This window comes from Esox lucius, chromosome 14 (assembly GCF_011004845.1).
Source record: "Esox lucius isolate fEsoLuc1 chromosome 14, fEsoLuc1.pri, whole genome shotgun sequence".
Lineage (NCBI taxonomy): Eukaryota > Metazoa > Chordata > Actinopteri > Esociformes > Esocidae > Esox > Esox lucius.
In genome coordinates, this window is record NC_047582.1 from 23,799,496 (window position 1) to 23,943,674 (window position 144,179).

Consider the following 144,179-nt stretch of genomic DNA (forward strand, 5'->3'; position numbering starts at 1 on the left):
GTCTTATGTGTGTGTGTGTGTGTGAATGGAGAGAAAAAGAGAGAGAGAGAGCGAGAGGTGGCTTACCCCTCTTCTGCATCTCACTCTCCATCTCCTGCTTTCCTCAAGCTCTTTCCTCTCCATATAATGATCCTCTCTTTCCTTCTTATTCCCTAGGGAACTCACTCTTCCGTCCCTCCTGCCATACCCAGTGACTAACGCGATGTACAAAAAGTATGTTCCACTAAAACGACTTATGCAGGTGAGAGAGAGGAGCATTCAGAGGACAACACACAACCAACTATCCTTGAACCGAAACACACACTCTCACAGAAAAATGGCCGCACTCACGAATGCACAACATGTACGAAGCACGCACGCACAGAAGAAAAATAGAACAGGAGACATTGACAGGGCAGTTTTCATCTTTCTATTCAACCATTTTATAAGAATTTCCACTTTCAGCAATTTCCACCACTTTCAGGACACATTGATTTGTCATCATCTCCCAGTCATTATCCTCTCTCCTCACTCATTTAATCTCATCACTCACAATAGTCCTTTACAGGATCCAAAGTTATGCTTTTTAACAAATAAGTAAAAAATAATGCATTATTATGGTTTCTAGAATGTTTCTTAAAATTAATGATATCTAGCAGATTATTTATTTTTGCATTGTGTTTTCCTGAATTTTCTCAATACAAATTCTTTTAAATAAGATTTCTTACATTCTCCATGACCTTTTACATACATTTAAATCAGTTATTTTGACGGTAAAATGTGATATTGCTTATGTTTAAACAAATAAACTGAATAAGTATAAAACAGACATTTAATGTTTATTGTCTCTTGCACAGTGATAGATGGAACCTGATGAACCTGGATTGTATTGCACATTCCTTAAAAACGTCACTATTTGGGAAATTAAATCAACAGGAGATTTGATAAAACTGCCTGGAAGAGGATGCCAGTATTTTGCCCCCCACGCATAGTGAAGAGGATGGTTTGAAATAAAATATTCTCCATGGGTCACAGTTGAAGTGTTGCAGAAGTTATTTGAATCTTGGAGTTACTTAGTCTCTAAAATTACAATTAAACACTGACTCTACAAGCTATTTGGACGTCTTGCCAGAAGAAAACCTATAATCTCATCAAAACATAAATATCAGCACCTGGAGATTGTTAAACACCATTGGAACTTCAACTGGAGCCCAGTTATATGGCCAAATGAAAAAGAGTAGAGCTTTCTGACACTAACACCAGAGGCGGATTTGACGTAAAGAAAAGGATGATCACGGAGAAAATAACCGAATCCCCACTTTGAAGTATTGTGGTGAATATTTGATGCTGTGGTGCTGTTTTATTTGCAAAGGCCTTGGGCAATTTCAAGTACAAAATGATTTTTAAGCAAAATCTGTCTTGGCCAGGAGGCAAAAACTGGATCACCTAAACCCCATTGAGAACCTGTGGAATGCAGTTAAGAGAAGAGTTGCAAGCAGGAACCAAGTACTTTGAAGCGTCTGTAGAGATTCTGCATGGATGGATGGTCTCAGATCACTTGACTCAGTGCTGCTATGTTGGCAAGGGGACGGTGCCCAAAGTATTGAATGCCAATAATTGAGCCGCATGTTATTGAAAGAATTATTCAATTCTTGATTGTTTTTTCTTTTAACAATTTTACCTCAGGACAGGTTGATACTTCCTTGTATTTTGAGTGTATGATCAAGCTGATAATCAACAACCAAATATTTTCATAAGCTTGGCCGAAATAAGTGGAAGGGGACGGTTTATTGTTGTTGTTTTTTTACAGTAATTAAAGGAAATACATAATTTTATCTGTAGTCGAATGGTCTTCTCCTGAAAATGTCTATGAATACTGATTATGAAGAAAAGTTGTTTTTATGTGTGCTCTTTTGGTTTGGGTTTTATGCCAGAACAAGGTCAAACTGTTATTACAAGTCCTATGATGTTCTTAGAAGAGGATGAGTGGTCACTGTAGTTCAACATGTTGTGTTGGACTAACACTGTCTGGTAATAACATTGGCTGTAATGTGTGTGTATGTGTGTGTGATAAGGGAGCAGCAGGTAGCTGTTGATTCAATCAGAAAACCATTTTCCCTTTTGGTGCAGGAAACAATCTGTCTTCAGGCTGATGTCACTGTACAAACATCAATGGTTTGAGTGTATTTCTGTGTTTGTGTGTGTGTGTGTGTATGCGCGAGGGCGTTTGTGTACAGTGTATGTATCTCAGCTTCCTTCTCACTTCGACCCAGATATTCTTACAGTTGACCGTTGGAAAACCATTGGGTTGGAGGGATTTCTGTTGTGTCATTTTGTTGCTGTGGAAGCACTCTTTATCTTCATCAGTCTGACGCTTAGTAACTATGTTTTTATTTATTTTATTTAACAATGTCTCATATTGTCCTCTAAGGCCGTTCTTTGAACTGCTGCGACCACGTCTAACTGTTCTCTTTGTCCTTGGTTCTGTGAGTGACAGGACAGGAAGAGCAGCCTAGTGTGCTTAATATGCAAAATACTCCCCCTGCATAGTTCACAGTTTAATCAGCTAATCAATCAGCACCACTGTCCTGAGCAACACACACACACACACAGTCTTGAGTCACACACACACATGCAGTCCTGAGCCACACACAGTCCTGAGCCAGCCACACACATGCACATGCAGAGACAAACATACCCATACACGCCCTCTGACAGTGTTCTCCGCATGCTAACCACCAGTGTTGCTGTGATGGACAGTGTATATTCTGTGTGAGTTTGGCGGTTGTGTGCGTGGGTGTTAGGTGCTAAGGCTTCACACAGTGAGATAATTACTTGCGTTATCAGTGTTGAAACAGACAAATCAATCCCACCCTGACGACCGGCCTGGCGACGGCCCAATGACCAACCAATTAGCTGCTTTATTGTCCTTTATGTAGACGAGCTTGTTAGAAGGAAACGGAGGGGGTCAAGTAGCGACAATTACAGGACTAACCAGAATAAAGGAGAGAAGAACGTAGAGTGGAAAGGAGAAGAGAGAGAGGGAAGAGGATGGTGATGAGAAGAAAGGGAGAGAAAGGGATAAATAGAGATAAAGAAAGAAAAGTAGGGAAAGAGAGAAAGTTGTTAAAATAGAATAAGAGACAGAGTGAAAGAGAGAGGGAAAGAGTAAACATAGAGGAAGTATAGTGACATGCTCCTCTGGAGGTTCTTTGGCTCGTGCCAATTGCCGCAAGTCTGCAGGCAAAGGATTCTGGGATTACTGAATGATCTGAGTGTCTGTGTGTGTGTCTATTGGTGGAGGCAGAAAGAACATCCACTCTGACACGCTCTGTAATGCTCTGTGAACACACACACTCACTGAAACCAGCGTTTCACTGTTATACCTCAGTAATCAATTCTAACAGCAGTTTAACTTTTATGATCTCCACAGTTACATGTACTAACATAACCATATAGTCCATAAAGTCCATACAGTCCATTCAGTCTATACAGTCCATATAGTCCATATAGTCCATACAATCCATACAGTCTATACAGTCCATATAGTCCATATAGTCCATACTGTCCATACAATCCATACTGTCCATACTGTCCATACTGTCCATACTGTCCATATAGTCCATACCGTTCATACAGTCCATACTGTCCATACTGTGCATATCATCCACACAGTCCATACCGTCCAAACCGCCCATACAGTCCATACCCCCCATACAGTCCATACAGTCCATACCCCCATACAGTCCTTATCGTTCATACAGTCCATACCCCCATACAGTCCATACCCCCCATACAGTCCATACAGTCCATACCCCCATACAGTCCTTATCGTTCATACAGTCCATACCCCCATACAGTCCATACCCCCCATACAGTCCATACAGTCCATACCCCCATACAGTCCTTATCGTTCATACAGTCCATACCCCCATACAGTCCATACCCCCCATACAGTCCATACAGTCCATACCCCCATACAGTCCTTATCGTTCATACAGTCCATACCCCCATACAGTCCATATCGTCCATACAGTCCATACAGTCCATACAGTCCTTATCGTCCATACAGTCCATATAGTCCTTATCGTCCATACAGTCCTTATCGTCCATACAGTCCATACTGTAAATTTTTGTCCCACTCTGTGTCTGGGTCAAGACAAATCGCTCCTTGAAATGAGACTGCCGTGATATATTAGTCTGTCTAAAACTCTGATTGTCTAAATTGTTGTTGAACATACTGTAACAGGTTCACGATAAACCTGGCCTTTCTTTAGGGCAGTAGCGGTGCACAAGTCTGTGCCCCAAGTGAGTAAAATCTCCTTTTCTTTATCTCAGAATGTTTTGACACGAAAGACTTCAGGCCTCAACATGGGGCCAATATTCAAAACATAGTCCATTCTTCTTACAAGTTACAAAGAAAAGATATATGGGAGTCTAACAGAAGTTCCCTCTTGTAATGAAATTCAGTTTATCACTAATGACACCTCCGATTTAGAACTCAGTATACAACTTCTGTGGCGAGGACCAAAACCACGGTACTTGCAAAATGTACTATAGTGCACCAGAAGCTGTCTAACTGCATATCTGCTGGTTGGAAGAAAACTGTCCCTGTAGACCTTTCCCAGGATTCTCTTACTAGCAGCCTTTCCTTTCTGATAGCTCCATAAATGGCTTGCCAATTTTCAGCTAAAGTGGTCCTCCTGAGTGCCCCAAACTGGCCTGGTTTTAAGGGTGCAGACACAAGAGTAATTAGCTACAACTGGTGACATCAATTGCTCTCCACCAGTACTCATAAGCCGGACTGGGGCTGCCTGCTGGGTCTCATTGTCTCCTGAATGATGGAAGGCTCACAGTACCTGTGGTTGAACAGCAATGGTCAAATGCTTGAATACAGAAACAAAATGTGTGTCTGAATTGTGTTTTTTTTGGGCGGGGAGGGGGGGTGCACTTTAGCAAAACTTGAAACACAATTCTCTTCGATGAACACAAAATTCCTCTTCACAAAAAACAAGTGTTTTGTTTACAGAATGTATTTTTTTTTCAGTGAAGAGGTTGCAAAGTGTTCACTTTTCCTGACAATTAGTGAATATGTCTGACTGTGTCACTGGTGCGTAAGTGGTTATGATGTATAGGTAGTTAATTAGGCATATTGTGGGGACAGATCTAGTCATCTGTCATGTGAACGTAGTGATGGTTACTATGGGTTACTCATCATCTTCAGTTACTTTGCAGAGATTTGTTTTAGTCAAGGTTGAGGACATTGTCTCACTGTGCCATTATGTAGGCCTACACAGGAGTGTTTCCAGGAGCCATCTGTCTACCTGAATGTGGAACTCATCCCAAAAAATCCAAATGTGGTTTGTTCATCCACATTTACACTTAACTCTAGTGAAAAATACTGCATTTTCCTACATGATTAGAGTAGCTGTGGAATGGAATATCGCTAGCAGACAATATGTGTTATAGTTACTGTTTTTCTCGATTGCTTACAAACATCGGTCAATACTGAAACCACAATAACAAAACTCTTCACACAGTGTGCATTACCAACATGCATTGTTGCAAAACAGTTAATCTCACCCCCAAAACTCACTAAAACCACCAAAACGCCTCAAAATGTCTAAAAACAAGCTTGTTCCACCAACAGTGGCAACAATTCTCATTCAGAAACACAAACTGTCACTCAAAACACACTGGCCTAAAAAACACTAACTAACATTACATAAATTATGAAGTTTTATCTTGTAGGTAAAAAAAAATAAAAAAAATAAACATAAATCTGTATTTGATCATAGAATAAGAAAAACACCTCACTTTAATGACTTTACTAAAGTAAAAGGAACAAGAATGAATAACAAACGCAGCAATTTGAAGGAATATCCTTTATTTATTCAACATCTTTGCATATAGTAAATATTACTTTTGAAAAATAGTTCAAACAAAATCAGAATTTACCCAAATTCCAGGGCTGCAACAAAAACTAACAAACATCAACAAGTATACTATAATCACTAGCCTCTGTGTATTGTAGGGGCCAATGAGTGGTTTGTGTAACAGCAAACCGTCATTGGACAGTGCTGCACACATTGTGATGTTAGCTCCTCTCTGGCCTGGGACATCCACGGTGGCTCTCTATCCAATCACATTTCTTCCCCTGTGGTGTGTTTTTGCCAGGTTGAATCCAGCTTCATCCACAAAGATTAATTTATGTGCAGTTTGACTGGCTTCCATCTCCATAACTCTCTAAAAAAAACTGTAAATCCATAGTTTTACAGTACTTTACATTATGTGTAAATGTGTAAATACTCTGTTATTGAACAGACATCTTACCTGGATAAATTCATACCGGAGTTCTTTCACACATTCACAGTTTCTCTCGAAGGGCACAGTGTCGGGTTTTTGTCCGTTTTTAGTTGAAACAGCAATCAACTGTGTTTGGATTGACTAAATATCCTAACATAACTAAATGTTTCTAACAAATATCAAAAATGTTCTTTATATTTCAATCTGCATACTGCAGAAATGCACACCAGTTGCCATCATTCTGTTTTGAATGTGTTTTTAACTGTTTTGGGAACAGTGTGTAAGCATTTGAGAAAACATATGCTGTGAATATAATGTTTTGTAGGTGATTGAGTTTGAATAAAATAGTTTGGGGAATGTGTTAATTGAATGCATTTTGTGTGAAATTATTCACAGTTTTGTTCGCATACACTACCGTTTTGCCACCTGTGTGAAGGGTTTTGTTACTGTAACTTCTGTACTGTTCGATGGTTGTAAGCAGTCGGGAAAAACTGTAATAGTTAGAGGCCGATTACTTCCAGCTAACTTGTCTGAATGCACAAAAACAGCTTGGGGATGAAGTTCTACTGTATCAGAGTAATTTCACTGTTTCCAGAAATGCACCTGTCTCTGGCTTGACATCTGGTAGTTGTGTGACTTGCTTCTTTAGTATCACTTACTCACTCAGTCGCTCACATATACTCGCTCACATATGCATACAATCACACATAGCCTTGTTTTTTCTATAATTGTGGGGACCAGGACACAAAAAATCCATCTTACCTACTGATAACCTTAACCCTAATCCTAACGCTAACATTTACCTTACTCTAATCCTTTAACTGTCGTTGTGAGGACGTCTGGTCCTAATTCTATCTGTGAACAGAGAACACAGGATCAGAGGAATGGAGATAAGGAATGGGATGCTCAAAATATCTGCACAAGGTTGCGCCTGTTCCCCTGGGAGATAACATGACCACATGGCTACACATTATATTACAACAACATCATAACATTACTGTCCTTCAGTACATTATCTCCCAGAGAAGACATCCTCATTCGTCACTCATTACCTCCTCCAGAACAACACGGAAATCAAAATCCAATTCTCATATCTGATTACAGTGTGCGTTATTAAAAGGAGGGAGCTCGCTATGCGATTTGCCATGACATTAAAGGAAAGACAAAGACATCTCTGATGAAACTGAACCACATTCAAACAACAAAGCAAGTCAATCAGCAGCGATGATTCAACCAGAGGAAAGATATTAAAACAACATCAGCCATCACAATGTGACTAACCAACACAGACAAACAAACACTAGCTCTGTCCTCTATCCACAGCAAGTTTAGTGTATCTGTACGCACGTGTGTGTGCGCACGCGCATGTGTGTGTTTCCGTATCAGCTCTCCATTCAGGGATTTGTTTTTAATCCAGTCAGCTAATAACTGTTAAGGGATGTGATGGTAGTTGGGGACGTTTGAGCTGTTTTAAACTGAGTTTGTCCTGGAGCTTCACCAATAATTATGTGTCAGTGCATTCGTTCACACACAAGTGTGCGTGAAAGTGTGTGTGAAAGTGTGTGTGAAATCGCATGCAAGTGTTTATGTGCGTGCACTTGCGTGCCTGTAGCCTTGTATGTTTCTGTGTGTGGCAGAGTGTGTGTGTGTGTGTATGTGTGTTAGAAATGTGTGTGCACGTGCGTGCATGTGCGCACATGCGCACTGGCTTGAGTGTGAGCACAGCAGTGTGTCCGTGTCATGACAATCCTTCATTTTGACTCACTGACTACAGACAGCTTTTCAGGGAGAAATAATTACTTCTTAAGCTTATATCCCCATTTTGTTTCTCTCTCTACCTCAATCTGTCTTCCTCTCTCAAGTCTCTTTATCTTTGTCCCTCTGCTACTCCCTGTTTCTACCTCTCTGTTTCTACCTTTCTCTGTCTTCTGCCCTGTGTTCTTTTTCTCTATACTCTATTGTTGTCCGGCCTGGGAATTGACAAGGACCTTACCATTCGATACAGAGATTGTGTTATGATTCAATGTTCCCAACATATTGCTCACCATATGTCTACTGCAGAGACACAAGAGAGAGCCATGAGTTTTGATCAGTCATGGAAATTAAAGTGCTGAAAATAAATTCCCTATTCAGGCTCCCTATTTAAAAGAAGACACGCTACAATGTTAAAAATACTGGAATGTTGGTGCAGGTATAGCCAGCTAGCGAAAATGTCATTGTAATATTTTCTAAGCTATGCAATTTGATTGTCGTCAGACATGATTTTGTGATATGTAACTGCACCCAGCTGTGTGTTATTGTACTTTCCTAAATGTCACTTAAACTGCATGTCCAATTGCCTTTCTGTACGTCTTGTTTATTGAGCCGTAAAATTCTGTTTTCATTCTAGTGACGTGAACTAACATTTGTTGGTTTTGTTTTGCTCGACATAACTTTGCTTGTTGGTGTTTCAGAACTGTGATAGCTTATTGCACCTTGCTGATAAGTGGACACGTTTACTGGAGTTCTAGAGCTGTACTTAACATATTTTTTTGGTGTTCCTGCACTGAATAGTTTGTTGATCCCAGGCTGTAACGGAACATGTTTATTCTTGAGCTGTAACTAATCAGGTTCATTCATGTTCTAGAGCTGTTAATGAACAAGTTGGTTGCTCTTCTGGAACTATAAATAAACATGTTTGTTGTCCATGGCATCATAGATTTTGCAGACTTGGAGTGTTTTCATTTCTGTTTCTTTAGTTTAGTAAATTATGCTGGAGGAAAATCTGAGGTATTTGAGGTAAACCAATATGCAAACTCTACATCCATTAACAGTTGTTGCTAGGTAACAGCTGTATTCAGTAAACGTGGAATAAAAAGCCTCTTCAAATATATCAAAAAATGTTCATACATTGAGTGTTGTGCTGTACCATCATCCATACGTACATTATAACAATTGTCAAGGGCTCTTAACAACCGTTCTGTCTGCAAATAGATCGAGCTGTCACACATATTTATTGTAGTTTGAGCATTGCTGTAGGGTGCAGTTTTATTTACTTGATTAGGAAGACAGGAAAGAAAAAGTTGTAAAAGTTTAGTGTTGGAGTACTACAGCTGGGCTGGGTAAGCTTTGGGCCATTCTCAATTGATACTGATGTTTAGAGGACGGACTCTGCAGCGAGACACGCTGTCACCATGGGAGTTTGATCCTCATCATCATGTCTAAATTATCCAAATTATTTCAAAGAGCTGTAATGTAACAACAACAACAAGCAACTAAAAAAGACCAACCGAGCAGTCAACTGGCAGAGCTGTGTCATTACAATGTGTCTCCATCCATGCCATCTGTGGATTCATAGCAACACCCACCGGCTGAATTAGATTCAGGAATCCCCACGAAAACATACCGCACAACTAGAAAAGAGACTCTTCCAGATCTTACACCATTCATTTCTTCCACAGGGAATTTTTAGATCCACTTCAAATAAGGTCTGTGTTTATTATAGGCTTACAGTCCCTCGCCATTTTCAAAAGCGTGTTAATATCTGTCTATATAAATACTGGCAAATGGAGTAAACCTAAACAAAACACAGGCCTTGATTGAAATAGTTCTAAAATCCTTTACAGAATAAATGGTGAACTGCGAAAATAATCTGTATTCCATTTTGCCTCATGGTATTTATGACGTGTTTACTATTTCAGTCTATTTAGATGAGGTCAGACTCATTATAAGCTGGCTACTCTTTGCCAAATGATGATGACAGATCCGATCCTGCAGAGTAAACTCACTTACAACGCTGAAACAATGACTCACTGAGTTAGACCTCTTCAGTCACTCCATCCCTCACTTTCTGTCTTTTCCCTGTATCAATCTATCTTTGTCCATTGCATAGTATCTCATTTTAATTCACTCTCTCTCTCCCCAGCCTCTCTCGCTGTCACAGTCCCTCCACCTTTCTCCCAGGCTTGGCTGGTTGTGATTAGTTCACTTGACAGGTTTAGTTGTTTATGATTGGCTTGGCTCAAGCACTGAGGGACCTGTTGCTCAAAACACAAGACAATACACCAGGTGTGCAAGTGTTTTTACATAGATATCAAAAATCCCTGCAAGTAAGATTTGACCTCACAGCCATTTCATCCTCATGAGCAAAAACTTTACAACCGGGATTAGGATTTGCTCCGCGTTGACCACCTCCTTCCTTGAGTCATCAGTGTTGGATATGTAATCTGGGATTAATAAAAGAGGTGTTTTAATCTTACCTCAGGTCCAAGTAGGTCAGATTGCCTGGCGGTTTGATCACTGTGCCAGTATCCAAAAGGTGTCTGGTTTGTATCCCTGACCTGAAAAGCTGATATTGTATGTGCTGATGTGGCCCTTCAATAAGGCTGTTATCCCTAACTGACTATTAAAATCGCTCAGGATAAGACTTATCTGCTAAATGACTAAAACCTGAATAGGTGAGTGGAAATCTTATTTTGAATGAGAATAATCATTGAGATCCCCACAAGGATATGAACATTTTGTTTGTGTGTAGTTAGTGCCTTAATCTCTCACTTGCAGAGACACTTTACATACACAGGGCAGTTAAAGGGCAGTGTGCAGAGGAATGTTTGTGCATCTTGTGTTCACTGCTCCATTAGTTTTTTATTCCCTTTACTGAAATACGCTTCACATCCCTCTCACCACACCCAAATACAATTACAGGGGTACAGCATTAAACAGTCATAAAAAAAATATAATACTTGCAAGGTCTTCTAAATTATTTTTGTAAAGTAAAGGGCAAGATAAACTATAATTATTTGTTATTATTAGAGAAGAGATGCTAGAAAGAAAACCGCTCAAACTGAGGGCTGTCTACCAGAAAAGTAAAAAAGAAAAAGGGTAGAAAGGTAATTGATAACTATTACAATGTCTGACAGTTGCACAAAACTGCACTGATGAACTGCACCATGTCAATGATTGTCAATTGCAGTACATGCTTGGCTAAGAATAGAACCCTGCCTGACATGTTAGTTTCAACTGGACAAACGAAAAATGGTTGATTAGCAACCATACGCCAATGTTCATAGAGAGGTCCAATATTTGCATAATCACTGTAAATGGAGGATGTATTTTTGGATGATGTAATGATGAGGAAATCCGTTTTTCTTCTCAAGCTCATTAATAAAATAAGGTTATAAGGTTAACACTTTTAAGATGGTAAGATGGGAGAAAGGCCAGTCTCTCTGGCACGTGACAGAGTCTGGTCCGCAAGCTAAAATAGAGTATTTGTGCATATTCCATAGCAATATACAGTAACAAAGTGCATTCACATTTTGACAGTGCAGTAAAATACAAACTCATAAAAATGTGTAATATTATTTTTTAGGCAGCAATTGTGGTATTGTTACAGTATTTTCCAGAACAGATATTAGTAATATTTTGGCCACCTTCTACAGTATGCATATAGAAGTTTGCTTCATGGTTGGCACGCACATTATTTATGTTGACATCGCAGTAGATGAGCAGTCTTAGCGGTGTGTTTCTCTCTGTTCAGTGATTTCACCCATAGTTTGGAGTTTACCTCATAATAGCTATATAAAGCATGAAAGAAGCATATATTATTACCAGAGATTTTTTTTGTGAGGAAGGATGTAAGAATTCAGGAGTGAAATTAATAGAAGAACATATAATGCTCCACTCTGGCTCCACCCAGCAGGCTCATGACCAATCATCATCCTTATATTCACACAATTGCAATGTTAACGATTTCTGCATCCTAACAGCTTTATGGTTGAATAATGGAAAAGCGATCATCTTTGTATCATCATCTTTTGTGCCATAGCTTTTAGGTACCTTTCATAAAGACAAAACGTCGGCATGTAATTCACAGCATGGTCAAATTGCCAGCACTCAGGCTTTGTATAAAAAAATTAAATGCATTGTCCAGGCCCAGACTATGCAGATTGGTCCTCCAACATCCAATTAGAACTTTTTGATACCTACAGTGAAAAAGATCAATGTGCCCCAGAGACTTTCTCATGCGCTTTAACCTAAACTGAGTATTTATATGCAGAGGCGAAAGCAAGAATTTTGATCATTAGAAAGCTTTCACAGAAGTCACAAAATACACCTGAATGTTTTCTCTATAAATATCATACATTTGGAAACATTTAAACCAGTCCTTTTTAAACATCCACAAACAGACAGACTCTCTTTCCTTAAAGGATCAGATCAGCATGTAGAATTTATTCTCCTTTTGGAAACTAAGTGAATTGGAGTAACAAGAGTTCACATTCAAATCACTTCTCCTATCCAGCGTGTTAATGTTAGTTATATAATGCACATTAGATTTTTCTCATCAATTTCCATATTCCTGGAATACTTGGCTATTGACAATTATTCACCATATGTCTCATAAAAGTAACTAATGTTCACTTTTGGTCAACTTAAAAAGCTTTAAAAACAATGCTTCTTGGAATTTAAATATACTTTTCAGAGATGGAACTATGACTCCCTATACTATTCTGTGCTTGGTTTCGCACAAAGATTAAGTGCACTGTGTCGAATTTTAGCTAGCAGGAAATCACTTAGGGATTTTGCTTGCCCCGGTCTGCAATTGTTTGTTGATGTGCCTAAGTAGATGATCACGTCTCTTATTGACACTGATGTAAAAGATGGAGGGAGCAGCTTTTCCATTTGACAACAAAAATTGGAGCCTCATTTTAGGATGCACTTTTGTATGCACTCAAAATAATTTCTGGGTGATTTTTCTTTTTTAACCCTATCACTTCACTATTACTGCAAATATCTAAGGGATACATTCTGATAATACAATGAAAAATGTCAACAACAATACAAGAACAAACACTAGCCAGAGTGAGACAATAGGGCACTACAGGATAGATACACATCCAATAGAACCAACAAGACTAAGGACCCCTTCCTATGGACTCAGCCACTAAAGATTCATTTGTGACCAACACAGGCCAATAAAGATGATTTCTTCATCAACCTAGGCCACTAAAGATGATTTCTTGACCAACCTAGGTCATTAAAGATTATTTTGTGATATATTAAAAAAAAGGTCAATTTGTGGCCACAACTGTATTTGATAGTAAACACCTTTTTCTTGGCTGCTGCAAGGTTAATACACATTGCTTTAAAACTGCACAAGCAATTTGTGCTTTACTTTGTTGAGCAAAGTCTTTGGATAGTGTACCAAGCTGTGTCTATCATGAACTTCAATAGATAATTAATTGTATTCATTCTTGCACTGTAACCCGAATCAACGGTTCTAAACATGTGGTATTATTGTCTAAGGCTGCCTGCATATTAATATATTTTTCTGTGTGCATGTGAAATGAAATAGTTGTTGGTCGAAGCATTGAGCAGGATGACCACATATATTTGAAGAAAAGGCCACCCTTTTGTGCAGTTTCATCACTCAGCACAATGCCACAGATGTCGCAGGTTTTGAGTGAGCGTGCAATCGGCATGCTGACTGCAGGAATGTCCACCAAAGCTGTTGCCCGTGAATTTAATGTTCATTTCTCTAACATAAGCCTTCTCCAAAGGCGTTTCAAATAATTTGGCAGTACATCCAACCGGCCTCAAAACCGCATACCATGTGTAACCACACCAGCCCAGGACCTCCACATCCAGCATCTTCACCTCCAACAATCGGTTTGTATAACCCAAGAATTTCTGCAAAAACTGTCAGAAACCGTCTCAGGGAAGCTCAACTGCATGCTCCTCGTCTTCATCGGGGTCTCGACCTGGCAGCAGTTCGTCATCCTAACTGACTTGAGTGGGCAAATGCTCACATTCAATGGTGTCTGGCACTTTGGAGAGGTGTTCACTTTACCGATGAATCCCGGTTTTCACTGTACAGGGCAGATGGCAGACAGCGTGTATGGCGTCGTGTGGGTGAGCGGTTTGCTGATGTCAACGTTGTGGATCGAGTGGCCCATGGTGGCGGTGGGGTTATGGTATGGGCAGGTGTGTGTTATGGCCAACGAACACAGGTGCATTTTATTGATGGCATTTTGAATGTACAGAGATACCGTGACGAGATCCTGAGGCCCATTCTTGTGCAATTCATCCACGACCATCACCTCATGTTGCTGCTTGATATGCACAGCCCCATGTTGCAAGGATCTGTACACAATTCCTGGAAGCTGAAAACATCCCAGTTCTTGCATGGCCAGCATACTTACCTTTTATTGTGGCCAGCTTAAGGCACACCTGTGCAATAATCATGCTGTCTAATCAGCATCTTGATATGCCACACCTGTGAGGTGGATGAAGTGCTCACTAACACAGATTTAGACAGATTTGTGAACAATATTTGAGAGAAATAGGCCTTTTGTGTACATAGAGAAAGTCTAAGATCTTTGAGTTCAGCTCATGATAAATGGGGGCAAAAACAAAAGTGTTGCATTTATAATTTTGTTCAGTGTACATATCACTTCTGGACAAACGTCTAAAATAGCCTTCGGTCTTGTGTGATTTAGTCGTCATTTGGCCTAGCTGCTTGTTTGAGGTGAATGCTAGTTATAATCCCTCTGTTGTTCCTCTGCCATCTGAGGCTCAACACGCCAGTTTGTGTTTTTGTGTGTGTAAGGAATCGGCATATAGCACCGCTGATGTGTGTCAGCGTTTGTGTGAGTGGGCGCCTCGCGGGCACCAGTTTCCTGATGGAGAATGGACTGAAAGTGAAACTGGCTATTGGAGAAGCTCCATGCTAGGGTGCAGGGTGGTTCTGGCAAAGAGGACACAGCAGCAGTCCAGAGCTACTGTAATCACAGCTGTAAGACACACTGGCTAACAACACACCTCCTTTCAGGCCGCCTTTCACAGTCAGGAGAAAACAGATGTATCCCTCTGCCTCCTCTTCATATCCCTTTACTTCTTTAATAAACGGTTGGTTGTAACGACCATGTGGAAACCGGCGTGAGATGAAGAAATGTTGTCTGTTTGGGTGAAACGCTGCTAGGGTGCTCAGCCCGTCAGAGACAAACCTATGAGACAGAGTAGTTTAATGTATTGGTTCAGTAAGTCAATGCAGAATTGTTTTACTTTTTGCAGTTCGAGAAGAGTTAAGGCATGTGTCTTCTCACTATTGACATCATTTACCTTTGACTCTTTGCTTCAGACATGTAGGGGATCAGACCAGTAGGCAGACAGACTAGTTTTGGGTTCAACAGGATGCACCCTACGGATTATGGCTGATAAGTGTTCAGTTATCAACAGAGCTGGCATGTCTCTGTCCTCAATATGTCAGAGATAAATGTCTGTCTTATACAAAAAATACATTTCCATCTGTGTTTTCCAGAGTTGTGTCAAACATGATGTGGCTGATTAAGGCAGGGTGCGCACAGGGTCAAAACAGACATAGACAGAGTCACTCTGAAACAATCTTCCTGACAGTTTATAGATGAAAAGTAATTCCTCTGGAAACTGAAATACTGACAAACAAAATCATCTACAGCTATTTACTTGTCACAGAGGGGTGGGTGTTTGACTGTGGACACGCATGTTTGTGTGTGTGTGTGCATGTGTGTGTGTACTTGCTTACAAAGAAGGGAGTGTGAGAATGAGAGAGGGTAGGGGAAAGAGGTTTAGGGAATTAAATAGAAAATTCTTTGCAGATAATTATATTTAATGATCAAGACAGAATTCTGATTGTATAACGCGAAAAAGAGGTGGGGGTGTCTTTGAGTGCTTTGAGTCTTTAAGTGTAGTAGACTGTAAAAGCACAGGCATGCAGGGTCAATGGCAGAAGCATATGGACACCAGGACTCTTGTCTCCCTGGAAACAGAGTAATAGAGCTGCACTGGTACTCTGTTTGTGTGTGTGTGTGTGTGTGTGTGTGTGCGTGCATTTATTGCGAGTAAGTTTCCCCAGAGTTGCCTGCCCCCTGAGTGGAAATTTTAAGTTTTAATACTTTCTTTGAGCTCCTGCTCGGCATGAACTGAATATATTAAACTTTCAAGAAGAAATGTATTTTTCTAAGAACAAAGCGAGAGAAAGTGAACACACTTTTAAACACAAAGAAAATCTGTCAAAGTTCCAGTATAGAACGAAATTATAGAAATTTTGGTCAATGAGAAATACTGTCTGGACTTCCTGGCTGAGCTAGCAGTGTTATAAGCAGAAATAAAGCATCAGAGGTGCTTCGGAAGACACATATCTCTTCATCGACTTACCTAATGTGAACAGGCCATGTCTTGGAAATCTGCAACTGACATTATTTATAATACAATATCAGTAATTGTTGCATTTGCAGACCCATTATCAACTAATTTCAGCTAATTTATGGCTATAGATACTTGGAAATATGTATCTAAAACTAACAGGTTAGCTAGCAAACAAACTAATATACAGTAAGGATACATTCTTACTCAATGTACATTGTACATAACTGGCAAACCATGGTTGACCATATTCCTGAGCAATATGGCAAACTTTTTATTCCATCCAAAGAAGTTGCATGTCCCATTTATTGTTCCAATTCCTGTTTACATGCACGTAAGTGTCTCCAGGAGCTACCTGCCTACCCAATAATGGAACTAATCTCCAAAATTCTAGATTTTGCTCATCCACTTGCTTTTGTGCCTAATTTCGGAAAACCGTTACATTCTCCCATGACTACGGTAGCTATGGAATGGAACATGACCAGCCATGGTTTGGTTATTATGGCAAACTTGTTATAGTTAAACAAGCTGCTAACTGTTGTCCTGTAGGTGTTTGGAATGGCCATACAGTAACTCTAGCATGTTTGACAGGTGGATTAAGATGCTTTTCACCAAAGTTATGAAGTTTTGTGACTGTTATCAGACATCGACCTCTCTCCAGTGTTGTGGCTAGCTACTCTGGCGTTTTGCTAATGGTGTCACAACGTCATGTGGGCAGCTGGAGGCAACTCCCATTCCTGAGAGTGCTTTTTTTTTTAAATGTATTGAACAAGAAAAAAAATTCAAGAACTCTAAAAAATAAAAACAGAATTTAAAGGAACAAACATTCATGACCACCTGCCAAATGCCCCACCACGCACCTAATTTCTCGACATATCACCCCATAATCCCAAGTCCTACTTTTTGCTGAAATGAGAATGTAAGAAATTAGTTGCTTTTCGGGGTTAGGCAATCTGTTTAGAGCCTCTTATACTCCCCGGATAACCAAAAGTTTGTCTGGGTCAAACAGAGTCTAAAGGACTGAGAGGATGCCAAAGATGGTGGACCAATTACCATACAGCTTAGAGCACTGGGCTGAACAGTGGAGTAGTGTTACCTCTGTTTTTTTCACATTTGTCACATAAAGGAAGCCCCTTTGTAATTTGTCTTTTGTATAATGTAACTAATCTGGGTAAGATCTGGAATTGTATTGTCAGGTCCTGGCTGGGGGCATCTAGGCATCTCTATATGCCTGGGGGCCACTGTCAGGGCCTGGCCGCAGAGGTTCCTCTAGGCATCTTTGCGCTGGAGTTTTGATTGTCCCCAATTAGTAGCAGTTGCCCCAAGTTGCCTCTAATTGGGGACCCTATTTAAGATGCCCTAGGTTTCCTTAGTTTGTGGATCGTTGTCATGTTTGCATGTGGCTGGCTGGCTGGCTGGCTGGCTGGGCTGGGCTGGGCGGGGCGGGGCGGGGCGGGGCGGGCCGGGCCTGTGGCTGTTGTTGTTTTCTGTTCAGTTTACAAAGAAGTTTCCCTTTGACTCTGTGCCTGTGTCCCGCTTCCATGACTGTGACATGTATAAGACAATGTCTGGAGTTAAATGAACAGGTATGAATGGTATAAAAATGTAATTGCCTAGTTTTGCCTTGGTTACAAGGGAGGGTGGGTAGACAGATAGAAATGCATGACAGACAAATAAAGTGTGTTTGCTTGAAGTGGGACCCACTTTTAAGCACCTGTCAAACAATGAAGGTCAACTGCTCTCAAATGCAGTGGTTTTCTATCGCTAATCTTTGGGTATTACAAAATGTTTTAGAATTTTCTTGGAAGTTAATTGATTTAATTTTCTTTAAGCAATTCAAAGGGGGAAAGTTATTTCTATGTATAGACCAGTGGTATGAATCTCCAGCTCTATCCATTGCTCAACAGTATTATCAAAGCTGGGGGTGTCAGAAATTGGTTGACGGTCAAAATGACCCTGCTTCCAGACACTAGCTGTGCTATGAATAATAGGGTTATGATTGTAAGTGGATGATAGGGGAAATCATTGGGGCCCAAGATGTTACATTTTTACATCTTCCACATATAGAGGAAATGTTTTAGTATTATTGCTACACGAGACCTTGTAGCTTGAGTGAGTGACTAAATGGCCAGAGTGAACAGCAGCAGCAAAAGTAAAACAGCAAAAAACTCCATCAGATAGCAGGAACATTAGGAGTGGCCAAATCAACAATTTGATACCTTCTGAGAAAAGAACACACGTGTGAGCTCTGCAACACAAAAAGGCCTGGATGTCCATGGAAACAGTGGTGGATGATCGTAGGATCCTTTCCATGGTAAAGGAAAACCCTTTCCCAAGATCCAGCTAAATGAAGAACACTCTCCAGGAGGTATGCAAATCATTATCCAAGTCTACCATAAAGAGAAGTCTTCACAAGAGCAAATAAACCATTAATAAGTCTCAAGAATAGAAAGGCCAGACGTTTAGACGTTTGCCAGAAAACATTAAAAAAGCCAAGCCAGTTCTGGAACAGCATTGTTTGGATAGACAAATCTAAGATCAACCTGTACCAGAATGATGGGAAGAAAAGTATGGAGAAGCTTGGAATGTCTCATGATCCGAAGCAAACCACATCATCTGTAAAACACGTGGAGGCAGTGTGATGGCATGGGCATGCGTGGCTTCCAATAGCACTGGGTCACTAGTTTATTGATGATGTGACAGAAGACAGAAGCAGCCGGATGAATTCTGAAGTGTATAGGGATATACACTCACCTAAAGGATTATTAGGAACACCATACTAATACTGTGTTTGACCCCCTTTCGCCTTCAGAACTGCCTTAATTCTACGTGGCATTGATTCAACAAGGTGCTGAAAGCATTCTTTAAAAATGTTGGCCCTTATTGATAGGATAGCATCTTGCAGTTGATGGAGATTTGTGGGATGCACATCCAGGGCACGAAGCTCCCGTTTCACCACATCCCAAAGATGCTCTATTGGGTTGAGATCTGGTGACTGTGGGGGCCATTTCAGTACAGTGAACTCATTGTCATGTTCAAGAAACCAATTTGAAATGAATCGAGCTTTGTGACATGGAACATTATCCTGCTGGAAGTAGCCATCAGTGGATGGGTACATGGTGGTCATAAAGGGATGGACATGGTCAGAAACAATGCTCAGGTAGGCCGTGGCATTTAAATGATGCCCAATTGGCACTAATGGGCCTAAAGTGTGCCAAGAAAACATCCCCCACACCATTACACCACCACCAGCAGCCTGCACAGTGGTAACAAGGCATGATGGATCCATGTTCTCATTCTGTTTACGCCAAATTCTGACTCTACCATCTGAATGTCTCAACAGAAATCGAGACTCATCAGACCAGGCAACATTCTTCCAGTCTTCAACTGTCCAATTTTGGTGAGCTTGTGCAAATTGTAGCCTCTTTTTCCTATTTTTAGGAGATTAGTGGTACTCGGTGGGGTCTTCTGCTGTTGTAGCCCATCCGCCTCAAGGTTGTGCATGTTGTGGCTTCACAAATGCTTTGCTGCATACCTCGGTTGTAACGAGTGGTTATTTCAGTCAAAGTTGCTCTTCTATCAGCTTGAATCAGTTGGCCCATTCTCCTCTGACCTCTAGCATCAACAAGGTATTTTCGCCCACAGGACTGCCGCATACTGGATGTTTTTCCCTTTTCACACCATTCTTTGTAAACCCTAGAAATGGTTGTGCATGAAAATCCCAGTAACTGAGCAGATTGTGAAATACTCAGACCGGCCCGTCTGGCACCAACAAACATGCCACGCTCAAAATTGCTTAAATCACCTTTCTTTCCCATTCTGACATTCAGTTTAGAGTTCAGGAGATTTTCTTGACCAGGACCACACCCTTAAATGCATTGAAGCAACTGCCATGTGATTGGTTGATTAGATAATTGCATTAATGAGAAATTTAACAGGTGTTCCTAATAATCCTTTAGGTGAGTGTATTGTCTGCTCAGATTCAGCCAAATTCAGCAAAGTTGATTGGATGCGCTTAACTTTACAGATGGACAATGACCCAAAACATACTGCGAAAACAACCCAGTTTTTTAAGGCAAAAAAGTGGAATATTGCAATGGTTGTGTCAATCACCGGATCTTAACCTGATCAGGTATGCATTTCACTTGTTGAAGACAACCTAAGGCAGAAAGACCCACAAACAAACAACAACTGAAGACTGCTGCAAGGCCTGGCAAAGAATTACAAAGGAGGAAACCCAATGTCCATGCTTTCCAGACTTCAAGCGTTCATGGCCTGCAATGTATTACATTTTTTATTTATGATTGTGTTAATTTGTCCAATTACATTTGAGCCCCTGACATATGTGTATGAAAATGATTGCAATTCCTAAAATTTCATACAATAGTTTTGTTCAACCCCTTGAATTAAAGCTGAAAGTCTGCACTTCAATTGCATCTCAGTTGTTTCATTTCAAATCCACTGTGGTGGCGTACAGAGCCAAAATAATGAACATTGTGTCAGAGTCCAAATATTTCCGGACCTAGCTGTATGAGTATGGCAAGTTGAGGATCAAGTACAAGTCTATCACACAACTCAAGTTTCCTTGACTGATTAATTGGAGAGATCTGGCGCCAGGGCTTTCCTGAAAAGGTGGGGATTATCAATGTTTGTTTATGAAAGTAATGTGTTGAGTGGACCTCTCCTATTGCAATTAGTGGTTCGGTGTTGGAAGGACATTCCGTCTGACTTTTGGTCCTGGTGGGGAAGGCAGAGTGATTCATTTGTCCCACCATCTATATTTAAGCCTGATATGGGAGTCATTCTTCAGTGGTGATAGAGTGGCTCTCTAAAGTATTTACTTTTTTTTCCCAGGAGGATTTCATCAAGAGATTTTGCCACCAATCAGCTCAAAAGATTCCATAAACTAGGTGAAAAATAAAACCTGCAGATGTATCTAAATGAATTTCAAATATAAAACAGAAAATAAATGACTACAAAATGATTTACCACTTTTAGTCAAAATTTGGTAGAGGCATCTTGACAGCAATGACAGCTATGAGTGTATTTGGTTTTCTTCCACAACTTCTATGTATTTTGTTGCATCCATTTTGCCCTCTATTTTTTCAGACTTTCCAGCACCTGAAGCAGAGAAGCAATTTTGGTCTCATTAGCCCATAGCCTTCTTCCACTTGCTATTAGCCTCTCACTTGATAGTTTTTTGCCGAACCGCGTAAGCTGAGCCGGCTAAGAAGAGCAAATGTCTCTTACTGAGTGACTGACTGCGGTTATATTGCGACTGTTTCTGGTGGATTCTTGAAGTACGCATCCGTGCATGCTTTTTGGGTCAGGATAGACAAACACATTTCCTGGCTTAACAACGTAGTTACGATATCTTAAGCCTTAAACTGTTTCTGGCATGGAATAGTTCATCTTCAGGCTCACTAGCAATTGCTCAATTCTTATGATTATTCCTAGGAAGTTAGTAGATACTACTAAGTCTATTTAACACAATCCTCAATGGAGTCTAGTGACTGCTGAAACTTGTAATGCCGTGGCGTAGTGGTTAACGACAGTGTCTCCCATATGGAAGACCTACATTTGAATTTATTGAGAGCAACGACATTTATTAATTGTTTCTGGTAGATTCCACAATTCTCTTGTCTCACTTTCACTTGATAAAAAGTTAGTAATCTTCGTCTTTATTGATAGTTATTGTATAAATGTCATTCACGAATGAAAGAAAAAAGTATGTTGTTTTGCCATGAAAAAAAAAAAAATATGTCTATGCCATGAAAATAAATAGCTTTGGCCGACTAGCTAGCAATTGCTCTATTCTTAAGACTATTCCAGTAAGTTAGTAGATACTGGTAAAGTTTATTATTGGCTAATATGCTGTTAAAACAGCCAGTGGCAAACGCAATACATAGCCGCTATTTGTGGTAGATGTAAACTTAGTAAGAAACGTTAAGTCAGTTTAACTGTATCAATTTCATTCAAGAATGGCCAATTAACTATTAAAAAGGCCAGTGGCAAAAGAGGATTTGTTCAGGATAAAGACAGAGGCTATACTGACACCCAGCAGAAGTCCAGCTCTGTGGTGTAGTGGTTAACGACACAGCCTTTCATGTGGGCAATCCGGGTTTGAATCTCGAGATGGCAACACTTTCTATTGCAGGTTGGCTGAACTAGGATTGCCTGGTTTCTTGTTTTTCAATAATGGCATTCTTTTTGTGACTGTCCCATAACGGTCACTTACATGAATCACCCGGGCTATTGCTGCTGTATGCACAGTGTCTCTCAGCTCAGCCATGGGTGACTCCTTTAGAGTTGTCATAGGCCTCTTGGTGGCCTTATTGACTGGTGCCCTTCTCACTTGGATAGTGAGTTTTTGTGGACAACCTGTTCTTCCTTAACAAAAATTTACTTTACTGTGCTCAAGGGAACATTATATGCTTTGGAAATGTTCTTATATCCTCCCCCTGATGGGTGCTTTTGAAGAAGCTCAAGGGGTGAACTCTATTGAGAGCCACTGTAATTTATTTTGTCTTAATTGTTTTCTAAAGCTGTAATTTGCAAGGACTGTCTACTTTAATGTTGTTGCGTATAAAAAATATTTTTGGAAACCATTTGTGAGAGCCAACATATTTAAAATGTTAATCCTATTAAGGTGTTGAAGTTTCTTCCTTATATTGCTGCTACTCATGCATGTCAGTTGCACATACTACCTCACACCTCCAACTTGCTCGATTGCAGTCAGAATTGTCATTTGTACTTGCATTTGCCTCATTGCACAACAATTTTTTTCCCACTAAATACATATACTTAAATATTCTGACCTCCCATATTTGCCTTCATTGCTCATTTAGAATTGCAATTTGCACAGTATTTGCCTTCATTGCACATCTATACATTCCACCTAAAAATGTCCTGCTTTCTTCTATTTGCACTTCTGGTTGCATGCCAACTCCATTTCATTATGCTGTACTCGTATTGTTCAATGACAATAAAGTTGAATCGAAACTATTATTTGATACGTATCAAAAAGCACTGATCAAGCATTCTTTCAGGACATGCATACCATCAAAGGCATTTCAGAAACATCACAAAGAATAAAAATATCTGCGATACCAAGAATCCACTGAGTGTAACAGGTAGAAATTAGCTTGTTGGCCAAACTGTTCAATTGTGACAGTCAATTTTGTAAGAAGATACAATCCTGTCAAATGAAAATCTCACATATTGAAAGTCAAAGGAAACAACAAACAATGGCATCTTGTAACTTGTTTTCATATGCTGTTTAACCCTGGTTTCTTGCTCACACGGTTGGATTCTACAAAATATTTAGCAACAGTTGTCTTCCGGAAAGTCTCATTTGATTAAACACCACAATTCATATTGAAGGGGGAATGGTTTCACCTCAGCTATGCCCTTATCAGTTAGTGTTAGTACTAAGCCTCCCCAGATATTTAATCAGAGTTGTAAGCACTATCTTCTGAAGTGTTGGTATTGTCGACCACAACGAAGACGGTTCTGCTGACTTGTTATGAAAAGTTATTTGAGGATCGCTGGTAAAGGGTTAACCAAGAGGACTCAAAGCTGGAATCCCTAGCAATACAGAATACAGGGTTTCTGTCTACATGGTGTCATAATCCGTAATTAGCCATTGTTTGTCTCTACCCCAGCCAGAGTTAGCTAAATTAGCATCAAAATTAATTAATTGAAACCGTGGGATTGATATTGCACACGGGAAGTTCCTCTCTTGTAATTTGTTTGCTTTAACATACTTTTTCTTAATTGCATACGACAGAAATAAAAACTGGAATTGTCATTTCATCAAACTGGCACTTTTCTCCTAATTTTAGGTCAACAGCACAGTCAACAGCACGCAGCATCTGTTGTGTAGAGAAAACATTCAGGAGCTTAGTTTTGTAACGTCAGTCAAGGAACTTTGCAAACAAACATTGCATATGTCATAAACATTTCACACCAGACAATCAGAAGGCTATTGCAGTTCCTTTCATTTACTAATATGAATTAGCTAGCTTGCTATGTTATAATGAAGAACATACCTATTACTGGATTAGTTTGCTATAATTAGCTAGATGACTGCAATTTATGCGTGTAATTTGCAGCCTTTGTATTGTAAGAATTGCACCGTTATCTTATTAAACGCTGATTTTTTTTCTAGACATAGTATGATTCTATTTTTCTGTTTAAAATACACATCAGACCGGCACATCTGGGAACTTTGGATCGCAACACATTTCCGCCCCTTTTTGGGGGACAAGGACACTCGCCATAGACATTCGTGTAAAATAGCAGTACAAAACACTAATAGAGAACCACAAAATTAAATTAGTTTATAAATTACCCAAAATATATTATGTTGAGTCAATATGTCCACTGTGCCTGCCATAGAATGCCCAAGATATATTTAGTTTATTTTGGTCCATCTTAAATCATGAACATTCAGTCTCCCAGCATCAAACTGGAGCAATGACCCCACTCTATGGCCAGATGTGCCCTATACCCGGACATTTATTCCTACCTTACTGAGTCTGCACGTAAGCAAATTACCAGTGAAATAGTTTACTTTTCATTCCTGCTCTACAAATACTATGCAAGATAGCAATAGCACCGTGCTCTGTGAACTGCTCTAGCTAGCAACGTTTGACCAGTCGGTGTTAAACAACAGTCAGTCTGCAGCTTATACGTTGAATAGGTGACACTGACAGCAGGACAGCATGAAATGTAAAAAAGTAATAGGTACAAAACGGAATGGCAAGAGGGACAACCAACCAACTAAACAGCAACTATTCGGCATAACAAGCGTTATTAATTTAAGCCGGCCGGTTTGTCTCGTTTACGCAGTTGTAGTCTACGTGGGATACGGGTTTATTTTCCCCGTTAACGGGGCGTGGAGATGACAGCCTACTCTAGATGACGTATTACCGGTCTAACGTATACGCCATCATTGCAGAACTACTAAAAGACAAATGGCGATTTTCCACTGCACTTTTCCACTGTTAGTAATTTGGCACATGCCGGCTTTTCGCCGGTATCAGGTGTAATATCCTCCATTGTTGTTCCCGTGTGTGTCGCGTTGGAGGTGGCGTCACAGAGGTTTTCCCTGCGGGTACAGGGTAGTCTGAAATGGAAAACGAACCTAGGCGACGCGGGTAGAGTTGAGTCGAGCTGGTACCAAGCGGTGGAAAAGATCCCAAAGCCAGTAGATTCGAGTCGAGGCTAGTACAGTTGAGTCGGTACCATGCAGTGGAAAAGCGCCAAAATGTTACCAACTGAACGTCGTCAGTCCCATCTGTTAGTAGATCCCCGATTTCCTGACCAACAGGACACAAATTATGTAAATGGATAAGCTGACACTTTATTCTCAGCAGTGGAGTGGTTCAAGGGTGATCCCTTCTCTACTCTCTACACCAATGTCTGTACCTCCACAAATGTATGTGTCAAGCTATTTAGGTTTGCAGATATCACTGTGGTTGTTCTCATCACTGAAGGCAATGAGTCTATGTACTGTGGTGAGGCCAGATGGTGGCCACGGTGCAGTCAAAATAACCTGAAATTCTATCGTGCAGATGGTGGTTGAATTCAGGAAACAACCCCCACGTCTCCCCTTTAGAGATTTAGGGCTCAGTTCAGGTGATTCTGAGCGAGAGAGAGAGTCACAATATAAGCAGGTCGTCCACAAGACAGACAGTCAGAACTTTCCTTAATGCTTATCATCAATTAATTAGCTAGAATAATCTACAAGTCACAGACTGAAGACTGAACACACTTCATTAAAAAAATTGGTTGGCCAGTGTGAGGTAGACGAAAGGTTTGTTTGAATGCTGTAGGCAATTTCTTGGCATTCTGTTTCTCACAATGCCTTGCAACACGTAGCCTAATGTTACCATCTTCCTCTCTGGTTTTATTTAAATTACACAACTTTTCCCTAGCCTTTATAGCCTATCATCTAGTTAAGCTATACCACGGCAAATAATATGCTTATCTGTGAAGAGAGTGCACGGAATCTTCCCAGGGGATCTGTCAAGGCTGTGCACATCAGAGAGAATAGCACGGAAATATTCTACTTCCTACACATCACTTGTGTTCAACAAAATGGGCCTTTTATAAGCTGATAAGCAAATGGGAAGCATCATGCTCATACAGTCCTTCCTAGAATGCAAATGTAGTCTTCCTAGTAGGATTCTATAATAATGAGGTATGAGTGTGTGTGCAGTGGAGTTGTCAATTTCCGCACGAACCCAATGGGTAACCGATGGCCTGCCGGGCTTGGCCTGTGTTCTGAAGAATGTAATCAGGCCGGGCTTGGTTCGGGCTTGCTGAATTGTAAAAAAATTTAAAAGAATAGAAAAGCTGTGTACTTGCGTGAAAGGCACCCTGTCTCTCACTCTCCTCCTCCCTGTCCACTACAATAACAGGCTCAGGTGTGGTGCTGAAGTTTCCATTAAGGACAGTTATGAACTAATTTCTTGCTTGGTTCTGACAGAATTGTATGTTACTGAAATCGATCATTTTGAAATTAAGAAAGCAAAAACCTTCAATTTTAGCTTAATATCTCCCTCCACATGAACCAGGCACTAAATCCAAAATCTGATTTTAATTGCATTAATTGCAACATTACCCACTACCTTCTATATAATAGCAATTTTTAGTTTTTTGTTTCAGCACTGTTTATTATTCGAATAATGTATTACCAGTTAATGCATTCCATTAATGATTTTACTCTGAATAAAAAAATATGAAACAAAACAGAATGTGTTTAAATGTAGAATTTAATGAGATTGTCACTAAGTTATACAATTTAACATTGTGTACAATGGGCAGCTGGATAGCTAGGTTGGAATAGTGAAGAATAACAGTCATAGAACAATGTAATAGCACTCAAAAACAAACCTTTATATTTTACTTATAACCTACTGCAGCCTATTTTACATTATTAAAGCAACTGAATTGTAAAAAACATATCACTTTTATTCATAATATGGTGATTATTGAAAAAATTCTGCACAACTGTTCCATCAATTTATCTAAATATAATGTTGACTAAGTAATTATTTGCAAATAAAACAATCATCATTATTGATTTAAAGTAGTTTTCTCCCAAATCATTACATTTCAGTTTTATAAATACATGGACATTAGAATTGAACGAGCCTTATGTGAACCATATGTGTTGGTGTAGCACTATTAATACAAATACTTTTTCAGAAATCACAATGTTTTTGCTGGACTGCGTAAGCGGAGCCGGCCAAGAAGAGCAAATGTTTCTTACTGAGTGACTTCCGCTTGTTAAAAAGTGTAGTGGTTAGAAAAGCAGACTTGTGAACTATAGGTCCTGAGTTTGTATCTCCCCACAGGCGAAGCGAAGTACGCATTATGAATTATTCCGTACAGACGAAAACTTTGCTGGCTAAAACCGTTAGTATCTACATTATAGTCAGCCTGAAATAAAATTGTTTACGGTCAGTACGCATCCGTGCATCCATTTTGGGTCAGGATAGACAAACACATTTGCTGGCTTAACATACAGTACTTATGTTATAGTAAGCCTTAACTGAAACTTTATACGGTTATATTGAGACTGTTTCTGGCATGGAAAAGTTAATCTTCAGTCTCGCTAGCAATTGCAATTGCAATTGGAATCTCGAGATGGCAGCACTTTCTATTGCGGCCCGGCTGAACTAGGCTTGCCTGGTTTCTTGTTATACTAAAACTTGTATTTTTACAACATGCCAAAGTATAAAAAAAGGTTGTTTATATATGTCAGTTAATGGTTGAAGTTGCAAAATAGCAACATGGTCCATGGAAAAGTCTTGAATTATTCACTTTATTTTAATCAGGCTTTTTAAGGTCTGGGCTCAATATATTCATGTGATATTGGGCCGGGCCTGTGCGCGGGCTTCTGGTAATAGGGCTTTGGATCAGGCTTGAATTTCCAGGCCTGATGGCAACAATAGTGCACATCCATTTAAGACTTTTGACTCAAAACAGATAACTACAATAATCCTGGAGTCATTCATTTTTTACAATGTTATCTTTTCCTTTGATTTTGTCACTGACCTGAAAGACTTTCTCTCTACTATCCCTGTCAACTCTCTCTGCAATCCCTCTTCTTTCACTCCATTATCCCTCTGTCATCTTTATGTCCACGATCCCTGTCCTTTCTCTCCAATGTCCCTGTCCTTTCTCTCCACAATTGTCCCCACACACAATCTACACACAATACACTATAATGACAAAGTTAAAACATGTTTTTAGATATTTGTGCACATTTATAAAAAAAGAAAAGCTGAAGTACATAAGAATGCTCAGAAGCTTTATTCAGTACTGTAAAAGCGCCTTTACAGTGTGTCTTATTATCTATGCCTCTATCAGCTTTGTACATATACATGGCTTTGGGCAGTTTCTCCCAAATTGTCAGATTGGATGGGGAGCGTCTGGGAACTGTGATCTTCAGGTTTCCCCTTAGATGTTTAATCAGGTTCAGGTCTGGGGTTTGGCTTGACCTCTCAAGGACCTTAACAGACTTTTTCCGAAGCTACAACGGCTTTCTCCAGGCAGTGTGCTTCAGGTCACTGTTGTGCTGAGATGAATCTTTGCTTTAGTCTGAAGTCCTGTGCGCTCTGGATCAGGTTTGTTTCTAAGACCTCTCTGTAATTTGTTTAGTTCATCCTTCCGTTAGTCCTTAACTAATCCCTCAGTCACTGCTATTGAAAACATCTCCATAGCACGGTCCTCCCACACCCATGCTTTCCATTACACCATAGGAATGGCATTAGCCAGGTAATGAGTACCTTGTTTTCTTCTAATAACTTGCCTCTTGCTACACCGCTAGCTAGCTACAGAGCAGTAACTACAAAAAAGAATGAAAACAAATGTATTAAAATGTTTTTTTCTGGGACACCTCGCAAACCTATACAAGCTTTATCTGCCTGACATTTACAGTATAAGAGTATCAGACCCTGTCAAACATTCCAACAGACATTGCGATATTTTGTTTTTCTGCGATATATATTGTGACATACAGGATGTCTTCAGAAAGAGCTTTGGCTATCAACCTGACAGTATGTATCCTTCCTTCTTCCCCAGCCCCATCCTCTACAATTAAAATGTATGAAACTCTTGAAAATTGTTATATTTGAAAACAGGTTGCCAGGTAAAAATATGTAACAGTAATAGTATAGCAATAGCAACAGTAGTAAAATAGAATGCGCAATTGGGCATAACTTATCAACTGCAAGATGCAGTCTGTGGCCAAAGCACTGCAATCTGGTCCACTTGTTCAGGTGCAGGTCTCTGTTGTAATACAGACTAGACGGCTCTCATCTAGGCCCCAATCAGCTAAAGCTCATCCCTGTTGCGATGTTCTCACTTGTATGATCCTCTGGGAAAATGCAGTTAGCAAACAACGACTTTTCAGGTGGAAGTCCTCATTAATAAAGTACTGCCAGACTTATGTAGGGCTCCGTTGTCCGGCTAGATCACAAGTCCGTTGTTGGTGTGTAAGCTCTTTTTCAATTGTGTCTTGCATTTCTCGTACAGCTCTGGGATGGCAACTTGAGAAAAATTGTTGCGTGATGGCATTATATACCGCTTGTCAAGCAAACGGATCATGTTTTTAAAACCGTCTTTGGTAACCGTGTTAATTTGTACCATCTTTAATTGGCGACGTGAAATGTTATTGAAACTGTGATTTCTCTCTGCCGTTTGGAACCTTTTTCGTATGGTGTAATACTGGCAAATGCATCCGAAATAGATTTTTGCTTTGGACGACATTGAGATGCTTTGCACTTGTCGTACGAAGATTTGTGGTACCGCCTTAAATGATCGAATCAATTGGTCGTGTTGTGGCAACAATTGCAAGGCACTCTCGACAAAGTACCTGTTTTTGGTCAACATCATCCTGTCTGTAGCAAGCGTGCCGCACAAGCCCTGAAAAGTGAAGCCAAAACGTCTCGATTGCCCCCTGGTGAGTGGTCCCAGTATAGGTCATAAACCCCGCCCTCCCCATGTTATTCAATGGGACGCGAGACCAACTAAACAATTAAATTACCCTTCAAATATCTTTTTTCCGAAGCTGGTTTCTGTCATTTACTGTAGTTTGTATCACGCTAATGTAAATTCAAGAGTTTGTTTTTAAAATAAGTTTGTTTTTAGTTAGTTATTTAATGCTCTAAAAACGGTGGTGTGACGTTGTGATTCACAGCTGTGATTGACAGCTATCTGAGCCGAGGAGCCACTGAATCTTCGGAGGACTGAGGAGATTGGAACTTTACATTTAATCTCTAAATTTCTATAATTGATATAATTTCACACGGACATAATGGGTTGTTCTGCAGTACATTGTGCTAACCGATCTGGCATTTCCAATCGATCTTTGAATTTTTTTCGGTAAGTTAAATTAATAAGCTATTTAATTAGTAAATAAATGTAATGGGCTAGCTAACGTTAGCTAAAAGACAACAAGCCTCGTTAATAGCCATGTTAATAGCTAGCAGGTGATCGTTAGCTAGAAGTTACCAATTATTTTTGTATTAGGCCTATTCTAAATTAAGGTTAAACATGATGTAAGTTAGGCTATAACATGTCGTCTAGGTTTAACAAGCAAAGGTTGTACTGTTCTTGGATTGATTACGGTATGCGCATTCTGCGAGGGAGAGTGAGGGCGGGGCACAGGGTTGGGGCCGTTGATTTCGCGGCTTTACGGCTTTACTTCCTTCTCGCTACTGCGCATAACTACTGCGCAGAACTGGTCCCAAGATCGCTATCTGCGCAGACGCAAGTCCAAGATGTCAACGCCGTATCAGGACACTGGTGGCTTCATTTTTCACCAATGGAAAAGAGCGATAGGGCGTCGTCCATTATTTTTACAGTCTATGGTCTGTAGCCAAAATATGTCCATGTAATTGACGATGCATTTGTTTTTGCAACCAAATTCTCAATTTCGTTTTTTTGCCTGTTCCTAGCTCATAATTTCGTCACGCGCAAGCAGAGCCTGCATGTGAACTAAGTGAAGCAACGTTTAAAATAATAATAATGATAACAAACTGTGTGTCCAATAACCCATAAATCAGAGTAAATGACCTTATATCAGACAGATATAATGCAGGTTTTCCATCTGAAGAATATATATATTGTAGAATGATATGTTGACCTTACTAAATCACACGTCCTGCCATGTGACTTGCGGATGCGTAGATCGCAATATCGATGCTGAAATGATATATCGTGCAGCCCTAATTCCAGCCAAGCTTTCTAGCTAACAAATTACATTGGTTGTCTTACTTTAGGTTGCTGTGAATGCATGGTAGGGGAAGACAGGTTCAACTAATCTGAGATGCCTAGTTTTTTTTTAATAAGCCAGGGTTAAAATATTAGCAATGTTCACTTCATTCAGATAAAACAGTGTTTCTGTTTTCTATTCCTCCTGCTAGTTGGCTCGCTCCTGGCTGTCAGTTGAACTTCAGACACATACGCACATGCACGTTCAAAACGGGAGCTGAGACTGCAATGGCGTGTTCTGAGAAGGGGAGAGAAAAGTGTTCTGATGTCTGGCCTGACTGCAGCATTATCACATAATAACACACGTCTGTAAAGAACAGCCTGAGAACGCTTGGCTTTCACCGGAAGGGCCAGAGTGAACGACAAAGAGTTGATGACAATAATGAAAGTGGAAGTGTGAGAGAAAGAGAGAGGAAGGCAGAGAATGAAAAAGTACAAAAACTTCCAGTGGGGGAAATTACCTACACTTATCTGCCCAATACTGTGGTGTAGACAGAAGTGTGTATATGTACGTGTGTTTGTGTGTCTGTGTGTGCAAGGGCGCATGCATAAATGTGTGGGTGTGTGAAAGAGAGATTGAGAGAAAAAGAGAGACAGAAAAAGGTACATTAGGAATCTGTCATTACCATTTCTCCTTCGTGCTCAACACAAATGGTTTCCATAACAACAGCTCCATCCATCTTTTAATTCACGGTCATTGTCACACACAATTAATTATCACCCTGCTACACTTAGAATAATCTGCACAGGTATACAATTTAGACACTTGTCTTAAACTTAGCCTGGGGAGTTGAGAGGCAGACTAGAGAAGGTTGACATATAAGAAAGGGTTACTTGTTTCAGATGTCACTCACTGCCCTTGAGCATGGCACTCCTAGCTATGGTACCTGTGTGTGTGTGTATGTGTGTGTGTAGGATAGTGTTGACCACATGTCATTCCATAAAGAAGGATAATTGTGATTTTGAAAACAATAACCTTTGTCACAATCTACATTATTTTAATGATCGGATGTGATCCACTGCTATAATACCAAATACTTTCGAGAGACCAGCTTCTCAGGCTCTGCATGAGCATGTGTGTTTGTGTGTGCATACGTGGACATAAAGAACAGCCTACTCTCCAGGAAATTAATACAATTTACATTAGAACACTCAGCTACCAGTCATGTGTGTTTTTAGTTTTGTATGTCTGTGTATGAAAGAGTAAGAATATTCCACTCTCAAGGAATGCTATTAATACAGTTTACACTAGTACACCCACCTGCCAGTGTTGTGTGTTTGCGTTTATATGTGTCTGTCCTTTTGTGTGTATGTGTCTGTGTGCGTTTTTGTGTCCAGGGATGGATTTATCATGTTTTTGATCTTTTCCTGTGATTCTGTCACTGCCATGGGAGACTTCCTCTCCAGTATCTCTCTATAGTCCTCATTCTCTCCATGGTCCCTGTCCTTTCTCTCTGAAATCCCTCTGCTTCTTCCTCTCCACTATCCCTCTGAAGTCATATTTCTATCCACTATCCCTCTAAATTCTCTCCACTATCCCTCTACTTTTCTCTCCACTATCCCTCTACTTTTCTCTCCACTATCCCTCTACTTTCTCTCCACTATCCCTCTACTTTCTCTCCACTATCCCTCTAAATTCTCTCCACTATCCCTCTACTTTTCTCTCCACTATCCCTCTACTTTTCTCTCCACTATCCCTCTACTTTCTCTCCACTATCCCTCTACTTTCTCTCCACGATCCCTCTACTTTTTTCTCCAATTTCCCTCTACTTTCTCTCCACTTTCCCTCTACTTTCTCTCCACTATCCCTCTACTTTCTCTCCACTATCCCTCTACTTTTCTCTCCACTATCCCTCTACTTTCTCTCCACTTTCCCTCTACTTTCTCTCTACTATCCCTCTACTCTCTCTCCACTATCCCTCTACTTTCTCTCCACTATCCCTCTACTTTCTCTTCACTATCCTTCTACTTTCCCTCCACTATCCCTCTACTTTCTCTCCACTGTCCCTCTACTTTCTCTACACCACTGTCCCTATCCTTCTTTCTCTACAGTATCTCTTTCTCTCTCTCTCTCTCGGGTCAGTACTAATGTACTAATGCAATAGTTGTTGTTGTTTGTGGGAAGAGGGAGAGGAGGTTGATGTAAATAAGATTAGGCTTGGCTTTACAAACACTGAGGCACACACACAGGCGCTCACACACCCACATGCACTCACTCATGTGCACACACAAAACCATTGCACACACAAATTACAATTCGTCTCCCAGAGGCTAAGTTTTCTTTTCCTCCAGTCCTGAGAATAATTATGTAGGTTTATGAATTTATCCTGAAGTTGAAGTAAAAGATTTTGAACCTTGTGACCAGATACGATTGGTGCTAATTGTGTTCGTGTGCGTCTTTTGACAGCCTTTGTCTGTGTTTTTCCATGCTCCGATTTCTTTACTAAATGCTAGATTTGCAGCCTATATTGTATGTCATGCCTTTTAATTCCCAACAGTGTTGATCTAGCCAGCTCCAACCTGACCACATTGATTAACTGCTCCTCACTCGTGCTGAATGACTGAAAGGTTTTTTCTTTTTTCAAATATTTTTCTTACCTTTTCCCCAAATGCTTCTCTGATACTGGCTACATCGACAATTTAACTGTCCACTTTGGGCTACATTTTCACTGGGTGTTGTCACTGTTAGCTGTCACTGCGAGGTTGCGTTTCCTTTGATCCCAGAGACCAAAGTGGTCTGCCCTTTGCTGGGTATGTGTGAAACGGAATGACGAAGGCCTCCATGCCGGGTCTGTGTTTCAGTTAATGGGCTTGCACATGGAGCTTTCACTTCGCTCCAAATGACCCCCACAACTTGTGCCTGCTTAGAGCTGGCTTGGCTTGTTCTGTTGCATTTCAACCTGGTCGCATAATGTTGCGACCAGGTGAGGGTTGCTTTACAAGCATATTTCTCCAAACGTTTGATTGGATGGTGCGTTACGATCCCGCATACTCGCTTGAGTAGAGAGTGGTGAGACACCCCAATCATGGGTCCGAGTGGGTAGGAGTGGTCCTTTCTCTTTGGGGGTCGGTATGCTCTCATCCTTCGATGCCCCGGCCTGGTCACTCTTAGTGGTCATGGAGTAGACTCACCCAGTGTAAGGAGGGGAAGTCAGGCATATCCCTTCTCCGGTCCCCTTGGTGGGTAGTAGGAGCTCGGTCTGCCTTGTGGGAGGTACACCCCTCCCCCTCCACCTGTGCTAATGTTGCGGCTGGAGAGGATTCCAAGTTGACTGTGACCCCCAAAGCATATTTTGAGCATCAGGCTGTTCATGGCCTGGTGGGACCTCCACCTTCCAGCTCTTCCCCAACTGGACCAGCTGAGGTTGTATGCATGTGTGCCCAGCACACACTGAACCAGCTTGGGAAATAGGTCTGCCTGAACAGACCTGGATGGAACAGCGAATGGATCCATTGAGTTATGGAGGTTCATCCAGCAAGGATTATATAAGGGGAAGCTGTGTTGATTATTTTGTGCTAGAGTTCTTTTTAGGCTTAATCGTCCTCTTGTTACTCCTCACGGCCAAGCATTACAAGATGCTATTTGTTTAGCAGGAGTGGATTTGTGGTCACTCTGGTGGTTTCTTGTGGTCCTAGGAGTTTGCTGGCGTGCCCAGGCACTCTGTCGAGTAGGCTGTCTTAGGCCACAAAGTCTCTGGTTTAGCTGGGTAATTTGTTTTCCCCCCTAGATGTTGTACTGAGCAGGTAATCAAAGAAACTGCATTATAAATATAGCCTTGGTTACCCGAAGGAGAGACAATACAGGTATTATAAATGAAGGGATCCAAGCTGTTCTCGAAGCGGTGCAGAGTGGACCTCGATCAACCTGGTTAGGTTTCAGATGGGTTTATAACACCTGTTTGGCCTTAAAAGGCCTAGTTGTTTTTGTGTTCAGATTGTGCAGGTCCCCCTAGCTGTTATACCTTGTGCCCTCCTTCAGGGAACCAAGGTCATTTTCATATACCACGGTTTCCTGTAAGCATGTGTGAGTTTGTGTGCGTGTGTGTGTGTCTGGTGCACAGGTCAGCTTCAGATGCTCCCCAGCAGCACAGCAAGTTGTGTTGCTTATTAACCTTTATTTAACCAAGAAGAAAAGGGGAAAATGGTTTATTCTTCCAGGGGCAACATGACAACGGCAGCAGAGATCGATACATTTCAACATACATTACAAACAACACAAGAGCTTGATGCAGCCGCGTTTTCTACTCTTGGCGGGGCTCTAACACATCTAGGTGAAGCGTAGATTGTGGGCTATTGAATGATTCTGCTGCACAATGGACCTAGGGAATTTAAGTAACAACTGCCTGCTAGACTGTGTCTGATAACTGCTAGGAGAGCAGTCTAAAGCGGAAGAGAGGGAGTTTACCACACAGTTTACATAGCAATTATACTGTCTGCATGTATGAAGCAAGGTCAAATCCACAATTTAGTACATGGTATGAAGGCTGGTGACTGGCTTTCCATTAGTAAAAAAGCATAAGGGAGCTTGATCAATAGATTGCAGACTCAGTCACACAGAAGAGGGTGCATGCATATACAATAAGTAACCAGGCAATTATAGAGAAAAAGTTGCTTTAACAAGCTTGTTTTTAGCACTGGATTAGAAGGATTATTATGAAAATATAAACCTAACTGCAGTTTAATTGTCCTCACATGATCGTACATATGAGCTTACATGGACAGCTTGTCATCTAACCATACACCAATGCATATGTAGGATGTTTCAATAGATGTGCATCCAGATGAGAAAAAGTTGTTTTCTGCTGTCCTTTCACGCTCAATCAACTATTCCTCAAGTCTTGATGAGTCTTGACAGGTGCTTCCAGGTGTGTTGATGACAATTTGAGTGAAATGTCTGAACAACATGGATCCAGTTATGTCTGGTCAAAACCACTGCAATCCACAGTTTTGACTCCATATCATGATGATAGTAATGTTACGTTTTGGGATACTTTGCTGCATAAGAACCTGGAGCATCATCATCAAAGGATCCATAATTTCTCTATACAGCATCAGACATGTCTAATAGAGAATGTTAGGTGACCCAGCAGTGAGCTAAATCTGAAATGGGGCCATGTGGCAAGGCCGTAATCTTAAACATACATCGCAATGATAAAAAAGCTAAACATTTAAAATGTTATGATGACCTATGGCTAAGGCTAACAGCTCCTCCCACTAGTAGCCCCAATGATGGAACCTCAGCTCTATATCCCTGGTTGTGATCTGATAAGGTGAGTGTTTCATTTTTCGGCTTGTTGTAGTCGGTGGCATCTTGAGGGTCCAGGTTTTAGAATTCATGGTTGTCAATATGGAATTCCATGATGAAGAGTTGGCCAAGCCCTTAGGCAGCAAAGCAGCCCCAAATCATAACGCCACCGCCTCCATGCTTTACGGTTGATGTGAGGATCTTCTGTTCAGTTTTCACCAAACATGATGTCTGGCATTGTAGCCAAACAACTCAACCCTTGATGCATCTGTCTAAAGCACATTGGTCCACTAGTTTTGTTGTTGTCTAGGACATCAGTTCTATCTTGATGTTGTTTTTTGAGAGCAGAGGCTTCTTCCTTCCTGACCTCCCATGTGGGCCAGGTTTGTGTACTGTCTTTCTGACAGGTGATTTATGCACTTCAACAATGATTGTGGTAATAGAGGGATACAAAGCATGGACCCCTGGGCAATGGAAAAAAGTAATGCGATCTGATGGGTCATCGTTCACCTTATTTAATTTATCCGGACGGATGTATGTTTGGAGAACGTCCCACAATGTCTGCTGCCAATGCCACTGTCAAAAATGGTGGAGGATCCGTAATAGTATGGCCAGCCATTTCCTAGAGTCTGGTGATTGTTCTGCATGTTCGTATAACGGCCAAGGAATATGACGCCATTTTAGTGTAGAGCCACCCTTAACCTCAGAACAGCTCTAGTCCTTTTTGAAATACTGTCATATAAGTCCTGGACTGTATATATAGAGGGATATTGCATTATTCTTCAAGAGTCTCTTGTTCAGAAGGAGCTGGAAAATATTCCATAAATGTTCAATGAGGTTCAGATCTGGTAATTCGGGAGCCCATGAAAGGCATGGCATTTCATCCTAGTGTACATAAAACCATGCTTCAATTCATTTAGCAGTATGTATGGCTGAATTATCCTCCTGGAATATTGGAACGTCATGAGAAACAGTGCTTGCACATTGCATCGTTATATAATGGACTATAATAAATAGGTGCTTCTGTAAATTTGTCCATCCTCTTTACTTACAGTATGTAAAAGTAATATTACTGGCTTTCACTGTTCAAGAACTTCACTCAGCCGTTACTAAATTTCATGAACAAGAAGAGTTTTAATGTTACTAAGGACAGCTGATAAGGGCCTCTGGCTAGTTTGCTAGTTCATCTAAAGCACTATTTAACTATATTGTGAATGGGTTGAGATTGGAAAGGTTATCTACAGGGGAGCCAGACTTTTTCTACATGCAATTTCTCTTCTTAAAACCATTATTACAACCCACAAAGACAATTATAATCTTAGAAAATGATTATCAGAGGAAATGAGCTGTTCATTTTAAGTGGTTTTTGAGTAATTCAGACAATCAAAAATAATTCAGTGCATCTACTTGTTATTTATTATGGTCGGCCAAATGTGTACTAACAACACAGTTCTACTTCTCTCACACTGTGCATAGATGCATCTTTTGTCTTTAATTAGAAGTTTGAAGCATGCTTGGCATATCTTAGTTGACCAGCATAGCATTGTTAAGTTTAATATTTCTTTAATTTCTTTCTTTTCATTTAATCGTTTGGCCTTTATTTTTTAAATTTCATGCATGACATTTCTCAGCCAGCTACAGGAAAACATGAACATGGGCTGATTTTGGCTGTTAACATTGGATTTTTGCTTAGATTCTTGTTTATTTTTAGTTGATAGGTGTCCAGCTGTATAGTAGAATTTAGTAGTAGTCGCGGCTATAGTCTGACCAGACTGCTCGCCTGTATTTGCCCTCAGTGAGATTTTGAGAAGCAGCCCTGAATAGATTAGACTCTGGGTTGTCAGCAGCTGTCATAGTAGTTTTGTCACACCATCATTATGTCAGGGCTTTTTATATGTACGCACAGAAAAAGACACAAACAAACACACACCTTATGGGTGAAACAGACACATAAACAAACACACACCTTATTGGTGAATCTGAGTCTTTTGGGTGGAACCACCTTTACAGCAGACTCTTTGATCTCCAAATGGTGTTTGTATGCAGCTCCTGATTAGCCCTCTAGAACAGGAGGGCTTAGTGTCGCGTGTGTGTGTGTGTGTGTGTGTGTCTGCCCACGACCCTTAGTGCACTGGTATTGAGCTGCTCCAATCAGAGTGCGTGACGACGGTTCGCTGGCAACAGTAATCTAACGCTGAAATGAAGTATTTGTATAGCTGTTTGGCATGTGTGTGTTTATGTGTTTGGCGTAGGATCAATAGGAGGACAGTGATTGCCTGTGATTGTGAAACCGTCCCAGCCTCACAATACACGCATGCAGCCACTAAGAAAACATTCCAGAAGTCTGTCATTTTCTTCTTCTGTCACCACTTTCCCCTATTCAGTGGCTGTGTCCACAACAAGGTAATAAACATATACCTCAGAACCCTGGGGGTTTTTTGTGTGGCTGATGTGGTGAAACCCGTGAAAACAGAAACCTGTGTCCTTTTACTGGTTGACTAAAGGTTTCTAGTTCAGGTAAGGGTTAGGCACGCTGTCCAGCATCACCGTCAAGCCCTCGAGGAGGCAGAGTTGCCCCCAATCAGGCCTCATCGGCCCCAGAAAAGCAACTCTCCGCAGGAAAGATGATCCTCTGTGCTGCTCGATCTCTGCAAGTCGGTTGCTCCAGATGACGCTGGAACCGAAAGGGGTATAAGACAGCCAGTAGAAGAAACGTGCAGAGTGTATAATGACCAGATTATGAATTATAGGTATTGGCATCACACCTAAAAAAAAAAACATATTTGTTGTTCTCTAGTGCAGAGGCCCTTTATGCTTTGACCCCCCAGGCCTGTAATGTTTTTTTTTTTTAAACTTAATGAAATGCCCTCCAGGTCCTTGACACTTGCACTGTATCCATTCCTGGTGTCTCTCCCCATTACACAAACAGTTACTAAGTGACAGCACATACTCATTTCTCTGGCCACTTATTTTACCTTTTGCTGTATAGGATCACAGCTATGAACAGGCCATGAAGTGTGTGATTGACATGTTCATTATAATGTCTAGTTACTGTTGATGCTGTAATAAGCTTATGCGATTGTCACAATGATATCCGCAGTTTAAATTGCAATAATAGCCTTTGCAACTGTATGTCCTCAATGTGTTTTATTTCATTTGTTCTCATCCATATTGGAATAGAAGACTGCATTAGTCCTAGCGTTGAATGAGGATTGAGTGGACTAACACAAGCATTCACTAGCTCTCGTCTGAATGAAACCATAACTTGAATTAACTGAAAGCTATTTTTTTTGTCTTACTTAGTCTCAAGTAATCTGAAGGTGGATAGAGTTTAGACAGGGAACCATGTTTTTTGTCATCAATTAAAAATAATGACAGCATGTACATTTTGAATTAACCAAGGAGCTAACACTTTTGATGGGAAAAACCCAGATCTAAAAATTAATTTCTGGTAAACAATGTAATGAAGCCTCAACGGGACAATGTGTTGGAAGAACGTCTGGGCAGTTAATCAATCAAATGTATTTTTAAAAGCTTTATCTACATCAGTATCTGTCAAAAAGACCTAATACAGAAACCCAGCTTAAAACCAAAAAAGTTAACAAAAAGAAATGAATGGTCAGTGGGTAGGAAAAACTCCTTAGTAGGGTCAGAACCCAGGAAAAACTCCTTAGTAGGGTCAGAACCTTGGAAAAACTACTTAGTGGGGTCAGAACCTAGAAAAAACCTAGAAAGAAGCCAGACTCTGAGGGATGGCCAGACCTCCTCTGGCTTTGTGAAGATTATAAGATAACATTACCTTTCAAGGACACATCACTATGTTTGCACATTCAGATGACGTGAAAGAAGTCGAGTGAAAACAAAAATAACAGGTTGGTTAACTCGTAATTTGATTTGAACGTTTTATTTTAATTTTATTAACTATAAAAAGTAGCCAACAAAAAGAAGTACAAAGCCATTTGCACCATAACATGGAAGTAAACAGGAAGTGATGCATCCAGTGATGCTTTAACTGAGGTTTAACTGGACAACTGTGTCATCAAAACATTTTGGAACAGTAACTGGGGTGATTTCCTCACCTGGACAAACGTTTCATTTAGTGCCCAAGGTTTTGCCTAATACTGAAACGGTATACTACCTATCAACTGTGTTGCATAATGTTCACAACATACTACACGGTCAAATCAAAAACAGTAAGCAACAAATATCAGCGAAATATTCCTCATCCAAATTGAGAATGGACTGCCATGACATGATGATTTACTTCAGGTTCAGTGTGCCACCACATCCCATTTCCAACGCATGTAGGGATGAGAAGACATTTCTCGTCCTCAACCGTGTGCTGACAATTCTACTAGATGAAAGGCCAAAATGAGTGTGGCATTTAAAGCATACTAAATCTTCATAATTTCACATGATATTAAATGTTCCATAATTGCATATCCTGAATGAGATAGAGCTAGAATGAGAGAGGGAGAAGAAATGTATTTCTCCATCAAGAAGTAGTTAGATGGGGGTTGGGTAGGGTGGCTTTCTGATTTAGATATTCTCGCAAACCCCCCAAAAAACTGAAACACATGTTTAAATCCTACTTTCCAAAGCACTTGGGTACATGTGTCCTTGCAGAAACAGATGTTTGGAGACAACATTTCTTGAGTTTTGGACATCTTTGTCCTACATTTCTCCTCGATTTGTAATTATACATGAGATGATATTACAATTCTCTCGTATAAAAACACGCACACAAAAAACACTCAAATCCCACGCAAAGCCAGCTTCAACAATTATAGTTCTCTGGAATGTAGGGCTTTATAAAATGTTTCTGTAGTCACCCACAAGTGTATGTGTGTGTGTGTGTGTTTGTGTGTATGCATGTGTGCGAGTGTACTTTTGTGAGAGAACACATTCAGTGATGCAATACAAAGGGAGTCAGACATGAATGTACCTAATCAGGAAGTGACTAATTAGCTATACTTAACTGGTGATTCAGGGAAAGAAAGGAGGACAAACTGTCATGCTGCCAGCAACACAGGAAAGAGAAAAATCCAGGTAAAAAAGGAACTGTGGAGGAAAGGGTTGGTGGGAGGTCTGCTATTTTCAAAATGCTGTGTTAAAATAGTTCTCATTGAAATAAGTCCCCAACACACTAACAGAGAGATGGAGACAGTGAGAGAGATGTTCCTCCCCTGATGTTCATGCTCTATGGTTAAAGATCAGATAATACAGTCAGTTTGTGATACATTATTGTATAAGATACTGTTTACATACATATACAGGAGGCAGAAACTGTCAGTCAGCAGCTCTGGTTTCACAGGAACACTGAGGGAGACAGAAAGAAGGGAGGTGGAGGAGGAGAGAGACAGACGTGAGGTGGAGGAGAGAGACAGTGAGAATGGAGGAGGAGGAGGAGGAGGAGGAGAGAGTGAGATACAGGGGGTGGGGGAGGAGAGACAAAATGATGGCAGCTGGGGGAGAAGGAGAATAAGGGAAGGGAAAGGAAACCGACGGAGAGATTCACAAAACGAGATGGAGGGAAAAAAGGGGAAGAGGAAGACGCTGTTTAGAAGTGCTTCAGGAGCAGAACAATGTTTTAAAATGTGGAAAGAGAATATAGCTCATACAAATTATCATAGTTCCCCCGGAAGAATTTTCTAATTAAATTCAGTCTCTTTTTTACAAGTCACAATGGTCCCAAACTACAACTAGGCTATTTAGCACTTTTACCTAACTGTTTTCGAATCTGTGTAATCAAACACAAGTGCACACTGAAACAAATACGCACGCACAAACAAACCCACATTTGTAATATCTACTTGTAATTTACTGAAAGGTTGCTGGATTGAATCCCTGAGCCTGTAAGTTCACACATCTATTGCTCTGTCTCTGTGCTCACATGTAAACACTAATGCTCCCAGGACATTGCTGAAAATCATTATGTGCTGTCAATCATATTTTCCTGGCAAAATAATGACAAAAAACAATATAATTACAATTGTATTTTGATGAAGAGTTGGCCCCAGGAAGACTAGCTGTCGCTATGGCGTCAGCTAATAAACAAATACACTTTCATACACACAATCTGGTACACATGCGTGCGCACATTTTGTTCACCCAGAGACACCCACAAATGTACCTAGACTCTATATCTCCCTATAACTACTTAGAGACCTCCCGCCCACAATATCCATTTGTGCTTCTATCTGGTGTGTGTGTGTGTGTGTGTGTGTGTTTGTGCATGTGTGATTATACAGGTGGTTTTAGAGAGTGTCAGTCTGACAAGTGCAGCAGGAGAAATAAGGCCTAAGAGCAGCCAGGGAGAGTGTGTTCTGTACCCAAAAATGACTGTCATTACGTGTGTGTGTGTGTGTGTGCGCGCGTGTGTGTATGTCCGTGTGTGCGTGTTTGCGTGCGCGTGTCTCTATGTGTGCCATTAGGTAATCATTAGATAAGCAGTAGTCCGCCTCTGGTGGGAGCCTGTTAGACTATTCAATTCGCATTCCGCTTGACTGAGTTCCACAGTAACACAACTCCGGAGGGTGGGGTTGGACACAATCAGAGCATGTGACCCTACACCAACCTCACTGAGCTCAACTGCTGAGGTCAGATGTCATCACCTCAGGCTTTTTTTTTGATTGGATATGCTGACGATTGAGAAGCCAATCATCATATACTGTATCATTGATTCACAAATGCGTCTAGACATACAGAGAGAAATGCTATTGACAGCAGGTGTGTTCTATGGCCTGGTCTAACTATTTGGCTTGCATTTGATCTTGTAGACCTTGAAAAAGTGGACACGTCTTTGCTGTTTCATGTCTACAAAGGGATTGCTTCATAATTTACTGTTGCTGAGATTTTCCCAGAGAAGTAAAGTCATCAGTGATGACGAGATAGGATTAAATAGGATATGATTCCATATTCCCCCAGCAGATGTCTGTCTCCATTATTTAATAACATTATTACATTAATGTGAACAGATTCCCTAATGCCATATAAGGCCAGAGTGAGAGAGATAGGGGTTTGGGTTCGGGGAGGGAGAGGAAGACAGGGACAGAGAAAGAGACATATAGAGCAGAAATCGGATGAGGCTTAATTTGATGCCCGTCCAGAACAACGACCCAGTATTGCATGCTTTCATATCCGAACACTAGGTCCGATAGTGGGAGATATTACAGTTGAATTGGCTTGCAGCCTGCTTGGGTCTTGTTGTAAATTCCATGGTAAGACAATCCAATTTTGTTTATTTATAAACATGTCACTATAAAACATTCAGAAAAAGAAATTTATTGTTGTAGGTGTGCCATTATTTAACAGAATTACACTAAAAATGAAAATAATTGTGAAATGTTTGATATGTACTCTGATAGAGACTGGGCTATGATGTGAAACTTGAAGTTTGGCATGGACCAGACCAAACATGAACCAATAAAACAAGTCTGTTTGTTCTGCATGACACAGCACATCAGCACAGCAGTCGCGTCAAGGTTAATTCCATTCAAGGTCATAATATTTAATGCAGTGCATTATAGTACTTCATACTGTACAAATTCAACCTTTTCATTAATGTAATGAACTGATCTCTGCTTAAATCCTTAACATCTTAAAACATTTATTTTATACGCAGAATCGTGAATAATGATGATAGGGTCATTTTTATAATTGTTTAATGTCTTTTTTATGGATGTTGACTGGTTGATGTTTTTTAACAAGGCCCTTGTGATATATGATGTTTATCACTCATATTGTCATTTTAAGGACTAATCATGTTCCTAGAACCATTTAGGGGAAAAAAACTAAAAAGATCAATAGATTTCAAAAGAACCCTTCATAGTTTGATGGTTGTTGGTAGAACCGCTCAGAACACGTTCTAGGTAAAATTGTGTACAGTGTTTCTTTGACAAAGACTACATTTCAACCTCTGTTCTTACCAGAACCAAAAGTGAACACATACATTTTATGTACAACCCTTTTTTGGAACCAAAGAGAGTTCTACCTTATCCTGCTTCCAAACTTCTGATTCTGAAGTGAGGTTCAGCATCAGAGTCTAAAGTGAATTTGTGATATCTAGTTGAGAAAGAAAGTGAGTGATAGAAAGAAAGAGAAAGTGAGTGATTGAGAGAGAGCGAGAGAGAGAGATGACAGCTGACATCTGTGGTTATATTACTGTCATATCTGTCATAAATGATGAACAGGTCATGAGCAGTATGACTGTTGGGTTTTATTGCTGTACACTGGGGATAAGTTCTGTGTGTGTGCCTATCTCCCTGTCTGTGTTTGCGTGTGTGTGTGTGTGTGTGTGTTTGTGCCCTTCGGGTGTGTTGGCAATATTTGGACATGTCACACTCCCATGGCATGTGACGATTATTGGACATCAATACAGCTAACTCATTACACCCTCTCCACATACACACGCTCACACACACACACACACACACACACAACCACATGCACATACATGCACACACGCACAACCTCATATCTGGCAGTCACAAAAAGCAAGCGTTTGCGTATGTGACGGTGTGCCGGAGCGTGTGTATGTTTGTGTGAGTGTGTACATGTTTGTGTGAGTGTGTACATGTTTTTGTCAGTGTGTATATGTTTGTGCGAGTGTGTGTGTGTACGTTTGTGTGAGTGTGTGTGTGTGTGTTTATGGGAGCTGTTTGTTTGGAGGCAAACTGAGACAATCCCTACTTCCAGCTGTGCAGAGTAAAGACTGTCCTGGGGGTTGAACCACAACTCACATCACTCCGCTGTCATGTTGCTGTGCTTTGAAGATCCGTGAGGCCCAGTGACACCAGGGCTTCCTACCCCAGAATGCCGTATGACATGATAATACACCATGCATATAGTAATATAGTCAAATTCACTAACTAACCACACACATTACATAACTAATGACATTCACTCATTAAACAGTAAAATACATTGCTAATGATATTCACTCACTGACCATATGCATGACATTACTAATGATATTCACTCACTAACCATATGCATTACATTACTAATGATATTCACTCATTAAACAGTGCATTACTAATGATATTCACTCACTGACCGTATACATTACATTACTAATGATATTCACTCACTGACCATATATATATATATATATATATATATATATATATATATATATATATATATATATATATATATATATACTATCAAAACCTAAATGATATACAGTACATGTAAAAACAAAACCTTTGTTATTGTAGGTCCTTCACATAGCCGTTATGTAGTCAGGTTTGGATTTCGCATGTTGCCATTTTGAAAGTGTGTTTGTGTCGTCAGCTATCAGGTCTGAATAAAATATAAGTTGTTACTTTCAACAAACATTTGTTTGACAAAGACAGCACAGCAGAGTGAGGGTGTGTGTAAGGGGGAAAGAAAATGGTAATGGTGATGTTGTCGGCTGCCTTTCTGAGAATAACCTTGTCAGTCAGCCCGTCGGCAACACTTTATGGAAATACTGAGACACTGACAGACACAAACCAAACCATAGCTAACAACAGCTAGTAGCAGTAGTTGGCAGTTTCTCCGATTTCATAATGACACGCATGTACACTCAAATGTCCATTCACATACAAACTATCACGTGTGCATATCTACACACAACAGCCTTTACATGCACACCAGAGACACTAAGGTTGACTGACAACCTGCAATCCACATGGTCATATTTGCGGTGTGGTCAAGTTAAAGGTAATCCAAAACGAATTGCCTATTTCTCTCATCACTATTCTAATTTTTAGAGCTCTAAAAACGGTCGGCTCAGTTCAGCGCTCTGTAAAATAATGGGCGGGTTATCGGTTGATTCTGCTGCCACGATTGGATTAGAGTTGCTCTCTCTCCACTCAATTTCCCAGAACAAACACACATGCTTGACTCCAGTCCGTATCACTCAGTCAGTCGCTCACTCATCTCAGGGCACGACTCTGTCTGCAGCCTAAACATCATTTGTGAATCGTTGCTAGATGTTGTTGTTCTAGCTATCAATCTCATTATATTTCATGTCGACTTTTCTGAGACTATATTTGTCTTCTTGGCATGTTTAGTAGGTTAGTTCTGTCTAGTATATCCGCCTCAGTATAATATAGCCCTATATTGGATATTGACCAGAGGCAGTACCTCCAGGCTCCCAAAAATTAATCTCTTCCTGGGCTAAAAAACTATAGAATTTTTTGTCAATTACGACAAAAAATATGCACACTTGTTTGTCCCTACATTTCCTAAGATTTTCTTATTATTATTATTATTAAACTTTTTTTAAATTCATTATACAGTTATAATTACATACACTTGCTTTAATCGTAGAAAAGCATAGACGGGCAAAATACGCTACACAGGCAGCAATGGCCCGACCATGCTCAGCTGTCCTCATGTGAATGCAAACAAGCTAGCAAGCATGCCTGGCAATTTTATGTATGAACAGACATTGTCAACCATTTCAGCTGAGGTTGGAAGCTGCTATGCTAAGCATCAATTTGTTACTCGCGTTGTGACTAGCTGAACTTCTCAGAGATGGAAAACTTTGTTTCCTCACATTTTCACATTATCAACTATAGTCAGGTGGGTGAGTTTTAAGTTATTAGCAGTAATGGGCCAGTGCAAGGGAACAATTCAGTATAGGACATGATGTATTCCTTCATATACAACCTCTGCTGAATGGACACAAAAGACCAGTAAGACTGGAAATTCCTCTCTTCTCATCTTTTATTTTCCACTCTTGTCTTCTCTAAAAGGTTGATGGTTCATATCCTGGACTTGGAGATTCAGTAAACAGGATTAATCGACAGCAAAAGCACTCCAGCCAAGTTTCAGATGTCAGGTACTATCTCCTGACCTGGTAACCTTGAATTTTAACAGCCCCTGGGCTTTCCCTCTACATCCCAGTCACCAAAGAACATCACTCCATCATTATCACTGACATATCCTCTAACTTCAACTCATCAATCAGCTTCAATTATTCATTAGTCTTAATTGTCTTTCTGCCCGCTTGGTTAATTAAATAAAAGGTCTTGCTCATCGGGACTGGCTCAACTGTCTTCCACTGGGAAAGAGAGATGGAAATGGGGTGAGGGGAGATGTCTGAGAGGGAGCGAGAAAATGGGTGTGGAGATGGAAGGAGAAAGGAGAGGGCGGAAGGATGGAGGGAGAGGATGGGAGATAGTGAAGAGTGAAATAGTTGGCAAGGGGAGTGATAGAAAGTTGGTGAGGAAAGACAGGATGGTAATGTAGAATAATTCAGGGCAGGGAAACTCTGGCCTGCTTCTTGCCCCTTGTTCCGCTCACCCCACCTGCACAGCCCTGAAACAATGTGCCAGAGTGTCTTACTCTGGGCTACACCTTCAGGTGGTGGGGGAGATTAGCAGACCTGAGTCGCCCAGTGTGGCTCAAAAAATAATGGTGTGTCTGTAAGTTGGATGTCTTGATCCTGTAATGTCTCTGGTATTAGAGAGATCGGAGGAGGGAGAGGTATTGGTAAAGATTTAAAGTGCTTTGTGTTGAAAGACTGTGGGGTGATACAGGTCAGTTTGAACGCGCGCACACGCGCGCGCGCGTGTGTGTGTGTGTTTGTGTGTCAGCGAGGATCAGCTTATTGTTGTGTGAGATTTGCCCTGCAGTGCAAAAAGCAGTAACACTTTTGGATGTATATTAGCATTAATGTCTGTGTGTGTGGCTGTGTGTTTGCGTGTGTGCTTGTGTGGGTGTGTTAGTCTCACTCTCTTTGATGAGTGCCCTACACCCCAGGTCATGTGCCTTCTCAGTTGACTATAGAATCTGTGTGTAGCCAATGTCTATTTGTGTGTGTGTGTGTGTTTGTGTGAGAGAGAGAGAGAGAGAGAAAGAGAGAGCAAGAGAGAGAGAGTGCGTGCGTGAGTGTGCTGTGTGTAGCACTGTTACTTCCAATGCAGTCGCGGAGAAGTGCACAACCCGTAGGGCTGACATGCAACTTCGGAGAGAAAGAGAGAGAGAGACACATCTCCGAGTTGCTCTCTTAGAAAATATGCCCATTTTCTTACGCGGTTACGGAAAGGTGGGCGTACAGGCGGACTCGAAGCTATGAATTAGTCTAACTGTGTACCTGGGGAGGAGCAAATAGGCCAACGATCATATAGACACACTCCGGGTCTCGGAAGTGTAACTGATTTCATTATATCTGGACTAAACAGCTATCAGCTGTTTCAAATAGAAAAGACTCTACTGCTTTCTGACGCCCCCTTCTCTTTCTTTCTAGTTCCATCCAGCCTGGTTTGAACTGCGAGCTGATACACGCGCGCTCCATACTCCAATCTACACCCACAGTGGAAAGTTTGACTGCGTTCGTCTCGTGGTCAAGGAGGGTCCGTTTTTGAACGATTTAAGGAATCCGCGAATCGACCTTAATGTGATCAGTCCGCTCCTGGACAGGAACCCAAGTCCAGCGGTTTTTGGCTCTGCTCCGTGTCTCGCATGGACGGAGGGTATTATCGGGGGAACTTTTGAGGATTTTCAACTCTCGCTCCACCCATAGAGGATGTAAGCGTTTATGTCCGTCGTAACGTAAACGTTGAAACCCTCTGTCTGCGTGTCAGAGTGTTATTTTGATAATAGGCTAGATGTGCGTGTCTGCACACTACTACATGTGTGATTTTAAATGACGACCTGAGTGCGCGTTTCTGGGTTCGTCTGGCGCGGCTCTGGTTGTTGGATTATTAACAGGCGAAGAACAGTGTTGGAGATGTTTCTCTGTTTTACCGATTTACCGATTTATTTAGCCGTTAACGGCTGACCCGGACAGCTCGCATTCCGCCTCGTGACTTCGAGATCACTGCTCTGGAACCTGCCATGATTCTGCTAAACATTCTTAGCGTGCTGTTTCTGCTGGGTGAGTACTACTCACACACACACACACACACACACACTCAGACAGACAGACAGACAGACACACACACACACACACACACACACACACACACAAAGGTAAGAGGGCCACCACTCTAACAAACAACCAGTCAACGAACCATCCATGCTTCTACCTGGTGCTTGCTGCAGTTGGTAAATGTTTTTAAGTGAGGGTGTATAGCACGAAGCTCAACATTTGAGATATTACATATTTTTGACATATTAAGACATTACGTATGGCCAAGCATATAAAAGTGATGAATGGTAATACATCGCCCAGTAGTTCTTTACATAGTAAAACACTAATGTGGAGGGACGTGCAATCGTTCTCTTCTAGTAGGACGTGACTGTCAAAGGGACAGCGCATGGGGCATGTTCCCTCCGCTTCAGCTGCTTGCTCAAGTCTATGTGTACGCGTGTACGTGCACGTGCATGCACGTGTGTGTGCTTGTGCGCGAGTGTGTATGAATCTGGTTGCGGTTGTGCCTGAGGACCACGCTCGCGCGTTGGAGCTGTCTTTGGTTCTGAAATTTGTGCGCGGTAAGCGCTGTGCTGTGGTCTGTCACTTTCAGCCTTCCGCGCGCTGCTTGTATGTTTGTACATTCAGAACATGGTGGTCGCTATGAGTGTTTTATAAACTTTTAGTAGTTAGTCGAATTTATAAACTTTTAGTAGTTAGTCTTTTTTTTCTCAGTATTTACATTCTTGCCGTTTTCACCCTTTATGGTCATAGCTTTGATTTGAACTTAATCGGGGAGGGGAGAGGTAAGCAAGTAAGAAATAGAGGGATTAGGTTAAAGAACGGGAGAGGATTGCAGGCGAGGAGAAAGTAGATGAGATAATGAGTAGATCAGATGAGGGAAGAAAAGAATGGAGGAGAGGTTGAATAAGAGAAGTGGATTATAGAGGAGAGAATGAAGGAGAGAACAGGAGGATAAAGGAGAGGATGAATGAGAGAAGAGGATATGGGAGATGATGGAGAGAACAGGATGAAGTATAGAAGAGGAGGATAGAGGAGAGTGTGATAGAGAGAAGAAGAGGATATAGGAGAGGTTACTGCTCCAGACAATATTTGACATGGTAGTGTTTTTTTTTTTTACTAATGATTGCATAAACAGAACTCCCCAGAACACCCTCAACCTGATCTACCCTGTTATCACAAGCACACAGGGACTCACACATCAACACACACAACTTTTGGCAGTTGTCTCCTTGTTTTGACCTTGAGGGTAAACGTTATATAGTGAACACCAAAAGCATTTGGATAATAACCTTAAAAAAAGTGTCTCTGTATTCCATCACTTTGGATTTGAAATTATACTATGAATGTGTGTTAAGAATCAGACTGTCAGCTTTAATGTGCAGGTATTTCCATCCATATCAGATTAACTATTTAATTATTATAACACAATTTGAAGATTGCCCCATTTTAAGGTTCCAGATTTACACAGATTAACATTTTGTACAGTATAGTTGTCATATTTAGTTCTTGGACAAATATTCTTTTCAATGATTGCCTGAAGTCTGAAACACATAGACATCACCAGATGCTAGGTATCTTCCCTGGTGATGCTCCGCCAGGCCTGTACTGCAGCCATCTTCAGTTTCTGTTTGTTCTGGGGCTTTTTGCCTTTACACTTGTTTTCATTAAAGCATGCTCAATTGAATTCATATCAAGTGATTGACTTGGCCAGTAAAGAACTTACTTTTTTTTTTTACTTTAAAAAAGATATGACTGCATTTTAAGTGCTTTGCAGATATAACACAAACAGATTATCATAACATGTGTAAAATATATCAAAACGAAGGTTTATGCTGCAAATCTATCATTGTATAACGTTTAAATAGTCATTCTATTTGACTTAAAATTCCACAATGTAAATTAAGGCATTGTGGGCTGAATAAATCAAAGAGGTTCAATGAAGAATTCATATAATTTATCATTGTAATGCTTGGTAGTCAGATAAATAGGTATCAGGTTGTTAATCAAAGACTGTTACATCCATTTGGTATTGTGCATTGTTTCAGTTTAAATTATCCAGTGTTTTCTTATTTTTTTATTTTTTTATGAAAGATGACTTAATATGGCTTGGAATGTCAACACAGTTTAACTACAGAGGGCATTGATGGTTTTAAATCAGAGATCATCATCATCATCTTCTTCCGCTTCATCCGGGGCCGGGTCGCGGGGGCAGCAGTCTAAGCAGGGATGCCCAGACTTCCCTCTCCCCAGACACTTCCTCCAGCTCTTCCGGGGGGACACCGAGGCGTTCCCAGGCCAGCCGGGAGACATAGTCCCTCCAGCGTGTCCTAGGTCTTCCCCGGGGTCTCCTCCCGGTGGGACGGGACCGGAACACCTTCCCTGGAAGGCGTTCCGGAGGCATCCGAAACAGATGCCCAAGCCACCTCAGCTGACCCCTCTCGATGTGGAGGAGCAGCGGCTCTACTCCGAGCTCCTCCCGGGTGACCGAGCTTCTCACCCTATCTCTAAGGGAACGCCCAGCCACCCTGCGGAGAAAGCTCATTTCGGCCGCCTGTATCCGGGATCTTGTCCTTTCGGTCATGACCCAAAGCTCATGACCATAGGTGAGAGTAGGAACGTAGATTGACCGGTAAATCGAGAGCTTCGCCTTGCGGCTCAGCTCTTTCTTCACCACGACAGACCGATACATCGACCGCATTACTGCAGAAGCTGCACCGATCCGTCTGTCAATCTCCCGTTCCATCCTTCCCTCACTCGTGAACAAGACCCCTAGATACTTAAACTCCTCCACTTGAGGCAGGCACTCTCCACCAACCTGAAGTGAGCAAGCCACCCTTTTCCGACTGAGGACCATGGCCTCAGATTTGGAGGTACTGATTCTCATCCCCACCGCTTCACACTCGGCTGCAAACCGTCCCAGCGCATGCTGAAGGTCCTGGTTTGAAGAGGCCAACACGACAACATCATCCGCAAAGAGCAGAGACGAAATCGTGTGGTCCCCAAACCTGACACCCTCCGGCCCCTGGCTGCGTCTAGAAATTCTGTCCATAAAAATTATGAACAGAACCGGTGACAAAGGGCAGCCCTGCCGGAGTCCAACATGCACTGGGAACAAGTCTGACTTACTGCCGGCAATGCGGACCAAGCTCCTGCTTCGGTCGTACAGGGACCTGACAGCCCTTAGCAAAGGACCCAGGACCCCATATTCCCGAAGCACTCTCCACAGGATGCCGCGAGGGACACAGTCGAATGCCTTCTCCAAATCCACAAAACACATGTGGATTGGTTGGGCAAACTCCCATGAACCCTCCAACACCCCGTAGAGGGTATAGAGCTGGTCCAGTGTTCCACGGCCCGGACGAAAACCACACTGTTCCTCCTGAATCCGAGGTTCTACTATCGGCCGTATTCTCCTCTCCAGAACCCTGGCATAGACTTTCCCGGGGAGGCTGAGAAGTGTGATCCCCCTGTAGTTGGAACACACCCTCCGGTCCCCCTTCTTAAAAAGAGGGACCACCACCCCGGTCTGCCATCCCAAAGGCACTGTCCCCGACCGCCACGCGATGTTGCACAGGCGTGTCAACCAAGACAGCCCCACAACATCCAGAGACTTGAGGTACTCAGGGCGGATCTCATCCACCCCCGGTGCCTTGCCACCGAGGAGTTTCTTGACCACCTCAGTGACTTCAGCCTGGGTGATGGACGAGTCCACCTCTGAGCCCTCATCCTCTGCTTCCTCAATGGAAGATGTGACGGCGGGATTGAGGAGATCCTCGAAGTACTCCTTCCACCGCCCGACGACATCCCCAGTTGAGGTCAACAGCTGGCCACCTCTACTGTAAACAGCGTTGGTAGGGCACTGTTTCCCTCTCCTGAGGCGCCGGACGGTTTGCCAGAATCTCTTCGAGGCCAGCCGATAGTCCTTCTCCATGGCCTCACCGAACTCCTCCCAGGCCCGAGTTTTTGCCTCCACAACCACCCGGGCTGCAGTCCGCTTGGCCTGTCGGTACCCGTCAGCTGCCTCAGGAGTCCCACAAGCCAACCAGGCCTGATAGGACTCCTTCTTCAGCTTGACGGCATCCCTTACTTCCGGTGTCCACCACCGGGTTCGGGGATTGCCGCCTCGACAGGCACCGGAGACCTTACGTCCACAGCTCCGAATGGCCGCTTCGACAATGGCGGTGGAGAACATGGTCCACTCGGACTCAATATCTCCAGCCTCCCTCGGGATCCAGTCGAAGCTCTGTCGGAGGTGGGAGTTAAAGATCTCTCTGACAGGAGACTCGGCCAGACGTTCCCAGCAGACCCTTACAGTACGCTTGGGCCTGCCGAGTCTGTCCAGCTTCCTCCCCCGCCATCGGATCCAGCTCACCACCAGGTGGTGATCAGTTGACAGCTCCGCCCCTCTCTTCACCCGAGTGTCCAAGACATACGGCCGCAGGTCAGATGAAACGACAACAAAGTCGATCATCGACCTGCGGCCTAGGGTGTCCTGGTGCCATGTGCACTGATGGACACCCTTATGCTTGAACATGGTGTTCGTTATGGACAAACTGTGACTAGCACAAAAGTCCAATAACTGAACACCACTCGGGTTCAGATCAGGGGGGCCGTTCCTCCCAATCACACCCCTCCAGGTGTCACTGTCGTTGCCCACGTGGGCGTTGAAGTCCCCCAGTAGAACGATAGAGTCCCCAGTTGGAGCACTTTCCAGCACCCCTCCCAGAGACTCCAAGAAGGTCGGGTACTCTGCACTGCCGTTCGGCCCATAGGCACAAACAACAGTGAGAGACCTATCCCCGACCCGAAGGCGCAGGGAAACGACCCTCTCGTTCACCGGGGTAAACTCCAACACATCAGAGATAATGCAGATTAATAATCTATTTTTGTTATAGTTATTTATCCAGCTTAAAAACACAAGGGCCTTCAGTAGATAGCGACAGAGTGGGCTACTTTCTTTCACTACTCATATTGCTTTTAAGTGGCTACAGCTATCCGGTAGCCTCCAAATCTACCCTGCCCAGAGCCTAATGCTTGTATCCAGGTGCCATTTGGTTCACTTGCTTGAGAGAAATATGAATCACTTTACTAAGTAGCTACTGAACTTAATGAACTACGTCCATGTTCAATATATAGTATTATAATTCAAATTAATTGGCATTGATGTAATGTCTATTATAATGTGGATTAAGAGCAGGTTGGTGTTAGCATTCATGTTCATGTGGTGAAAAGGTTTTCGAGTATACCTACGGTCCCCTTATTGGAGTGTTTATTGGATCTGAACTGGTGTGTTTCCAAATGTAAAAGCACCCTCGTAGCATTGACATATTTGCAATACAACTTTCAGGGACATTTTGTGGCTTTTGTGAATACCTTTGTAAATATCTTAAGTTGTGCTTTTGCTACACCCTGTTAACTAAAAACAGTTTAGTGAATAGGATTACTAATTTGCATATTGGCCTACTGTGGCTCTGAATGGATATGGTGCATGTTTGTGTAGGGTTCAGGACTGACACATTTTTCTTTTTTATTCACTTCAGTGTCTATTATTTGTCCAAAAGTTTATTTCACAATACTTAGGTACATTTCAAAATCAATTCTATGGCTGTTAGTTACATCATCAATATTAAGTGGGCCAGTTCCAGTGGCAGTCATACTGGCCCAAAACATAACACCCCATGACCTCACAGATGAGGTGGTATGCTACTACTTTTTGTATTCCACACTTTCCTTTTACCAGTTACCATGTTCATCTTTGTCTCATCTGTTCACAATGCCTTTTTCCAGAACTCTGCTGGTCCTTTTGGGTATTTTAAACCTTCTGTTTTTGAGGCTAACTAGTGTTTTACACCTTACTGTCCATCATCTGTAGCTCTGCTGGTGACATCTTTTGTGGTGGTTAGTGGCTGTCACACCCGTGCTCATTGTTCCAGATTTTCCAAAGAGTTATTTACATTTGTTCTTTATTATACTGACCATTCTTTTGAGATATTTTTTGGTCTACCAGCCATTACTCATTGCTGAGCTTACCAGAGCTTTCATTATTCTTCTAAATATAACAAACAGTTGATTATGAATTGATCAAATTATTATGAGTTATTTGCCTCATAATGGCCAGCTTGACTTGCATTGACACTACTTTGGTCGTCATGTTGTGAGATACCAGCAACAGACTCCAAATGCAAATGCAAAGCTTAGCGTCATGATTAGATATTAACAGCTCTCTTGTGCATGTACTAATCCAACAAAAAAACTGCCTGTTGAATGAAAAACAGCTCTGAACAATTGTCCAAATACTTTTGGATCTCTGATATAGGGACTATGTACAACATATGCTGTAATTGTTTTTAATATGGATGGAAATACCCCAGAGTTCTGGAAGACAGTCAATAAATGAATAAAAAATTATCCAAATACTTCACTCTAGGTTTGTACTCTAAGGCTGCATGAACCAACACAGTAAATGGAAGAAAAATGCAATTATAATTGCAATGATTGTAATGTTGTTTTAATGTACCTATAATTCCTTTAAAGTAGATTTGATTCAATGTAGTACCTACATCATTTTCCAAAGTGTTGTCTACATTTGTGTGTGTGTGTGTGTGTGTGTGTGAGAGAGAGGTGTGCGTGCGTGCATGCGTGTGTTTGTGCGTGTGTTTTTCTAGGACTCTATGGTTAATGGTTAACTCTTAGTAACCTGCCGACTAATCATTATTCCTGTTGTCTTGGGCCGCAGGCTGCGTGTGTGTGGTGTGTGTGTGTGGGCATGGATGGAGGGAGCCCCTGGAGTGTGTTCGGGCTTTGGAGCTGTGTAACGGGGACAGCCAGTGCAGCTCCAGCTACAGGGTGATGCGTCAGTGCCTGTCAGGCGGAGCGCGGGATCGCCAGACCATGTTGGCCAGCAGAGAGTGCCAGGGGGCCATAGAGGTCCTGCAGGACTCGTCGCTCTATGACTGCCGCTGCAAGAGAGGCATGAAGAAGGAGCTCCAGTGTCTGCAGAACTACTGGAGCATACACCAGGGCCTGACGGAGACCGGTGAGTCCCCAGATCTAAAGTATACATGGGGTTTGTCGGGGGGGGGGGGGGGGGGGGGGGGGGGGGATGGGGTCACATTAGCACACGCTTAAGCAGGCTTTTTTTTTTTGTGCACCTGCTAGCCACTTAAACATTGTTAATAGTGGAACGGGTGACAATGATCCAGAACGTACATAATGTTTGGGTGAGGGTATGTTTACTTCTGAAAGCAAACTTTAAATCGCATGGGAGGTTGCCTAGGGTGTTTGTGTGTGTGGTGTGTGTGTGTGTGTGTGGTGTGTGTGTGTGCGCGGAATGACTATTTAAGGGTCAGTCCAAAGAGGGGACAGTGTGGGTAGTCGCGGTAGCCATTGAGAAATTGTTTGCAATCATATTTAACAATGTTATGGCTTGGGGAGAGAAGGTTTCTGAGTCCTGTCAGTCCTACATTAGACTTGAGGCATTAGTTCTTCTTGCCACCTGCCAGGAAGGAGTATAGAGAAGTGTTCATCATTTTGGTGGCTAGAGTCTTTGAAAAAAAAAGGTAATGTAAAGGCCCTGGACACAAAGAAGCTCCTGGTGAGGAACCTTGCCATTCACATCACCCTCTGGAGCGTCTTGTGGTCACAAAATGGTCAAGACCACTCTAAGTGGTTCAGGTAGTGTAATGGTTAGATCCATGGCCATGTAATGTCATGGTTTTCACTTCAACTCCCACGGCTTGATTAGGCAGAAAGTCTTTAATACACACAAGAGTTTTCAGTATGGTATGAGTTTTTTCAATGCGAGAAAGGAGATTCTTCTACAGCAGAGCCTGTCTGCAGTGAGGGCACATTTTAGGGTGCTCTCGCATGTACAGTTGTAGTAGCTCTGGATAAGAGCATCTGCCAAATTACTAAAAATATATATTTAATGTACAACCCTGTTTGCAAAAAGTTGGGATGCTGCATGTAATGCAAGTAAATACAGAATACAATGAAGTGCAAATCATGTAATCCCTATAATGAATTGGAAATGGTACAAAGACAACATATTAAATGTAGAATCAGAGAAAGGTTATTGTTTTTGGAAAAAAGATATGCCCATTTTGAATTTGATGCTAGCAACATGTTTCAAACAAGTTGGGACAGGGGCATGTTTATTACTGTGTTGCCTCTTCTCCTCTTTTAACAGTACTCTGTGAGTGTTTGGGAACTGAGGAGACTGTAGTCTTGAAAGTGAAATGTTTCCCCATTCCTGAGGATTTCGGCTGCTCAACAGTTCGGGCAGTCATTTGTCATTTTTCGTTTCATAATGCACCAAATGTTTTCAATGGGTGACAGGTCTGTACTGCAGGCAGGCCAGTTTAGCACACGGACCCAGGCTTTTATAATACGTGCAGAATGTGGTTTAGCATTGTCTTGCTGAAAAAAGCAAGGCCTTCCCCTGAAAAAGACGTTGTCTGGATGGCAGCATATGTTGCTCCAAAACCTGTATATATTGTTCAGCATTAATGGTGCCTTCACAGATATGCAGGTCACCCATGCCATGTGCACTAATGCACCCCCATACCATCACAGATGTTGGCTTTTGAAATATCCACTGATAAAAAGCTGGATGGTCCCTTTCCTTTTTAGCCCAGAGAACATGGCATCCATGATTCCCCAAAATTATTTCATCAGACCACAGGACAGTTTTCCATTTCGCCTCAGTCCATCTTAATTGATTTTGGGCCCAGAGAAGGCTGTGGTGTTTCTAGATCTTGTTTATATCTGGTTTCCTCTTTGTATGGTACAGTTTTAACTTGCATTTGTGGATGCAGCGACAAACTGTGTTCACAGATAATGGTTTTTGGAAGTGTTCCATGAGTTCATTACATGATTTCCACCACATAGTTGTGACGGTTTTTAGTGCAGTGCCACCTGAATGCCTGAAGATCATTGGATGGCCGTGATCCATTCTGTTTTCGGACTTGTCCTTTCCGTACAGAGACTTCTCCGGATTATCTGAATCTTTTAATGATATTATGCACAGTCGGTGATGAGATCCCCAAAGTCAAGTTATTAAAATGTTTTTCTTAAATGGTTGCACTTTTTGCCTGCGCAGTATTTCACAGGTTGATGAATTTTTCCCCATCTTTACTTCTGAAAGACACATCCCCTCTGGCATGCTCTTTTTATACCCAATCATGTTACTGACCTGCTGCCAATTAACCTAATTATTTGTGAGTTGTTCCACCAGGTTCTTTTTTTATTACACAATGTGTTGCTGTAATCAAATTCAAAGTGCCCATGTATTTTTCTAGGAACAATAAAAAATGTCAGTTTCAACATTTGATATGTTGTCGTTCTACTATTTTATATTGAATAAAGAGTTTAAATGATACGCACATCTTTGCATTCTGTTTTTATTTCCATTTTACACAGCGTACCAACTTGAATGGAAAAGTATGAATCAAGGATAGCTTCTTATGGTTTACCATGCTTTTGTATTGGGACTGTTATTTACAATATAATTTATTGTGAATTGTGTGGCCCAGATAACAGAGATTAACCATTAGAGTAGCTTGAGTAAAGCTAAACATGCTAACACATATTTTGGGAAAATAAACCACATGGAATAAACGCTTAGGACAAGCAGTGAGTAAAAACTTAAATGATTCAGCCACTGTCCAAATTATTCAGTGTAAATTTTTGTGGGGATATTTATTTGTAGCTATTTTGTTTACCATGTTTTGGTGTCTTTTTTTAATGTTTTGTAAAATATACCCTCCCTATTTTTATTTCTGTTTTGGGGAGAGTGGGTTCTTGGCTAGAATTCATTGTTGGTTCTATATTCTTCATAAAGGAATTATAATGTTGTTATTCTGAATATATCCTGTTAGTTGGTTTGATTGTATATATCCTGGAGGGTCTCCACTGGCTTAGAACTCAGTTCTGCCTTTCTGTTCATTTCTGTGTGTGTGTATATGTCGTCAATGCGGCTCTGTGGCATTTGACACAGACACACACAAAATACTTCACTCTCTCTCTGTCTCTGTGTCTCTCTCCCTCTCTCCCTTTTTCTCTGGGCTGGGCAAGCTGGCCTAGTTTAGTGGTTGCGGCAGTAGGCCTCATTAAGGAGCCTCTCTCTTTGTTCTCTTTTCCTCTCTGGATGTCTGTTGCCAACAATGCCGGCAACATATACACAAACACACACCAACACACACACAAACAATCACAGATGCACACACATACGCAGATGCAAAAACAAACACAAGGGCATACGTCGTTTCACCCTCGGCTTGACTGGTGGCACACTGAGCTCAAGGGCACAGACAGAGAGCGAGAGAGAGAGAAACAGACAGAGACACATAGACTGATGGAGAGACAGACACACAGAGAGACAGATAGACAGGGACTGCCAGATAAAGAGACAGAGACAGTCAGAGAGACAGACAGAGAGACAGGGATTGACAAATAGAGAGACAGAGACAGTCAGATAGTCAGACAGAGAGACAGACAGAGAGACAGGGATTGACAAATAGAGAGACAAAGACAGTCAGAGAGTCAGACAGAGAGACAGACAGAGAGACAGGGATTGACAGATAGAGAGACAGACAGACAGCGAGACAGAGACTGTCAGAGAGACATAGACTGACAGATAGAGAGACAGACAAGGACTAACAGATAGAGATAAAAAAGACACTGAGAGACAGAGACTAACATATATAGAGAGATACAAAGACAGGTAAAGAGACAGAGAGACAGAGACTAACATGTAGAGAGAGATACAGAGACAGGTATAGAGACAGAGACAGAAACTAACATGTAGAGAGATACAGAGACAGGCAAAGGGTCAGAGAGACAAGAGACTAACATGTAGAGAGAGATACAGAGACAGGTAAAGAGACAGAGACAGAAACTAACATGTAGAGAGATACAGAGACAGGTAAAGTGACAGAGAAACAAGAGACTAACATGTAGAGAGAGATACAGAGACAGGTAAAGTGACAGAGAGACAAGAGACTAACATGTAGAGAGAGATACAGAGACAGGTAAAGTGACAGAGAGACAAGAGACTAACATGTAGAGAGAGATACAGAGACAGGTATAGAGACAGAGAGACAGAGTGTGATGGATAGAGAGATACAGAGACAAAGAAATAGAGATAATCAATTACAAAGACATTTAGAATTGGAATTTCACTTAAACTATTTAAATGTCCAATCCTTTTGTATGACAGAGATACAAAAGGATACTGAAAAATTACACCTAGATACTATGTAAAACTATTCTTGGTGTTCACAGAAATGCCTCTAACTTCTCCTGTAGGGTAGAACTTGGAAGACTCAACATTTCAAACTCACTTGACACGTTGTGATGCAGAATATTATGATCACTAGCACTGGCGTAGCGTGGTGACGCCGGCCAACGTTTCAAGATGTCCTTACAGCCCCCCTCCCCCAGAAACAAAAATTATGAAGCAGTAATTCCACGTTTGAAGCCGATCCTGCCGTAGATTTACCTACCACCTGACATCTGACTGTGATAACAGCATATAAGCACAACATTTATAAAATACAAATACAAAATAATTTCATGGTAGGGGCCAAGCACGGGCCAAAGAAATAGACAGTGACCCTTTAGAATTGTGGGCTCAGAAACCTCAGCTAAATTCAACCACTACACTCAAAATGGCAAAATAAAACTAATTGCTACCAAATTCTGAATAGACATATCAAGTTAGCACAACACATTGTAAAGGTTAAAGAACTGTTAAAAGGAAGATACCAACAATGTACCGACTCATTGACCATAATCTGGCCATAGAGACAGGACAGCATGAAAGACACATGGTCAGAGAGGGAAGACTAGAGTCAGGAAAAAAAAATATCAGCACTTCCAACTCGACTGTTCTGAATATGATACAGTAAGAGATATTTATTTCCTTAAATTTAAAGGAAGAATTGCCTGATCACTATTTGCTGAGTAGAAAATGCCAATATTTAGGTAACAATATGGAGACTGTCTACCTCACAGCTGAATATGCCCTAGCATGTCATTACTAGAGAGAGATCGTAGCGCCCACAATATCCATTTCTGATTAGTTGAGTATTTGTTTACTTTTTCTGTCTAAAATTACCCATGTTAGTTCAATCAATCAATCAAATGTATTTATAAAGCCCTTTTTACAACAGCAGTTGTCACAAAGTGCTTTACAGAGACACCCGGCCTTAAACCCCAAGGAGCAAACAACAGTAGTGTTGAATTTTAGTTGTTTTACTGTTTTGTTTTACTGTATCAGTATTGCCTATTAGTGTATCACTATTGCCTATTACTGTATGACTATATGACTATTACCTAAAACTGTTTTTTTTGGCAAATGTAGCAAACATCCATTCATGCTAATAAAGCACTATGTCTATGAGAGAGACAGAAAAACAAAGACAGGAACAGAGACAGACAGAGAAATAGAGAAAGACAGAGAAAGAAAGATAGAGCGACATAGAGACAGAGTGGCAAGAGAGACAGAGAGAATAGGTTTTCCGTCATTCTGTTTAAAACAAGAAATGTTTCTATGTGACAATCCTTAACCACTACACCACAAAGCGATATGTGTGCTGGGTGTCGGTATAGCGAGGGTCGGTTTATGTTACCCGAAAAAGCATGTACGGATGCATACTTCGAAAATCCGCCAGGCTTACTGATGTTGTTGCTACTGAAGGTTTTTGTTTATTCTGAACTAATCCTAATGCATAATTTGTTTTGACTGTGGTGAGGCTCAAACACTGGTCACATGCATGGCAGTGCACATCTCTAACCACTACACTTTTTAACAAGGGGTACACACCCTCCCACCCAGCCAGCCGCTAAGAGACATTCGCTCCGCTTGGCTGGTTCTGCTTACACGGTCCAGCAAAAAAGCAACAGGCCCCCCATGTTACTTGCCCCTCCATTTAACTCACAAAAATCCCACAAAGTGTGCCAAAAAATTTTTTGGCCCAACACTTTCAGTGATCTTGCTTAACTAAAAATGTTCTCCATGTCATCACAACTTTTGGACATATTTCCACAAAACCATTCTTATGTAAGTTCAGTCATTTTTTTGAAATGTTTAAACATTAATTTAATTAAAGTTAGATCTATATATATTTTTGGTACAAGTAGTAAAGGCTTCAAATAGATATAAATATAAATATTTTTCAGATAAAGTAGTAATATGTTGGTTGAGTGTGTTGGGGTAACTGGCCACGTTCTACAAGGTGTAACTGGCCCCCAGGGGCTAATTACTCCCTTTATGTTTATGCATGGCATTTGTACAATTACAGGCTCAGTTTGTGCTTGCTAACTGTAAGTAGTATTAATTACCAAAAATGTATGCATATTAAATGGATTTTAAAACAGATTAAATGGATTTTAATATGTGTAAAACCCTATTGGGCTAGTCCATCTTACTATATACACGTGTGTGTGTGAGTGTGTATATATATATATATATATATATATATATATATATATATATATATATATATATATAGGGTAAGATGTATATACATATATATATATACAGTGGATATAAAAAGTCTACTCACCCCTGTTAAAATGCCAGGTTTTTGTGATGTAAAAGAATGAGACAAAGATAAAACATGTCAGAACTTTTTCCACTTTTAATGTGACCTATAATGTGAACAATTCCATTGAAAAACAAACTGAAATATTTGAGGGGGAAAAATGAAAAATAAAAACCTTACAATAACCTGGTTGCATAAGTCTGCGCACCCTCTTATAACTGGGGATGTGGCTGTGTTCAGAATTAACCAATCACATTCAAACTCATGTTAAATAGAAGTAATTACACACCTGCCATCATTTAAAGGGACTCTGATTAATCACAAATAAAGAAAATATGACACAATAGAGACATTACCAAGAACTGGACGTCCCTCCAGAATTGATGAAAAGATGAGAAGAAAACTAGTCAGGGAGGCATCCAAGAGGCCTACAGCAACATAAAAGGAACTGCAATAATTTCTGGCAAGTGATGGCTGTGTGCTACATGTGACAACAATCTCCCATATTCTTCATATGAATGGGCTTTGTTGCAAAAACAACACTGCACATCACCCAATGAACACCATACCCACAGTGAAGCATGGTGGTGGCAGCATCATGCTTTGGGGTGGTTTTTCTTCAGCTGGAACCAGGGCCTTAGTCAATCCAAAATCCAGAAACACAGGGCAAGCCAAAAGTTGGTACACAAGAAGGTCAGATCAGGCAGAGGCAACAGTACAAAACACTAATCAGAAGGCAATGTTCTGATACACTGGTAAACACTAGAATTTACAAGAAAAAAGGCTCAGTAGAGTGGCACATAAACACAATACCTCACAAAGAAGCTACAACCAGAACTGAACTGTTTAGGAACTGATATAGATCAGGTGAACAAAAACACAGATGAAACTCATTAGGACTAACACACGGAAGGAGGCTACGTTCAAAACAACACTGAAACAACGATACATAAACTACATTTAAAAGTCAAGACATAGGCAATCCCAGCCCTCACACCAACGAGAGACAAAGTATATATTAGTAACTGGAGTAGTTTTGGTTTTTAATTTAAAAGGAAAAGTAGCTGTTATTTTTTAAAGCAATTTTAACAGATGGTGTTGCTATGAAAATACTGTATTTGTTAATGAAATAAAAATTATATGGAAAAGCTTGGAAAGAGAATCACCGGAGACCTTAGTGGGTCTCCGGTGATTCTAAACTTCTAAACAAAAATTATTTTATTATTTATAACAGCAGTTATTTTGTACTGAGATTCCCACATCCTGGCACACTGCTGTTTTCAGATTTTTGATTTACCTGGCAGTTACTCTGGTATCCCAGTCTGAATCAATCCTTTATTCGAAAGAGAGAATGAAAACCAAAAGTGTTTTGACCCTTCAGGACCAGATTTGAATACCCTATAGCCTGATGAAGGCTGGTCTACCCTATAGCCCGACACACACTGTCCCACCCACTACTGATGTACTCTGACCCATACAGTACTGACACACTTACCTACCCAGTACTGACACATACTGACCCACCCAGTACTGAGACGCAGTCCCACCCACTACTGATGTACTCTTACCCATACAGAACTGACACACTGACCCACTCAGTACTGACACACATTGACCCACTCAGTAGTGATACACAGACCCACACAGTTCTGACATACTCTGTCCCAACCAGTACTGAAATGCCATTATTGATCGTAGCCTTGCAATTGAAACCAGAGGAAAACATGGTTGGCAGCAGAGGACAGACTGTAATCTCTTCATGTCAGGAGAGATAGAAAGTGAAGAACACAATATAATCATATGCCCCAAATTAATTAGAGATCACTCAAATTTGAATGAAAAGTTTAACAGTCACAGAACAAATATGAACTTTGTATAGTACTGGGAGAAAGGTCTAATCTAATGGAGTTGCTATAAGCTAAGACAGGACACATGAAATGTGGTATTTTCTCCTTGTATTTTACTATAGTACTGTAGTAAGTTCTAAACACTGATTAATACTCTCCTGTATTGGATGTGTATTTATGAGTTAAAAACAGCATCTATAAATCTGTCTGACTCGTCATTTAATGGATCAGACAGGTGTCACTGTGAAATGGTATTAACCAATGAAGAAATCTTTGGAAACTAATGCTATGTATACTGTACTTTATAAGCCACCCAGTATGTGTGTGTGTGTGTGTGTATGTGTGTGTGTGCGCTTGTGCGTACATTTCAGCCAACCAGGAACAGAGGAAAGGACAGCAGTGCAGAACAGGGTGTGTGTGATACTCTGTAGTCTAGTCAGAAATAGATTGGCTCACTGAAAAACACTCACTATGGGGAATAGGGTCTTTGGAGAGGACAGGACAGAGGAGAAGAGGTGAAAAGAGGAGAGGAGCGGATAAAAGCGAAGATGAGTGATGTGGACAAAAGAGGAAAGGAGAAGAAAAGAGGACAAATAGAAGAAATGGAGTCAGGAAGAGTGGAAGGATAGAAGGTCTGCAGAGAGGAGAGGGGCAAAAGAGAGAAAAGGGAGGAAATGATTCATCCGTCTGATAGAGACGTTGATATTTCCCTTTGTTATCTGTCACCAACTGGGGGAAACACATGAAAACATTAAAGTGTTCCGTACATCAAATAACAACAGAACAGATGTGTTTATATAGCAGCCATGTGTTCACACAAATCTTACTAGTGTTTGAAGTAACTGCTGCTAATCACTGAGTCATTCTGTCTTCATATAAATAAGTTGTATTTGCTTAGGTCTACCCTGGTTGCGGGTGAGTCACAACACAGATGAACAGCCATTATTTGTTACTTCTGATCTTTTTCGAATTAAGTTTGACACATAATGCAAGCGTGCACAGTACAATTTCCTCAGATATTGTAAGCAACCAGTCCCACACAGATTGCTTAATTTGAGTTGACAGTGATTGGCTGTTACTCACAGGTCTTGTCTGTCATTGGGTGGTTATTCATGTTAAGTGCTAATTAGACTGACGGGCTGAGCCTGATCCATCCACACACACAAACACATGCACACACAGTCACACGCAGGCATTTAGACATACAGTACACACAAGCTTCTAGCAACAGAACAGGATTCATTAGGTATTGTTCTCTGCGACATATTGGGGAACAAAGAGCAGCCTAGTGCTGCCAACACTTAGCATCCAAGCTAATAAATCAGCCTTTCCCCATTCACTCTAATGACTCCACCATGTAGCGTTCAGGGACTCAGGTATTTAACGATCAAGCTAATCTCTCAGAATTCTTAGCATACAAGCTAACATATCAACAAGAATAATTCAAGTGTTTAGCATCCAGACTAATAGATTACTCATTTAGCATCAACTCAGGTATTTAGCCTACAAGCTCATCACTGGGGTACATAGCATTTGGGCTAATAAATAACTAATTTGCTATTCAGTCTAATGAAGGAGCTATTTAGCATGCAACGCTAATGAGTCAGTCTGAGGCAGATTAGTGCTGTGCCACTGAGGAATGGCACTGTTCTCTGTTTACTCTCACTCATTCTTACACACATACTCCAAAACACACGCACACAAACATGCAACAAACAAACACACACACAAACCCAGAGTTGTAGATCAATAAGAAGCATGGTGAATATGACATCAGCTGAAAAAAGAGAGAACATCCCCGCCAACAAAAATCCTTATTTGTCATTAGGACATCCCTGGAACGTCTGGAGGGTTGTGTTGTGGTCCTACAGATGCTCCTTGTTTTGTTGAGATGTGTGCGTTTGTGTGGTGTGTGTGTGTGTGTTTGTTTCTGTGTTTGTGTGTCAGTTTGATACAGTATATGCCGATGCTGGTCAGGCAGTCAGTATTAGGTTAGACCAGAGGTGTAGGCTGACTGGTGGTTCCCCAGGAGAGAGCAGAGATGCAGTGATTTAGTGCTCAGTATGCAGCTGAACTGGAGCAGAAAGACCCGGGTGAAAAATGAATGAATCTAGAAACACTAACTATGCAAGAGAAGAACTCACACACACACGGCTCGCTCATTAGTGTGTGTTCCACACGCGCGTACACGCACGCGCGCACACAAAAACAGAGTAGGTAATTAAAAGTGTTCTGTAATTTTGATGTGTGGCTCTGTTCGGTTTAGGCTGTCATTAGAGGATAAACAAAACAAATCTGCATCCTTCTCCCTCTATTCTCTCCATTCTCGTGTACTCTGTCTCCCTGTCTTCACTGTTTCTCTTCACTATAACATAATAATACAAACTGTTTCATTACAAAGTAAGTAGGGTTGTAGCAGTGTCTTGATTTAATGGATGCTCTTCCACAGCAGACAGGTCTGGGTGTTGACGATGTTCAGACAGGCAGTAACAGGTCTGGGTGTTGACGATGTTCAGACCGTAACAGGTCTGGGTGTTGACGATGTTCAGACAGTAACAGCTCTATGTGTTGACGATGTTCAGACAGTAACAGATCTGGGTGTTGACGATGTTCAGACAGTAACAGGTCTGGGTGTTGACGATGTTCAGACAGGCAGTAACAGGTCTGGGTGTTGACGATGTTCAGACAGTAACAGGTCTGGGTGTTGATGATGTTCAGACAGGCAGTAACAGGTCTGGGTGTTGACGATGTTCAGACAGTAACAGGTCTGGGTGTTGACGATGTTCAGACAGGCAGTAACAGGTCTGGGTGTTGACGATGTTCAGACAGTAACAGGTCTGGGTGTTGATGATGTTCAGACAGGCAGTAACAGGTCTGGGTGTTGACGATGTTCAGACCGTAACAGGTCTGGGTGTTGACGATGTTCAGACAGTAACAGCTCTATGTGTTGACGATGTTCAGACAGTAACAGATCTGGGTGTTGACGATGTTCAGACAGTAACAGGTCTGGGTGTTGACGATGTTCAGACAGGCAGTAACAGGTCTGGGTGTTGACGATGTTCAGACAGTAACAGGTCTGGGTGTTGATGATGTTCAGACAGGCAGTAACAGGTCTGGGTGTTGACGATGTTCAGACAGTAACAGGTCTGGGTGTTGACGATGTTCAGACAGGCAGTAACAGGTCTGGGTGTTATCGATGTTCAGACAGTAACAGGTCTGGGTGTTGATGATGTTCAGACAGGCAGTAACAGGTCTGGGTGTTGACGATGTTCAGACAGTAACAGGTCTGGGAGTTGACGATGTTCAGACAGGCAGTAACAGGTCTGGGTGTTGACGATTTTCAGACAGTAACAGGTTTGGGTGTTGATGATGTTCAGACAGGCAGTAACAGGTCTGGGTGTTGACGATGTTCAGACATGCAGTAACAGGTCTGGGTGTTGACGATGTTCAGACATGCAGTAACAGGTCTGGGTGTTGACGATGTTCAGACATGCAGTAACAGGTCTGGGTGTTGACGATGTTCAGACATGCAGTAACAGGTCTGGGTGTTGACGATGTTCAGACACGCAGTAACAGGTCTGGGTGTTGACAATGTTCAGACAGGCAGTAACAGGTTTGGGTGTTGATGATGTTCAGACAGGCAGTAACAGGTCTGGGTGTTGATGATGTTCAGACAGTAACAGGTCTGGGTGTTGACGATGTTCAGACAGTAACAGGTCTGGGTGTTGATGATGTTCAGACAGTAACAGGTCTGGGTGTTGATGATGTTCAGACAGGCAGTAACAGGTCTGGGTGTTGACGATGTTCAGACAGTAACAGGTCTGGGTGTTGACGATGTTCAGACAGGCAGTAACAGGTCTGGGTGTTGACGATGTTCAGACAGACAGTAACAGGTCTGGGTGTTTACGATGTTCAGACAGGAAGTAACAGATCTGGGTGTTGACGATGTTCAGACAGGCAGTAACAGGTCTGGGTGTTGACGATGTTCAGACAGTAACAGGTCTGGGTGTTGACAGTGTTCAGACAGGCAGTAACAGAGTTGGGGTGGCCATGGTACAGGAAGGAATCAGTCAATATTAACAATAAACTGCTCTCTTGGCCATGTCCTCAGCTGCTGAAGGTTTAGCACCCATTTGGGAATGCTTCACCAACTGTAGGCTATGCTCAGCAGCTGATAGATCACCACATATCAGTAATAGTCTGGAAGAGTGGGCCTTATGAGGTGGGCAACATCCCCTGTCCATATTCCAGAAGTATAGAACCCTTCTGGTGCTTTGTGGACAATTGATTCATTCACTCACTCCATGCATACTCTGCTCCCTCCTTTCCTCTCTCCTTGACAATAATGGCTGTATTAACCGCCCTGACCCCTGTTTGTTTAACTACATGCTGCTCTTTATTTTAGCTCACAAAGCAGCAGCCTCAGATAAGCTCAGAATGCACATCACTACGGTGAGAGGGAGAGAGAGAGAGAGAGAGAGAGATGGAGACAATATTTGCAGAATGTATTTCATGCCAATGAAGCACCTTGAATTTAATGAAGAGAGAGAGAGAGAAAGAGAGCTTGGCTAAGTATGAGAGGGTGACTGATAAGAATGCGAGTGAAGAGAGAGAGATAGTGGGGGAATGTGTTCCGTATTGTCAGTAATAATTAAAACAGGGATGAGAGGGAGGACTGAAAGATGAGAGGTGGGTTAGAGAGAAGAGTGCAGCTGCAGCAGTTCCACACGCCTCAGATTCAGCTTACTCCACAACACACATGCGCTCACGCCCACACACACAAACACACACGGAGGCACACATAAGACAGACACCCACTGTGTGTTTCTGACCTTGAACTAACTCTTAGTTAGTGTAGGCCTTAACTGTTGAGGTCAAATAACATTGATTTGGGGGAAGTGTAAATGTAAAACAGAACTGTAAAAAGCCAGGGCCAGTCAGAACCAACTCTGATGACCTGGGGGCTAGCACATGACAGGCGGTTTGTCCATGTGTCTATTGATACCACTACCAATTTAGCATATTTATGGATCGCCCCACTTCACTCGTTTGCATCGTTGCCATGGTCACCGACGCCGCAGCAATATTGATGACCGAATGTTGCACGTGGGTTAATGTCTTTCAACAGCGGCTAATTACTGTTTCATGTACAAATAAATACGAAGATATTGCTAAAGTACTGTAGGCTACAACAATGTAGCCTACAGTAGTTTTTTGTGTACTTTTACAGATGGCAATACGGTGGCATAGTCAGGGAACAACAGAATCAGGGAACAAATGCTAACATTAGCTAGCAGAAATGTAATATTAATTATTAATTACATAGCCAACATTATATTATCAACAATGGGTTATCTAAAATCAAAATGATGACTAAAAGTTTAGCTACTAATTATCAGAATCAGAGAGCCTTATTGCAAAGTAAGTTTCACAACAAACAAGGAATTTGTTCTGGCCTGTTCTGGCCCAATTTATACAAATAAATAAAAACAAACAAAAACAGTAGACTGAGCATAAAAACAGTACACAGAGTATTTATAAATTACAAAAAATATGTCAAGTGCAAGATTTGTCCAGTTGAGGGTTGGATGTATGTGGGGTGGGGTTTGTAGTCTGTTTGGTTCTGGGGGCATGTTCATGAGGCCTACTGCTGTAGGAAAGGAAGTGTTCTTGTGGCGAGAGGTTTTGGTCCTGATAGACCTCAGCCTTCTGCCAGAGGGGAGAGTTCTGAATCCAAGTTGTTCCGACTGCACCAGGACACCAGATGGTCAATCTCCCACCTGTAGGTGGAGTTGTCTGCATCCGAAATAAGTCAGATGAGGGTGGTGTCATCCACAATGCTCAGGAGCTTGACAGAGTGGTGACTTGAAGTGCAGCTGTTCAGGGCTGTACAGGGAGAAGAGTAGGGGGGACAGGACGCAGCCTTGAGGGGAGCCGGTGATGATTATTTACCCTTCTTTAGATTTTGTATCATATTTTCATGCCTTAGTAAAACACTTTGATAAAATCTTCATTATATCCCATTGAGGATGCATTGGGTAAAGCGTTCAGCTGGGCATCAACCACATATGAACAAAACAGTGTTGTGACAAAACGTGCAATCCATGAATAAGGTGAAATTAGCGAATTGACCATTGCTGTTTATTTTTGTCACTGTGACTGGTCTTCTAACTGAAAGGTCTGGTGGTTACTAGACAGGTAGTCAGCTAGGAAGAGCATAGAGAGAGAAAGGGAGAAGAAATATGCGAGTGATTGAGAGAGAGAGAGAGAGAGATAGAGAGAGGGAGGGAGAGGGAGAGAGAGGCACACACACACAATCAGAGGTGATGTGTTGGAAGTGAAACAGCGACTTTACATAAATTACCCACCTGTAATCTGAACGCCCCCGCAAAGAAGACTCCTCAGAAGTATGTGTGTGCGGGTATATGTGCCCTGGCATGCATTCGGGAATGGATGTAGCAATGAGGAGGAAATGGATTGGTGGATTAGCTCTCTGATTAGCAATACGATTGATGGGCTGAGCTGTACAGGGAATAGGCAAAATAAGGTTGGCGGCTTGAAATAAAACTGACCGCACACAAAACGTTCAGCTGACCAGCAAGGGTTGGAGGTAAGGGAGAGGATTAAGTGGACGAAGAGGATTATGACAAGGAGGAGGAGAGATGTCAAATCAAATCCCATTTTGTTTGTCACGTTTTGTTAACAACAGATGTAAGCTAACAGGCAAATGCTTCCATACCGATCCTTTTCCAAATGTGCCAATCGAAGGTGAGGGAAAGGGGACGATACAAACTATCCAAAAGGAGAGGTCAGGATATGGGTTTGATAGAGAAGAGAGTAGAAGAGGAGGTTGAGTCCTTAATGTATGTATGGCTGCAGGTGGAATCAGTCTTACAGACAGAAACCTTGTTTCAGAGCCTCATACATAAACATGGAGTCTTGTCACCCGCTTCACTAAACCCCTAAGGTACCTCACCCCTCTATACAGAGACACACACTTTACAAACAGACACACACACGTAAACACGCACGCGCTCAAAGTTGAGTCACCTGCTGTATAGAATGTGTTTTGTCAGGTCTAGTGTAAATGCCCGATAGTGTGTAGTCAGCTGTTAAATGTTAGGCTAGTGTTCCTGGAACTGAAAATGAAATGGTCTTTGCTTTTCATTTTCACGATATATTTTTACAGTTTGATGACTGCTGTTTTGGGTATAATCCTGAAGGCCTCAATACAGGAACTTTCTTTCTCTGTGTTTCAGGAGAGGACTTCTATGAGCTGTCGCCCTATGAGCTCCACGAGTTTTCCGAAGAGTTCAGACACGCCTCCATCATCTCAGGTGAACTTCAACTGGAAGCTGGATGTGTGTGTAGCCTACAGCAAGCCTGATAAAGTAACAGGTTTAGTGTGCTGACATGGGTTTGAACACACATTTAAATGCTTACTTTATGCGTATGAGTTCCCGGAAAACCTGTGTTAATGGTTCAGAAGTTATGAGACCAAAAAGATTAGGACAGATTAATATAACAAGGTATACGGTAGTGTTTGGTTCCATTTCCATTACATTCAAAAACTGCTTGAAATCTGCGATCTGTTGACGCCAGAGGAGTATGTTTTTTGGTAATGCTATACTAGGCCTGTGTTGCACTCATCATCATTTCTTGTTGACATCTTTTTACCTTAAGTCTTAACTTCTGCAAATAAAATCAATGTTCAATCTGATTTAATTTCCACCTTTAGCCCATATGCATTTTTAATGGTAGTATGTTTGGGATCATTGTCATGCTATGTGATGAGGGACTCCACAATTACATTGAATGCATTTGCTTGTACAATAGCAGATAAGATGTTTCTGTACGCTTCATCATTTTCCTGCTGCAGTCAGCAGATACAAAATCAATGAAGACAACTGAGAGTAAGCTCAAGCCTAAACGATCCCTCCTCCATATTGCACAGATAAGATGTTATTCTGTTGAGCTTATCTTGGGAAGTTCCTTTTATTTTCCATTCTTTGACATCATTATGCTACATGTTACTCTTTGTCTCATCTGTCCACAATACCTTTTTCCAGAACTTTTTAGTCTCTTTTATTTACACTTTTTAGGTAAACGGCCATCCTGTTTTTGAGGCTAAGTAGTAGATCACTTCCAGTCGTGTCGCTTCATGCATGTGCACTGCCCAAACAGAAACTTAAATCAGTTGTTTTAAAGCCTGATGGTGGATTTGGCCCGGAAGCCCCACCTTCCTGGTGATAAAGCTCCAGGTACACCCTGACCAAATTGATTCTCACATGCACTGAACGGATAATCTCACGCCTTTTCTTCTCAAAGAATAAAAACAATTTCCTCGTGTCTCGGAAGGCTCGTCTCCTACCTGCTCCGTGCAGACTCACCTTAACTGTTGGCTTGGGTCGTATCCCTCCGGGCGTCATTGCCGTCACAGGGTTTGTGTTCTTTTGTTGCTGATATGAGTGAAAGCTCAAATGAAAGCTCAGCACCATTTCTGAGGTTGTCGACGGGGCTCTTGTCCAACCGAGTTGCAAGGCGCTAAGAGTGCTAGTTAGCTGAAGGATTTCAGTAGCAGATTCATGCCTGCTATTTATAATGCCATTGGTGAAGGCGGTTATCAGTTGGGGGCTACTGCGGACGTGCTGGGTGTTGGAACTCGTCTCGCCCCTTCATTGGATGTTCTGTTGAGGATGTTGTCCCTGAGTGGGCTAATTTCTCAGAAAGAGGCCTCCGTTTGTTTCTCAGTCGTTCAGAGTTCCCTTTCACCCCAACAGACCCGTCAGTAAGACTTTAAACAGCTGTCCCAACGCTTTACGGAAGCTATACCCACACTATATAGTAGGTTTACTGTAGAAAAGAACTGCGCTACATAAAGCTGGTTTCCACCTTACAAATCACTCTGGTCACACACACACACCTGGGCACACAAGGGGCTATTTGATTGAGCCTGACCTGGAGAGTAGGCAGTCTGCATATTCTACATTGCCCTGGGACACCACTGGAAAGCCCAGAAACCCCCTGGGGTAGACTGGCCTAGACGTCCAGGCTCAGCGGTTCACCTCTATGGCTTAGCGGGTCGGTTATATTATTCCCGTAGCATGTCATACGGAGCAATCGACTGAAAGGGAACAGCGGGTTGTGAATATACTCTTCGATCCCTGAAAGAGGGAACAAGGCGCGACACTCCGAGGGCACCGCGCTGTTCGAGCCGCCGGCGAAGAGTGGACCTGAATTAATGTGGACAGGGTCGAGACAGGCTCTCATCACCCAGAAGGCGGGGCTCGTGGGCCAGCTCGACCGGCAGTTTTGCTTCAGAACGTGTGAAGTTATTCAGAGGGTGTGCATGTATGAGGGATTGTCCCTGTGACAGGTCCTTGCCTGGTTCCCCTCCTTCACGAGACCACGGATACATTCATATCTCAAGTTTTGCATTTTGCAATTTAACCTCTTTAGGTCCGCTGGTGAACTATTTGGTGGGCGGAGGTCTCTGATATCCCCCCATGGGGGGCGGGGGGTTCCTGATCTGGGATTTTGTTCTTCATTATGGGAAGTATTCTTTGGTCATCCATGGCAGAGGTCTTCACTGATTTATCAGGCCGCTTGCTCTTGCGATTGCTGAGGGTAAATAATTGTATTCATAAGGAACAATTCTTTCCACAGCCAGTATATTTTATCTTTCCTTCTCTCCTGCGCTGTCCACGTGCTCACCTGGGACAGGTACATGTGCTATCCAATTCTAAGTCACAATCGTTTTGGCATAAAAACCCTTCTCTCAGTTGTGCCTCATTGCGCATTGTGTCCCTTGTAGGTTATCCACTCTCCTCTGTCTTCTTCTGTCATAAAGGCTGAAGGTCACAGGTCATTTAGACCCAGCATTTGTTTGAAACAGCATTTTATCTGTTGAAATACATGTAGATATCTGGCTGTAAAGGAGACAGGCAGGCAATTGAGACTTGTGTTCATTGATCTTTTGCTGGTCCACATTTCGCTGGTATACATAACAGGTTAGTTGGTGTGTTTTAGTGGGATCTTAAACAGAGGGGTTACTTACAATACAAACCCAGCAAGCTGCTACCCTGTTGATTGAGACGAACAAACAGAAAATATCTTCTGAATGTGTCTTACTGTCTGTAACTGAAGTGCGCACCGCCGTGTGTGTGTGTGTGTGCCTGTAACTGAAGCTATCCTCCATCCTGTCACGAAAAGCTATTTTCTTTCCAATTTCCGTATGCGCCAGTTCACATTTCTCATTATTTAAAGCACTGAGAGGTAATCTGCAGCTTCTCTAGGAGACGTACGAGCTTCACTATAGAAGAAATAACATCCACACACATCCACACACACACACACACACACACACACACGCATCTCTATCTCAAACACACATACTCACGCACAAACACACACTCTATCGCTCTCGCAAAGACACACACACTCTAAAGCCACCACCGTACCGTCTGTACAAGAGTGTGTTTGCTATTTTTATCACTTGTGTGTTCCCTCTCAGTTCATCAAAGATAAACATGCTATCTGATGACTGATCCCACTTCACTTAAACTCACTCTCGCTTGACTCCAGCAACAAAGTGTACAGTATGTGTGTCTGTGTTTGTGTGTGTTTGTATGGACTTGCAAACAAGTGTGTATGTGTCTGTGGTTGTGTGTGCTTGCATGCATGTGTGCTTGTAGTTAGAGTGAGGAGATAGATGTTAAAAGGTAAAAGGATCTTATCAGTGTGATTCAATTTTAAAACAATCCATAGTAAAGATGCTTACTCAAGCCTAAGTATCTTCAATCTACTATCCAATATCCACGTTACCTAGTGCAACATCCACTATCCATCATAACCTTCATCCAATATCTACTATCCTCTATCTAGAATCCACTATCCAATATAACCTTCATCCACTATCCGTTATCCACTAACCACTATCCTATATCTTATATCCACTATGCTCTATCCAATATCCACTGTCCAATATAACCTTCATCCAATAACTATTATCCTCTATCCAGAATCCACTATACAATGTGACCTTCATCCACTATCCACTAACCACTATCCTCTATTCAATATCCACTGTCCTCTATTCAATATCCACTATCCTCTATCCAATATCCACTATCCAATATTACCTTCCTCCTTTATCCTCTATCCCATATCCATTATCCACTATCCTCTATCTAATGTCCAATATCTGCTATTCAGTATCAGCTATCCACTATCCAGTATCTACCAACCACCAACAATATCTGCTATTCACTATCTAATATCCCATATTTACTCACCATGGAAACAGATAGACAGTTAGATTATTGACGCCTAAACATGTTTGTTTTTTTGCTACAGTGGCAACTGTGCATTCATGCCAAAAAAGGACCTACAGAATTGAATAGATAGACAGACCGAAATATTAGTGAGGTAGAGAAAGACAAAAAGAGAGGGAGATAAACAAAGGGGGATGGGGACAATGTTATAGAGACAGAAAAAGAGAGGGGACAATAGGGGAGAGATAAAGAGGACAATGGAGAGAGAGCTAGAAAGGACAATGGGAGGGAGGGAGGCAGGGAGGGAGGGAGGGATAAGAGGATGATATAGAGGAGTGTTAAATAGCATGTGCAGAAGAAAGAGAAAGAAAAAGGAGTGGAACATTAAAGGATGTCTTAGACAAGACTGTTACCAATCGATTGTAAGGAAAGGCTGAGCGTGACCAAAAGAGAGAGTGTGTGGTGTGTGATTCTGTATAACGAAGGACATTTTAGAAAAGAGTGGAGAGACAATCACCAATAAACTTACTTCTTTATCCAACACTGTAAACGCGTCAATGTAGAAAGCTCTGGCGCAAATGTATTTTTGTGAAAGACAGGGATTGATTGCATTTTTGCAGGTGTGTGTGTGCGCACAGCCACGTGTCTGTGTGGGTACACATTCCAGAAGAGATGTTGTGATATATTTTTCAAAGTGAGTTCAAATAGGATGCTTTGACTGTTTTTTTTTTGCTGTTGGACAGAAAGTTGGGATGAGCTGCAAACCACACGTTATGAAACTGCATTTAATGTCATAACTGTGACAGAACCAACATCATAAACACTTACTTCTATCATTCCCATGGAAGAGAATAAAGACGGGACATGGGAGGGAAAAGAGAAGTCAAGCAGAACCAAGGAGTGGAAATGACAGGAGGAAGGAAAGCAGAGGACAGCCACTGGGAGAACAAGGAGGGAGGAAAACTTTAAGGTGGAATAGAGGCTGAGAGGACGAGGTGGAGGAAAAGAGGAAGGTATGGGTGGGACAGAAAAGTGGAGAGGGAGGAGAAGAGGATAGGGGAGGAGAGGAGGAGAGGAAGGGGGAGGAGAGGAGGTGGATAGGGAAGGAAACGAGGAGAGGAAGAGGGTAAGAGGAGGAGAGAACGAGAATGGAGAAGGAATGGGGTAAGAGCGTAGGAGAGAGAGTGAGTGGGGAGAGATATAGGATATGGAGAGGAAGAGGATAGGGGAAGAAAGGAGGTGAGGACAGGGATAGGTGGAGGAAAGAAAACGAATGAGGGAGGAGTGAAAGAGGATCCGGGGAGTGGAGGAGGGTAGGGAAAGAGAGGAGGACAGGAGGAGGATAGGCTGAAGAGAGGAAGAGGATGGGGAGGAGATGAAGAGGATAGGTGAGGAGAGGAAGAGGATTAAGGAGAGGGGGAGAGGAAGTGGATAGGGTGAGGGTATGAGGAAAGGAAGAGGAGAAGGAGGATAGTGTGAGGAGTAGAGTAGGGGATGAGGATAAGGAGGAGAGGAAGAGGATAGGGTGAGGAGTAGAGAAGGGGATGAGGATAAGGAGGAGAGGAAGAGGATAGGGTGAGGAGTAGAGTAGGGGATGAGGATAAGGAGGAGAGGAAGAGGAGTAGAGTAGAGGAAGAGGATAAGGAGGAGAGGAAGATTATAGTGAAGAGGAGGAGGATTGGGAAGAGAAGAATAAGGGAGGCGAGAGGAGAGGAGAAGGAGAGCAGAGGGAAAAGAAGAGGAAGAAGGAAGAGGGGATATGGTTACTTTTAGCTGTTCTGGCGGATAAGCTCCAATTACCTTCTTAGTCATACATCATAGTTTACACTCCTGTATGTGTGTGTATGTGTGTTGGTGTGTGTCTGTGTACGTGTGTGTGCGTGCAGCCATGTGTTTCTGAACGTTTGTGCCTCTGTTTATGCCTGTGTAATTACGTGTGTGTTTTTGCACGCCTGCTGTGCTATGTGAGAATTAGCTGTTTAGTGTTGGTGTGTGTTCCTCTCGGAGACCCTAGACATTGATCATTATCTAAGTGAGGGGGTGTGAATCCATTCCATGTTCCGCTGTGTCGTATTGGTCCCTGCTTCTAACAAGTTTCCTCTTTCATCTGAAACATCATAAGTCTGTTTCTCTGTGCAGCATGGCTCTGCTCTGTTCTGTCGAGCTCTGTGTACAAATGGGTGTGTGTGTGTGTGTGTGTGTGGCTTTGGTCAGGGTAGCTAGCTGTGTCTATCCTGCTCTCAAGCGACTGTTTTGATCTCTCTTCCTCTCTCCCTCCCTGTCAAATCCCTACTCTGCTTTTCCTCTCCTCACTTCTCCAGTTCCCCCACTTCTTCCGTCCCCCTTTCTCTGACCTTGTTAGATCATGTGTCGATGTGGTGTGTGTATGTGTGTTGTTTTTTTTTAGGGGGGGGGGGGTTGAGACGCTGCCTGACTGCAGCACTTTAATAAAACATATGTGTAAGAAGCTATGTATGTGTATAAGTGTGTATATACATAGAGGATGACTGCATTTGTGTGTGTGTGTGTGTGTGTGTGTGCGTGTGTGTGCCTGGGAGCAAGGCTTTGTGTGTAGATACTGTAAAGGCTGTGTGAGAGAGGGAGATAACAGTCGACCCCGGGCAACACTCTAATTGGCCCATGCACACACTCCGGATACTGCTCCCTCTCTCTCTCTCCCTCTCTCTCCTCTTGGGATCCCACACTTTTCCACCTGAATAGTTTATTACAAGAAGGAGAGGAGATGGAAGGAAAGGCACTGAGCCAAGAGGAAAGGAGAGGAGAGGGGAGGTGGGAGACAAGAGAGAGGGGGGATGAGAGGACAGGGAAGAGGAACGGATGAGGGGAGAGGAAGAGAGGACAGGGAAGAGGAATGGATGAGGGCAGGGGAAGAGGAACGGATGAGGGGAGGGGAAGTGAGGACAGGTAAGAGGAAAGGATGAGGGGAGGGGAAGTAAGGACAGGGAAGAGGAACGGATGAGGGGAGGGGAGGACAGGGAAGAGGAACGGATGAGGGGAGGGGAAGGGAAGGGAGGACAGGAGGATTGACGTGAGATTCAGAGGTAGACAGGGCCTTGGGCTACAGGGTTAAGACTCCTTAACAGCACGGCCTTCACACCTTCACACACACACAAACAAATGCACACATGCACACATAACACACACAGACAGGCAGACACACGCACACACACACACACACAGACACTCGCAAGGGCAATGAATACCGAATCAGTAAATCTGTGTAGTTGGGAAGTGACGATGTAATGAAGTCTTTATTCTCCAGTCGTTAAGATTTGCCTACCACGATCACCCTGAGCTCAGCTCATTTCACACCATCAATACCCAACGAGTAGCCGGGGGAAGGGTGTGTGGTCTGTGTGTGTCAGGGATGCCTATGGGGCCAGTTGTCTTGTGGAAGGCTTGATGGGCAGAACACACATTGTTAGTGAACTTGGCCCACTTTATAAGCTAATGCTGTGTTTGCTGACTTGACATTCTGTTGGAAACACATATCCCCTGCCTGTCTGACTCCGTTACGAGTCTAATACATGGCGTGGAGTATGAAGTAAACATTCTAATGTAGAGTGAGTTCCCACTACAACAAACTGTGTCACTGATGATGTGAATTAGGCCTTGACTTTACCACAATTACATTTCTCCTCCCACGCTCAGTATGGCTTCATTAACTCTGTCTGTGTGTGTGCCTGTCTGTGTGTGTCTCTCTGTCTGTGTGTGTGTGTCTTGTAGCTTCATTAAACAGATAATTTGGTGGGTTTATATTTAGCCACAGTAACATAAGGTGCTAGTGATGTGTAACAAGACAAGCTCTGGGGGTGGAGCTACACACAATCTCTCTGTTAACTTTTTGTTCTCTGTTTCCCTATCCCGCCCATCTCCCAGACTCCTCTCTGTCCAAAGCCAGCCCCTGCACCGAGCCAGGGAAACCCTGTAACCCGTGTCTGGATGCCGCCAAAGCCTGCAACCTCAACGAAACCTGCAAGAGACAACGCTCCAATTACATCGCCATCTGCAACAAGCCGTCTCAGCCTCCGCTGGCCAACCAGGAGCCGTGCAGTCGCAAACGATGTCACAAGGTGGGTGGGCACCGGTTCCCTTGGTAACGCCCCTGTCCAGAGTGCCATCAGAGGTGTGTGATGATGAGGACGATGATGATAGTGATGACAAAGAGCACACGAAGGACGTTATTATTTTTCTGTCCGTAGGCGCTGCGTCAGTTCTTTGAACGCGTGCAGTGGGAGCTGAGCTACCCTCTGTTGTTCTGCTCGTGTCCAGACCAGGCCTGTGCTGAGAGGCGGAGACAAACCATCGTTCCTGCGTGTTCCCATCAGGAGAAACACAGACCTTCTTGTCTGGACCTCCGACGAACCTGCCGCTCTGATGCGCTCTGCAGGTAACGTGCTCACACTCATACAAACACACGTACCTGTTTGTGTCTGTGTGTTTAGACCTATTTGCGTAGCGTTATGGTTTGTAAATCTGTTAACGTGATGTGACGTGCTTGAACCTGTTTGGGGAGTGTGTGTGTGTGTGTTAATCTGTTTGGTTGCTGTGTTTGTAGATCTGTTTGGTGGTGTGGTGTGCAGAGAATTTAACTTTTTTGGTTCCTTGTTTTCTTGACGGTGGTTTTTTGGCCAAGAGAAATGTTAATATGCGGTTCAGTTTTCATTGAACAGCCCTTACAAGCTTCTGCTGACATCAGCCACCTCTGGAAGAAAATGAGGATGGAATTAATAAGGATATGTATGTTTATTTTAAATAGCAAAATGAGGTATCAGTTATATCTAACCAAAAAGGACTTACAATTAGTATATTCAATATATTTGAATATAGGTAGGTGAGTGGGTAGTACAAACTACACCCTGCTGAATGAAGTAGACCACATGTGGCATACAGCATGTTTGTTTCCATGGCCAAGGAGTAACTTTAGTTCATTTGCAAGCTATTGGATTAAAATGTACTGTGCCAAAGTTAGTAAGGTGTTAAAATTAACATTTAGCATGTTGGTGGGATCAGTTAGCAACCGTTTGGGTTGGAGATTGCACGGCTTAACCATTAAGAAAACCAGTTAGCTAACTGGTTTTGTGCATATTTCTACTTCATAAATTCTGTTATTCTCTTACTGTTAGAATTGAATAGCTTGTACTTATACACTGAGTAAACTCTTGAATTTTCAAACAAAGAAAAAAAGTTTTTGGTTAGAATAAATCTGATTCCTCTGAGCACGAAGTGGGGTTCATTATGCAATGTCACCGTGGTAACTTTTCTGAATGTTACGTGACAGCTTTTTGGAGCCCGGTTACTTTTTTGAGCCATCCCAGGGGTTTGCAAGTTATCAGACAGATCAGTGGCCGTAGTGCTATCTGACAGAAGACGACGCAGGCTGCCACATGCTCATTACCTATGCAAATATGATTAATATGAAAATGAGTAGTTCCAGTGAGGGACAATCAATTAAAGAGAAAGTTTACGCAAAACAAACCACCTAATTATATCCAAATGCACAGACACAGACACACACACACACACTACCGTTCCCAAACTATCATCTTGTCTCATCTCTCCCCCCCTGCCCCCCCCCCCCCCCCCCCCCCCACTCTTCTACTCATAAAGGTGTCTTTTGTTTAAATGGGAGTTTGTGCTATATCTGACTACATTCTGTTTTCAAGGTCAGCTGTGTCAGTTATACATTTCCATATTATTATAATTCCACTGTGTACGTGTGTTTTTCCCCCTGCTAATGTAGATATTATAATGGGGTCTCTCCCCTGGGATAACTGTTAGTCTGCTTCACTGTGACTGACAAGTCAGGGTCAGAAAGAAAGAGATAGAGAGGATAGAGATGGAGAGAGAGTGTGGAGTGCAGAGTGTCAGATGGAGGGAGGGGGGAGGAGGAGTGTCAGATGGAGGGAGGGTGGAGGAGGAGTGTCAGATGGAGGGAGGGTGGAGTGCAGAGTGTCAGATGGAGGGAGGGGGGAGGAGGAGTGTCAGATGGAGGGAGGGTGGAGGAGGAGTGTCAGATGGAGGGAGGGTGGAGTGCAGAGTGTCAGATGGAGGGAGGGGGAGGAGGAGTGTCAGATGGAGGGAGGGGGGAGGAGGAGGTCTGTGTCCTCCTCGGATATGCGTGCACACTCTTTTGGCCAGTCAAGGCTGTTATGTTGGACACCAGAGTACTACATATGGAAGTTGGCTGTCAGACAGTAATTCAGGTATGTATTTCAAAAGTTCTTCTTTTGTATATGAACTCACGCACACACACACACACACACACACACAAGTAAATGGACACACGCGTAGACCTTTCATCATAGCCTATGAGTCAGACACACGTAACATCACTGCTCCTCCAAACCAAGAGCATGCCGGTCTGTCTGCTACTCCAAACCAAGGGCATGCCGGTCTGTCTGCTCCTCCAAACCAAGGGCATGCCGGTCTGTCTGCTCCTCCAAACCAAGGGCATGCCGGTCTGTCTGCTCCTCCAAACCAAGGGCATGCCGGTCTGTCTGCTCCTCCAAACCAAGGGCATGCCGGTCTGTCTGCTCCTCCAAACCAAGGGCATGCCGGTCTGTCTGCTCCTCCAAACCAAGGCCATGCCGGTCTGTCTGCTCCTCCAAACCAAGGGCATGCCGGTCTGTCCATGAATGTGTCCTCTTAAGAGGCTCCTGCAACATTGCTCATCCATCTTCGTACTCATGTACTTCGTACTCATACCCACTTCCACACCCAAACTCCCATGGAGTGACTGACCTCAGAGTGAAAGTCAACCACTCAGCACCCTGACCTGTCAGACATCATAAGTGTGTGTGGCGGTCCGAAAGACACACACACACCTACACATAGACACCCACACAACCACAGGTGGGCCCAGAAATAATATTCTTGTCACATTTTTTGTGCTCACACACTGTTCTTTCCTGCTGATAACCACATGACACACCACACTCACACACACACACACACACACACAAATGCAATTACTCCCTACAGGCTACATGAACACACATTTGATGCAATTACTCAACAGGACAAAGAGAACAAAAGGGTGAAATCCATACGGAGTGAGAGAAAGAGGGGCAAAAACCAGGTGAACCGGGTGAGACAGAGAAACAGTGACAGACTTGATGAGAGGGTGAGAACGAGACCTAGTGAGAGAGACAGTGAGAGAGACAGTAAGAGAGACAGTGAGAGAAAGACAGAGAGAGAGACAGTGAGAGAAAGACAGAGAGAGAGAGAGACAGTGAGAGAGACAGTGAGAGAAAGACAGAGAGAGAGACAGTGAGAGAAAGACACAGAGAGAGAGAAAGACAGAGAGAGAGACAGTGAGAGAAAGACAGAGAGAGAGACAGTGAAAGAGACAGTGAGAGAAAGACAGAGAGAGAGACAGTGAGAGAAAGACAGAGAGAGAGAGAGACAGTGAGAGAGACAGTCAGAGAAAGACAGAGAGAGAGAGAGACAGTGAGAGGGACAGAGAGAGAGACAGTGAGAGAAAGACAGAGAGAGAGACAGTCAGAGAAAGACAGAGAGAGAGAGACAGTGAGAGAGACAGTGAGAGAGACAGAGAGAGAGACAGAGAGAGAGAGTGAGAGAAAGACAGTGAGAGAGAGACAGTGAGAGAGACAGTGAGAGAGACAGTCAGAGAAAGACAGAGAGAGAGAGAGACACAGTGAGAGAGACAGTGAGAGAGAGTGTTGTCCTGTCCACCAAACAGCCAGTAGCCAAAAGGCCTGTTTATACAATGAGTGGGGGAGTAAAGAAAAGAGAAAAGTGGATTATTTTACAATCATTTCCATACCTCATCGATCTACACTGGAGTAGCCAATAAGGAGCGCGGGATATGGGCTTGAATTGCAGGATCTATATGTTCAGCAGCCTGACCAGCCCCATATCAGAGGCCTCCTACAGTATTTCAATTTGGATTTCGCATAATGGACATAATTGTCTGCTCATTACAGCTCGTTCAAATCAGTAGGATGTCAATTCGGAGGGGACTAGTATAATCAGAGGATTGTAGAGTTAAAAAACTTGCCTGCTTCTGCATTGGCTAATGAACAATTTTGATCTGTGGTATATTGCAGGCTGACAACTACAAAAGCAACCATGCCTGAGGCATTGCATTAGATAACGTTACCATGAACAGCATCAAAATCAGCCACCAAACTTAATCTGATTAATCTGCAAGTAGGCTAAGTAACGTATTCCACCTTATCAGAGGCGGAGCTTTATTTTGTGTGATGGGTGCAAGGCACCCATGGCAACCAATCAGAGGGGCCCATAAGAGTGAAAGCTAATCTCCGCCCCTGCACCTTGTGTAACAGAAACCCTGCCTACAATATTTGATTGACACGTTTACATAAGAAATCGAATTAGCAAGGCAGTACTGTGATTTCAATTTATTTATGGTAGTCTAAAACCATGAAGTATGACAAAGCATTGTCAATTAAACATATATTTTGGTTTTGACATGGTTTGGTTTTAACAAGTTTTTTCAAAATCAGGAAATGAACTTGCAGGAGTGATTTTCCATGTTAGTCTTTGAAATGAATTTTAAATTTGTCTGTGTTGTACTGGACAGAGTATGTAAATAAGATATTAAAAGCACTTTGCTATTTCTTTTTCAAATTGGCAGGAATTATGCATACTCCATCACGCAATGATAATGCATTATGTTCCTGGGAAATTGAGCTTTCTCTCCAAAAACATATATCCATTTAGAAAGAGCAATTGCAAAGACCATTTGTATTTTCAATTGAGTTATGTCCCTCTCAAGTTTCGATATGACTGACTCAGTATTAGGAAAAACCTTTGCAATGTATAGACAGAGGTTGCCATAGGCAGACCGAGTTCTCCAGAGAAGTGCAGCTGTGTTCAAACTGCCTTCAAAATGCCTTCAAGCTGTACTTCCTAATCTCCTGATAAATGTATGACCACATTACATTCATACTGTATGGAAGTGATTTAGCAGATACCTTCATCTAGAGATGCTTTATTTGTACCGCCCCCCCGTGGAAATCAAACCCAGATCCTTGGCACTGTACGTGAAATTCTCCACCAACAGAGCTACCCAGAGCCCAAATTAGAGGCACGTGTCATTCAGATCCAAACAGAACAGAAATAGAACACGGATAAACCCCGATACATTTTAGGCCATGACAAATGATGACATGAAAAAAGCACAAAATCTGGAGCATTATCAATATGGTAATCATAACCAAAGTGTATTTAAAAAAAAAAAATGCATATATTTATTATTGTCACGTCTTCCCATCCTCCTGCGCCCGCGTCTGGTCTGTGGCGGCTCCGGCGGTCTAGGTCACCGGGCTTCCAGCTGCCCTCGCCCCCCGTTAATCCCACCGGCCTGTTAACTGCCTTGTCAACATCATCACACCTGGTTCCCATCATCCAATCAGTGTGTGTGTATGTCTCCTCTGCCCCTCATTCTGTGTTCGTCAGTGTTACGTGTCACGTTTTACGTGTTTTTGATTCAGTGGAAGACTCCACTTGTACTCTACACATTATTTCTACATGTTTGGAATGAACCGAACTGCTGAGCTCAAGACCCTGTGCCTTGTTTCTCCCACACAATTACAACAGTTTTTTACACTTTAAGTATTTGCACAGTGTTTACAACATTATGCGTGGCTGTTAGATAGATGAACTTCATTAATCCTCAAGGGGAAATTCAATGTGCGCAGCACAAGGGATATTCTCAGTTATAGAATAAGAGATAGTCAGGATTAATAATATTATACAGCAATAAATATCACTCAAATATAAAGATACGCATTTATTATGTTAGAACAGGAAATCTAAATGGATTTATTCAAGAATATTTGTCAACACAAAAATGATATAAATCCATACTGAATCTGTTTGGATGTATCTCTACCAGCTTTGCACATCTTGGACCTGCAATTTTTTCGCCATTTTTCTTTAAAGATTGCTCAAGCGTCAAGTTGAATGGAAACTTTTGGTGAACGGTAACCTCCAACTCTTTCGAGATTATTCTTAATTTGATTTTGTTTTTAATCCAAGCACTGAGACCAAAGAGTTGTATTAAGGTCTCATCAGACCATAGAATCTTCTTCCACGTGGTCTTAGAGTCTCCCACGTCTTCTGGCCAACTGTAAGTGAGATTCGATGTGTGTTGTTTTCTTTTTGCCACTCCCATAAAGGCCACTTTTCTGAAGCATTGTTCCAGTTAGGATAGTGTCTCCTATCTCAGCCCTGGGAGAATGTAACTACTTTAGAGTTGCCAAAGGCCTTGGTGGCCTCTCTGGCTAGTGCTCTTCTTTATCGTATATTCAGTGTAGGACAGCATGACAGCCTGATCTAGACAGATTCGTTTTCCTCTCCATTTTGTTAATAGTGGACTTTACTGTTCTCTGAGGGATAGGCAAAGGAAATGGAAATGTTCTTATATCCTACCCCTGATTGGAGCTTTTGAAGAGCCTTATTCCTTTGTCTTCATAGTGTAGCTTTTTGTGGGAATTGTATTAAGTGGGACCTCCCAGAGACAGGTGTCTTTAAAAAATCATGGGAATCACATTGATTGCACACATGTGGACTCAATTAAAGTAATTAAATGACTTAAACGCAACTGGTTGCACCCCAGCTCATTCAAGTGTTTCATAGCGAAGTGGATGAATACATATGCAATCAAATATGTTCTATTCATAATTATAATCCTACTTATTTTATTTTTTCACTTTGACATTATGGACTTGTTTGTGTTGATCGGTGGCAGTAACTCTTAAGTCTTTATCCATTTCGATTTCTAGTTGTAACAAAATAAAATTTGGGCTGGGTTGGGGGGCTGGGTTTCCCGCAGGCTCCAACAGAGATCACTGTTACTGGTCGACTTAAACAGTCTGATCGCTCCAGGCACAAACACCTGAATTGCTTGGTATTGTACCGGGGAGGATGGGCTGATGGATGAAAGGACTCCTCAAAAGCCCCAGCTCACTGTAGAGAGGATAGGACGGGTTGTCTAATATAGAATTGTCCTTTCCTTCATTCTTTCAGCCACTGTTTCTAGACTGTCCAGTTTAATACCAGTAAAGCTTGTTCAGCCTCTTGGTCTCCTCTGCCTTGATACCTCCCCAACACACCACACTTAAGAACATTGCACTAGCCACCACAGGCTGACCTTTTCTGAAGAGCGCCTCAGTGTTTTGTGTCCAGTCCGGTTCGTTAAGTGCACTCCCAGGTACTTGCATGACTTCCACCTGTCACCATTCAGGGGTATCTGGTGGAGGAGGTGAAGTGTGAGTGGCTTGGCGGTTCTGTCTGAGCTCCAAGACTCCTTGGTCTTAACTGTTGTTGAGATGCAGGGTGTTATTGTCGAACCATCCCACAAAGCTCTGCACAAGATCCCTGTACTCCTGATCATTGTACTCATTGATGCGTCCCACAAGGGCGGAGTCATCAGAGAACCTCTAATGGCAGCACGTCCCAGAGTTGTACTGGAAGTCAGAGGTGTAGAGTGTGAACAGAAAAAGAGAGAAAACATTCCCCTGAGGGGCACCAATATTGCTCAACATCACCCCCTACTGCCTGCCCTGTAGACTAACATTCTTTGGTCTGCCAGGAAGATAGCATAATCCAGACCACATCGTGGTGGTCTGGCTGCACCACTGGGCCTGAATGGTGTAAATGGCACTGCAGAAATGAAACAAAACATCCTCACAGTGCACAGGGGCCTCCCCAGATGCAAGTATGCCAGGTGGAGCGGATAGATGGTGCCGTCACCCACACCGATATGAGCCTGCTAGTCAAATTGCAGGGGGTCCAAGTGGCCTTTCGCCAGGAGCCCTAGTTACTGCAGAGTCAGCCTCTCAAAGGTCTTCATGATGTACTACGTCAGCACTACTGGTCTGTAGCCACTGAGAGCACTGGGGCAGCTCTTCTCTGGCACTGGAACGATGCAGGAAGTTTTCAACAGAGTAAGAACCCACTTCAGTCGGGGAATACCTGACAGGATCAGCTCATCCGCTCTCTGTTGTCTCCCCTCCAGCTTGACTTAGTATGTCGTCTGATCTACCTTTATCCATTTGAAACTTTTGTCTGTGTAATGTTTATTTTTTTTACTCATTAGAGATTGGGAGATAGTAAGTATAAAGTACATAATTATAATCTGGTTAGGTATCTGTGTGTACACTGTAGCTCCAATGTTATGTTTAAATTATTCTTCACATCTGACTTGTGTCTGGTTGTTAAATCTGTGATAAGCGACAGATGGGAAACTTACAGGATCCTGGTCTAATTTCTCCCATCTGCCCAATTGTCATCCATGATATGATACAGGGCCTGTGAACATGATGTAGAGATTATTTTCTCATGTTAGCGTAGTGTCAAATTCATTTGGTTATTAATTTGGTAATGTGGAAAATGTGTTTATTAATAAATTATGTAAGGTAGAATGTGGCTGTATTCATGTATTTCCTTGTATAAAGGGTAAATCACGTTTTCTAGAGGCTATGAGATGTCTTGGCAACAGGGGATGCATCTTTCATACAACTATATCTGAAGGTTGTTTCAGCTGTGTTATAACAAAACCCGTTAACATTCCTCAGAGACAGTGGAAGTCTTTCAAAACCCAAAGACGATGTATTGAGAAATAACAAGTATGAACCGTGAAGATACAGGATGAATCATGGTGATTCTGATTTCAAAATATATAAGGAAGAGGTAACAGAAGAAGAAGACAAGGTTTTGCCTAGTCCAGCACGTAATTCAAAAGACATTTGTTTTAAAGTCCTAAATGTATTTTTCGTAGATAAAAAGCCAGTTATAAAAAAGAAACAGATAGAGATTAGGATCTAACATCAAATCGATGAGCAGTTGTAATCCAGCTGTAACGCTCTCTTATGTACAACTTTCTGGAACAGATAGTCTTCAGATCCCTCTCAGTGGTAAATAATTTAGTTGTCTGCATTGGTCATCCTTAGTTCCTGAACGTAGTATCAGAAAGGAGTTTTTCTTAAAGTAATCCTTAGTTTCTGAACATAGTATCAGAAAGTTTTTTTTTTCTTAAAGTAACAGTAAACATTGCTGGTTGCTGTTGGATGATCGGAGTCCATGGTAAATAATATTAGAGACCCAGTATCCTAAGGTCCTAAGGGTTTCTTAAGACTGGTAGCCAGTCGGAACACGAAGAGGGGTTCGGTTTACAGGTTGCTTTTAGAACACCTTTTGGCGGATTTATAGTTTTGGGACAGGAAGAGTTCAAGACAGTAGAAGATGGTCTCAGGTGATGTAAAATGTCTGTGCTGTGTACAGATCTATTCTTTGGCTGCAGTGTTCTGTCTGGGTTTGTGCTTTACATTAAAATAATATCCACATAGAGTTGAGAAGGCTTTGAAACCCCTTCCAAATTCTTCAGGTTTTTGATTTACAACTGTACAATTGCAACTATGAAATACCATACCCTTTGGATGGGGGGGGCACAGACATATAATTAACTTCCTACATACAAGGTCTTATTGGACACGCATTCAACAACAGTAACCATGTGATTTTCTGTCCATTTACATTCTTTTTCCGGAGGAAATTAAGAGTCATCTGGGAACTGTGAGGGCAGTCTAGTGTTTCTTCAGCTGGACCCAGCTGGGTGCTTTCTCTTATGTACCATTTGGTTTTAACTCCCCACGCTGTTACTGATAGGCGAATCTTTGTAGTAGATGGAAGGGATAATAAGGTTAAGGGGGAAGAGTGTCCCCACTTACTTCTTCTGGTCGCATCATGCCAGAAAAAGTTTTATTGTGGTTGATGTCTGACTTGGTAGTGTGAAGTTGACACTGTCTTACACAAATATTGTGCAAAAGCAGTGCAAAATGTGTGCTATCAATTACCAATATAGGAAGCTGACATCATATAGAAATGTGTGTTCTTCATGTTAATGTATAGTGTAATGTTAATGCATGGTGTGATGATAATGCATGGTGTGACGATAATGCATGGTGTGACGATAATGCATGGTGTGACGTTAATGTATGGTGTGACGATAATGCATGGTGTGACGTTAATGCATGGTGTGACGTTAATGCATGGTGTGATGATAATGCATGGTGTGACGTTAATGCATGGTGTGATGTTAATGCATGGTGTGACGTTAATGCATGGTGTGATGATAATGCATGGTGTGATGATAATGCATGGTGTGATGATAATGCATGGTGTGATGTTAATGCATGGTGTGATGACATCTCTGAAGGAGATATAGTTTGCCTCCCAAATGGCACCCTTCCATTTAGAGTGCCCTGTTTTTAACCAGGGTTCACCCTATTGTGTTAAGAGTGCCCTGTTTTTAACCAGGGTTCACCCTATTGTGTTAAGAGTGCCCTGTTTTTAACCAGGGTTCACCCTATTTTGTTATGAGTGCCCTGTCTTTAACCAGGGTTCATCCTATTCTTTAAGAAATATTCACAAAACCATCCCCACAGGACTTGTTTTGGACAGAATCGCTTTCTCTTTATGACACATTGTTTTTGACAAATTAACAAATGTGTTTCATCTTTGACTAATATAGAGCACCAACTTTGAATGTAATTCAGACTTTTTTAATGGGCAAGGAGACCCAACCATAAGACATAGCCCTCCCTGGGAGATATAGCAGAGGTCAAGTAAAGAATTCTTTCTGTTCTCTGTGTGTTGCTTATTTGTATCAATGATAGTCAAAATCGATAATTCATTTGCATGTACATCTGAAATGCATTTCATTTGCATGAGATGATTCACTATCCACAGATCTCTTTAGAAAGTAACACCCCAAAGAGAATGTGTAACCGCCCTTCTGATTCGTAGCGTCACTTATTCATGATTGATGTCTAGAATAATAAACACAAGGCGTTTCTGTTTTGTACAAAGCTTTTGTGAAGCTCAACATCTTGTATTGCTCTGGAAATATCCAATGCGTATTTCCAATATTTGATAATATTGTAAAGAGAAAAAAAATACTGATTATTTTTATTATTATTATTTATTTATTTTTGTGACTTTGTTTACATTTAATCAAACATGTTTTTTTTATCCCATGACGGGGAAATACTCACTGAGCAGAGGTTATTCTCTTCTCTCCTTTCATGCTGTCACTTTGTCAGTGTGTTTAATTCCCAATGACGCATCACCTTTGATTTGTAACGTAGGTTGAAACCATTCAGTGTCATGACTACGATTTCCCACTTTCCTCCTTTGGAGACATGTTTACACTTTCCCCTGACAGTCAAAAAGAAAAGGTGGTTTGCACATGTAATCATGAATATGGTCATTTTCTATTTGAAAGCAATCAGTGAAGTGGCAATTAGTTGACATCTGTATTATACACTTTTCAAACAGCCAAATTCTAACTGAACAAGGTATTACAAAGCATCTGTATTCTCAGGTGAGCGTGGCTTAAGCTTTCCATTATCTTTGGCTTGTATAGAATATTATACAGTATTTCATCTCATATACATTGGAGTGGACTGAATGGATAGTGTGGGAGTGGTGAGTTGACTTTGTTGGAGGTAAGACTCTTAACAGTCATGAAAGGGTAGAATGACACAAATGAATGGAATAAAACTCAAGGTTATTTACATAACCTGGTTCTCTGATATTATGATTCAGCTATTTAATATTCTGGGAAAAAACGTTTTCCTCAGATTCAAAAATGTATGTAGTGAGACAGACCAGGACACAGACCTGTGAATAGGTTGCAGCCTCACTCTACAGTACATAAACGCTATTTTCCCGGTCAAAGGCAGTTTGTGAAAATGCCTTTCAAGCAGGGATGTGCAGTTTTTTTTCGATGTAAGTAACCTTGAGTTCACTTTTATTATGTGCACTGTGATTGACTTTGGAATATGGTAATGTCTAATGTCGCAGCATGCTCTCCAAAAGCCAGGAAGTCCTAATAAAGACACCCCTCAGAAACCCAGAAATCGAGTGTCCAAAAAACACGGAAACAACCTGAAAGAACGTCATGCAGTAAGAATGCTGGTGATGGGCTAAATGTGCCATATTAAGAAATATAGAAACAAACACACATTTCTATATTTTACACATTTGCATGTGTTTTTGTGTTTGCGTTGTGTATGTGCATCAAATTGCAAATGCAGTTGGGGGTGGGATATTTAGTTAGGTAGAGCTGCTTTGATTGCACAGCCGTGTTGTATGCTGAGAGCACTGTGATTAAATATTTGAAACTAACAATGCAACTAACAATGCAGTTCAGATGTTAGCTGTCAGTCAAGGAGCACCAGGACTAAATTCAGTGTCGCCATGTCCACTGTATTGCTACACAATTGGGCTACATCTTTTTCATCATGGCCACCATAGTGTTGCTTTTGATGTATGTATTAATCATTTATGATTTGATGTATGAATAATTTCACAACACTATGCTGTTGCTAAGTGTGCTTTAGGGAGGGAAGGGCCAGCCAAGGAGCATGTGTCTAAGTAGCCCGAGCACTCTGCTTCTATAGCTATATGGCCAGCATACAAGCAAGTTGTGACAATGGATGTCACAGAGCCTTCAGAAATCGTATTAAGGGACAGAATTTGCACTTTTGATTTAGTATCCATTTTAAACCTGGTTGATAAACATGGGCTAGAGTCAGTTATGCAGACTGGACAAAGACTGGAATTGTTTGCAAATTGACTTTGAAAAAACAAGCTGAAATATCACATTTACTTAACTCAAAAGTTTGGGGTAACAGAAATGTCCTTCAAGATATTGTTTATCCTGTACAAATCTTCCACTTCACCACGACCAACGCACCCCCAAAACATCACATTTCCTCCACCATCCTTGACAGATGGAGTCAAGCACTCCTCCAGCATCTTTTCATTTGATCTGCATCTCACAAATGTTCTTTGTGATCCGAACACCTCAAACTTAGATTTGTCTGTCCATAACACTTTTTCCACTCTACCGTTGTCCAGTGTCTGTGTTCTTTTGCCCATTTTCATTTTTTCTTAAAATTTTTTGGCCAGTCTGAGATATGGCATTCTCTTTGCAATTCTGCCTTGAAGGCTAGCATCCCGGAGTTGCCTCTTCATTGTTAACTTTGAGATGGGTGTTTTGTAGGTACTATTAAGCTGCCTGTTGAGGATCTGTGAGTTGTCTGTTTCTTAAAGTAGACTCTCTAATGTATTTGTCCTCTTGCTGAGTTGGGTTAGAAAGTAGCACACAGCGTTGTACAAGATCTTCATTTTCTTGGCAGTTTTTAGCATTGAATAGCCTTAATTTCTCAGAACATGAAAAGACTGACAAGTTTCAGAAGAAAGTTCTTAGTTTCTGGCCATTTTTAGATATCAAACTCACAAATGCTGATTTTCCAGATATTGAACTCGTCATAAGAAGGCCAGTTGTATTGCTTTTTTAATTGGCACAGCAGTTTTCAGCTAACATAATGGCCAAAGGGTTTTCTAATAATCAATTAGCCTTTTAAAATGATAAACTTGGATTAGGAAACACAACATGCCATTGGAACACGGGACTGATGGTTTCTGATAGTGGACTTCTGTATGTCTATTTAGATATTCCATAAAAAATATGCTTGTTTTTAGCTACAATAGTCATTTACATTTTGATGTTATTTTAATGGAGTAAAATGTTTCCCTTTTATCAAAAACGAGGACATTTCTGAGTGACCCCAACGTTTGAACGGTAGCATATGTATTTAGTGTATGTATTTAGTGTATGTATTTAAATGTCATTGACTGGACATGGAAGAGCTCAGAGACAGGATTTATGTTCTTTGCAGAGATCTGGGGAAAATGTCTGGGAATGAGATTAAGTATTTACTAATCACTCTGGCTAGTTGATGTTTTTGTTTTTAGGTTGTGTGCTATTGATGGAGAAAGAGAGAGACTACATATGTTAAACATTTACATAAATAAAACATTCAAAGGAATTTTGCGGCTTTAACCAAGGATTTTTGCATATAGCTCCTCGACAGCTCAGATTGGCTGTTCTGCACAGATCTATGTAGCATTCAAGACTGACACTCTTCTCTGCTAAACAAAATCCCAAAATCTCAGTGAAGTTTAATTTTGTGGGCCTGCACGGTCCAGCACTTCTTCTGTATGGAAGTCCTGGAGGACCAGCGCAGCCACGCACACATTGAGCTTACAGGGAACACAGTTGTTTGGTATAACTACCAATTAAAAAATGGCCATTGCTAATTGTCAAGTTCTTGAAATTACAGAATAAAAACTGCTGATGCACAAAGATGGGTAAGAGAGGGGAGAAGAAGAGGTCTCAGGGGGATGACTAATGGCAGTTTGCTTTCCACTCCAAGCGTCAGGAAGACCGGGGGGATAACTGACATGTTGACATCGGCCCCTGGCTAATGACCTGTGACGCTGCCAGAGGAGGGGGCCTGAGGAAAGACAGAGGAGGGGGCCTGAGGAAAGACCGATGAGGAAAGACAGACATTTTAGGGGATTTTTTTCCTCAAATGAGCAGGGGTGTGTACTGTACGTAGAATAAATGGTTATAATCTAACCTTTCCGGGACTCCGAAGTGTCGCCAGAGTGCAGGTGAAAGGGCGAAATTAGACCTAAAAAGAGTGGAGAGGGCGAGGAACCCGAGGATATGTTCACATACTCTTACTCATGTCCATAAGGTTAAAAAATACATGGTATCCCTTAATGGGGGTTAGGAGGACAAAACCCTGCTAAGATTTAAGCATGCTTGGTGTTACGAACACTGTGGCTCTAGCAGTCTTGGGTGGATGGTACAGAGACCTGTAACATAAAACTCATGCAAATTAGTGTAGTGTAAAGGAACAGTGAGAATAAACAACACAGACAACCAAAGCTACCGTCAAACATAAAACGTTTATTATAAACACAAGGTAAAGGGGTTAGGGAAAAGGGACTGAGCTGGACCCAAGAAATGAAATAATATAGTCCAAACATCCCTGAACTGAACTTGCCTGCCTCAAGAACCACTTGGCTGACTATTAACCAATAATAAAATACAGAGGATGGTCCGCTCAGTTCTAACTAGTGTTGTTAGACAAAGTTTTCCTACAGGTTGTGTATGCCCAAGGGCGACTTGCTAAAAAAAAAGGGACACAGGGACAAACAGAAACACACAGATTTAACAAGAACTAAACAGCAAACAGTAACAATTGACTAGACAACACCAAACAAAAGCCACAGCAATACATACTGCCATGAAACAGGACAAAGTGAGATGTATGTGCTAAACTGAGAGATATACATATGAAAGTGTCTGTCTATCAAATGGGTCTGTGTCCATGTGGGGGGAAGCAAAAGAGTCTCTCTGGGAGAAGCAACTGACTGGGTTTTTAAACCAGGGATGTGTGATGCGATTGGGTAATGGAAAAAGGAACAGGTGGTGCAAGTAGGAGGGGTGTCCACTGATTGGTCCACCTCAGCAGTCAGGCGATGCACTCATGACTGCCAGGTGGGAAACACCAACGAGCACAATCAGGAACATAAAGGACACTTGGTAAAACAGCAGGAGGGGAAAAGCACAAACGCACATACAGGGTACCTGCATGCGTAACACTTGGTCACTGGTTTGGCCTTGTTCGATGGCCTTGTCTGAGAGCTGGCTAAATGTTGTTTTGCTGGGGACTGAAGTCCCACTATGCAGATTGTTGGCTCTTCCTACCATTGGGTTTGGTGTTTAAGTATATGACTAGGATCAACATTAGCTGCAGCCAATACAATGGCTACTCTTCAGTTTTGAATGAATAAAACGGCTCAGGCTTTGTTGCATATCATGTCTAGGTTTGCACATTTTGTCCACAAAAAAGTAATTTAACCAACATTATTAATGTGAAATGGCTTGTCTAAGAAATCTGTCCCCAGGAAAACAGCTCAACAAACACCCCAATTGATTGTTTTATTGGGACACAAACGTTATCCTACCTAGACTACAAAAACCAAGTGCAAAAAACAGAGCTGGAATCTCTGTTTTTGGAGTCACACGCTGTCTTCCAGCTGCAGTAATAAGGGCAGCAAAACTTGTGTCAAAACTTGTCTTCTGTATTCTATTGAATAGCTGAATTTATGTAGGGTGAGGGAATACCTTGGCAACTATTAAGGAAGTAGTAGTCTCCATATTTACAATAGGAGAGACAGCATTAAACGCTAAATGCTAGGCTAGTCAAAGTTTGCGTAAGCACTTACATTTTTATTGGCTTGTCTGAGACTCTCCACGCAGGATTGTTGACATCAGTCAAAGGAAAATAGAGAATTTTGTGTGTGCAATGTACAGACACTTGGTAATGTTCCAACACAAATATCAAGTGCAAAAATCCAGGGGGGCTTGATCAAATATCGGGAGGTGGGGTCTCAAGCTATTGATATTTGCATGTTTACACAACAAAATAATCTATAATCTAGTGTTCTTCGAAATGTCTCGGAAAATGTATTGTAATGTAAATTAGCCCTATGTTGTTAGACAAGGACTTAAGTAGCACATCCAGTGTCTTTTTCGCTATGCAAGCACATCTTGGTTTGAAGGCTTAAATAATGTACAAAAACAAGCTTCAGGTTGCCCATAACAAATGTATTATGATTGCATTCAATCTGTGCCCGCATGCTCACATTGGTATGAACCAGTTTCAGGGCCTGAAGTTTCAAGAGTCAAGGGTCACACCGACCATCGGGCAGCTCATACATTTGTATGACTGCTTTTGCCATGTGTTGATTCAGAAGCCTGGTAGGAAAATATACTTTTTTAAATTCATGAGCCTCAAAGTGGAATAGCCTGCCTCTGTCTGTTAAAAGTATTCCCACTGAGTGGCTTTAAAATGAAAGTGACATCTTAATGGATGGTGTGCCTCTGTGAGCAGTTCCTGTGAGCCCAATGATGATGTCCAAATATTGTTACTCGTTTATAGGTTGCATATGTTTTTTTGAATATGGAACCAAATGTATCTGTCATTTTACCCTCTGTTTTTGTGGTAGGAACACATGCCAATATTGCCATATGCCAAGAGGAGCACAATGGAAATAAGCAATTGAAATATAATGTTTTAATCCTCCAGATTATTAATCAAGTGCATAATTCTGTATGTGTAATTTTTTATTTTATTTGCATTCAATCTCCAGGCCTTGTCTGTCTCATAAAATACATTTGTTTCCCCATTGTAAAGAATAAGTAATATAAAACAAATGCATTGTAATAGCTTGGTTTTAAAAGGTGTAATGCTAGTATTGTTTTGTTTAGATAGTGGATAGACAATGCACTTTGTAGACAAACAATGGAAACTGATTTCTATTCGATTTTAAACCTCTGCTTAGATGAGACTCTGCAACTACTGGTTGATTTCATATCCCAAAAACATTCCCCAACAGTCAACAGAAATGACTATGTCAACAAAATACACAGCATTGTAATTGGTCTGTAACACCTAGCTAATCCATGATTGTGGCTCAGTGAATGTAGAATTGGGTCCCAGCACCAATATATATACAAATTATTGCGATCTACATGGAGCAAACCATGTGCCATGTGTTTAGTTAGGAGGCACATTAGCCGAACCATTTTAGTTGTTGGCTACAGTGGGATTAACAGCCCCTCCTCCGACACACTGGCTTTGAAGACGTGTACCTACTGTATCACCAACTGTTTGTAATGTTCATGAAGAACATGGATCTGATAATTAATTCCATCAAGGTGCAGTAGTTAATTAAATACATACATTTTTGAATATTATCTATGGCCACAGCTTTGTGGAATCAGAATTTAGCCTACCTCTTCTCAACACTCAGACTTGAGAGCTAATTGTTTTGTAAGCTGCTGCATTTCGTAAACGAAGCATGTTTGTCTTATTTCCCCGGTGGCAGGCAGGTCATTCCACCAAGAGAGGTTCATAATCTAGTCCCTTTGCTGCCTCAACTAGAACTTGTTTTACATATGAATATAAAATGTATGAATAAATCATAATTTTTGTATGCCTTGCAATCACAAATATGCACTATGTTAAACCTTTTTTCATAAGTCTGTCACAAATAACTCCAATCAGCCCCGTGTGGTTAACGAGAGTCATAACTTTCGAGTTTTTAGTTTGTCATTTTCTGTTAAGGGGTCCTGCATGCTCTGGGCATTACTGAATTACATGAACAATATTTTGTCGAAAGTGTTGTTCTTTTGACCGAAAAGTCAGTAAAAGCAACAAAACTTTTCTTCAATAATTTCCTTCAACATAGAAGGAAAACCCAAGTTGATACACATACATTCAGGCATATTTCTGTGGGTGAATTCTAATATTTGTATTCAATTATTTAATATGGTAATACATGTCAATGACAAAGGGTGCTCCATTTAAAGTAAAATTTGAAAAAAAGTATTTTATTACTAAACCTAAGAAAACATTTCATTATTTAGCAACTTGGAGACCTATAATTGCTAACCAATGAGTGACTATATATAGGAATTTATTTCCAAGCAAAAATATATTATAAATAGAATTCTGTTTCATAATGGTTTTTCGCACAATTTGAGAGCAGAAAGCTCTCATCTAAAATGTGCCTTAACATTTAAAATATGTTACTATTAGAACCACAAAAGACTATATAAGAATATTCATACCTGAATATTGTGTTTCACTTTGGTTACACAGTGGCAACTTTGCATATACCTGATGTCATTTTAATGGAGACCCAACCAGAAGATAATACCACTCCCAGAGAGACTGAAGATATCAAGCAAATAATGCTCTACTCTCTGTATTGCTTGTTTGACTGTCTAGAAATATCTATGGAAGTGTCTGTCTTTAAAGAGCATATAGCCAAAGCAAGACAGTGTAACGCACTCTCTCATACGCACCTTCATTCACAATACAATACAAGCCAGTTTCTTGTGTCTAGAGCAATATGTGAATGTGAAGCATTTTGTGTGCTACATTCCCTCATCCCTGGCTTTTATAGGAGTCGATTATATTCCCTCTCAAATTAATTGGATTGGGCTGTAAGAATGAATGGTGTAGGAGTGGAGAGTTGACTCTCTTAGGGTTAAGACTCTTCAACAGTCATCCTGAGTGAAGTGGAGAATGACTCAGATGAATATATTAGAAAAGATGATACCATAAAAGATGATAACGTTAGAAGGCTAACTATGCAGACTCCTTACCTTGTCGCTTTGAAACTCACACTTATGAAGCGTTTACAGCCAAGTGAGAAATGGGAATTTATCACATATGACTGGGACAGAACTTTAAGCCTCATATGACTGGGACAGAACTCTAAGCCTCATATGACTGGGACAGAACTTTAAGCCTCATATGACTGGGACAGAACTCTAAGCCTCATATGACTGGGACAGAACTCTAAGCCTCATATGACTGGGACAGAACTCTAAGCCTCATATGACTGGGACAGAACTTTAAGCCTCATATGACTGGGACAGAACGCTAAGCCTCATATGACTGGGACAGAACTCTAAGCCTCATATGACTGGGACAGAAATCAAAGCCTCCAGTTGAACTCTCAGTGAGTTCAATGCTCATGAATGTTTCCAGCTGGTTTTCATGACTCAGCATCATGCTGCACTACTGTGTGAGTTGAAACTACAATAGGAAACTAAAACATTTTCCAACTAGCTACCTGGATGCAGTAAATCAAGTGTCGTGTTTAGCGAATGGTCAAGTTGTAAATGCCAGCGTTTCCCATTTTAAACTAGTATGCAAATGCAGCTTTAATGAGAAATTTAAACAGTTCACAGGCTGTTTCAGAGCTGGCGACTGACAGACATTCCATCCTCTTCTGGGTTCGCACATGCTTTATCAGTAATGTATTTTCAGATATTCAGATGAGTGGTGGGTCAGTAGGTACAGGTAGGAACATGTGAGTTAGAGAGGGAGGATTCCTCAGATTCATCAGGATACCAGACCAACTGACCACAGACCCCCAGGACACACCCAGGACACAGACTATTACAGACACAGACAGGACACAGTCTATTACAGACCCCTAAGACACAGACAGGAAACAGACTATTACAGACCCCAAGGACTCAGACTATTACAGACCCCAAGGACTCAGACTATTACAGACCCCAAGGACACAGTTAGGACACAAACTATTACAGACCCCAAGGACACAGACAGGACACAGGCAGGATACAGACTATTACAGACCACCTGGACACAGACTATTGCAGACCCCCAGGACACAGACAGGACACAGACTATTACAGACCCCAAGGACACAGACAGGACACAGACTATTACAGACCCACAAGACACAGACAGGACACAGATAGGACACAGTCTATTACAGACCACCTGGACACAGACAGGACACAGATAGGACACAGTCTATTACAGACCCAGAGGACACAGACAGGACACAGACTATTACAGACCCACAGGACACAGACAGGACACAGACAGGACACAGACTATTACAGACCCACAGGACACAGACAGGACACAGTCTATTACAGACCCAGAGGACACAGACAGGACACAGACTATTACAGACCCCAAGGACACAGACAGGACACAGACTATTACAGACCCCAAGGACTCAAACTATTACAGACCCCAAGGACACAGTTAGGACACAAACTATTACAGACCCCAAGGACACAGACAGGACACAGGCAGGATACAGACTATTACAGACCACATGGACACAGACTATTGCAGACCCCCAGGACACAGACAGGACACAGACTATTACAGACCCCAAGGACACAGACAGGACACAGACTATTACAGACACCAAGGACACAAAAAGGACACAGACTATAACAGACCCCAAGGACACAGACTATTGCAGACTCCCACGACACAGACAGGACACAGACTATTACAGACCACTAGGATGTAGACTATTACAGTGTGGATGCTGAGAACTCAAACTGAGATCTGGAAGTGCTGTGGCCCCGTCCAAAGACAAGCCAATCAGGCAGGAAATATCGCCACCAACTTTGTTAAGAAAACCAAACTTATTTGTCACTGTCCTCAAGTAACTTTGGATTTCATTCTAAAGTTAACATGTTATGATTAAAATCTAAAATGTGTTTGTGTGTGTGTTCATGTAGGTCAAGGCTGGCTGATTTCCATACAAACTGTCAGATGACTGGTCATTCCATGACCAGCTGTCCCCATGATAACTACCATGGCTGCCTAATGGCCTACGTAGGTCTCATTGGTGAGTACACACACACACACACACACACACACACACAAATACACACCATATTGCTGGATGTTTTTTATCCAATCAGACGCATGGTTCTGAGTACTGTCTACTTTCCCCCACTTTCCCTCCCTCCCATCCCCTTTCCCTCATCCTCCCTCCCATCTCACTTCCCTCATCCTCCCTCCCTCCCTCCCATCCCCTTTCCCTCATCCTCCCTCCCATCCCCTTTCCCTCATCCTCCCTCCCATCCCCTTTCCCTCATCCTCCCTCCCATCCCCTTTCCCTCATCCTCCCTCCCATCTCCCTTCCCTCATCCTCCCTCCCATCCCCCTTCCCTCATCCTCCCTCCCATCCCCCTTCCCTCGTCCTCCCTCCCATCCCCCTTCCCTCATCCTCCCTCCCATCCCCATTCCCTCATCCTCCCTCCAGGGTCTGATGTGACTCCTAACTACATGGACAGCAGTCCCAGTAACAGCACCATCTCTCCCTGGTGCTCCTGTAGAGGGACAGGCAACCAGGAACAGGAGTGTGACGCATTCCTCAGAGACTTCACACACAACACCTGTCTTAGTGAGTAGAGTGCCAGTGTGTGTGTGTCTGTGTACGTGTGTCTGTCCGTCCCTAGGTGTTTTTCTTTAAATAACAGTGACCTAGCTACAAGATCTGCACTGCATTTTGTCTTTCTCTTAAAGTCACAGCACTCTCTTTTTCTGGGTCTGTCATTGCAGAAAATGCCATCCAGGCTTTTGGATATGGTTCAGAGGGGAGTGTACTTCCTGTTACAGAGGCTTTGATCACACCCTTTCCACCCATCCAGCCACCACTCAACTCTAAGCCCGCCCCCTCTCTTCAAGCCAATGATATTAAGCCTCTGGACAGTGCATGTGTCTTCTCAACCTGTGCTAACCTGAAGGTGTGTGTGTTCTTGTAGTGCATTTTTTTGGGAGGGACAAAATCCCTCAAGTCTTCAACGGTATACAAGGTAATACTGAGAAGTAGAACCTTTTGTTAGGAGCGGCTATATTTGGCATAGTGTTATTTTAGTAGTATAAGCAAGGCAAAGGTCATGGTTTTGGTTAGGATCAGGGGTTAGGTTTAATAGATCGGGTTAATGTTTGAGCTTTTGTCAATGTAAATATCCAGTTATTCTCCAAAGGGTCCTTTCAACAAATGCTCTTTAGGGTTAGGGCTCCTCAATAGGGACAGCGGTTCATATGATGCATTTACTTTCATAGCGAATAGGGGACGTCATGTATGAAATATTGAATCATCTGATACTTGACCGACGAGGAAATCTCTTGACTTGGTGTTCCATTTCTAATCCTGACTGGGCTGGAAGGTGGGCGGAGGATGTACACACGGTCAGCTCACGCCGGGGTAGTTCCTAGAGACGGATCGAATTATTCACGCTCTGTGTATGTGTACACGTATATGGATGTGTGTGTGTGTGTGTGTGTTTAATGATGAAAGCTAGTTGTTTTTCCCTTAGTTCTCTGTTCTCTATTCTCCGTATTTTCTGGCCATGACAAGGGCTCTTTCTCTGTTGAGAGGAGATACGATCTGATTGGCTCTCCCACCCAGGTGGCGGGTGGGGAAATGCTAATGAGACTCAGAGAGGGGCTGATGGAAGAGGTAGATAACTGGAAATGCTGGAGGCAGAGAGAGAAACAGAGAGAGAGACAGTGTGTGCGTGTGTGTGTGTGTGTGTGTGTGTGTGTGTGTGTGTGTGTGTGTGTGCGTGTGTGTGAGTGTGTGTGTTGCTCCTTATGCCGTGTGTATGTTGATGCTTCATTATGTTTTTTTATAGGATGAAGGACAAAAGTGCATTCCCTCCAATGAATTTGAGTGTGAAGAGGTGAGTGTGAATATCTGTACATTAAATGTGTGTGTGCGTCTCTTTGACAGAAACCAGAACAGGTTGCATGAAGGCAGTAGTCCTCAATCTTTCCTCCTCCGCTGTCGCACTCCGTCCATTTCTCTCTCCTCCTCCACATTCTCTCCATCTGTCAGATCTGGTTTACTCTTCTCTGCATCTCATCTACTCTGTCCATCCATCTTTAACTGTCTTCATCACTCTGTCCACCCATCCATTTATTCACTCATAACTCAACCCTGTCTTCCCTCTCTTTTTCTCATATTCTATCTCTCCTCAGAACACATTTACATCGTATGACTAATGTTCTTTCCCTCTTGTTTTCTCACTCCCTTTCCCGGTTCCCATTCTCTCCTCCCTTCCTGTCTTTCAGGCGTTACTGGCCCAGGGTTCTGTAGACTCAGAGGAAGAGGAGGATCGAGCCCCGCGTTCAGCAGCTGCCCCTGGATCTCTGGGTTTGAAAGAGTGTGTGAGTGTTTGTGTGTCAATGTGGGGGCTTCTGATCCATGCCCTGTAGCCCCCACGGACTCACACAAAATCCTGCCTCCTGACTCCCTGACGCCACCCACAGGATGTTCTGTGACATCACATCCACCACTACCATTTCAACTACAACCAAAATAACATCAACAGAAGAACAGAGAAGAGCAGAGTAGAAAGGGCAGAGGTAATGAAGGAAAGAGAGACGAGGAGAGCTAACTGAGAGAAGAGACAGTGGATCTCATTCCTTCACACAGAGATGGACAAACAGAGAGAGATAACGATAGGACGACAGAGACGTGTGGATTGAATTGAGATCAGCGGGTTTTTTGATAGATCCCCAGGGAGACAGGAGCCTCTACACAGGCCATGCCCCACTGTATTCCCCTTAACCCTGAAGACAAAGTTCTGCACTGTAACAATGACTCTTCCTGTGTACCTGAGCGCTAAGACACTTTAACTGAGATAGAGCTCCCACAGAGCTGAGATAGAGCTCAGACAGAGCTGAGATAGAGCAGAGATTGAGCTCAGAGTGAGCTTGTAAGGTGTGCCAACAACATACGCACTTGCAGGATAATCTGATGGGACACTGCACCCCCAGAAATTCATGCTCATATGTATTTTAAAATATGCAGTAAGCCTCAAGTGTGAAGAATGGGACAGAGCAACTCGTGGACTAACCTGCCGGAGCCCCTGACTCTGATTGGATGGACTCTGTTTACATTGGACAGGACTCTACTGTAATTGGAGCAGAAAGTCTAGGAAGGCGGAACGGTTCCTCTGTCTCTCACCTCAGTAACACACCCATCACTACATCATCACACACACACTCACACATTTACCCAAACACCTCAAGGACACTTTTCCCCCTTACCCCCTTTGGTTCTCACTGCCTGGTAGACAGGGTTAGCGTGCAAAACATACACACACCCACACGCATGCACACATACATACACACACACACACACACAAAAGCCTCGTCAAGGACACCGAGGAGACTTCGTGAAGACTTCGTGCAGACTTTGGCGGACTTCAGCAGACACTATTGTTGGTTGAAGTGATTTTCTATCACAGTTGTGTTGTTAAAAACTGTGAAAGGAAAATAGACTCAATGTAAAAATATTTAAAAAGTCTCATTGCGTAACTGTATGCGGCAGTGTGAGTGTATAAACTTGTATTATATATTTGTGTATGTGTGTGTATATGTGTGTGTGCATCTGTTTATGTGAGTATGAATGTGTGTGAGTGTGTGTGTGTGTGTGTGTGTATACTGTAAACCGTTTGTATAATACTTGAGACTCTGTGGAGTATTTTTCTATGTTGGAAAGTGAGGTGAGTGGCGATCCGGAACACGGACAGAGACGTGACACACACGTGTTTTATGTAACACGTCTGTTGTTATGGAAACTGGCGGTGCAAACACTTGTCATGTCAGGTCGTACTGTGCTTGTCATCTTTTATTTTCCTGTCGTGGGAGAAAAGAGAGGAGGTGGGGGGAGATAAGAGAGGAGGTGGGGGGAGATTAGAGAGGAGGTGGGGGGAGATAAGCAATGGACAGAAAATGAGCGGAACCTAACTGGAGGAGAAACTAGTGGAGGACCCGTAAATGTAACCTTACTCCAAATGAATTCACTTTTCACTCTGTGTATTCTGAAACAGAACCTACGGAAGAAGTCATTTTGTTTCAGCCAACTATTCATTTGGAGGTGTCAACTGAGTCAACCAAGATGCTGATCATGACTGAATTCCCTAACAATTCCAGCACCTTTTCCCATGAAGGAACAATGAATAAGGGTGGCTGAACCATAACGGCCTACTTGCAAAATAATTTATAAATTGATAGCAGTTTACACAAATATTTGCAGAATTGGTACATATACAGTGGATAGAAAAAGTCTACACACCCCTGTTAAAATGCCAGGTTCTTGTGATGTAAAAGAATGAGACAAAGGGAGATCATGTCAGTAGTTTTTCCACCTTTAATGTGACCTATAAAGTGAACAATTCAAAAAAAACAAATTGAAATCTTTGAGAAAAAAAACCTCACAATAACCTGGTTGCATATGTGTGCACACCCTTAAACTATTACTTTGTTGAAGCACCTTTTGATTTTATTACAGCACTCAGTCTTTTTGGGTAGGAGTCTATTAGCATGGCACATTGTGATGGCAATTTCTAAAGTCCAATCTATTTACGAAAATGGTAGGTAAGACAGAGGAAAACTCAAATGCACAATAAACAGTTTTATTCTTGCAAGGAGAGAATACACAGGTTACAAAGTAACAATGAATAATCTCTAAATCAGTATAGGAAATGCATCAGTATATAAGGAGGGAAAAAGGGGGTGTGGTAAGATGCTGCCCCTCTGTCCCATGTCAACCAAACACACCCTTTGTTCTATCACATGTCCTGGGCTTGACACAAGGGACATGGTGTCTTCCCTCATGTGGTTAACTTTCTCAACCCTTAAGGGGGAATTAAAGCATCTTAGCAACCTACTGATAGGTAGATGATTAACCCTAAAGTTACTCGTGGCCAATCAAGAATGCCCCCTAGGACAAAACCCAGATCCCCTCTCCCACACTCCTCTATGCATTTAAACATTGGGATTCAGTCCTTCACTCAGAATATATTTTATCAGGTTACAGAAATTTCCCTAACAACATCTTGACATGGCAATATTTGCCCACTCTTTTTTTGCAAAAGCACTCCAAATCTGTCAGATTGCAAGGATGATTCCTGTGCACAGCCCTCTTCAGATCACCCCACATGTTCAATTGGATTCAGGTCTGGGCTCCGGCTGGGCCATTCCAAAATGTTAAACTTCTTTTGATGAAGCCATGCTTTTATGGATTTGGATGTGCTTTGGGTCATTGTCATGCTGAATGGTGAACTTCCTGTTCATCTTCAGCTTTCTAACGGATGCCTGAAGGTTTTGTGCCAAAATTGTCTGGTATCTGGAACTGTTCATAATTCCCTCCACCCGGAGTAAGGCCCTGGTTCCAGCTGAACAAAAACAGCCCGAAAGCATGATGCTGCCACCACCATGCTTCACTGTGGGTAGGGTGTTCTTTGGGTGATGTGCAGTGTTGTTTTTGTGCCAAACATACCTTTTGGAATTATGGCCAAAAAGTTCAACCTTGGTTTCATCAGACCATAACACATTTTCCCACGTGCTTTTGGGAGACCTGATGGTTGTTTTTGCAAACTTCAGCCGGGCTTGGATGTTTTTCTTTGTAAGAAAAGGCTTCCGTCTTGCCACCCTCCCCATAGCCCATTCATATGAAGAATATGGGAGATTGTTGTCACATGTAGCACACAGCCATCACTTGACAGAAATTCTTGCAGTTCCTTTAATGTTGCTGTAGGCCTCTTGGAAGCCTCCATGACCAGTTTTCTTCTCGTCTTTTCATCAATTTTGGAGGGACGTCCATTTCTTGGTAATGTCTCTTTTGTGCCATATTTTCTCCACTTGATGATGATTGTGTTCACTGTGTTCCATGCTATATCTAATGCTTTGGAAAGTATTTTATACCCTTCTAATGACTGATATCTTTCAACAATGAGATCCCTCTGATGCTTTGGAAGCTCTCTGTAGACCATATCTTTTGCTCTGAGATGCAACTAAGAAAATGTCAGGAAAATCCTACTAGAACAGTAGAACTTTATTTGTGATTAATCAGAGTCACTTTAAATGATGGCAGGTGTGTAATGACTTCTATTTAACATGAGTTTGAATGTGATTGGTTAATTATAAGTTATAAGAGGCTGTGCACACTTATGCAACCAGGTTATTGTAAGGTTTTTATGTTTCATTTTTCACCCTCAAAGATTTCAGTTTGTTTTTCAATTGAATTGTTCACATTATAGGTCACATTAAAAATGGAAAAAGTTCTGACATGTTTTATCTTTGTCTCATTCTTTTACATCACATGAACCTGGCATTTCAACAGGGGTGTGTAGACTTTTTATATCCAGTGTACATTGCAGGAATTCTGTTTGGAGTCCCAATTTGGAAGGCAGAAGATCAGCCCTATTTCCTCCATTTCGTAGTCTTACCGGTTCAATATTATTAGCCACCACTGGTATATATAACTGCAGATTTAAGGCCCTACTACACTACTGCCATTGGTGTCGGGCATTGCAATCAGCATCAGCCAGTGATTGAAAATGTCCTTTGAAATCAATACAAGTTGCTATGCTGCCTGTACTGCGTTGGGTCTATTGGCATTGTCCAAGCTCAAGAATCAACAAGGTTTGACTCTCTGTGGCTGATCTTTCCTAGTGAATAGAAATAATGGGACATTTTCATTTTGGTGAGGTTGGTTTTGAATCTCACAGATAGAAGGTCACATTGACATGATACAGATGGCGTTACAACACCACCCATGTAGTGTAGCTGAGGTATTACAGTCAGTCCTCCGCGTTTGTATCCCATCACTTGGTTTAATTTACCTTTATTTGTTTTGTCTGTCAACGTTGTGGTGACCTTGGGGCTGTGACAGAGGGTCAACTTACAACGGATACTATTTAAAGATGCACTGTGGAGCTTTTGAATAATTTCAGCCACATGTTGTGAAAAAGGTGCTCACACGCTACATCGGGTCCTTGTTCTTTGTGTCCTACGTCACCCAACTGTGTCCTACGTCACCCTTGTTGTATGTTACAACATGCAAAATAAAAGTGAATAAATGAAATGTTAATACTGGAATTTGGTGTACTTAAGATACCAGAGTGCATCTTTAATGAAGGCCAAATAAACATTGTGATGAAAATGAAGGCATGATGGCTTGTTAATCAAATTCTGGAGCTGAAAGTTACGTTGAACTAGGCTTGGTGTAAGACTGGAAAAGAGTGCATAAGAATGGCGAACATTTCAAAGTCGGAATTGTGACCTAACATAACTACAGCAGTGTAAATGAATTTATGAATTATGTGTCTAAAGACCTCAATAAAAACACCTATAAGATTATGCAAGTGAAGTCCTCTGTGTGTTTGTCTAAAGAAATAATGAGGTGTGACTGTTGTTTGTGCCTGTTTATTTTTTATTCAGCAGGGTTTAAATTTAGAAACAATTCCTCAGCTTCTATTATACACAAGAAACCCTGACGATTTTCAAGAAAGCCTGGAGTTTCCCAGGGAAAACAATCAATGGGTATATATTTGCATGTTCGGTTAGTTGTGACGTTCTTGAAGGAAGCCTTTAATGATTCAATTTAGCAGTGTTCCTGCAGGAAACGTTTTCCTGGCGCGAAAGATTTTCTTCAACTAGTACACTATGTGATGGTAATTCCATCGATCGACACTCTTAAAGGAGTAAGAGACAGAGACGAAATTCTCTGGGCACAATTAAACAGTTTATTCATTATTTGCAAATAAGAGAGACGCGTCAACCGCTTACAAACATAATCGTCCGAGGAGTGTCTAACTCAATATAGCTCATCCAACAGTATATATCACATACAGAAAGGGGTGTGGTAAGTTGTTGCCCATCTGTCTTGTGTCAGGTTTTACCCAAAGGGCGGGCTGTCCCCCCACATGGGTAACCTTCTCAACTCTTGAGGAGGACTCATAGCATCTGGACAAACAACAGATAGACACTAATGGGTTATACAAATTTACAAGTAACCCTCTAATCCGCTGGTGCCGGTCAAGGATGCCCCCCTAAACAAATACCCCCCTCTCCTACATTCCTAAGGAACAGAAAGGGCTGACACCCTTCTTTGTCTAGGCAGGAGGACATGGCCCAAATACCTAATAATCCTTTGATATTAAACAGACATGTGTGTCACAATCAAAGTAAAACTTTACACACCAACCAATGGAAAGACAGACATTTCTCAAATGCACCTTAGTTCAAAATGTCCATAACAACTACTGCCCGTTCCAATATGAGTACTATTTTAAAGCACCCATGCAGTTTTTAATATTCCAATCTTCACTATGCCTAACACATTGAATTTACATTTTCACGCGTCTTAGTGTCAACAAGTGCCTGCACTGCCAGTTGCAAATATGCAACTTTGTTCAATTTCAGACACCCAGTACTCAGTCCCACCTCTCACTTGTACTTGTTGGCATTCACAAGCATTTTAACCCACTTACTGAAAGACGAACAATGAGAGATTTTATCAAAGATATCTTTGTAGAAATAATTTTCCCATTTATCTGTGGACTAACTTTCCACAGAGTGTGGAAGTGCTTCCGTTTCACATTTACAAATTGTGTTGAGATTTTGAAAAAAGTGAGTCACCCAAGGGAGAGGAGTAGCAGCAGTATGATGGGACCATGAGATCCCCGCTGACACGGCTCCCCAGGACACACGGGCCAATTTGCAGTGTCCATGGGGCTTCCAAGCAGCCCGTTCGTTTTAACGGCAGAGTCAAGGCTCAAGCTTATACCATGGTGGACTGTTAGGGTGCATTAGTTAGCACACGAAATAGTACATGAGTCAAATAGTACAGAATAGTCTGGAGGGGGAAAAAAAAAACATGTATACGCATATCACAGGAGCTAGAGGAAGCTTTTTAAGCAGTGGTAATCTTTTGAAGCTCAACAGTGAATTTGTGGGTCCATTACTTTTAAGAATTTAAGTACCATTTAGGATTCACAGAAGGTTCTAAAATGTTTGCAGATTTTTATTCCTATCCTCTCACCTTGTCTCTCTGATTCAGACCTGGGTCACAAGTCTCTTTAGCTAACATAAAAGGGTTGGTCACGACATATCTTCGATCCATTTCTCACAACCCCCCACCCCCGGATCAATCCACCTCTTTTTTGTATCTTTAACTTCCGCCTTTCTGTCCTATCCCATGCTGTGATTTGTTTATATCTGACTGACAGAACTCATACCAGGTTCTATGAAAGCAGCAGTTGTCCATCTGTCCTCTTCTATCACACACTGTCCATTTCTATCTCTTCTACTGTCTGTCCATTGGTCAGCCCTTCTTTCCTGTTCTTTATAGTCCTTCTCCATCTACTCCGTTTCTAGTCCATATTACAATTAGTTGTTTTGTGACTTTATAGGTTTGGTGTACAGAAGACCATCATTATGTCGGTACTAGTCCATATTATGGCAAAAACAGCACCATCATGGCTTTGTTTTTCTAAAGAGTTTTAAGGTCACAAAGAGCTAAATCAACTTGACCTAAATTAAATATAAAACATTTGGTATATGCTCAGTGCCCTGCTGGCATTTCACTGAGATACGGTTGTTATAATGAGAAATCTAAAACGTACAGGAATGTTATTTATAAGAAAAGCATTTACAAAAATATTTCTCAAAGCCCAAATATGTCTTTCCTCTATTTTATGTTATCTTAGGTCTTATAGGTTTGAGAATAAATATGCTGACAAACCAGTGAGGCAACAAATCAGTAAGGGCTGTGAAAGCCCTAAGCAATCCAGCACTATGAACTATGAACCTAGTTGCCCATAGGTACAGTTGTGCTCATAGGTTTGCATACCCTGGCAGAAATGTTTAAATGTTGGCATTGAACTTGAAAACATGATGATAAGGATAGTGATCATATGAAGCCATTTATTATCACATAATTGTTTGGCTCCTCATAATGATTACAGAAATCACCCAAATGGCCCTGATTAAAAGTGTACATACCCTTGAATGTTTGGCCTGTTACAGACACACAAGGTGACACGCACAGGTGAAAATGGTAATTCAATGTACATTTCCCACACCTGTGGCTTTTTAAATTGCAATTAATGAGTAAATAATCAGTGAGTTTATTAGCTCTCACGTGGATGCACTGAGCAGACTAGACACTGAGCCTGAGCACTGACTCTAAAGTATCTGACTGAGCACTGACTCTAAGGTGTCTGACTCTGAGCACTGACCCTAAAGTATCTGAATCTGAGCACTGACTCTAAGGTGTCTGACTCTGAGCACTGACCCTAAAGTATCTGAATCTGAGCACTGACTCTAAGGTGTCTGACTCTGAGCACTGACCCTAAAGTATCTGAATCTGAGCACTGACTCTAAAGTGTCTGACTCTGAGCACTAACTCTAATGTATCTGACTATGAGCACTGACTCTAAAGTATCTGAATATGAGCACTGACCCTAAAGCATCTTACTATGAGCACTGACCCTACAGTGTCTGACTCTGAGCACTGACTCTAAAGTATCTGAATATGAGCTCTGACCCTAAAGCATCTTACTATGAGCACTGACCCTACAGTGTCTGACTCTGAGTACTGACCCTAAAGTGTCTGACTCAGAGCATTGACTCTAAAGTATCAGCATTGCGTTGTGTGCAATCATAATGATTATTACATTATTGGAAGCAAACACAGACACATACACACACACACATACACACACAAATAAACACACGCACCAACTATACTGTGCCTCAGGCAGCGAAATTAGTTAATCACAGTCTTCATACTCTCCTCCTGCTGTAACTGTGTTTAAAACATAATGTGAGGATTTATCTGCAGTGTGTGTGTGTGTGTGTGTGTGTGTGTGTGTGTGTGTTGTGTGTGTGTGTGTGTGTGTATGTGAGTTTGTGTGTGGTGCATGTCTGTGTGAATGTGTGTGTGTGTATGTGTGTGCAAGCGCGTGGTTATGCAGCAGCAGAGACAAAGGGGCATTCAGCCCTTCTGCCTATCACTATGGCAACAAGTGTGAAGTGCGTTGAGAAAAAGCTAATTATGAAATGAGGAAGGGGGGGGGGGTGAGAGGTGTTTAAAGGAAGAGAGAAAATAAGGAGCGGTCTCTGCCCTATCTCTTTTACTCTGCTCTCTCTAGTTTAATCTCTCCACCTCAGTCACCCCCTCTTTACTCTTTAGTCTCCTCAGTAGTTAGGTTTCCATCCCAAGGGGCACCGACCATCATACAAGTATTCTTAAACCTGCATAAACATGTAAATGTTCCCAGAACTCACTTATAAAGAGTAGTGTGGGATGACATGAAAGTTTTTTTTCCGTTTACATTTTCATGTTCCCGAATAAAAAGGTAGAGTTTGATGTGTTCCCATTGTCAAATGGAACAAATGTACCTGCTCTAGTCTTTGTCCCTTCACTCCAGCCAACAATTCGTATACATTGTCTGGGAAGTCTATACTACTAGATTATTATGAATAAGAGCAAGATTTATTTTATTCATCAAACAGGAGCCACGCATCAGCCAGAGTCACCGGAATAAAACACTCAATATTTATTGAAAATGCACATTAAGCTAATCACTATACATTTTCACCTCCCTGTGAAGTTAATCAGCCAGGACTGAATGTTTATTATGATATGGGAGGGCCAATGTATGTTATTGCATGTGTCTAAGTATTCTTTGAGGAAGGTGTGTAAAACCAACCCCATCTCAGCTTTGTCTTCATTTAGCACAATTTGTGTGGGTTTTACTGGGCGGCTGTCCTGGGGATCAATGGGGTCTCTTTGGTTATGAAAAGATCTCCAAGATTCATGGGCATCTCTAGGTTCATCTCTATGTAGATGAAGACTTGGTTATGTAAAGTGTTATTCTTTCCTTTAGATGGCCATACAATTCTACAGCTCTTTTCTGTCTTCTCATAATTAGTGGGGATAGTTCTTGTTCTGCTCTTCATGCATTACTTGGGGTTTTCACGTCGCACTCTGTGGATTCAGTATGTTAGCACAATTCTACGCGTTTTCTCTATTGGCTGTTTATCCCATTTGGTGAAAACTTGGTAATTGGATCCTAGACCTCAAAGTATTTTAAGCCAGATCCTGATTGAGATGTCAAGTTTAATGTGGTTTTTGATAGTGTATAAGGCCCTTCTGGCCTTGTCTCTCTCTCTCTCTCCCACCACTTCCTTCCCCTATGCCTCTCTCTGTCTCTGTGTGATAAAGCAATCATAGTAAACATCAGGAGGAATCACAAGCAGATAACCCCACGACATACCACACACGCGCACACACACACACACACACGTGCGCACACACACACACCAGCCATGCGGTGTTGATGAGTGTCCCAGCTGATGTCAGTCTATCTTGTTCTGTCTGGCCCTCTGCTTTATAACACTGAGCATCAGGAGACACGGCAATGTAGCCAACAGAGGTGAGAGAAAGAGGGGGGAGAGTGGGATCGGAGAAGGAGAGAGAAAAGGAGACAGAGATCAGAGAGAGATAGGAAAGAGAAGTGGAGGGAGATGACCAATAGTTAGAAAAAGGGGGGGGGGGGGGTGAGCAAGAGATTGAGGATATTGAAGAGAGTAATAAAGAGAGGTTAGTGACAAGGGAGAGATGATCGAGAAAAGGGTGGGAGACAGAAAGAGAAGAGGAGAGAGGGTAAGAGATAGGGGGAAGAAGGGAACAATGGAGAGAGAGAAGAGAGAAGTGAGGGAAGAAAGAGGGAGAGCATATCACCAGGAGACTAAGACAATGTAACACCAGGAAATGCATTCATAGCTGGCCTGAGAGAAAATGAAGGAGAGAGAAGGAAAAAGAGAGAGGGGAGGGCTATTTTACCAAGAGAGAGAGATTAGGAATAGGAGAGAGACAGAATGAGCTCATCCATTTTGAACTGATGTCTCCTGTTCCTTATAGTTGCTGATTTTTCGATTACTTTGCTACAGTTTGTACATATAAGTACATATCAGTGCAGCACTGTAGGAATTACGTACCAATATAACTACTTTGGAAAACGCAATTACGTTCAGTATGAATATTAGCTTCCAACGTCAACACATCAGCGGTGCTATAACATCCAACGTCAACACATCACCGGTGCTATAACATCCAACGTCAACATATCAGCAGTGCTATAACATCCAAGTCAACATATCAGCGGTGCTATAACATCCAACGTCAACATATCAGCGGTGCTATAACATCCAACGTCAACATATCAGCGGTGGTATAACATCCAACGTCAACATATCAGCGGTGCTATAACAACCAGCGTCAACACATCAGCGGTGCTATAACATCCAACGTCAACATATCAGCAGTGCTATAACATCCAACGTCAACATATCAGCAGTGCTATAACATCCAACGTCAACATATCAGCAGTGCTATAACATCCAACGTCAACATAACAGCAGGGCTATAACATCCAACGTCAACATATCAGCAGTGCTATAACATCCAACGTCAACATATCAGCAGTGCTATAACATCCAACGTCAACATATCAGCAGTGCTATAACATCCAACGTCAACATATCAGCAGTGCTATAACAGCCAACGTCAACACATCACCGGTGCTATAACATCCAACGTCAACATATCAGCAGTGCTATAACAGCCAACGTCAACACATCAGCGGTGCTATAACATCCAACGTCAACATATCAGCAGGGCTATAACATCCAACGTAAACATATCAGCAGTGCTATAACATCCAACGTCAACACATCAGCGGTGCTATAACATCCAACATCAACATATCAGCAGTGCTATAACATCCAACATCAACATATCAGCAGTGCTATAACATCTAACGTCAACATATCAGCAGTGCTATAACATCCAACGTCAACATAACAGCAGTGCTATAACATCCAACCTCAACATATCAGCAGTGCTATAACATCCAATGTCAACATATCAGCAGTGCTATAACGTATAACGTCAACATATCAGCAGTGCTATATGGGGGGGGGGGGGGGGGGCTGTGGTTAACATTATTCTTCACCCTAACATTATTCCTAACCTTAAGCTTTTTCCTAACCTGAACATTATTACTAACCCTAACATTATTCCTTACCCATACCTTATTCCTAACCTTAACATTATTCCGAACCTTAACATTATTCCTAACTCTAACATTATTCCTAACCCTAACATTATTCCAAACCTTAACCTTATTCCTAACCTTAACATTATTCCTAACCTTAACATTATTCCTAACCCTAACATTATTACTAAACCTAACATTATTACTAGCTTAACATTATTCCTAACCTTAACATTATTCTTAACTCTAACATTATTCCTAACCCTAAAATTATTCCTAACGCTAACATTATTAATAACCCTAACATTATTCCTAACCCTAACATTATTCCTAACACTAACATAATTCCTATCACTAACAGCAGTACTGTCATGCAGTACCTAACCTTAACCCTAAATTTACCATAACTGGATATTTTATTCATAACAAGGTGTTTTGCATTTTTAACCGATTAAGTTAAGGACCAACATAATAGTGAAACAATAAGGAGCAACAGAACAGTGAAACATTATTGACCAAAAGAACAGAGGAAATGCAGATAGCGAACATAATTGCATCGATATATTTTCCTACTAAATGCAATTGTGCTTTACAAAATAATTACATATGAGCGTAATTCCTGAGAGGTACGGTACATATTAACATCTTCATTGCAAAACACTAAAGAGATCAGTGTTCAGGCATTTGTTTCAAAATTCTTAGAAGAACAATTACTGGAAAAATAGCTATGAAGTCATATAAATATTACTGTAAAGAGGAAGTAAAAATGATGGTAGGTCTTTCATTATAAGAATTCTCAACTTGAGTGAGCATTAGCAGCTGAGATATCCCTGATGAGTGTATACAGTATATCAATATTTTTCATCTTTTTGCAGACATTTATATCAAGAACAACTTATATAGTATATAAATTGTAAAATAACCCGGTAATAGTCATTACATATTCCTCAATGAAGTATCAGCAAAGTCAGTGCCAGAAAAAATATTAATAATGCAAGCCTTATTTCTACAAAGGCAACAGTATTATTTAAGCAAAGGGAACTATCCCTCTCTCTCCTTTCTTAGAAGATCATGTTGAAGGCTTGAGTGGTTAAAATAGAGAGACAGGACTAAGCACTCAAGGAACATATGCTTACATGCATATGCATATGCATATATATATATGTATATGTACTGATAGATATATACACAGCTTTGGTAAGAAGTATTCACACCCTTTCCATTTCTTCAAATTACTCAAAATGTTCTTTAAGAATACGTTGAAATTGACCAAGCTATTTAATTTCTTAATATTACATAAACTTTATTTTACATTCAGAAACTATTATATAATTCAGAACAGTGCAGCATTTTTTCTGCTTTTTGAGTTTTGTGTTTCTTTTTACTGTCCTGCTGGACCCATGACCTTTGACCGATAACCATTTTCCTGACACTGGGTTCGACACTGTGCTCCAAAATGACTTTCTATTCTTCCAATTTCATGATGCCAAGCAACATGATCAAGCCGCCAAATACCTGCAAAGGCAGCAAAGGAACCCGAAAAAATCCCTGAACCTCCTCCATGTTTGACTGTGGGGAAAATGGTCTATTCTTTGAAGGCTTCATGTTGTTTTCTGTAAACATAGCGATGGTTCGCCTTACCAAAAAGTCATCTCATCTGTCCACATGAGATTGTTCCTAAAGGATTGTTGTATGTTCAGGTGTTTTGGCAAATTGCAGTCAGGCTTTCTTATGTCTTCATCTTAGCAGTGGAGTCCTCCTGGGTCTCCTGTACAACTCCAGACATTGATTTGGTGATGGATGGTTCGAGTTGAAACTGTCATTCTTTGTATCTGAAGGTCAGATTTAATCTTCGTAGCGAATTATCAATGCGCTTTCTTTGCCATTTGAACAATCCTTTTCATCAAGTTTTTCCTTGTAGCCACGTCCAGGAGTTTGAATACAGAGGAGTGGGCCTTACACGCCTTCATATCGTTACATACTGTGCAAACAGGAACATTGAAAGGTCTGGAGATAGCCTTGAGATTGTCCATGCTTGGCTGCAATGTTTTGTCGGACCTCCTCAGACAATTTTCTGGTTTTCTTACTTTTCTACATGCTCACTGCTGTTACAGTGACTCAAAACAAGATAATTACTGCTTTTCTCTATTCAAACTGGTTGAATGAGGAATTGTCTGGGCTATTTTAGGATTTTGTTTTAGAGTAAGCTAAGGTTTAGTAAATTATTCAGATTTTGGGGTCTTGTTCAACTGCAAACTGAAGAGATTCATATATTGATGCTGAAGCACTGGGGAGCTATTCAACTTAGTCTTTTAGTGTAGCCCGAAATTCAACAGTCAATTTTCTTGCAATAGACTGTTTGCTTTGGCTAAGCGATAGAATAGGGTGGGTGAAGGACAGCTATAGGGATAGGCTTGATTGGAGGCGTTCCCTGGAAGGCAGAGTAATGGAGGGTGGGGAGATTGGGGTAGGTGTGAGAAGGGAAGTGGGGTAGTGGGCAGTAGGTTTCCTGGTGGTCTTATAGAGTTAAATCTGAAATAAAACTTGTTGAGCTTCTTTGGCCTAGCCAGATCCACATTTACAGCGGGGTATTGGGTTTGCAGTTGGGGAACTCTGTAATTCCTTTCCAAACTGATGAAACATCTCTGTTCATCTCTGTTCATGAATTGCTTTTCCAGCTTGGCTCCATACTTGCGCCTTGCAGAGGTAATTCCAGACCAAAAGTATTTCCTGGCCTCTCAGGATTGATAATAAAAACAACTATACGTTAAACCACCACATATCATTTCATTAGGATTAATATGTTATAGTGTGGTATTGTACTAACAAGGACCGGAGAGAGACACAAACAGAGGTCACTAACACATGTATTCTGTGACGAACAGATAGGATTTATCCGGATTAATGAGCATGCATGCGGCCATGCATCTGTTTGTGTGTGTGTGTGTGTGTGTGTTGGTCAGTGTGTTGCGTGTGTGGCTTTGGGAGTTTGTCTCTGTGTGTGTACAGCTCATTGATTTCCACTCATACTGTGTGTGTGGTTAACAGACCCAAAGTTTCCTTCTGTACACTCCAGTAGACACAGTGATTACTCCCACTGAACAAGGGTGAGTGTCTCCCTCCCCCCACCCTCTCCCCCCATCCTCTCCCCCTCCCCGCCCTCACCCCATTCCCCCTCCCCTCTCCCCCCACCCTCTCCTCTCTCCCACTCCCCACCCTCTCCCCTCCCCTCCCCTCCCCGCCCTCTCCCCTATCCCCCTCCCCTCTCCCCCCAACCTCTCCTCTCTCCCCCTCCCCGCCCTCTCCCCTATCCCCCTCCCCTCTCCCCCCAACCTCTCCCCCCACCCGCTCCCCCTCCTCGCCCTTTCCCCATTCCTCCTCCCGTCCTCTCCAGTTGGTCAAGTAAAGACATAGCTGGCTTGAAAAGGAGGAACGCATCCAAGACTCAGATCTGTATGATTGTTTTCTCACCCAGTAGATTATGACTGTATTCATTCTGTGTAAGCGTGTGCGTGTGTGTGAATGTGTATGTGTGTTTATTGTGTGTGTTGTTATCTCTTTGATAAGTATTGTTTGAACTAGCTGGTATCCGCTGATCTAGAAGGAGAGAGTCGTTCCGTTAGACCAGAATACAAGGGAGAGCTGGTGAGGGAGCGATGAGGAGGGCAGGGAGAGAACAGAGAGCCACAAGACCAGAGGCAAAAGGAGTAAACAATGTCTTCCTATACGTATCTGTTGGACCTTGTATTGACGTTACAACAGTGGTGCACAACTCCCATACTCCATGATGGCAACTGTCTACATTCCTGTTTCACCAAAAATGAACTTTGAAAACAGCAATCCTTCACGGAGACACTCTATCAGATACACACGCACCAGCTTGAACATACGTACTGCCACAGTCACACTGATAAAGGCAGCTGTGGAATTCTTCTTTTAAGTCTAATGTTTTATGTGTGTATGGTTGTCGTTAGGGGTGGTAGTTCCTTGTGTGTCTCTGTATGTCTATGTTAGGGGTTGTAGTTCCTTGTGTGTCTCTGTATGTCTATGTTAGGGGTTGTAGTTCCTTGTGTGTCTCTGTATGTCTATGTTAGGGGTTGTAGTTCCTTGTGTGTCTCTGTATATCTATGTTAGGGGTTGTAGTTCCTTGTGTGTCTCTGTATGTCTATGTTAGGGGTTGTAGTTCCTTGTGTGTCTCTGTATGTCTATGTTAGGGGTTGTAGTTCCTTGTGTGTCTCTGTATGTCTATGTTAGGGGTTGTAGTTCCTTGTGTGTCTCTGTATGTCTATGTTAGGGGTTGTAGTTCCTTGTGTGTCTCTGTATGTCTATGTTAGGGGTTGTAGTTCCTCATAATATGGTTGTAATAAGTATTCTCTACTATGTAAATTAGTTTTAGCTTTTTTTAATCAGCATTAATCATTACACTTTCATAAACATGAAACACGAGCACGATCTCACAAACAAACACTGTGTTATTACATTTATATTTTCTTATATACATACATCTGATATTTGAGAAACATGCTGTATATTTTCTTGTGTCCAGTGTGTCTGTGGTGCTCACTTAACCATGTTTCTGATACTGTATAAACTGTAGCCTAATTTGGTGGTCCCTAGAAGTAATTAAGCAGTAACCATCCCAGCTAGCAATGAACTATTGGTCTGTTGGCGAGCTATCTGTAAGACAGATCTATTTGCTTTCTGGGTTGTTGTCAAGTGTAGAAGTATTTTTATTCATAACAGGTTAAATTATATATATATAAATATATGTCCCAGACATTGAGGCCAGGTGTCTCTGTAAAAGCATTTTGTGACGACTGCTGTTGTAAAAAGGGCTTTATAAATAAATTTGATTGATATACAATACTAATAAAAATGCTTTTTATTCATAACATGTTATATGCAATAATAATAAATAATAAATATATATTGTTTTGCTAACCAGCTTGTGTTTAGCGCTGGCCATCGGCCAAATTATCGTTAGAAATACATATCACTTTGTTGTCATTGAGATTAGCCATCTAGTCAGGCAACCTCGGCAACAATGCTTAAAGTTACTTCTTGTTAGATGAGACATCACTCTTATTTCTTGTGTGAATCAGAATCCGCAGTTGGCAAGTTATTGTTCCAGCTTTTGATGTAGTCATATTTTTGGTCAACATGCAACATCATAGTTTTTTGTTTCTGTCAAATTTGATTATAGTATGCAGCATTAATTGCAATTTATAATCCATTGTTGACATCTGTCGTTAAGTCCTGAGCTTGCAACTGCCAGCATTATTTATTCTAGCCCTGCACGTTAACAGAGTGAAAGATTACTAGCCACAAGTTTTATTTATTTGAGCAATTCCTGATTGCTTGAAGGGTGCAATAAACATGCCTGTCAATATACAAATTCCATCACCATTTGGCACAGCTTGTACCACACAGTCAATCAGGAGTCGCCACTGCACCAGGGCAACATGAAGATATCAGCTACTTTGTTCATTTGATGATGCAAGCTGGAATTCTGTTATTAAATTAAAAGCCTGTTTCTTGGTGCCATTCAAGGTTGCCGTTGCACATTCTACATCCGTGCGTCTGTGTTGTATGATCTCTCATTCTGCCCTGGTATACTAATCCCACTGCCTCTCCTTTCCTCAACCTCCGCACCCTCAGACCTCGCTGTCTTTCTCCGCCATGTCCTCCCTCTTCTCCTTTCCCCCTCCATTTCTCCTCCCTGTCCTTGCTCATCTCCCTTTTATATAGAATCTGCCCTTACCACCTCCCCTCTCCTTTCCTCTCCTCTGTCCTCCCCCTGTCCTCCCCCTCTCCTCCCCCTCTCCTCTGGGCAGTAACTAGCCTGTCTTTGTCCCCGTTCTATTTCTGGAGCCCCATCATCATGTTACACCACTTTATTCCAGAGCGAGCTGCAGCTTTAGATAGGACACAGCTTTTAATAGGACACCGCTTTGTGTAGGACACCTGCGCATCAGGATTCTACTCTGCATGGCCCTGCAGTGATACCATGTCTCAAATACAGTATCTCTGATGACTCTGTTGCTGCTCACATACAGTCACCTCGTTAAGCCGGTTAAGCTACTATTGTACTTATGCTATCCAATAGACTTGCTGTACAGCGTGTTGGAATACTGAGGGACCAGCTCTGAGCTCATGTACTGTACATACTTCTACAACTGTTTGGATATACACACTACCACACCGCTGCTAGCGAATACGTATCCCATGTTGCAGTGTGTTTTTCCCATCCAACGAAGCATGACCATTCATAATGGTTTTCTGTGTTGGTTGAGTTGTTTTTTGTAATTTGAATGTAATTAATCTGTGAGTGAGTGGTCATATTTTATAGTGTGAAGAGGTGCTCCTAGACTTGTTAAGGAGGTCCGCCTACTGTTTGACTGGAAGTAAACATGTGAAAACGCACATGGCGCTAATCAGTTCAATCAGGATTAGCTTATAAGGGTCAGATGAAGGTTGGAACCCAGATGAAACTCTGAATAAGACTTGATTGGGTAATTAAGAATCTCACCAGTGTCACTGAAGAGGTGGGTGGGGGGGCAGTGGTAGAAAGGTTTCAACCCATAGTTAATATTGTAAAATCTGCATGAAGAAAATGCATTTTCCCTCCAGTGGCTTTTGCACCAAACTGATTTGCAGACATAAAGTAGCATGTGATGTTCAATGCACATGAAATGTACTTCTTTGATTACATTTTCATACACCAAATAAAAATCCAAAATTGTATGTATCTATCACATTTCGACTCTTTTTGTCATAAAAACGATTTAATATAAAAAAAATATGTGTCCACTATTGCCTTGGTACATTTATCAAAGTGGACAGCTACTGAGAACATTATTGTGGATTAAAGTAAAAGGCACATGGCAGAAAAGCATCAATCATCATGTTGCTAGATATTTATTGGAAAAAAGCAACAAGCCTATCACGTGAACTTTTTTTCTTAGGGGTTAGGTCAGCTTTACCACTGAAAATTGAAAAAAATCATAGTTTTTATTCTAATCTTTTTTGCTGTCTCCATTTTGTTTTACCCATTGAAATGGGTTGGAAGGTCTATCACTAACAAAAATACAAAATAAAGTGAGACTGGTGAAAATAAAGAAACCAGAGACGTGAATATTGTTCAATCAGGTATTGAAGGAGTCTTGTTTTTTTTCTCCATAAATTAACCAAGACAGAAAATGAAGGCAAAAAAATTAGCTCAATGCTTCTTGGGGTCCTGGCCTGAGGTTGTTTGAATAGTGCAGACGAAAGTGCAGGTAACTGACTACTGGTGAATTAAATGGTTCTCTGTCCCACTAATCCATCAGGTTCCCCTTGGGTCTGTGAATACCCAGGGTGCCGTTCATTCACACCATCTACCTAACCTAACTGGAGAAAATAGCTGGTACCTACTCAAACTCCACTCATCTGCTGTGCACAGATCAGCCCATCTTACCCAATATGTTATCATGTTATTGTTTCCTTTTGCAATACATTTCTTCTTTCTACAGTGGTGACTGATTGCACCCTGATATTATGTTTTGAGGGCCATTGATGGACTTAATTCCAGAAATGTTCCACTGCTCGACAGTACCACTGTTCACTGCCCCAAAAGGTTAGCATTTTTATTAGTATTGTAGATAACAAGATATGAAAAAAAAACTTTTTTATTAGTATTGCATATAACATGTTATGAATAAAAATAAATTTCATTAGTATTGTATATAACATTGTTTGAAAGGACCACACAACATATCATCAGTGGCAAGTTACTTTGAAACAATAATGAAATATTTGTACAGAAAGGCATTTGTACAGAAAGGCAGTTTTATCATAGGTAATCTTCAACTGTGAGTGACGGAATCTAAAACAGAAATACAGAAAATCACATTGTATGATTTTTAAGTAATTAATTTGCATTTTATTGCATGACATAAGTATTTGCTACATCAGAAAAGCAGAACTTTATATTTGGTACAGAAGCTTTTGTTTGCAATTACAGAGATCATACGTTTCCTGTAGTTCTTGACCAGGTTTGCACACACTGCAGCAGGGATTTTGGCCCACTCCTCCACACAGACCTTCTCCAGATCCTTCAGGTTTCGGGGCTGTCGCTGGCCAATACGGACTTTCAGCCCCCTCCAAAGATTTTCTAAAGGTTCAGGTCTGGAGACTGGCTAGGCCACTCCAGGACCTTGAGATGCATCTTACTCATTAGGCCACTCCTTAGTTGCCCTGGCTGTGTGTTTCGGGTCGTTGTTATGCTTGAAGATCCAGCCACGACCCATTTTCAATGCTCTTACTGAGGGAAGGAGGTTGTTGGCCAAGATCTCGCGATACATGGCCCCATTCATCCTCCCCTCAATACGGTGCAGTTGTCCTGTCCCCTTTGCAGAAAAGTATCCCCAAAGAATGATGTTTCCACCTCCATGCTTCACGATTGGGATGGTGTTCTTGGGGTTGTACTCATCCTTCTTCTTCCTCCAAACACGGCGAGTGGAGTTTAGACCAAAAAGCTCTATTTTTGTCTCATCAGACAATATGACCTTCTCCCATTCCTCCTCTGGATCATCCAGATGGTCATTGGCAAACTTCAGACGGGCCTGGACATGCACTGGCTTGAGCAGGGGGACCTTGCGTGCGCTCCAGGATTTTAATCCATGATGGTGTAATGTGTTACTAATAGTTTTCTTAGAGACTGTGGACCCAGCTCTCTTCAGGTCATTGATCAGGTCCTGCCCTGTAGTTCTGGGCTGATCCCTCACCTTCCTCATGTTCATTAATGCCCCATGAGGTGAGATCTTGCATGGAGCCCCAGACCGAGGGAGATTGACCGTCATCTTGAACTTCTTCCATTTTCTAATAATTGCACCAATAGTTGTTGCCTTCTCACCAAGCTGCTTGCCTGTTGTCCTGTAGCCCATCCCAGCCTTGTGCAGGTCTACAATTTCATCCCTGATGTCCTTACACAGCTGTCTGGTCTTGGCCATTGTGGAGAGGTTGGAGTCTGTTTGATTGAGTGTGTGGACAGGTGTCTTTTATACAGGTAACGAGTTCAAACTGGTGCAGTTCATACAGGTAATGAGTGGAGAACAGGAGGGCTTCTTAAAGAAAAACTAACAGGTCTGTGAGAGCCGGAATTCTTACTGGTTGGTAGGTGATCAAATACTTATGTCATGCAATAAAATGCAAATTAATTATTTAAAAATCATACAATGTAATTTTCTGGATTTTTGTTTTAGATTCCACCTCTCACAGTTGAAGAGTACCTATGATAAAAATGACAGACCTCTACATGCTTTGTATGTAGGAAAACCTGCATAATCGGCAGTGTACCAAATACTTGTTCCCCCCACCGTAAATAAATGTCTGGATGGAAACCTGAGAGAGAAAAACATTAAGAATTTAGAGAAATAAATAAAATAGAAAGGATAAGATTTGAAAATGAAAAAAGTGTTGAAAAAAGTGTTGACATTTAAATCAAACAACAAATAGCCCCCCTACTAATCTGATAAGAGTGATGGGACATAAAAGAACATAATAAACAAGCGCTTGCATCTCCAGGTTTTTATTGAGAACAGACAGAGTAAGAGCTGCAGTGATAAGCAGCAATGTTTTCTTTCTGATCAGAATGTCAACAGGTTTCTGGGGCTCTGGTCAATACTGTCTCTAATAAAAGTTTTCATTGCCGCTGTTTACCACGAACATGCCAGAAAGATCAATCTCCTACTATTTCTTCAATCACATCTGATCTGCTTAAGAAAACATGAAGAGAATCATTCTTTCTCTACCTTTCTCGCTAAACTATGGTTTTAACAGTAGTCATGTTCAAAATGTTTTGAAAAAATTCATGACATGGATTTTTCTAAATGGCTTTAGCCACTGTTATTGACCGCCTAATGCACAGGTGTCGAACCGGTTCCACAAAGGGCCGAGTGTCTGCAGGTTTTTGGTTTTTCCTATAAATTGGTTCCTAGTTCATACCTACACAACCAGGTGAGGGTAGAAACTAACCAATCAGTGACCTAATTAACCAATCAAGTACAAGGAGAGAGCAAAAACCTGCAGACACACGGCCCTCCGTGGAACCGGTTTGACACCTCTGGCCTAATGGTTTCTTCTTTGCATTTATAAGAGGGGTATACACAATATCTGTTTACACAATTCTTGTTTACACTATTTCTGTTTACACAATTTCTGACAATTGCTGTTGCTGAAAGTTTGTTCAGTAAACTTGATTAAGTGATAAATAGTTACTATGGTAGAGCAGTGGCAGCTTCTGATTGGCTGAACAGAAAGACAGTGTTTGTTCATCTCAAGCCTTTGACAATCCTATTATCCACAGGGTATTGTCATAAACAGCCTAATCACTTACTGAATTTGTTTCAATAAAAGATCAAAACGGCAACTCTGAGCCCCCTTAGTAGCAATCACAACCATTGTTGGTTAATTAAGTAATCCAACGCAGGTCCCAATGTGATGGTTGCTGGGTACTGTCAAACATTACAAGAAGCAACATTTCACATTGGACAACAACTAGTGACTAGTTGATGTTCAGATCTGTTCATGTCATGGTTAGCTACTTACTATATGTACTGACCACCACATTTAGGAGGATAGAAACTGATAGAAATGTAGCTGAAAGGTGAACCAATGGAACTGTTTGATTTATCAGAACCTTGGATAAAATGTATTTTGTTATTTAAATTGTGATCAGAATCAATCAAGGAGCTAGATTTAGATGTACTTTTTACGTGGTCTTTCCTTGATAACAAGGTCAACAATATGTAGTTCTTCTGCGTCATTTGGTCCCCTTAGTGGCAGCTAGGAAGAAAAAAACAAAAACCAGTCTATTAGCTTCTTTAAGATGTGCCAACTCTATACGATTGTGTTTGTAAACACTAGACTCGATGCCCAGAGCTGCTGCTGGCTGAGTATGTTTTCAAAAATACATACTAAATACACACATTAAAACAGTTTTGGGCTCTAGACCATTTCAATATCTTTTTTTACATTCTCTGATATTCTCAGGACTTGACAAATATGGTCAAATATGGTCAAATGACGTTTTTGAAACATCTTGTGTACATCCAAGATAGTTTTGTTTGCATGGTTATAAAACTGAGTCCTCTGTAAGACCCTGACGTAGACAAAGAACATCCAGAGAACATTATCTTGTGAAAGCAACAGAACGTCCTAAGTACTAGTAAAATGAACAACCTGAGAACATACAAAAAAGGTCTTGACATGGTCTTGATTGAATTGATTATGCAAAATGTTATCATGCTATATTTTTGTCAATTATCAGATTTGATCAACCAATCAATTAAATGTATTTATAAAGCCCTTTTTACAGCAGTTGTCTCCCTAAGAGGGGCCAACATTTAGGAAGAAACCTAGAGAGGAACCAGGCTCAGTGGGGTTGATCACATTTTAAATGCAAAAGCTACTACATTATTAACAACTCATACTTTATTGTCAGTATATTACAGCTTCAAGAAATAAAATGCATTATTATTCTCATGGTAAATATAATCCCAGAAAAAAAATGCTTGGCTGTGCTAATCTATGCTTATTGGCTTTTTCGCTTAATAAAAGCCATTCTCTTAATACAACATTGCCATAATCTCATACAATAGCTCTTAACCTGAATTACATTTTATGATGGCTTTAAATGTACATATTTTGTGAGCTTTTAGGAAGTAATCATTTACCAATTGCTTACCATAAATGTGGTATAACTGGAATAATAACACATTAGCAAAGAATAAAAACAAATATGCTCTGCACACGGCTCTACACAAATCTGCACTTTGATCTCATAGCGAGTGCATATTTTTGCAACTGCTTGTGCCTGCCAATGCAATGTAATATTCCATGGATGCGAAAAATCACAGACTACGCAAACAGATTTATTTTAAAAGAGGGTTAATATTATGATGATTCAATAAAAATGCCCCCAGTAATTGTGTTTTTTTGGCTTGCTTTGCTTTGGCATTGTAAACATAATGTTTGAGCATCTTTGAATATGAGCATAAAACCACTTTGAATTGAGAGAGAGAGAAATATAGAGACAGTGAGAGAGAATGTATGGGGCATTATCTCTCTTTTTCTTTGCCTCTATCTCTTTCTTTTTCCGTGTTTTTAACATTCTCAGGCTGAGGGAGTTTGATAGGTGGGGGCTATAGGGCATCAGAGGGAGGGAGGACTGGCCTCTAAGAGCACAACAGGGTACAGATGGAGTTTGCTCTATGAACTCCCAATGCCATATGTCAGTGGACTTCAAGTGGAGAGTAATACATGGTGCCCTGGCCACCAATAGTTGCGATAAAGAGGTCAATGAAATGCAGACCTTAGGTGGACAGAAGGAGGACCATTCTTAGTGGTGCAAAGCCAAAAGGATTTGATGTTTTTGAGGAAACTAGCATAGCTAGCACCCAGTAATCGGTTGTGGTAGTCTGTCATTTTTAGCTGTAATGCAGTTGATTGGTGAGAGAGCAGGAACATTCCTTATCATGGTAAAACATACACGTGCAAACAAATGGCACATTTTGCTGGAGGGCAATAAGGAGATTTTTCCTTGTGCGTTTCTGTGATAATTGCATAGTTTTTTGGTCAAGCTCCATTTCCCTATGTTCTATTTTTTTGTCTGGTTTGTTGGGTTTGACCAGGTTTAGTGCAATGATTATATATATGATTGAAGTAAAATAAAAAATATTTTATATCTCATTCTTTCTCTTCTCTCTCCACTTTGCCCCCATTTCCGTCTCTCTCTTTTCCTCTCTCTCTCTCTCTGTCTCCGATTAGCTGAGTTTGTCAAGTTAATTTCCCAAGGTGCTGTTGGGCAGATGGTCAGCACTAAACTGTTCAATATGCTCAGCTGTTCCTGTTCATTAGCACATTTACCTATGTGAGTGCGTGTGTCTGTGTGTGTTTGTGCATTTGTGAATGTGTGTGAGAGTGCATGTGGGTTTGTGTGTGTGTGTGTATGTGTGTGTGTGAGCTTTAGGTAGCTCTGCTCCTGAGAAAGGTTTATGTTCAGCAGAAAAATGTCTGAGAGTGGAATGTTCACACTGACCTGTATTCTCCATGGGCTAATATCCTCACCACACACACCCACACACAAACATGTGCATGCATGCATACACACACCTAGGTACTTACATACACAGGCACTCACATGCATACGGTACACACATCAGATCTCTGTCCCGCTGTTCAGAGTGTTACAGTCGATTAGCCTTTTGTATTGATCGTGAATCCAACTTGTTGGATCAGAGGAACTAACAGTGGAACTGAAACACCACATGCAAACATCCCCTGTCCAGAACCTCTCAATGAGACTGTCGAGAATATCCCGCTCTACTTTAGGCAGCAGTAGCAGCCCTAGTGGCCTCGTCTGGATAAAAAAAAAGGTTCTTCTAAAGGACTGTCTCGGTTCCTTTACTGCAGTGTTTCTCCACCCGGCCCCTGGACGCCCCACTGCCCTGCGTGTTTTAGATCTCTACCTGCCCTGAAACACCTGATGTAGCTCATGAAGGACTTGATAATGAGCTGATCATTTGAATCAGGTGTGACAGACCAGGGAGAGATCTAACACATGCAGGGCAGTGGGGCGCCCAGGAGCAGGGTTGAGAAACACTGCTTTACTGTGTCTGGTTTCTACACCCATGATGAGAAACACTGAAGATTTCAATGCATTTTCCTTGCAGCCCCACTCATCTACTCCAGTAGGTTGGGAGAATGTGATAAGGTCTCTGGAAGCATAGAATTGAGCAACTAATAGTCTTAACACGCAGCTGTGGCCAAATTTATTGAAGAGAACAGTATGTTTGTAATTCTACATTTAAGAATTCTATCTTGACTGTTCTGGAGTTACTAAGGACCCATAACTGAGCTAAAAAGCCAAATGTCAAGAAGACGGGTGCCACAAGCATAGAACCATTTATTGACAGTTGCCAAAGGCTGAGCAACTAAATTGGAGCTCACCGGTGCTGTTGTCCATATTATATGTTTTATTTTTTAAATTAAAATAATAATGTTTCTGGTTATGAGTAAGTTTGGAATGGAAGGAGCAGAAGAGAGAGTGGGACAGGGATTGAGAGAACGATGAGTTGGGGAGGAAGGAGGGGCCAATCGGGAGGGGAGGGAGGTAACATTTTAAGAAAAAGTGCATTGCAAAACATTGCCAGATTGTTTAAGAAGTATGTTATATAAGAGGTTTTGCAACTACAATTCTTTCTTTGGTGGAGTGATTCCACCCCAGGCTTATCACAGAGGTAGGGAAGGGGAGGTGCTGATTTTATTCTGTTCAGACAGGGACAAAAGGCAGTTATACACAAAATATGCCCACAAAACAAAGTTCCATCATCTCAATGGGACGATGGTGCCGTCCTTTGGATCTACAGGCTATGACATCGACCAGTTAAACATTCTTTAGAGTAAGCTAGCTACTGTAGCTAATTAGTCAACAGGGTTCTTAAACCGAGGCAGTTAGCGTAGGATCCATTCTATATGCATCACTTTAATCAATTGGTTTTTTCTGCTACACTGAAAATAACTTAACTGCAATGGATCTCTCCAGCAAGTAGCTAACTGACATTATTCAAAAAAGCCCAATATGCCCAACATTATGTCTGTGAATTAGCCCAGGGTCCCCAGGAGGGCAGTGCAATCAGCCAGCATGTCCAGATTTGGGTGGTTAGCAATTATATAGGGTTGCCCTGCCATGCCCATGCGTCCAGAGTGGTTGTCATACAAATTGTCTTCATAGCCTACACTTTTTGTTAATCCTGTCATTGTTAAAGGGAGGATTATGTGCTATCATAGTGTTCTAACTAACACCAAATCATTAGTTCATACTCTTTCTGCCCGCTGTGTAACCATGGAGATGGACTAAAGCATTAATAACTGATACCTAACTATTAGGTCATTATTTTGTGTCCCCTTAAGTAAAGTGATGGTTTATATTACCTTAACAATGACAGACTAATGACCCACTGGTAGCTATAAACCATTAATAACTGATACTTCACCATTAGTTAATTATTTTTGTGTCCCCCCAAGTAAAGTTTGGAATTATCCTACATTATCAATCATTGGCTAATGACCCATTGGTAGCTCTAAACCATTTAGAACTGATACTTCACCATTAGTTAATATAAATGAATGAAATTAAACTATCATTATCTAGCCTACCTTATTAATAATGTATTCCAAAATGTGATTATCTTATGAATAGTTTATATTACTTGCCTATTGTTCATACACCTAGCTACAGTACATGAATTGATGTCCTGTATCAACATTAACAAATTACATTACAAACTGTGTGTTCCTGCAAACAATGACATGGGGTTATGTCCTGTGTCAATCTGAACAAATGACATTACACACTGTTAGATAATGCATTTGTAAATGTAAGGGCTATCATAAACCATTTGTTTATGTCTTCGTTCATAATTTTTTAATTTCTACATTCGTTAATGGTAGTTCATGTACACTCAACGAAAAGTGTTTTCACCCTGCCTTGTCAGCATGTAAAACATTCCTGTGTGATAAGAACAAGAACTGCACTGGATATGCTTCAGAAATGTCCCAGAGTGTGTCCCAAAGTAGTGTCCCAGAACTAACTGCTGGGAGTTGTGAGATGAAACCAGGCCTTTTTCACAAATTGGATATCACAAAAATGGATAGAGAAATTAGGTAAAAGTAAAATAAATCAGGTATAAACACCAGAAAATGCATAAATATTCTTTTGCACAATAATCAGGAATGTATGATCCCATAAATATGATCCCTCCAAATGCACATTTCATAAACCTTCTGCTCACATACAATTTCACTGAATGTTCATTGGAAAAAACCTGGAAACACATCTTACAGTCAAACATTAATCCCAGCTGCACAACCTCACCCCAAGCACTCGTATCCTTTTCTAAAACCATGCAAATCAAATCCTCCGGTTTACCTATAGACATTTGCTTTAACCTTAACAGTGGAAGTTGACCTCCCCCCTGGACAAATGTTAAAAACTGACTTGAGACTCAGAGTTGTTCTAGCGTGTGACTTTCCCTTTAGTGATTGAAAGTTTGACTTTTTTAAGGTCAGACCCTAGAATTACCCAGTGGAGGAGAACAAGCTGACAGACACACACACACACACACTCAAAGCTTCCGTCAACACAATGTACTGTACCGATAACATTTTGTGAGTGCAATGTTGACTGTGTATTGTGTAACTGTCGTCTGTTTGTTTTTTCACTTGCTTTAGCAATATAAACATATAATACCTATGTCAATATAGCCTCTTTAATTTGGGAGACATAAAGAGAGACAGTGGGAGACACAGAGACACAGAGGGAGTGATAGAGAGGGGAGTGGTAGGAGGGAGAGCTGTGTCAATCTCCTCCAAACCTCTTGCAAACACAGCAGACATGACAGAGGATAAGACCTGCTTAACAGCTTCCACAAATGCCTTATTTGCCTTCTCACTCCATCCGCTTTCCCTCTCCCTTTTTATTTTTCTATTCTGTTGCCTTTCTTCTTCACTTGATCTGATTGCTTGTTGTTCCACCTACTTCCTTCCTCGATCTCGCTCCTCTCTGTTCTTCCCAATCTTTCCCCTCCATCTCCATGTATTCCTACCATCCTGTCATCTTCTCTCCATCTCTTTTCTCCACCTCTCAGCCTCCCTCCAATTCTCTCTGTATTTGTTGTCATGTTGTGTATTATTTAATCATTGATAAATCAATTATAAGCTTATATAATTAAAATGAATACAAGAAAAGGTAGTAAGCCAGTCTCAACAAGTCAGAATTTTTTTTACTTTGTAATGACTGATCGTTTTGGGAAAGAAGGTTGCTCGGGGTGTTTGTGACAGTGCGAAAGGAAATGCAGCTCCGTCTCCACCTCTCCCCACGAGCAGAGTGAGTACAAGCTTGCCTTTCCGGGCAGCCAGGATTGTGACAACCAGTCTGTACCGACATAGCTGGCCATCCAATTAGACAACTGGTCTGAGTCTAGTCAGAGTATTTCTCAGTTTGCTTTCAGTCACATTAGATTTGTTCTTGTTGTTTCTCCAAAGGGTGAAATATGTTTCTTTATTCTTTCGGATAATTTGTTTGGACCGGGTTGTCTCAGTTCGTCCTGAGGCCTTGAAACGTTGGTTGAGGTGTCTGAATTGTGGACATTCTGTCAAGGACATTCTGTTGGCACATATTGATATCATAGTGGTTGATTGTTTTTAAATAGCTGTAAAATGTGACATCTCTTTTCCAATTCAAAGGATGAAGTGTTAACTGAAGTTTTCTTTGCAGTTCCAAAATAATGCAGACCAACAGTTTTTTCCTTGGGACCCTAAGGTATCCAAGATGAAACTGAATATTTACATTCATGAAATTTTTTTTTAAAGAACTATGATCTGAAAAGAAAATGTATGATTTCTTGACAGTAGATATACCAATTATATTCTAAAACATACTTCATATTGCCCTTATTCTTGATGAAGAACGTTGGATAACTTACTGCCATGCCAATAGCTCTACACTGATTGATATAAATGAACGATTCATTTATTGAACACATGAATACACAGAACCCATTCAAAACAACCCATTCAAATGACCCAAATGTGGTTTATGATCCACCTGTTGAGAAACATTGCTTTAGGTATATTACTCATTATTGAAGTGGACCCTGTACTTCTTTCTCTCTTTCCCTTGTTCTCTCTTCATCTCTCTCTTCTTCCATCTCTCCCATGCGAGCAGAACAATTCTATAGTGACCTTTCGTTAGCTGAGCTGTAATTGGCTAAATCAGCAGAGTTCCCACGCTTCACAACACACAATCATCAGAGATGCCATCAGATCCACACACACACACACACTACAATCAGTATAGATGCCATCAGAGAGCAGACTGTAACATCAGCATTTACACAGAGATGTTCCCTGGGGCTGGCTAAAGGTCCAACTTTGGTCTAAAGAGCATTTCAGTGTGTGTGTGTGTGTGTGTGTTTGCAGGCATGTATTTTGGGTTTTGTGTGTAGGCGTGTGTGTATGTGAGTCCGCACGCATGTTTATCGTTTTTCATGTGTGTTGTTAAAGGTCCAGCTTTGGTGTAAAGAGCGTTTTATATTATCAGTCGTTAGAACATCAAGTTTGTGATGGTTGAAGGTGAGAGAGTAAGGAAAGAGGAGGAAAGAGGAGGAAAGAGGAGGAGAAAGGAAAGTTGTGAAAGCAGGAGAGGGGAGAGAGAGAGGAGAGGTGAGTTGGAAAAAGTGAATGGGAAAGGGGAGGGAGGAATGAAAACGATGGTGGAGGATAATAGGAAAGACAGGGGTGGGAGGGATGAATGAAGGAAAGAGAAGGGCTGGAAGATGGAGAGAGGAGAGAGATGAATGAGAGAGTAAGCACAGGGTGAAGTTGAAGATGTTTCTGCGGGGACATAGAGTACCTCTCTGAAAGAGGGCGTGAAAGAAAGAACCAATTGAGAATGAAACCACGGGGGAAAGACAGAGAGACAGAGCAAGGCACCCCATTACAGAGAGCCTGACTTCCTTGTGTTGTCTCCGGGTTAATGAACATCCCTGTCTCCTTATCTCCCATTCTTCTGTCATCGTCCATTTGGATCTCCGTCCCTGCCTTCAGTTCCGTCTCGGGTTCTCTCTTCTTCCCCGTGTGTTAGCAACCCTTTCCCCATTCTTCCCTCCCCTCCACTCTCTGTCCATTAATGGAGGAACACGGTGAAAAGGCTTCAAAAGCATTGACCCTTTTCATCTCCCGTCACTGCCTAAGAGCAAACACACACGCGCGCGCACAGTAACGGAATTCAGCCTGGTGAAAGCAGTGGCCTTCCCATGGAGGGGGTGGGGGGGGGGGGGAGAGAAGAGAGGGGGAGAGAGGGGGAAGTGCAGAGGCAGGAAAACGCTGTTCCTTGCTGAAAGGTGAGAAGGAGAGAATCCTGAGGGAGAGGAAACGAGAATTGAGAGACATGTAGGCTGCAGATAAAGATGGAGAAAGAGAGGGAGAGATGTGTTTACATTAGTCTGTGATCAGGACCTGACCCAAAGCCAAGACCAGTCACACATCCCACCCCTACTGGGAGTCAGCTGATTACAATCAGTAGAGGTGTGTTACAGACAGACCAGCCTGAGGTAGCACTAAGGAGATAGGATACTGCCAAAATGTTTGTATTCACAGCATACCACTCGCAAATGTGAGCCCCGACACAGCGTACAATCCACACATGCAAACCGTAATCCATAAATACAGAGCAGCAAATCCATGATTGCTAACCGTGATTCATATGTACAAAGCATTAAACTCACACATGCATAATTGGTAACGTAATTTTTTTGAAAATGTAAGTCACTATATGTCCACATTGTGTGCTGTGTATTTACAAATTGTGCCTCACATTTGTGAGTTGTATGCTGTGAATACAAACATTTTGGCAGTATTCTATCTCCATATAGCAGGTGTAAAAGAAACGTTGTAGCGGCGCCTCTACCTCCAGTTTTTAACAGAAAAGGAAGCTGGGTTGGAGATACTGTTGCACTAAAGCCTGCAAAATATGCTGAGGGTTGAAGCAAGCCTGGACTGGAGCAAGGGCCACAACCTGTAATTTCACACAAAGAGAAAGAACTATGGATTTGAAGAACTTTGCAACCTGACAAGATAGGGAGAACTCTGGCTGTCCCCTCGCATAGCAGAGTCTGGAAAAAAAAAACAGCTCTTGAATGCTTTCTGACCAGTTAGAAATGAACATCTCCTTAGAACAGTTACCCATTAGAAGATTCACTGGAGGATTCTGGAATATTCTAAACAATTCTCTAATACACTAGAACCTTTTTAGTATAATGCTAACACATTAACAATATTTTCTAACCTGACAGAACATTGCGTCTCGGCTCGGTGGAGTCACAAGGAACAGATCATGTCATTATGATTATCCCTTCTGTACAATGTGTGCAGTAGGCTAGACTGGAGCACAGCGTCATGCCTGACCACACACACTCACAAACACACGCATGCACACGCACGCACGCATGCACAGAGACGCGCATGCCCAGACATTCACTAAGACTAGATGAACCACAACAGTCATGACAGTGTGACTGTAGGCTCAGATCAGTCCCATTCAAACCACACACTCTCTGTATTTCAATATACCGCGGCACTCAGTCAGTCCATAAATCCGTTATTTCATTATCCTATTACCCTAAGAAAGGCAGTTTACACAGCAGACATTTATTAGAAACATTAACATGAAGCACAATGGCTTTTCGAAATAGCAACCAGAACAGTCTCTCCGACACACACCACACACACACACACACACACACACACACAGTTAGAGAGAGAGGCGGAGGGGGGTAGAGGAAGAAAAAGAAGCGTAGAGATAGGAGATTTCTAGAGAGAGAGCGAGAGAAAAGAGAGAAAGAGAAATGGAAGACAGAGAAAGGAATGAAAGGGAAAGAAAACAGATTTACTGGGAGAATTAGGCAAGGCGGGATGCAGAGCCGTACACACACACACACATTCCCAAACACACACACACACACACACACCATGTGCAACGACGTGATAAGAAATACAGGATCATTCATCTACTCCCTGCAAGTTTCTCTCCCCTCTCTCTTTTTCTCGTCTCTCTCCTCTCTTTCTCCCCCTCATGCTTACTCTCTCTCCTCACTCTCTCTTCTCCATCACTCTCTCTGTATCTCACACTCTCTGTATCTCACTCTCCTTTCTCGTTCACTCTCTCTGTATCTCTCTCTCTTCTCAATCACTCTCTCTGTATCTCACTCTCCCTTCTCGTTCACTCTCTCTGTATCTCACTCTCTCTTCTCATTCACTCTCTCTGTATCTCTCTCTCTCTTCTCATTCACTCTCTCTGTATCTCTCTCTCTTCTCATTCACTCTCTCTGTATCTCTCTCTCTTCTCATTCACTCTATCTGTATCTCTCTCTCTTCTCATTCACTCTCTCTGAATCTCTCTCTTTTAGAGCAAATAGTAAACACAGCAGGGCCTGCAGACTATCAGTGAGTGAGTAGAATGAATGCAACCATCTCTGACTCAATCTGACTGGCTTTCCACCCTCCACCCGCCTTCCTCAATCCACTCCTCCCCTTCCTCAATCTCCTCCTCTTGCTTTGCACAATCCACTCCTCTCTCCTCCTCTCTCCTTCCTCAACCCACTCCTCTCTCCTCCTCTCTCCTTCCTCAATCCACTCCTCTCTCCTCCTCTCTCCTTTTTCAATCCCCAACACATGAAGGCCTGCCATGTGAAGGCCACATACTGTCAGCCTGTTAACATGTCACTGACTCCCAAATATCAACACTGATGACTTAGGCTGGTTACACATTCATATACATCTATGATGTCATTAAGAAATGAACAGTTTAGTACACATTACCTTATTACTCAGGCTAATGCTTTCAAATTAATGTCATCTCCTTTTTTATTTAGCAGCCACTTGGCATTAACCCCACCTCCCCCCTCACACACACACACACACAAACTCTAGAGCAAACACAGAACCTCTCATTAGCATTTAAGAAAAGAAGGCAGTGAACCAAGAAACGAGTTCAGATGTCTGTTCAGAAATACTTGCATGTTCAGGACAAGACACACGTAGGCGCTCTCACTGTGGTACTGGCAGTCTAATGACACTAAATGGCTGCCTTAGCCTAAACGCCTTTGGTGTGTGTGGTAATCACACACGGTTCTCTGACGGCTGTAAGACCTGCTGGCCAGACAAGCTAGTCATTTACATTCTGATTTGAAAACTCAGTGTACACACACACAGTCGGACAGAAACCCACACAGTCACGTGCGCGTACACACACACACACACACACACACTGTGATTAACGAAATGGGACCAAATGGATTGTGTGACTATTTACCAAAAAAACATTTCAAGACGAGTATTTTGGAATTGGACTAAGGAAAATAACATTGCCGTCAAGATGCTTAGATCATATGTGATGATTATATGCGCATGCATCTGGTGTTGTAGTGCGTCCTCTGTGTTTGTTGAATGACACATTGACTGGGGGTCTATCGGTTCCCTGCCTGCTCACCCCTCCCGTCCCTGCAAACTGACATGGCAGACATTCCCAAATCATTAACCGTGAATTAAGTTTGGCTTCAACTTCAACACCCGTCCTTCAAGGGCTTGGGAATAAAAACATGATTTATATGGACTAACTTAGTCTACAACTCAACATGAGAAAGACTATTGTAATCGTGGAGGAGGAACCATTGGCAACTGTACACCTCAAAAGGGACCTCAACGCATGCCATCCTACATTATACATCATGGTAATGTCACTGGTAGCTATTAGTTATAATTCATTAGTTATACTTCATGTTTAAAGGGACAGTGTATTGTGAAGTTAGTGATGTGGCTACAGTAGTCATCATGCTAGGCCTACATGATGAGCAAATTAGCCAGCTAGGAGGTGTCTGAGTATTGTGGCCAGATGGATTTGCACCACTTTCTGCTCCTCAAAACTGTAGCTAGTTAGCAATAGTTATACGCTAGTTAAAATAATTGCACAGCAATTCACATGTGATGATTTTGGGTTTGATTTAGCCTTAAAGACAATAGAGGGTGTCATTATTATGTCTTGAATAAGTAGTCAAATTGTTTGACAGTTGCAACAGATACTACCAGCTTGCTCCAATTTGCAATACTTGTATTTGTATTAGTAATACTTGCTTAGAAGAAAAATAAAAGCATTTAATATGACGGTGCTGTAGGATGGAGAATAAGATAGGACTAAAATACATGACTAGAAATGTACTAAAATTACATATTTCTTTGCTGACTAAAAATATAATCTTCTGAATATCTGTAATCAAAACGTAGACTAAAGCTAAGGAGGCTCAAAATGACAAAGATTTGCCTGAAACTAAAAGGCATTTTCATCAAATGACCACTATGATTAAATCAAAAATAGCTGTCAAAATTAACACTGCCTGGCACTGAAGTATCACACACAAACACACATCACACACATACACAGCACAGCTAATGCTTTGCCATCTCTTTCATACAACGCTCTCTCACACACACACACACGGGCAAACGTTGGAAGAAGAAGCCCTTTGTCATCTCAATCCCATAATAAGACAGCAGAAAGGGTTTATCTATCAGGCTGATATGGCAGTTAACTCTCTCACAAACACACACACACACACGCACGCACACACTAGAAGAGAGGGCTTATACAGATGTTAATAGCCAGAATAATAGCTGTAGGGTGATATATCTGTGTATTTATTAGTGTGTGTATGTGTGTGTGTGTGTGTGTGTGTGTGTGTGTGTGTGTGTGTGTGTGTGTGTGTGAGCGCATGTGAGAGTAGGGGGGAGTGATAATAGTTCATGTCACAGTCTCTCACCCAATACCTCTAATGTTGCTAGTCTACAGAACCACTATAATGACAAATGTCAAGCTATGACTAAAATATCCAGTGGAACAGAATACAGCTAAACATGCCCCTTGGTGTGTAGAAAACGTGATCTCAGGGATGTTAGGGTTAGTTATGGCTAGGTATTACAGACTGGGGTTAGGTATTCATTTAAAACGGTTGGAATGTTAGAGACATGTATTAACATCGAATGGGTTAGTTCAGGAAACGTTTGGGGTTTTGGGCTGTAAATGGATTTGATCTCACAGCTTATGGTATCAGTGTCAGGAGCCTAAACACCCATCTGCATTAAAGAGTATAACACCTTAGCTAGCATTTGAATGTAATAGCGTTCACCATTGCCCCTAAATGCCGATTTTCATGGCATGAATTCTTAACCCATTTGGACAAACAGATTTTTTAAAGGGACTGGGCTAGATCAGAAAGGCCAATTGTGTGATCCTCATTTAGAGACACAGTAGAGGCACCTACTGGTATGAATCTAAAACTGATAATATTTACACTAATGAATAAACCAATCAGTGTATTCCAAGAAACATACAGCCATGTTGTTCAAACAATGTAATGTTTCAGATGAGTGAGGGGAACAACTTGAATAAATTGGCCAGGAGTACTGAAACAGGCTTTCGTTGATTTTCCCTGTTTGTGTGGTCATACAGCGTGAGACTGTAAGAGAGGTGGCCCTAGCAACGATTCAACATCTGTTGAATCAGCAAAATGAGGGAAATTAACTGAAAAACTGTCCATGCGGTGAAAAGGTGTTCAAGAAGACAGACATGACGTTATCTTCTTGAACCAAAAAACCCGGGGCTTTTGGGTGTCCTGACTGTCAAACAGATTTGTAGCGCAACCAGACTGATGGACTCGCTGAACCTGCAAAAAAAACGACGATGACGATGCAACGGCAGTGGAGTTTGCCAGAGCCTCCCTCATCCTGGTCCTGCCAAGGAGAAAGGCCCCACTCGCCACAGACAGCGAGGGAGGCCATAATGGACAACTGAACAACCGCGTGTTGGCTTCACAGTCTGGCCAGACGGGACAGACCTCAGACTGAGCCAGTCGTCGTGTCTCTGATGCAGTTGTGGCAGACCCCTGCGTAGTCATGGAGGTTTCTGTCACTCGTGATGGAACATCTCATCCAACACTGAGGGCATCATTTCCCGACGTCAGGAAGCAGTAGCTATGTCAGCAGTGGACTGGCCTCAGGGTGAAGGGAGTGCGTGCTGCTCGGAAATGTGCTGACAACTCTGTCTCTCGTTTCATGTATCAGAATGCCTTTATTGGCTAAGGCCATTCTGCACTTCACTGTCAAGGCGAGGTGAAAGGCTCCCCAACAAAACACAATCTAGCACTCTGGTAACTTGTGAACCATAATCTGTTCTGTATCTTACACGCTGAGTCAAATTTAATAGAGTCTGTTCAAGGACTTGTTGGATCTGGTAAAGTGAGACAGGTGGTCTAAAAAAAGCAGACATTTACAAGCATTCTGCAGTTAGAGGAGTCTGGTTTGACACTGTTGGTAGTGGGTTTTTTGTTGGGGATGTCAGGGAGAGGTGCTCATCGTGAAGTGGGCTCCACATTTGACCACAACATGAACTTCACCACTTTACAGACAACATTCAAAAAAATCCAGCCTCTTTCTTCACTTCTCAGCAGGCGAGGCTTTCAGTACAACGTTGTAATTCTGGTACTGGGAGTCTCGGCTACGCTCTCAGGCTGACATTGATTGGCCACCAGATAGCACGCCTTTCTAAAATCAAGGCAATGCAACTTGCTTGGTACTGTTCTTTGCCAGCCTTCGTTTGCAGCATGGCTTCCTGTACCCATTGATGTCTAGACATTAATTACCTTTCAATTAACTGCATCCTCAGACTGAATTAAATCTGTGAATTCAAAGAAAGATTTTAAATGTTATCTTAGGTCTTTGTGTGAGTACATGAGTTAATATGTTAATGAATTCACATGTGTGTATGCATCTGCAAGTCCTAGTGTAAATGAAAAAGGTGTTTGTGACCCCCCTGTGTGAAGTATTTCATTCCAACTAATTACCATCACACTCCTCAATTAACAAAAAAGTAAACAAAACATAAACAATAAAGCAATATTCTCAGGTGCATTCAGTGATATTTTCACGTTGGCTATGGAACAGACCAGAGTTTAGTATGCATGAATCAACTTTAATTACTTTCCTTTTTATGCCCTTTTTGTCTATACATATGCTGACATTGGACATGGGCAGGGCTCTAAATTAAGATGTTTCACAGGTAGCACTGGTGTTCCTAACTTTAAAAAGCTAGGAGCTCCACATAAAACGTAAGAGCAGCTGAAAGATACATTTATGAACTGACCTATGAATCCTATTTACTTTTTAGAGCACATCTCCTGAAGAGTACAACTTTCCCTTGCCCTAGCTAATACATTAAGCTAATGGGAATTAACATAGGCATATGCTATTGTAGCTTCTGTAGAATATACAATATTTCATATTTTTACTACATTCAAACGTTTGAGGTCATTAAGAAACATAAAATGAATGAATGCCATTAAAGCAACATCAAATTTATCAGAAATACAGTGTAGACAATGTGGTAAAGGACAACTGTAGCAGGAAACGGCTCATTTTTAACGGAATATCTACACAGGCGTACAGAGGCTGATTATCAGTCACCATCACTCCAGTTTTCCAACGATCAGTACAGGTCCTCAACTGGCAACTTCTTCAAATAGTACCCGAAAACACCAGTCTCAACGTTAACCATGAAGAGGCGACTCTGGAATGCTGGCCATCTAGGAAGAGTTGTAAAAATAAAGCTACATCTCTGCCTGGCCAATAAAAAGAAAAGGTTAAGATGGGCAGAAGAACACCGACACTGGACGGAGGAAGATTGGAGAAAAATGTTATGTACAGATTCATCTAAGTTTGAGTTGTTCAGATGACAGAGAAGAAAACTCAACAGACGCAGGCCATGCTGTGTATATATATATATATATATATATATACACACATACTAGTATCTAATAGCTTACTACTTGGAATAGTCATAAGAATTGAGCAATTGCTAGCAAGAGTGAACTATACACTACCAACGGTATTTCATTTCATGGCACAAAAACTTTCATTGTTCCTTCATTCGTGAATGACACTGATACAATAACTATGAATATAGGTGACGATAACTGACTTTTTCATCAAGTGAAAAGACGAGAGAATTGTGGAAACCCCTACTCTTTTACTGCCCAAGGGGTTTTGATCTAGCCCATATTACATCAAAAAGCATGCACGGATACGTACTTCAAAAAATCCACCAGAAATAATTGTTAAATAATTGCCTAATCTAAACTGCAAACAGTTTTAGATTAGGCTTACTATAACGTAGCTACTAAAGGTTGTATCCAACAAAGTGTTCATCTATCCAGAATAAATCCTAATGCATAATGTGTTTTGACTGAGACGAGATTTGAACGAAGGAGCTATTGTTTTCAGGTCCGCGTCTCTAACCACCACATTTTTTAACAAGGCTTAGTCAGTCAGTCAGTCAGAAACATTCGCACTTCTTAGCCGGCTCCGCTTATGCGGTCCGGCAAAAAACAAAACCTGGCGGAACATCTCACAACTAGGGTTATTGACAACAGGTCTGTAACATAATTCGACAAAAAAAAGCTAAAGATGGGGAGGAGTTCACCACCCTGTGAAAGACAAATTGTGCAAGGATTTAAGAATAACCTTTCTCAGTGTAAAGTTGCAAAGACTTTGGGGATCTCATCATCTACGATACATAAAATCATAAAAAAATTACAAGGCCAAAGACCAATATTGGATGGTCATGTTCTTCGGGCCCTCATACGGCCCTGCAATAAGAACAGACATGATTCTGTAGTGGAAATCACTGCATGGGTTCAGGAACACTTCTGAATACCATCGTCTGTGAACACAGTTTGTCGTTGCATCCAGAAACGCAAGTTAAAACTCTACCATGCAAAGAAGAAACCACATATAAACAAGATCCAGAAACGCTATTGCCTTCTCTGGACCCGAGCTCATTTAAGGCGAAGTAGAAAACTACCCATAGGCCTGACAAATCAAAATTAGAAATTATTTTTGGGAATCATAGACACCATGTCTAAAGAGGAGAGGGACCATCTGGCTTGTTATCAGCACACAGTTCAAAAGCTAGCGTCCGTAATGGTATGGGTTGTGCATTAGTGCACATGGCCTGGGTGACTTGCACATCTGTGAAAGTACCATTTAAGCTGAACAATACATACAGGTTTTGGAGCAACATATGCTGCCATCCAGTTCACATATTTTTCAGGAAAGACTTATTTCAGCAAGACAATGCCAAACCTGCATTCTGCATGTATTACAACAGCATAGCTTCATAGTAAAAGAGTCCAGGTGCTAAATTGGCCTGCCTGCTGTCCAGACCTGTCAACCATTTAAAATATTTGATGCATTATGAAACAAAATTACGAAATATGAAGTGGAGACACCGAAATGTTGATCAGCTGAAATCCCATTTCAAGCAAGAACAGGAATACATTTCGCTTTAAAAACTACAGCACTTGGTCTCCTCAGTTCCCAAATGCTTACAGAGTATTGTTAAAAGAAGAGATGATGCAACACAGTGGTAAACATGCCTCTGTCCCAACTTTTGTGAAACATGTTGCTGAACACTTGATATGTTGTCTTCCTACTATTTTCGATTAAATATAGTGATTCAATGATTTTCACGTCATTGCATTCAGTTTTATTTGCATTTTACACATCTTTTTGGGAAACGGTGACATAAGACTTTCTATATACATATATATTTAAAAGTCACCTGACAAAATAGTTCAAAGCTATTTATCTGGGCAGTACATTTTAATTATTATTAATTACCCAAAGCTAATGAATATGTTTGGGGTGCATGAAATCTCAAGATCTCATGAAAATCCCAGTTAATCGAATCTCCTCATTTTAAAATGAAGATAAGTGGTGGAGCATATGTGTGGGCGGGCTCTATTTTCCTTTTATATTAAACGTGGATGGGGCCTGCACCCCCTGAA

At 41.6% G+C, this 144,179-nt stretch overlaps 1 protein-coding gene across 2 annotated transcripts; it reads left to right on the top strand.

Annotated features, from left to right (window-relative positions):
- The first annotated feature begins 48,911 nt into the window (after positions 1 to 48,911).
- Positions 48,912 to 105,878, top strand: gfra2b (GDNF family receptor alpha 2b). Of its 2 annotated transcripts, XM_034296782.1 has the most exons (11): positions 48,912 to 49,022; positions 49,224 to 49,853; positions 56,590 to 56,889; positions 72,507 to 72,584; positions 80,421 to 80,614; positions 80,744 to 80,931; positions 101,554 to 101,663; positions 102,084 to 102,224; positions 102,383 to 102,567; positions 103,462 to 103,509; positions 103,901 to 105,878. In XM_034296782.1, exons 2-11 carry the CDS (start codon positions 49,814 to 49,816, stop codon positions 104,042 to 104,044), a joined length of 1,428 nt encoding a protein of 475 aa, XP_034152673.1. In that variant the 5' UTR covers positions 48,912 to 49,022; positions 49,224 to 49,813; the 3' UTR covers positions 104,045 to 105,878. The 2 variants fall into 2 exon arrangements, with proteins under 2 accessions (XP_034152673.1, XP_019908715.2); XM_020053156.3 differs by having other exon boundaries at positions 48,912 to 49,853.
- The last annotated feature ends 38,301 nt before the right edge of the window (positions 105,879 to 144,179 follow it).

Excerpts from the sequence above, each read along its gene's own strand:
- gfra2b (XM_020053156.3), top strand. The coding sequence starts at position 49,814 with ATGATTCTGCTAAACATTCTTAGCGTGCTGTTTCTGCTGG. Across the intron at positions 49,854-56,589 it reads TAGCGTGCTGTTTCTGCTGG|GCTGCGTGTGTGTGGTGTGT; the intron begins GTGAGTACTACT and ends CTTGGGCCGCAG. Across the intron at positions 102,568-103,461 it reads CAACCTGTGCTAACCTGAAG|GATGAAGGACAAAAGTGCAT; the intron begins GTGTGTGTGTTC and ends GTTTTTTTATAG.